This window comes from Lacerta agilis, chromosome 2 (assembly GCF_009819535.1).
Source record: "Lacerta agilis isolate rLacAgi1 chromosome 2, rLacAgi1.pri, whole genome shotgun sequence".
NCBI lineage: Eukaryota > Metazoa > Chordata > Lepidosauria > Squamata > Lacertidae > Lacerta > Lacerta agilis.
In genome coordinates this window covers 66,166,888-66,292,182 of record NC_046313.1, presented here as the reverse complement: position 1 = coordinate 66,292,182, position 125,295 = coordinate 66,166,888, and the positions used below count along the sequence as shown (strand labels likewise).

Sequence of the window (125,295 nt, the reverse complement as noted above, 5' to 3'; positions counted from 1 at the left end):
AAAGGCCCTGGAAAGGGGCACTTGAAGGTCTTTTTGCACCCCTGCTGCCTTCCAGAAAGCAAGCAAAACTCAAGTCTTTCTCACCTAATCCCCTCAGCGTTTCCATCAGAATTCAATTTGAATACATCTGTAGTTTGTTAGAGCATGTAATTAAATCAAATTATCTTAAACTGGCTTGTTCTTCCGTTTCCAGTATTTAAGACACATCCCACTGTTCTAGTGGGTCTTTGTAAAACCCACTTAATAAACAAAGCACTACAATGAATAAGATACCAGAAGAGTTTAAAAGATAACCCTATTTCGTTATCTTGTTTTACAATTTTCTGATATCCAAGAAAGGAAAGTTAAAATGTACATGCATTCTCAGTAGCCTTGCCATTCTTAAAATGTTTTTAGCAGATATATGTAATGGTTAATTGACCTAAGTGTAAAAAAGGAAAAGTCTCACTAGAGTCTGCCCTTTTCAAATGTTCTACCACAACCTCAGATGCAAGGTGGTGTCAGAAGTATCTTTGTCACGAAGGCTCATACCAAGAACAAACTTAGTTGGTCTCTAAGGTGCTACTGGAAGGAATTTTTTTATTTTGACTATGGCAGACCAACACCTACCTGTAACCAGTCAATTACTCGTTTTGCCATGTACTAAAAAATGATACTGAAACCTTTATTACTTTTAACTGGTTCGCCAGTGGCTGAATAAGCCACAAGAGAGAAGGAAAGGAAGAGCTGGAAAGTGCCTATCAAAAGGCCGAAAAGGGAAACAGAGTTCACTGAAACCTTCAAAGCATTTCAACAGCCAGTTGGCTGGCTAAAGTGTTTCACTGACAAGAATGAGGATGTGAAAGGAGAACTGAAAGCCACAGTATTCTGATGTGCTCCCATGATGAAATGATTAACAGTTACCCATGGCTGGCCTGCTTAATGCCTCCTGAATGGATTATTCAGCAAAAAATTGTAATTGCTAGCCAGCAAATCTAGGAAGAACAATGAAAGAGGACAAAGGATGCTATTCAACTAAGTTTTACTCAGAGTAGACCCATTGAATTAATGAACATGACTAAGTTATGTTGTAATGGTGTGTGCCAGTCTGAACTTTTTAGATCATGGCATTGGAATAGTTGGCATAAACTTGATATAAAATATACCCCTAAATGAACTTCCTTGACCCTGGTCCAGTTACTATTTCAAATATGTCCCAGAAATATGTTCCTGGACTCCTAATACTTTACATAGAGTTCAGCACAGTAATCGGGTGTTACCAGCAAACTTTAACATCTCCTGTAAAAAGAATGGGTTTCACAACAGTAAGATAACCTTAAGACTCTGGAAACAAATATAACTAGTTTAGTAATTTCTCAATAAGGGGATAACATTTCAGTACCAAATGAACAAAATAAACAAAATGAGGGAGACAGGAACTTAATAGGAAATAATGTAACAATGGAATATACAGTAGGCGTTATGACAAATCACTCATCCCAAAGACCCGCTCCCCTCTTCAAAGTCTAGCAATGGCTCAGAATACAAAAACTCCAGATGTTCAGTGGTTGGTTTGCTTTCATGGACCCCCTTTTCACACTACTCTCTAAAGGACCAGCCTAACACTATGCTTTGCTTCAGGACACCATTCTCCCTCCCTCTCTTTGCTTTAGTGTGGGTACTGTGACAAATGTCACACTTACCGGTAATTTCTCTTTGAGCTTTTGAAAGGGATCTTTGCTCTTTAGACCAAGGTATGTTTGTGTTGTACAATTTGCAACCAGCTTGTGTTTGTACCTGCTTTCTCAAGCCACATCCATATATTTTGCCACATATATTCAAGTTAATCAATCTTTCTTTATTCCTTTTGCATGTGAACTTCTTGGGGCAAAAGGTTAAGGCTAAACACATATTCATAAATAAATATTACAACTCCAGCAAAAGGTTCAGACACACACTATAAAAACATTAATTTTAATAGGTCTACTCAGCAAAATTTGGTTGACTATCACCCAAACAGGTGGAATTCAACATAGTGCTAAGAAGGTCAGAGATCTTAATTTTATTGCTTTGGCTTATTCTACAACTTGGAGAGGGCATGTTACATGCTCCTCCAGTATTGCTGTGTTTTTAGTAGTAGCAATTGCATGACTTAGGATACAAATACTATACACACTCAAGTTGCTTTCCTAATTGTTCAGAATCTAAGCAGTAGCTGAGATTTCCCATTAAAAATCCTATGAAATACAGTGCAACATAGCAATATTTTTTAATGCTTAGTCACTGGAGCACAAATGAAAGAAGCTAAAATCCAGGACAGCTTGAAACCATCACAAATTAAATATGGGTTTGCAATTCAAACCATTGCTGTGATTTCCACTAGCATTTTTTGTCCTGAGGCTTAGATGCTTGGCAGCCACGATAAAATGAATAGTTTGGAAGGCATCAACTCCAGCTTGAGAAAATTATCCTGCTTTGAGGGAATTACTGGAGCCTACAGAAAAGGAAGTACCATTAATGTCACCCACCAAAACCAGTACAGTAATGCTGGGCAAATGAGACAAAACAATTGCTACTAGTCATGATGACTGTACTAACTTCAGCTATCAGACATGTTATGTCTGAATACCAGTTGCTGGGGACCATGAGCCGGAGTGTGTGGTTTTGCTCATGCCCTGCTTGTGGGCCTCCCATAGGCCAGGCTGGCCACAGAATGCAGGGCAAGACAGGCTTTGGTCTGATTCAGCAGGCCTCTTATGTTCTAATGATGAGACCATGTTGACAGTCTGGAATATATATTGAGGAATTTCAGCTGCTGTACTATGGTCAGTGCTGATGAACTAGAATTGTTGGTGAGTATACATGCAGAGATGAGGGAATAGATCTCTGGGGTGGTTATTTTACCCCTCAGTCACCCAACAAATGTGGAGAGATGTGACTAGAGCTGCATGTCATGGCACTGATTCTGGCCTTCTTACCAACGCAGCTCCAAAAGTATGGGAGCCCAAGTATGCTCCAGCTGCCCAAACCTGGGTATCCAACATTGGTTGCGTGAGGCAGATTTCAAGTGAGATTGCCAACAACATTACGGTATTGCTGTAAATGGATGAGGAACATTTTGCTGGTGGGTGAAGGGAAAACTGCAGGCATTCTGAAGGGGCTAGCAATTCAGATAAATTGTTGAGAGTAAGCACACAGAGAGACTTTATCCCAGTTTAAGTAGTATAGATAAATGGAAAAACACAGTGTTTGCTACAACTATGACATTTTTGCTCTCCCATAATAACTCTTCCAGGGTTTAGCATGTTCTGAATTGGGGAGTGGAGTCTGTGTTATGCCAGAGTGCTTCATGGGTAAAGTTTGACCACGTCATACCTATAAGAGAACTAAAATACACCTGGGATTGCTTGACTGGTTCACTGCTGAAACCATGTTGCAGTTTTGCTGCCTCCTGAAAAAAGGGTACTGGAGGGAAATGGTGCAGCAAACCTTGAAGTTGCCTCTGAGAAATATGCATGAATGCAGCTCTCAGAGTTATGGGAGAAGAGTGGGAACTCAGAAGCAAAGGAAATTCTTTAGCCCCGCTCAAAATTCCTCTTGCACAGATTCAGTGTAGGTTTAAAGAAGATTCTACAGTAAATGACTTTTATTTTTTTAAAAATGAAATAACCGTGAACATATTAACAGGCCTGCAGGTGGCACTACAGTACAGCTGGATAGAAGGTAGATATAGTCCCAATGTACAGTCAAACAATGGAATCCATCAGTTCAATGGTGACAATTCTGAATACAACTCTATCAAGCAGGAACATTTTACTGAAAATATTTCTGGACAAAGCTGATATTGAAAATTAGTTATGGGAAGTATAAGTCCCAATCTAGAACTGACAACTGGTGAACTATTACCTGGTTTGCCAGTTTAGGGAGAGATGTACAACATCTCCAAAACATAAAAGTTCTCCCCCCCCCCCCCTTGTATTTGTGGAAACTGGTGTTGGGAGTCAATTTCTTTTAGCTCTCCTCTGGCCAATTGTGCTATTCTGGATTTATTTCTAAGAATCATTTCTTGAAAGGTTTTACTGAAAGGAAGACTAAACACAATGTGCCTTTCCTTGTAACCCAGGAACAGTTGTGGTATTTCAAATTCTAAAAATATCTACTTTCATGAAATACTGTTTCACTACAAACCTAGTTTTTCACTAAATACACATTTTTAAATCCTGGAGCCATCAGGGAAAAAGTGGTTTCTCTCTGCGTTTCTACAGTGTATAGCGAACTCTTAAAAGGGAGCATGAAGAACATCTTTCTTTCCTTGGCCTGTGTCAGACTCAGGAGGAACCTGCTTCAGCAGCTGGGCTCCTGGTGATCGCACTCTTTCAGAGCTAGCTACTTAAGTCTGCAAGAGAATGTCCACCTTCACATCATTCTTTCTAACTTCTTGGAAAGACTAACTAGGCATGAAAAAGGTTCACACGTTCTATTCATAATAGGCAGGAACACCTATTGTATGGAAAACATGGTTTCCATACAATTTAAATTTGCAAAAGGCCACAGGAAAGGGACACAGCACCTTTCATTGCATGTTATAGTGACCTTCCTTTAGTTTCCTTAGTATTGAGGCAGCATAGAAGACGGTGGCTGGAGAGTGTAATGAATGCCATGGCATCTCTTAGCAAGAAGCCTCTGGCTCCTGCACAGGCAGGTATGTGCGCTCCCCTTCTATACTGTGAGCAAAAAAATGACTCCAGAGGGGGGGTGTTTGGAATCACCAGTTCCTACGACCTAGCCAGTTTGGACTCGTGAGCCTTTAGTGTGCCAACAGCATCTTTCACTGCATGGTAGATAATGTTCTTCACCTGCAAACAGAAGAAAATGAAGACATTGAAAATCAAAACTCTGAACAGTCGTTTCTATCTACTATGTAATACATGCCAGAGTTTCTCAATTATTAATTCACTGTATTCATAAATGAACGTGTACAGGTAAATATGGGAAGGTGTCTGAGCCACTAATACTTATTACAAGGATACTGGATCAAACTTGAGAAGCATCCAATAAAATATTACATTCCAACATGAATGCTGATCTCTCTACTCTCAAACCAAAGTCAGGAGAATCCCTTAATTGCCCCCCCCCAAATTTGGCAAAACATATACACATCTACTATGATGATCTTTTCTTAGCAACAGGCTAAGCCTTTGATATTGATTTAAGTTGGCTTGCATCCAAAAGTATAGTTTGTTAGTGGAAAAGCACCCCCACAAGGCAGCCTTTCTTATGACCTACTGCAAGCCATTTCAGAGTATCCAGAGGAGTCTTTTGAAAGTGCAGGGGGCTACAGTGAAGAGGAAACAGGAAAGCCCCAGTGTATGCGTGGAGTTCTTCTTGCCTTTCTTTAGGTTCACTTTATAAGAATTCATTCAGCTAACACAGGGTTGCCATATTTCAAAAAGTAAACAAACCCAAGTTCATTGACCTTTTTTATTAAAAAAAATGCCCCAAACCCCCATGATTTTTGGATTGACTTGCCTAAGATCCAGGACAAAGCATCTTTTGGAAATTTCCTCACATGCGTCAATTCCCCCCCCTCCCCCCAAAAATGTATGGCAGCCCTAGCTAACACGACCAGCAGCTAGCTTATAACTTTAGTCAAAGTTAACCCAATGCAGTTTTGCAAACACTTTCTGCCAAATCTGATATGTGCTTTAGAGGCTGTCCCATGAAAACAGATGCTTACCTGCAGCTTATCTTCATGGTTTGTGTGAGTGTTAGACAGGTGCCTGAACTCCTGGGTTAGGCGGAAGCAGTGTTTCACATGTTCTGGAGATACAAAATCTTCTGCTACTTTAATGCAGCTATACAGATTATGAACCTGAAAAAATAAGCAGCAGAACCAGGTGCTAGAAAAACATCAAAACTCAACAATCCAATGTATATTCAAAATATTGTTTTCTGCAGTATAAATAAGATTGGTAAATGCTATTTCAACATCTAACAGGCAGAAAGAGACCAGATGTTCAATGTAGGTTTTCCAAACTGCCTTCCATTCAAATAATGACTTCGCACTGTCAGTCAAATAACATTTTTTTTCATCAATACAGGCCAGATTGTGCAGGAAATGTGTGATTATTTTTTCTAGAGTCATTTTATATTTTAAAAAATGATGAGGTTTCAGTTAATACTTTTAAAGGAAGACCAAGATGACAATAATAACCAAGATCAAGAAAACCGAGAAAACAAGAGTGGAGAAAAACAGTTCTTCACAATGAAGATAGGAATAACTAAAAAAAAAACCTGTGTTGGGTAAGAAAAGTAAGGAGTGGGGTGGATCAGTCTGGAAAACCAATTTCTCACTGTCCCTTGAATGATAACCAAATGGTGAGATGACCATGCTCAGGCAATCATCTCTCGGCTAAATAAGTCAGGATGCACAGAAACCTTCTGCCCATGCATGCACTCCTCCTCCTCACTCCTTTCATTATGACATTCTGCAATCTCCAACTTGCAAGTCTCCAACTAACCAACTTCCTTTTTCATCCAAACCAATAAGCTATGGTTACTAGCTTCAGAAGAAACAAAGATATTCAAATAGTGGCTTAAAATCCTGCCCTGTTCTGAAACTGGTAGGCACAGGGTTCAATCCAGAGGAGGCTCCCAAGTCCCACTTCTCCTCCATAAGCTGCTCCTGGAGACAGACAGATTCACTGGACTAGCATAGGATTTGGTGGGGAGTGAATGAGAGAAAGATAGGAAAACTGGAATAATTTAGTGGGGCCACCTTGTATGAGTCAGTTTCCAGGTTCAGATGAACAGCAAACTCTGGTTAACTGTGGATTTCTGAGTTTAATTGCTGTGTTCTGGGAAAAGCAGGCTACGTGTGAGAGCAGAAGGCCTGTGCATATCCTGGCATATTAAGCCAAACAAAGTTGACATCGGCTCCTTAACCGCCTCCTCAAACAACTGGCAATCATGCAAAAGTAATTATCACCACTTTAGCATACACCTATGCTTTATGGTGTGCATGATAAAATTTGCAAGGAGAATTGCACTGTAAACAAAGTTTGAATTATTATTTAACACATTTATATCCTGTTCTTCTGCTCACAGAATACTCAAGAGTTTAGTGGTATAAACAGGAATGGGGAACCCACAGCTCTCCACATGTTTGTGGACTACAACTCCAATAATTCCTGACCACTGGTCATGCTGGGTGGAGCTGATGCAGACAAGATCCAGAGCTGGTATGAGGGAACAGTTTTAGTTTGAAAACAAACAAATTATTGGTTCACACCTGGGTGCTAGGCACTACAAAGTAATTGAATCCTTGCTAGACTCAAATAACCAGCTGCACCCAGAATCTACAACAAGCATTTTATTGCTTCACCTAAGAATCCCAGATAGTGAATTTACACTAAAGTAAACATGCTAAGCACATATGCTGATATTTTACTTTTAATTATTTATTTATTCAAGTTTCCAGTATTCAAGGAATGTGGACCCCCCCCAACCCTTTCAAGCAGTCAGCAGGTTTTCAGTACTCTAAACTTGTCCCCGCCCCCCCCCCCCAAACAGAAAAAGCCCAGGAAAACCAACATAACCAATAGTATAGTGTTTCTGAAAATTCTGTTACCTGTCACATTCGAAAGTTGTGCTCTTTTTGGAATGCTCCATGAGCAACTTGTTTTATGCTCTTAAGTAAGTTTTTACCCTACTCTTTGAGGCCCTAGCACTCCACACTCACCTGGTGAGGGGCCCCTGCAGGAATAAATACAGCATCTCCCAGGAACTGCACTATTGCCCAGCCTTGTACTCCATACTCCTCATACAGACGCTTACGGAGGGTCTGGTCCAGGTACCAGCTTTGGTCATGGATTGGGTCATGATCTGGAGGATTTTCTTGTCCTTGTTCTTCACCAACCTAATACAAATGTATCAGAGTTTAATGTTGCCTACTTGCAGATTTCTTCTTTATCTGTATTCAGCAAACAACCTCAAGTTAATTTATGATGAAAATCTTAGCTTTGCCTAAGGTGGGCTTTGAGGCAATAGCAGGTATGACAGGAAAAAACCCAAATCTCACAGCGGGTATTACAGCTTCCCTAGTCCATTCCCAGACTATTTAGGGCACTAATACAGTCATACCTCATGTTGCGTACGCTCCGTGTTGCTTACGTTCGACTTATGGACCTCCGCAACCCGGAAGTCCTCCCTATGTGCAGAAGTGCAAAAACGTGCGAACTTCCGGTTTTTTTCTTTTGGGGGGGGCGTTCGTGTTAAGCACGCCCATGTTACGTAGCACGATCCGGAATGGATCATGTGCGTAACACGGGGTACCACTGTACTCCACTCTTCGACGAGATTTTTAGGGCAGTCCAATTAAAATATTGGGACACAAGTTTTATCAGAAAGTATAGAATACCATGTGAAATATTAAACTCCTGAAACATCCAACCATCACACCTTGCGAAGAAGCTCCCTGATCTTCTCAGCATCCTTAGCAGCATAAATGTGCCATAGTGCCCCAGGCTTCTCCTTTGCTTCATGGATTCGCTGTTTTGTAACATCATCAGCATCTCCCTCATCAATCGTTTTCAGCACCTCTGAAATTCACATCAGTAAGTTGCATGGCTTTCTAGTGTAATGTGTAACAATCAAATGAATTCAAGGAAGCACTAAACCAGAGCCATAAGAAATTACCGTAAACAAACTTTAACATCTAAGAAAAGTTATCCTACTTAATGTTACAGGACAGTTAGCAAATTCAAAAGGACCAAATCATATTATATTTAGTAATATTCTGGAGAAAGCACTAAATTTGTTCCCTTTGTCAAGAGCACATCAGTTTAAGCCTGCAAGGGTGCTTATGCATGCCTAGAAATCAAATATTATGTTTGTACCCTCCATATATCACAAATATTTTAGACCCTAGGAAACGCATCAAACTGGTGAACATTTGCATTTGTGCACAGGTGATACTTTCAATCAGGACTCCACATCCAAGTTTCATCCAGGCAGAGTTAATGCCTCAAAGCAGTACTCTGCTTATTATAATGTTCCGCATGATTATTGGACAGGTATCATACACAATCTTATTATTTGAAGAGAAACTGATACATCTACTCATGAGTAAATTCACATGACAAGGCATTCCAATTTGCAGCTGAGCTGGCTTTTTTGTCCTCTGATTATCTTTGCTCATATGTATTACCAATGTGCAAACAGCCAGCACGTCAAAAGAGAAGAAATCAAAACAAAAATAAATTAAATGGTGCAGGCCTAATATAAGTAATATTTTGCATATCTAGGGGGAGATTCAGAAGTTAAGTTAATCCTTGAAAAAATCATCTTAGAGGTTTACCATCATCATGGGAACCTTCTCCAATGGGAATCCCAACGTATACCATGACATTAACAGCATCTGACACATCCAAATGCAGATTGGTTGTACCAACTCTTCTGTCTTCTGCCGTTATCAGTCCTACGAAAAAGCAGCAAAGAAGAGAGATGATGACAGCAAGCTTGAACCTACTTGTTATGGGTATGCTTTTTATTATGCTACATTCAAACATTTATCATCACATAGAGAATATTCAGCTATTAGCCATGATAATGTGAACAGCAGCAGAGATACTTGCTCTCTGCTGATTAGATATCACGGGTAGCCAACATAATGTACTCCAGACGTTATTGGACTCTTAACTCCCACCAGTCCCAGACATCAAGGTCAAACGTCAAGGATGAGGGGAGATGTAGTCCAGCAACACCTGGTGGGCATCGTGAGGGCACCTGCTATGCATATGTTTAACTATAAAAGGAGCCAGACAGACTTAAGGTGCAAACTCCCTATCACTTTTTAAATTGCACTTTGTACAAACAGATGATATGGTCCACTGCTTCAAATCAACAAATATTTGAATATTTTTTATCACAGCTACTACCACACTCGAAGCGGCACACAACCTGGTAAAAATAAAAATAAAATGCACACAGAAAAAACACTAAGGACTCAGCTCTTAATAGGTGTCCTAGAAACACAGCAGAAAGGAAAATCCAGGCCAATCACCTTCAGCCAATAACAAAGTCGGTTCTGAAACATCAGGTTTTCCCAAGCCAACAGAACAAGGGGGCATCAAAACATGTTTCCAGAGTTGACAACTGATGCTTCCTTGAGCCCAGGCACCCCAAACTCGGCCCTTCAGCTGTTTTGGGACTACAACTCCCAGGTCAGGGATGATAGGAACTGTAGTCCTAAAACAGCTGGAGGGCCGAGTTTGGGGGTGCCTGCTTTAGCCCCTTAAGGAAATAGCCTCTTCTTCTGTGATCTATTTACCACAGCTAGCAAAAGCTTATTGAACTTGGGCCAGGCAGATTTACCAGCCAAGATGGACAAGGGTTGAGGATTCTTCTCCCAAGAATCACATCCATTTGTTTGGGAAATAGTAGTTGTAGCCTGCTCATCAAAACTGGATAGGCAGATGCTTCTGAATCCCATACCCAGATCTGCACCAACACTGGAATCCAAGCTGGAGCAGATGTGAGTGATTTTATCTGCAAACTATCTTCCAAACTAATCACAGCGAGTCTCAGGGGGCTTCTCTCGTTGGAATGAGCAGATGAAAACAGTCCTTTTACTACCATGAGGTTAAGAGCACGTGGATGCAATTTAATACGGACACGTAAACTAGTGTAAAAACTCATTTGCTCTTCAATTTGATGGGCATGGGTCATTGAGTTCTCTTACCTGATTTGCACAGCATAATTTCATTTTATAAAGTTCTCTTTGATTCTGACAACATTGTCCGATTCCATTTAGTCTACAATTACCAAATTATCTTCCACTTTTAATGACATTATACTTTTAATTTTTAAAAGCAAACAGATTTAAAGGAAACAAATTAATTTTATGACTAACATGGGTAATAATCCATCCAACTCATTTACTTCTCAGTCCATATACTTTCATAAGACACAAACTATGAGTAGGGACAAAATTATACTCTCCTGGTTTACATACCGTATGCGTTGTACATTTTGGGACCCAGATCTGGTCGTACAAAGTAGCTTGGCAACCTTGATGCCAGATTCAGTCTTCCATCCCTCTTAGTGTACTCTGGGAGAGGAAGGTTCTCCATTAGGTCCTCAAACCTGAAAAGAGCAAGTACCATGTTAGACACTGGCATAGGCAAGAAGAATACATTGCTAGAACACCAACAATTCTCACAGAGGCCCAGACCCAGAGTATCAAGGGATCTTACCTTGTCGGCATCATGTCTCTAAAATCTTCTCCTGGAGGCCAGTCCTTTAACTTCAGTACCATGGGCTGTCCATCATCAGATCTTAGACGCTCTGAAAAGAAATAGTTTTACTTGGCTTGTATGTTGTTCTATCGGTATTAGACTGCTTTCACTATGAAATCTACAGCATTTTTTGGGAGTAGGGGAGGGAAGAAAGAAACCTAAATCCATAATGAGAGATCTCCTGTTCAGCTATGACATTAATAGTGTCACAAGTTGGGGCAGAGACTACATTGATGTGATAGATAACTTTTCACAAGTAATATCAAAAGAATTAGGTGGCACTTACTAGAAATGACCTCAAAGCCATCCCAGAAGTCACGCACTTTCACATCTGAGATTATGGCGCAGTTCCTACAATTGACCAGATCTACATCCTGATCTCCAAATTCTTGACTAAAGGCTTCTGGTTTCCAGAGTTCAGCCTTCAGCTTCTTATGAACACCAGAAACTAAAACAGGCTGTGAAAAGAAAGAGGAGGTATTATTCCAAAATGACAATTCGCAGAAGGCATTTTATTTTTTTTATTTACTAATTTATAATCTTTCATAAAAATATAACCAGACAAAATCAAAATAAGAAACCACTGGGTTTCCAGTATTAACTGTTAGCAAGATTTTCTAGTCTGAAAATGTAAGATAGAAATGTTGTTGTTTCGTTTTTAAAAAATGAATTCCTAAATGATGGACTTGTTTAAGAAGAAAAAAACAACAATTCCTACAGGAAGGCTGCAACTCAGATAAACAACAATATATTCTCCACTAATCCCCTGTATATTTTACTTGACTGCCTTAAAGGAGTTATAAGGAGGGAGCGTTCAGAATTAGTAGACCTTTTAATAGCAACAAAAATAATTATAGGCACCAACAGAAACAGAAGCAACTAAGGAAGTCACTTACTGATTGTATGAAACAACAAAGCAGAGGTAATAACAGATACGCACTGGTTGCTAAGATATCAGATTTATGAGTCATCTTGTATATATTAATACAATATAAAAAGAAAGATTAAATAATGTAAATTCAAATTAACTGGGTAACGCCTTATAGTGATAACATTTTAAAACTATTATATGTTATTATAGATTGTGTATTTCTGATAATTTGGTAGGTTTCATAAATTTCTATATGTATTAAAAAATCAAAGTCCAATTTCAATTGAAATCTATGGGCTGATGACCATCTTTTGATAATACCCAATATATTTACCTTTTTAACAGAAGCACTGAATTCTAAGCTTCTGGTTGCTGGAAATCTTGGTCAACCCAGCCAAATTCTGAATGTTCATCAGGCATTATCCATATTCTACCTAGCCCAATTTCCCAACCATAAGGGCCCAAAACTTGTTGCTGTAATTTAACTGAATCCCAGGGTTCTCAGGGTACCACGTCCTGTTCCAGATATGAATTATTGTGCTTTTATCACACATAGATGAGTGCCGTTAACTGTGTTTTTTCCTTCAACCTTAAACTACTAACAAAGTCTGCACCAACATAATTAGTTTGTTTTAAGTACTAGTTTGTTTTAAGTACAAAAAACTAGTTTAAGTACAATGAAAATCTTGCCACAGGCAGAGAGGATGCCCACCCAAACTTTATATTTACCTGGCCCTGTTTCCAACACTCCCTGAAGATCTTCCAGTTGTTTTTATTGCTGGGGTCATGGAGACACAAAAGCCTTCCGTCACAGAGCCAAGAATGGGAAGTGTGTGGGTCCAGCACATTTAATCCCATTACCATCTCTTTCACTTCTTTCTGTGTATCAGCCACGTTGCTTGCTCGCTTGGCAGCATCAGACGTCTTCTTATTTTCCACCACTGAGGCAATAATATGATCAAGGAAATTTGGCAAGCTGGCCTTATTCTTAGCACCCTAGAAGACACAAATCCACATAGCAACCCAAGTCTTGGGTAAATAATTAGAATATACTGCCTGTGCCACAAATTCTGATCTTTCAACCAACTAAACACTTTCTAGAAAAGTTAGCACACTAAAGTGGCTAAAACAATGCCAAGGGAAGGGTAACAATGTGTTGAACCAAAGGGGAACTGTTCCAGAAGCTCTGCAAACGCCATCTTGGTAGTCAAGATAACACCACAATTAACTGGTAGTTGTTGTAACAATGAGCTCATATATGTTTATATTCACTTGTTTTGAGAGAAGCTAATTGGCTTGTTCATCTGTGGGCTTGGGGCCAGAAAGGGGAACTATCTGTAAGATTTGGATATTTGCCACTTATGCCCTCATCTGCTCATGCAAAATGATGGGAAGTCTTGGCCAAAGTGACACATGCTGCTGGTGAATAAAGAATGTATACATGTTTGCTTGGGTGCGGATTACTCATGACAACCTCTCACTGGGTCTGTAAAGGCTGCACTGTAAGTCTACATTTCCTTCTTATAATAAAGTACCAGAATTGATCACTCTGGCATTTTTGAAATCTTTCTTTGGTATACTTGAACCAAACCACTCCAACGAACCCACCTTTGGGCCAGTGGACAAACACTAAGACCCCTAAATGAATCTTATTCTGAAAAGTTCAGTATAGGTTTTCCTACTGAAAAATGAGATAATTAAAGAAGCAACTGTCTATATCTCTAAACAAAAATAGTATTACTTACAGTGGAAGCTCCAGAAAAGACAGGAGGAAAAGGGATGCCTGCATCAAGTGAAGCCTGAGGCAGCTTTCCTGGCCCAGAGTTAAGCAAATCGCGAAGACTGGAACCTTCTGTCTTGTTGCTTGAGGCAACTGGGCCCAATAAGAGACTATTAAAAAGCTTTGGAGTTAAAGGGGAGGCCTTTGCATTGGTGTTGAAGGAATCCAATCCAAAAGGTGACTGAGATTCTTTATTGAGCACTGACCTCAGTGATCCAGCTTCTGTAAAAAAGTAAAAAGGCACCATAAGAAGACTTATCTCCCCCCCCCCCCAAAAGAACATGTCAACGGAAGTATTTTGACAATCACAGAGGAGGAAGTGAGGCTATGAATTGTAACAAGAGATTTCATAAGCTCCAACTTATCATAACTACTGCTACAATGTTTATGAGTACAAAACAAGCAAGCCAAAATAGCAGTTGTAATTGGAAAAAGATAGAAAGCATGAGAGGAAGGAGAAAATAAAAGATTGCATAAATAGTAATGTGTATCTTTGGACATTCTTCAATTGTAGATACAATTCTTGTAGTCATAAGCAAGAGACTTTACGACTGCTTTTTTAATCAGCATGTCTTAATGGAATGTCTTAATGTCAAAGGGCCAGTGTTTTATGTGTGACCTTCAAAGGTTTAGCTATGCTCCAACCAGCAATAGTTTAAATTTGTTAGGACACACAAAAAAATCTAGTAGATGTCCAGATACCAGCCACTCATACATTTGATCATTAAACACATGAGAGAAAAATGCAGTGAGGAGGTCTCAGTATGAAATTGAAGCAAAATAAAACCCAAACCCCATCTTTACACAAGTGCTTTACCAGTTTAAGATGTACTAATATGGCCTAAGAAATGGTCAAAACCAAGTAATTATGGATCAGTATTACAAGGCCAAAACAGATAGGTCAGTCCAGAATAACCTAGACTCTTAATCCCTCAGCATGCTTGAAACTTCACAGAACTATCTGTTCACCATTTGGGTTAGGAAAGAGAGAAGTCCCAGTGTGGATTATGAACATCAAGAGTATTAAACCAATGTGTCTTGACAAGCAAAAAGCAGCTATTTTGGAGTGTCCCTGGTTTTTTCCTGTCTTCTAAATTCTCATCTTCAAAAACATCCTTCTCTCTCCAGGGTGATAATCAGCTCTCTAGCAAAAATCTTCAGCTCTCCAAGAACTTACCTTTCGTTTCTTCTTTTGCCTTTTGTGTTGCTAAATCTGCAAGCCAATGCAATGCTGAAGAGGGACTTGTTTCCGGACATAGTGACTTGTTAGGTTTTGTCTCCCCACTGTTACTGGTTCCTTGAGCCTCTGTCTTTATAGGCTCCTCAGCTTTGTCCTCCGTAGCTTCAGGCTTAGAAATAACATTAGTGTCCGTCTGCCCTCCTTCTGTTGTCCCTGTGCCACTGGAGAAAGCGCTTTCATTTGCAGGTGTGGATGCACTAGGATTCATACTGGGCAGCTGCTGAAACAGAGGATCACACAGGGGGAAGTCAAAATGTGGTAACTGAAACTTAAGTATTTCTTTAAACAACTGAGACAAATGTAAAGTTGTTTTTTTTTTTAAACGATCAATATTAAGACTAGACACAAGCATGAGATAAACTCAAAATATTTTGAGGGAGTCCATCTTCCTCCCAGTTCAGAAGGGTCTCCCTAACCCTTGGTAGAACATTGGGGTGGAGGGCTGCAATGGGGAATAGTGGGATGGGGGACTTAGCTTCCATGAGCCCATTACATGAGCTTATTCTGGATACAAGCCAATATATTGGATAAGGAGACCAGGGTACATTATTATTCTCTCAAATTTCAAAAACAAACAAAAACATTTGACACTAACAGGTTGTGTATATTCCAAACTCAGGAAAAAATAAATATTCTACTGGTAGACACACTATCTGAGGCCATCTAAAAAGGCAAAATAAGTATGAAATACCACATCTTTAGTAACGGTTGTTTCTTTATAATCTGCATTTTCATTAATATGGCACTTCAAACTGCACAAAGCAATAGCAAGCAAATATTCCAACACACAAAATACCAACAACTCTTTTTAAAAACAACAGCCCTGGTCAGGATGTCTAGAGGAAGTGGACAATTTCTATCAGGATCACATAACAGATTTTGGCCATAATAAAAGTTCACATACCTGTGAAATTCCATTGGTGACGGCAGGTCGCAGCACAGATTTATTCTGCCGATTAATACATGGGCAGTTGGCTTTAATTCCCCATTTGCCACGGGCTGCATGAACCATGTCTCCAATACTATACAGTGCTGAAAAGTGAGAAACCTTGGTATCAAATTTTGTAACAAAATCTAAAAGTCTTAAAATGCAAGGACCAGTATCTTCCTGCCTACAGCTGAAATGGTAGATTTTCTAGGCTTTCACAAGCATGAACCTATGTTTATGAGTATGGCTTTTAGGCTGGGAAGGGAGATCCTCTGCCTGCATAAAAATCATTATCTTTGTTGTGACAATACTATTAAGGGCACTAATTGTTAGGACACTCTCTTTAACAACTGCCTCAAGTAGCTTTAATAACCTAATAAGCATCCTTGTAAGCGATGAGAACTTGTTACAAAAATGTATTCAAATCATGAATCCACCTGGCTGGATCTGATGGCAAAAACGAACCACGACCTAACAAGGACCTGGGAGCAGTCATTACCTCAGGCTGTAAGAGAGGGAGTGATGGGAAGCAGGATCCTATAAAGCTCAGTTGAGAAGCCAGCACCATTAGGCTGCTGCTTCCACCAACTGTTATAGCAGAGAGGAGGGCGATGAGGGAAGCAGAGCCATGCCACTGGCTCAACTAAGAGAGCAGCAACTTTTTGCTCGTCATTAAACTGTTCTCCATTCCTGCTGATTGTGATAAGAAATTTGTTACTATGAACTCATGCCCAAGGTTGCTTTTCTCCTCCTCCCTCCAACCCTTTCTCCTCGTCTTTTAGATTGTAAGCCTGAGAGCAGGGTCCATCTTATTACTGGTATTTGCAAGCTGATCCGGGAACCTTTGTGGCTGAAAAGTGGGATAAAATCTGTCAAAGAAGAGAGACATGATAGGACATGGAAAATAGATTCACCTGTGCCAGGGATTATCTGTGTTGGCATGAGATTCTCTGGTTCATGCGACTGTCCCTTTGCACACTTCAACCATGAAAAAACCTCTTCATCACCAATCTCCTCCGTCTCTGAAATAGAAAGACAATCAGATCTTTTAGCTTTCCAAATGCTTGCTTGTATATTCCAGTACTACAATGGCTTCAGACTAATAAATTCAAAAGTGGCAGGTTTTGCTGAGCACTCTCTTCATAGTCAAAGAAAACATGTAACAGCCGTCTGTTGTGGTACTTAATGTGCTACTACAACCCTTTACAGACAGTCCCAGCTGGATGGGAGTTTCAGTCCAAAACAGCTGGAGGGCTAATGAAGAGTGTGCTAATGCAAAGTGTGTCAATAAAACAACCGTTAAAGCATGAACACACAAACCTAGAATCAATATTCTGTCCTATTTCCACACTGGAAGATGTTTTTTCAAGCTCTGTTGAAACTCTCCACAACTCCTTTCAGTAATGTGTTTGTGCATCAATAATCTATATGTGCATCAATAACGTGTATTTGTGCAGCCCTGTGCTTGCTTTTCCACTCTTTTATCACATTACCTCTTAAAGATGGAATGTCCTGCCTCAAACATTATATTCATTTTCATTTATGATAGGTTGGGAAAGTTCACAGGGCAAAATAGAAAAATCAGACAAAAACCCTTGTTCCCATCTGTCCTAAGTCAGCACACAGTTCCTGTTTTAGTTTCAAAGCATTGAAAGGGCTTGCACTTTCTAATGAAGTAAAAACTACTCCACCAAGGGCTTAAATTTTACTAGCAAAAGCACACCTAGAGTATTGCAAATGATGCATGACCAAGGATTGTTATATGAATCACAACCATAAAGCCTTTTGTAACCTGTTCAGAAGTTATTTTCCTTCAGAATTGTCTCCAGGGAGGCTGGGTGAGAAAGACACACACACCCCTCCCCCTTGCTCCCTCACCCGGTAAAGAAACATGAAATGGGAGAACCCAAAGTTATTTCAATACAATACCTTCTTAGCTCCTGGCTGATGGGTCTGTAATATCCCAAACCTTGTTTTTTTTTTAATGGTAATACCTGACACTTGGAAAATAACTAAAGGCCTACTTTAGCAGTTAGATAGCATGCTTTACTCCAAAGGTCAACTGTGTCACATTGAAAGTTCCTTAAGAATGCATTGGTGAATTCTGTAAGTTATCCCTAGTGCAAGGTTAGGGATTTTACCTGTGATTCCCTAAGTTCTTCCTTATTCCAACTGTCCTCATTCTACATGATGATCCTATATATGCCGTCCCTGTTCTTGAAAGCATGGCTAAGTTCAACATAGAAGGTAATTCTGTATTATGCTGCCATGAGGAAGCAGGAGGATGAAGCAGCAGCAGTAGCAGAGGAAAATAGGCCAATACTCTCAATCCATATCATCTTTTATCTTATCTAGCAACACAGCAAACTGATCACTTAGCCTTCACACAGAACAACTCCTCCCCAACCCTACCACCAAAAGCAGAATGCCCACCTAAACTTTACAGCATTCTCGGACAAATATCAAGTACTCACCACTGCGTGGACGGCTTTTTCTGAGACGGTAACAGTCCAGACACACCCCAAAGCCACATTTGCGACAAACCCAGTGAATATTGAACAGTGTTGTTTCACATACATCACACATCTCCCTCACTCCACGTACAGCTCTCTTCCAGGCCACTTTCTCTATTAAAATAAATAAAATCAAGGAGGCACATGATAACAGATTATACATTACAACCATGCTGTAAAGTTGGTTTACAACAATTTCTTGGTTTTACAATAATTTCTTAAAAGTGGTTCAAATTCAGAATGAAAATGTGTGTTTGAGAGAGAGAAGTGATGGTGGTATTGAGAGACAAGTGTTTGAGAAACTCAAGAAAAAGCCTCTTTGGATGCATGGATCTCCCTACACATCTACAGTATTGGATTCAGGATAATTCATGAAATACTTCTGAAGACATTGGGTTGTGTCCCCCCCCCCCCCGGCCAAGATACAGCAATGGCCACCAACGTGGAAGTTTTTAAACGAGGACTAGTCAAATTCATGGAGGGTAAGGCTAGCTGTGGCTGCTAGTCATGAAGGGTATGTTCCACCTCCACTGTTGGAGACAACATGTCCCTGAATACCAGTTGCATACAAGTGAAGAGAATGTTGTTGTACTCAGGTACTGTTTGAGGGCTTCCAACAGGCATCTGGTTAGCTAATGTAAGAACAAGATGCTGGACTAGATGGGCCTTTGGCCTGATCCTGCAGGGCTCTTCCTATGCTCTTTTTACCAATTTTAAAGAGATTCCTTTGTATGAAGACTTAAGGAAATTACTCACACCTAGTTACATAATAGTATATAATGCTAAAATGAGACTTAGGAAAACTGGTCCTCTAACAGATTAGTAGGCCAAGGTTTGCTTTATTAAGATATTTATTAAGACATTTTCATAAATTTCATGTGTTGCAGAGAAGTGAAATGTAAAAGAAAAATGAGTATCACTATCCGTTAGATCAGAGGTTTTAAAGCTTTTTCAGTCCACGGCTCCCTTGACCAGTTACATTCTTCCTGCCCTGTGGGGCTCAGGAGCCCAGTTATGTCACCCCTTGCCTGCAGAACTGGTAGCCTCTCACCAGTTCTTTTGAACACCCTCCCTTGTGGAGTGTTCCCTCAACCTCCTTCCCTCTCCCCTCTCATGGGGAGTCCTCTGAGCAGCCGCAGCTGCTGCCCCTGGTCTCTGAGCTGCCTCTCCTGCCCGAAAGAGAGGTGCCTCTTCACACTGCCCCACAGGGGCCTAGAACTCGTCTGTCCATTCCCAACAGCAAGGGCTGGTGGATTGGCTGGCTTGCTTACTCCAAGGCCACCTCAACTTCTGGCAACCAGCACCCCCTGAGTAGCCCCAGAGGCACCATTCACCTGCAGAACTTGTCGCCAGGACTGCTGCAACAAACAGCTGAGCAAGCCTTTGGGAAGCAGAGATGCGAGACGGCATCAGAGGAGAGAGGGAAGGAAAGAGGGATAGAGGCCAGTGTTGCCCATGGCACCCCTGACCATCATTCAAGGCACCCCAGGGGGCCACGGCACACTGGTTGAAAACCTCTGCTTTATTTAGATCATTGGCTGGACAAAACTAATATGTGAGAAAGAGGCCACCATCCACTTCCAAACTCCACAAGGGCAACTCTATTGGCTATTCAAATACTTGCAGAGTAAACCAGAGTAATGGGTTTGTTATCTTTTCTTCAATAATTGAGTTCCAGTTACACACACGGATTAAAAAGAAAACACCAACTTACGGTGTGGTTCCACCATCATCATTGCCTCCTTCTCAGACATAACTAACTGACAAAACTGGTCTCCAACATTGGCAAGGATGTATTTGGAGGTTTCCAGGTCAATTCCCTCTGCAGGGGCAGTAGACGGGATCCACAAGCTCAAAGCGTCAGTGTCACTCTGTTGGGGGTTCAAGAATCCCTCCACTCGTAATATACCCTTCCGAGTAAATATCAGTCTGAAAAAAAACGATGAGCTAAGTTAAAAGAGCACATTAGCTATAATCTTCTCTTCAAAGCACAAATGAAATGGAGGTTTCCTCCCTGGCTATTCTTTAGAACTAGTACAATTGATAATTTGTTCCTGAAGACACAGTGCTGTAGAAACCTTTGTTAGAAACTATCACTACAGGCTGGTTGGCTTAACATCTGTTCTGAAAAAAAACTGGTAGACAGCATTTCTAAAAGATAAAAATTACCAAGCATATAAAAGAGCAAGTCTTCCTGAATAACAAGCATGGCTTCTGCAAAGCTAGGCCCTGCTAACTTTAACCTTATCTGACAGTGCCAATAAGCACGTGGGACAGGATGTGTCCAATTCCACTCACTTTCAAGAAACTTGTGATAAAGTTATTTAGGATGCACAAACATTAGAATCAACTATTTTCTTTATTTTGCACACCACCATTTTTAGAAGGCAAAATTCTTAATAATAATTACTATTTTCATTAGATCACAAATGAGTTAACAGATACTCAACAGCACAACAGGCACTCACATGTACAGAGACGTATGCTTTAAAGCAGGGTATGCATTACCATGGGTTTTATGAATCCATGATCTTTTGCCACTTCAACTAGTTCCAAGCCAGTTTAACCACATTTCTGTAACATAGACATCCTGCCAAGCAACTTAGCCTTTTATATATATTAGTGTCTTACACAATTAACATCCTTCATGAATACACACTAAAAACTAAAGCTTTGTGAGGCCAGACTCATATGGTTTCCAAAATGCCTGCATATAACCACCTCTTATAAAACAGATGTTTATTTTTCAGAGTGGATTTCTTAAATCAAGGTGATTTTAATATGCAGCTTAAATCACTAAGAAAAAATATGGATGTAGATAATGGTGCTGCTTTCAACTAAATAATTGCATGTCTGGAACAGCTTCTTCAACCACAACAGCTTCCCTCCTTCCCGCACCACACCCAGATCTGCTCCAGCAGGTTGGGGGAAGCTCCAAAGTTGTTCTGTGTGTGCAATAATTTAGCTGGATACAACCTAACTAAATACAAGCATTTCCAGAATAAGAGCACATACCTATTGTTTGCTATAATAATCAACACATCTTGTTTTGTAGCTCAAACACTATAGCACTTAGGGGGGGGGGATATTGTGTCATTAATAGGTTTCTGTTTGGATTTCTGCTCACATGCAAGCAACACTGTTAACACAAGAAACACAATCCAATAGAGTTGGGTATGTTGGTCCATGGACCAATTCCCCAGAACATTTTAGAAGTAAGGGTGGTAATTACTATGGATTGTATCCAGTTGGTATCCCATCACTACCAGAGTCTCTCTGATCCAGCAGGAACTTCTGTCAGGGGAAATGGAAGGGAGGCAATTTCCCCTTTCTCCTGCACCCTCCATCCTCCAGAACAGATTGGGGGTGGTGCAGGAGAGCTAGTGGAGGGGGGGGGGAAATAATTTAAAAAACCACCCCCTCCTTGTTCCCCTGATGGACACCTACACAAGCTCAAAGAGTCTCCTATCAGTGGTAGGAACACCACCTCTCTCTGTAACAGGGAAAGTAAATGTTCACATTAGCAGATAAGAACTCAGTATTTTTCAATTGTCATAATAATGCAGTCCCTATAGTATAATGCTTGCTTGCCTCAAAAATAAAATATTTCATCTCATGGTTTGTTCTATGATATAGAAAAGCAGGTTTTAATTCAGTATGCCTGTATTGGATTGGGTTTTAAGTGTAAAATTCAACAAGTTTGTTGAAATTATTTTATAGTAAAATATGAACGAAATGTTTTTTTTAAAAGTGCAATGTACCAGAAATGTTTTTTAAAAAAATATAAAAACTCATATTCAAATTAAAAATTCATCTTTGTTTTTGCTTTTAAATATTAAAATGGTCACCCTATTATTCTGGTGCAATTTTACGGGTTTTCAGATGATATGTGGAACTGACTACCTTGGAAGGTGGTGGATTCTCCACTGGAGGCTTTTAAACAGAGGTCTGTCAGGGATTATTTAGCTGTGATTCCTGCATTGCAGGGGATTGAATTCTACAATTCTAAGAAAAAGCACCAGGTGGACAGAAGTGCCAATGGGATCAGAGACCACTGCTCAATGGAAAGTTCTATTATTGCAAAGAGCCCACAGAAGTAACAGCAGGAATTGCAACTATCACTGCAGCAAGAATATACAATTCTGAAGAGATGAAATTACTTAGCATTATTTTACCATTGAAAGATTTAAAAGCCAAGTGACACATTAACCAGCAACAAGCACAGTATACCAACAATACATGCTCAGGGAGCTTTATTACCTGCGGAAGTGAAAGAAGCGACAGGCTACAGTGGAGTCGTCCTGCTCCTGCTCCTTGAACTTCCGGTAGCGTTCCAACCGACACTCCCGGCACTTGTGCAGATGAGGGGCTACGTTGATGCAGGAGCCATCTTGGAGGAATGGTTCCCCTGATTGCTTCAGCTTCCTCACCTTACTCATGTCTTTCAGTACAGATTGGCCAACTATGAAGCAAAGTTAACAATTAGAGGCATTCAACTGAACAACAGAGGGAAAGGACGTCAAATTCCAAGTAGTACTTATTTAATGCTGGCTCCTATAGAATGTAGCACTGTACCGATGTTAGATTTGATAGAGAGCAGGACTGGACTTGTCTGTACTTGGTATTTGTGACCTGGGCATTGGCACAGGGGCCTGGGCATGCAAGCCTGATACAGATAATCTCTACATATCAAAGACAGTGCTTCGATCAGGCCTACATATTTACATGCCTTTCAGCAAACATAAGGTAATATCCAGTTAAGTGAAATTCAAGTAACTTATCCACTGATTCAATGGGACTACTCGAATTCCACATGTTTCAATGGCTTTATTTGAACTGAGTAAAGATGGCTATCACTCCTAATTTCAGCCAGGCAAAAGCGGAAGCAGGCATGATCCCACTCCCACTTCGCATTAAGGCTTTTCCCATTTTTTTTAAAAAAAAGTCTGCATGGGACTTAAGTATTCATACCAAGGTTTCCTAAACTAAAGTATCAATATTAATTAGGGGTTTCAAGATGCAGAAACATCTAGTCACAGTAGTACAATAAACATACATTGCTGTGCTCCCTAAGCAGTCCTCTCTAAGTTAACATTCAGTTCATACATATACTTCTGCCAGCAATGAGATTGTATCCATTTAGAATTTCCTGAAAATAGGGGAGTAAACGTTTTTTCTAAAATGTGAAGAGTGCAAGATAATGCCTTCACCCCAAAAATGAACTGCAAGTACATGCAGACAGATGTAAGAATCTCAGGTTGGTGGTGTGTTCTTCTGATGCCTTGCTTCTGGCTACATGCACAGAGGACATATTTGACAGAAGGGCACACACCACATGGCTGACCACACAGATAATATGGAAGTACAGAACAAAAAGCAGCCCTCCTTCAGCCTTCCTTCCTCAAACAACCCTTCCTTTAAAGCGGTCACCTTTCAGGGGGGCTGTGCGAGGCCTGCCCTTAGGGGTTTGTTTCCCTTTTCCTTTGCCCATTAGTAGTTCTGCATTCCGCTCGCCATTAGGACCCAGTTTCCCAATCAGATGCTCTGGGATTCCCTTCAGACAAGCTTTGGTGTGCAGCTGCTCCTCAGAATCACTCATATCCGAGAGGTCGCTATTGGTACTGGAATCAGAATCCTGCTTAGACGGCATGCTCCGCTCATCTAGAGAGAACCTTTTCACAGTTTCAAAGGGGTTTTTGTTCTCCAGTGCCAGCTCTGCCTGTGAAGAGAAAAAGCCAGCCGGATGTCTGCCAAACACATTAGAAAAGGTTTTCATAAGAGGATTGTCCTGCTGCCCAGGCCCAACAGATGGCTTTTCTTCTGTTGGGCTGGAGGAGAGCGTGGGCATTTCAATAGGCTGTGTCAAGCTTCCGATAGGTGAGGTGGAACGGCCATTCCCCAGAGTAGATGAACTCTGAACACCGGGAAAGCGAGTTGAAGTAGGTGCACTGGACAGGATCTTGGAGGAATCAGTCGTTATAAACAAGCTTTTCTTTTTAGCTAAAGAGTCAGCTCCAGTGTGCAAATCTGGCCAGCCAGAAGCTGCCTTGGAACCAAGAACTGAAGAGGGAGTAGCAGTTGCTCCTGGCTGAGATGAAGAGGCGAAGCTGCTGAAAGGACTGAGTTCTGATTTTTCTGAAAATGCCAAGAAAGGGTTTGAGGGCTCCTCTCGTGAGAGTTTTGGGGGTTGCAAAAAGAGATTCTCGTGATTTTCTGGAGGTCGAGTACTCACAATGTTTCGGGGGAAAGCTGGAGTAAGCGTGGGCATAGATTCCGCTGGCAGTTTCCGGTCCACAGAACTGCCCAATTGAGTCCCAGCTTTAGCTTCTACTGCAAGAGCTTTACCTTTGCAGATGCCCGCACTCAGGCTCTCTGAATTTTTTTTTAACGAGTCCTGACTAGCGGGCTCTTCAGCCAGGTTCTCTGACAAGGCTGTGAAGTAGTTGCTGGAGGGAAGATTCTGGGACATGCACTGAAAAAACAAGTTATTTGATAAATCAGAGTCTTTCTGGACCTCATGACCAGTGCTACTACCAAATGGAAATCCAACAGGCTTCTTCTCTGGAGCTATTACTCCATTGGATTGGTTTCGCCCGCTGTCAAATGCCACAGGTTGGGAACCAACTGAGTGTGCTACTCCAAACCCTGACGAAGCCAACAATGAATTGGGGGAAATCTGAAACAAAACAGGAAAGCAGTCAGTTGTGCTCCTCTCCCAAGAGAGGACAAAACACTTCCCCCAAGCCTGATTTAGTTCCCCCAATATACTGCCTTTGCGGCATCGCTTGGCAGCTTGTTCTATATCAGAAATATACCTGTTGGGTAACTACAGTTGAGGCATGAGACAAAATACCCAGGTTTTGCAGGCTGCCCGAATTAATTTAGACTGACTATTCTTAAACTTTCAAATTTTTAAATAAGTTTATTGTATCTCTGCAAAACTTGCTTCAAAATGCTATCAAGAATGGGTATAATGGAAAAGAAAAACAAATGAAATTCAATATTTTTAATTCAATTTCTAAAATGCTACTCTAAAATGGCAACGTGTACAACCATTCCGAAATTATTGACTGCTCCCTCTAGGCTACAATCTTATGTTCCCTAGGTGTTCCAGGACTTTGCAGATCTCCCTTTCTGTGAGGAAGAGGGAGAGCTATGGGTGGGGCTGCCTTGCAAGTGTCAAAAATTCCATGGCTGTCATTCATTTGCTTTTGCTCTGATAGCAGAGAAAGCAAAAAGGGGATATTTGAGGCGTGTGTTGCAGGTGGACTGGGGGAGGCTTTGGATCCCAACATGCCCCCGAAACAGGACGGAAGTACATTAGCCCTGGAGCTAGCATAGTTATTTTCCCTCCCAATTGTCCCAATAGCAGGAAAAATGTTTTTTTTTTTTAAAGCCTCTAGTGGAGGAGGAAAAAAGAGGAATGACACTTTCCCCTTTCCTGCAAAGCCCAGCAGGGCGCTTTGGATTTGGTGCTTTGTTTGCCTTTGAGTCTCTCTCCCTTGACCAAGTAGGATTGTTTTGCCTATCTGTAAATTATAATATAAACACACTGATCTCTCTTGTAATTGTAGCTGCCATATTTTTTCCTATGAGCTTCCCCCAGTAGCTGTAGAAATCACTTTTTCGGGGTGGGGGATGTTGTTATGGACAATAAAGATATACTAAACCAGAGGCTATGAATTCATTTTCTTTACTATGAAAGCCAACACCCTTCTCCTAAGGTATAAATGTGGAGAGGAATGCACTGTACACTGAACAAAACATAAGACCCTACCAGATCACAACTCTGCATTCGTAGTATTCCACATCCTGCTAGATGGCTGCATCTATCGTAACAGGGAAAGATCTCAAGTCTGCTATAATGCTCAAACTGTACAGCTGTGCATATCCTTAACACAGCTATTCTAAGAGTTACAGCAAGACAATGTATGCAAAGTGCTATATATATGTGTGTGTGTGTGCTATGTATTATCACTACTATGCTGACTGTAAATGGCTTACCTCTCCCTGAACAGGCAAATGGCCTACGTTCTGTTTTTCTTGTCCAGTAGTTGCTGACAAGCCAGCATCTGGAATCCGCACAGTAGCTGGCGTTGGCCCAGCTGTAGCAAGAATGGCAGGGGCAGGCACCTGGACTTGGCTGGCCTGCTCTAATGGTTTTGCCATCTCTTGGTTACCACTGCCACTCAGCAGTGCCTGGGAAGCAGTTGAAGACAAGGAAGTAAAGGGCATAGGTGGGTCACCACCCACTGGTTCATCCTGGACCACAAGAGTTCGGCCATTCTCCTTGGTGTATGTGGCAAAACGAATACTGCGATTAACTTGAGGGACAAATGGAGGAAGTTGCTTGGCCCTTGGATCCAGAGTCACGTCACTGCTGCTGCTTCCTTTCCAAGCTCCCCTATTTGCCTCACCTCCATCATTCCCATTGCTATCCACTTCACCCCTCTCCTTTAGCTTCTTCGTAGCATGATCACACCCAGTATCAGAAGAATTTTTTCTCCTTCGTCCATCTTTCCCTTCCACACCTTCTCTCTTCTTTTTTCCTTTTGATGATTTCGCTGCCTTTAGAGAAGCTCCCTATAACAAATAAAAGCACATATCACTACAAAGAAGAAGCCAAAATAATTAACTTCATCTATCCAGTGTCAAAGGTTTTAAATAAGCCTGGCCATTAAACAATTAATATATTGCTTTAAACATCAGGGGCTTAGGTGTCAAGTGCATAGCTGTCAACCCTCCCTTTTTTGCAGTGGGAAACGACGCTGGAATAAGGGAATTTCCCACAAAAAAGGGAAAGTTGACAGCTATGGTCAGGTGTCACCAGTATGCCAATGATACTATTTCTCTGTAACATCTGAAACAGCAGAGGCTGTGCAAGAGCTCTGGACCACTGCCTGGACTTTGTTTGGGCTGGATGAGGGCCAACAAAATGAGTTGAATCAAAGCAAGACGTAGGCACTATGAGTGAGTGGATCCCAAATCCAGACAGTTCATCAACTGCCTGCTTTGGATGGAGCTGTATACTCTAAGAGGCAGGTTCATAGTCATGGGGTGCTCCTGGATCCATCTCTGTCACTAGAGAGTCAGGTGACCTCACTGAGTAGGAATGCCTTTCACCATCTTTGGCTGGTAAGACAGCTATGGCTGTTTCTGGACCAGGATACAATGATCACTGTAGTCCACACACTGCTATCCTCTATTACTGCTATGCACTCTGGGTAGGGCTGCTCCTAAGGTTGGCCCAGAAGCAGCTCCTAAGGTTGGCTACTGCAGAATGCAGTGACTTGACTGCTCACTGGGGCTGAATTGGCACTAGTTGCCAATTAGCTACTAGGCAAGGAGCAAGGTGATGGTACTGGTATGCAAAACCCTATACAGCTTGGGATCAGGATACCTAAAAGATTTACAGCACAATACTATGCATACCTACTCATTCATAAGTCCCTTGAATTCAATGGAAATTACTCAGCTTAAGTCTGTAATGGACTGCAGCCTTAACTGGTAAGGCAAACTAATAGCTCTATGAAAATATAGATACATTTAAGACAGCTGTCATAATATGTTTTTGAGATCAGATCTTTAAAACATTATTGCTAATATAATGACCTGGTGCAACACAGTATGTGTACCTCATTCAGTGCAGAGGTGTCCATCACTACATGAATCAGTCGGGGATCCACTGACTTGATTTCACCAGTCTGATTTTTGTGGTCAACAAAGGGGGAGAGGGAGAGAAGACAAAGTCAATCATAAAGACTGGTAAGATATTGATAATAAAAGCAGCTTCTCCAATGTCCCTCTTCACCTGCCTTTTCCATGCTAACTATGCTCCCATTCCATATACTTTTATCATCTTCAATATGCAGCTGAAGCAATTTTGCATAACTTATTCCATTTTAATAGTACATACATTTTCATGGTTACAAAAATGATTTTGGCAAAATATGGAACTCAATCTTTTCTTTAAGGAGGATTTGTAAAAGGGCCTGGCTCTGTAAGCTTAGGGGACTGGAAATAAATGTAAGAGGGTAGAAAGGCAGGAGGTGATGTTTATATTTTGAAAATGATGCATTCCCTAACCATTAGGACATTCCACTCCAACTGCTTTTCTTGGCTGCAACTATAAAAGACTAGAATTTGCTTAAATGCTGAAAACTGTCAGAGTCCTGCTCATGTTGAGTGTGTATTAAATATCACAGTCTACACAACATAACTAAGACCATGTAAATAACTGTTGGTAGCTAAATGAAGAAAGGAAATCAGGCATTAACAAACAGCAAGAAAAGCTTCACACCTCAGTCAAAACCACTTCCATCAGACAGGTGATAGGATCTTGACAGCTCACAACAGCAGAGACCCAGCTGTTTTCCTCCTCTGGCTGGTACACCTTCACTCTTTGACCTTGGATGCTGCAAGGACCTGGAAAAGAACCCCAAGCGAGAATGCTATCAGCCAAACCAGTGCCACTGCACCAAGAATTAACAGTGAGCATGGACTTAAAGCATTGGTCTCTTAATGTAACACACAAATAAAGCTTTATTAGGATTTGTTTTGGGACGAGGGATAACAAAAGTAATCACCACAATACTGTGGAGTTCTGTGTCTTCATTTACATGTCTGTTTCTAAAATTCCAGTAAAGAGTGGATATGTTTATTCTGAATTTAGTTATGTCATATTGGAAACATAACTCAAGTGCTAACTTCTTCATGAATTCTTATTGCTTTTGTTTTTACATCTACAAGTTAACAAACCATTTGTGCAAACACAATAGCTGCTGTGACTACTCCATGAATGCTTGGAGAAAGCCCTCCTTTGCCCCAATGTAGCAGGTTAACGAACTAAATACACAATTACAAACATATGAGCAGATAAAAATAGAAGCAAAGAGAGTAAGATTAGTCAGTTAAATTAAAAACTAGCAGCAGCAAAATACCCTCAGTTCAATAACCTACAGGTCTGTCTGAACAAGGACTCCAGCTGTCAGAAAATGGCCAGAGAGCAGGCTAGATAGCTCTTCCTAGGAAGGAAAGCAGTTCCAGGGCCTTGGTGCAGCCACCTTGGTGCAAGGTACTCTCTTGCATCCCCACCAAACACAAATCCAATGCTGCCGGAAGGATCTCTCCTTCAGATCTTTTTGCACTGGTATTCAAAGCCTTTTAGGGCTTTCAAATTCATTACCAATACTTTGAACTGTGCCCAAAAACAACCTGGAATCTAGTGGAGGTGCTCCAACAAGAGGATCACATACTTCTGATCAGTACCCCTTGTCAATACTCTGGCCAGAGTATTCTGGATTGTGCTAAACATGTAATTACTATTCGTCAATCGTATAGCTCCAATATGACATTTGATAGTCACTGAAATCAACTCCTTCAAATCTAAGCCAGTCAGGAACCTTTAAGCTCCTCTGAATGGCTCTCTCCAACTCTTGTTTTAATAATATATAATTAAATGTAGTTGTTCTTCAATGTCCTTCTTTATGAACCTTTGATTAATAACAACTGTCTTATTCATTAATTTTTGACTAATGATAGTGGTTCTCCGTGGCTGATTCTCTTCTCTCTTGACTTAAGATTAATATAGTCGTTCTACCCTACTGATTTCTTGCATTCCTCCAGCATGCCAGAGTACTGTTACAATAAGGACTATAAACATTTTTTTCTCCTGGAAAGGGTAGTTAAAAGTTCATACAACAACAAAACTGATTCAAACAAGAAAACAGAGTGTTAAGAAAATGAAATTTTAGGAAAAATTGAGCTTTCTCCTTCAAAGCAAAGCTCAATTAATTCTTCAGTTTCAAGAGCTTGAAACTTCATACGTAACAGACCTATGAAAAAGCTGAAACAGGTCTTAGGATCTTAAGAAGCAGCTGTAAGCTGAATTTCCAGGAGAACCAATTAGGTTCCTTAAAAAACTAAAACCAGCTGGTCTTACCTCTGCTAAATATCTCCTGAAGCTTCTGATCACTGACCAATGAATTGACAGCTTCCCTCAATATTGGCTGTTGTTGGAGAATTTGGTTCTGACTATCAGTCGGCATCTGCAAACAAATTTTTAAAATATGTAATAGCTGTTCAAGAACAGGGTAAAAGCATAATCTATACAGCCTAGATTGTTACGATTTCTTTTTCCCCTGATTATTGATGTTCGTTCCCCATAGTGACAGAAATGTATGGATTTATTTCTTAATGTTTATCCTGCATTTACATTCTAACTTAGGGTCTACATGAGGAAACATAGTGTACTCAGGCTACTTTTCTACAGCACACACCCATTGCATTATAATTTTATAATTTTTATTATTTATACCCCAGCCAGTGCAAATCCCAAAACTACTACATTCTATAATGCAAAAGTTTAAAGCCAGCTGGTCTTACATATACTAAATATCTTGGAAGTACTTTGCCTGTCACAGAGAAAAGCAACTTGCTCAAATTCACATCACACAGAATAGGCTTTTCCAGCACAAAATAATGTGAGTAGTCCTGAGTGTCAGTTACCTCATCAAAAACTATGATGGCCTACAAAGCTAAGCTTGGTGCATGTAACTGTTTTTCAGTTGATTAGCACTAAAGTGCTTTGAGAAATGTGAGCCTGAAGTCCTCTTGGGTTAATGGAATTAGCTGTGTAAGTATTCTGCCTGCTTATTGCCTTGCTTCGCTTTTTGCCTGCTTAGCTGGCATGGAAGAGAATGCTAAAAGCAAGAGAATTCCAGGACCATATTGCTGAAGTCATGATACCTCTAACATATGTACCTCTAACACTGGACCTTAGGGTGAAGGGCAGGTAATGAACTAAATAACTAAAACAAACAAACAATATACCTGGAAGAGACGTAGTCCACTGGCATCAGACAGGAATCTCAAGTCTCGGTCTACAAGAGACTCTACTGGAACCACAGAACCTAAGCCAAGCTTATCTACCAAGGGAGTGAAAGTCTGTGAATGAGAATATAAAAAACATGACTACATGAAAACAGAAGATAGCACACTTATTTCTTTAAAGTGCTTATTATAACAGGTATTTCTTCACTCTTTTTACCCTCCTTAGACGCTTCCGAGGAAAAGTCTTACTCCAACAACATCTGCTGAAAGGAATCAATCAACTATCTAGCAAAAACTCGAGTTTATTTCATAACTTGGGGGTTAATATAGATGCAACAGCACACCAACAATATAGAAACAACAGCACACCAAGTAACTTCAAGTTAAAAAGTTTCTAAAACCGTATCATTCAGCTGAGGTTTAATCTTACATGTTTCAATTTATTAGAAAACATTTTCACAATGGCCTAGATAAGAATTACAAGAAACAAAGAAACTTGGACAAAATAGGCCTTGAGTCACATAACAAAACAATCCACCATTCAGACTTTGACATAAGGATTTATTTATTTTTAAATCAAGGGTAACAAGCTAAATGAAAATACTCACCAACGCTGGCCAGTGTCCAACTGACACTCTGGTTCCCTGAAGCAGAACTGGGTCATTTCGAGGGGCCCAAACAAGAGACCCTTCCAGCATCAAAACGATCACTTCTTCAGCATGAACTTTCACCCAGGCATGCTGCTTCCAATTGCACCGGTCAAATTCCACAAATATCTGCAACAGATCCCAGAATGGGTTCTTTCAAACACATGTGGGCAAAGTCACAACAATCAGTCAGCAAAATGCTTGTCATGAATAGGGGTCTACAAATATCAGCTTGGCCTACCAGATAAATGTCTACCTGACCTCACTACAAATTTTATCTTATCCCTACTGCCACACCTCTGACGCAAGCAAAGAGGGCTTTTGGAAGAGGCCAGGGTCTCTTCAGTTTGGGCTGCAGTGCGGAGAAGAAAAAACAAGAGGTTCCTCTGCACCCCACCCATTTTTTTCCACTGAAAAGGTGACAAGATTTCACCCCTTTCCCATACAGGGCTTGGGAGAGAAGCAGAGTCTTGTCTACATGCATGGAGGTATGCATAAGGTAAGAAACAGTGGGGGAAGTGCCTGGCTTTCTTATGCAAACCAATGCCAGTGCAAGCGTATTTTTTGCTCCATAAGACACACTTTTTTCCTCCTAAAAAGTAAGGGGAAATGCCTGTGCGTCTTTTGGAGCGAATGGTGGTCCCTGAAGCTGAATTGCCCAGGGGCCAAAAGAGGATCATGCTTTTTATTTTACAAAGAGAAAAGGGAGTGTTGAAAGGACCCCGCTCAGCAGCTGATCAGCAAGAGATAGGGAGAGAGATAAGAGTCCCGGCTCCCTTTCAGCCCCACCCTCCTTTGTTGAATGTGCTGCAGAGGGAGGTTGTTTGTTTCCCCAGGACATGTGACTGGCTGATTAGATTATCTGTCTGGAAACTGTAGAAATGGCTCCCTTTCCTTAAGATTTTTCAGAAATGTGAGTTAAACCTCATAAAAATGGGGCTTTTCCTCTTTGCTTTTCCCCCTTTGCAAAAGGAGCTTTGCTTTCCCCCCTTTGCCAAAAAAGCTGCAAAACCTTTAGCTGATCCTCGGGGGAAAAACCAGAGCTTTTCCCTTTGCAAAAAAAGCTGCAAAACTTTTAGCTGATCCTAAAAAAAGCCTTTTGCCTTTGCAAAAACAGCTGCAAAACTTTTAGCTGATCCTCAAAAAAGCCAGGGCTTTTCCCTTTGCAAAAAAGCTGCAAAACTTTTAGCTGATCCTCAAAAAAGCCAGGGCTTTTCCCTTTGCAAAAAAGCTGCAAAACTTTTAGCTGATCCTCAAAAAAAAAAAAAAAAAACCACACACAAAAAGGGCTTTTAGAGGAGGAAAACCAGAAAAATATTTTTCCCCTTGTTTCCTCCTCTAAAAATGAGGTGCGCCCTATGGTCCGGTGCGTTCTATGGAGCGAAAAATACGGTAAAATTACACCTCACTTCAAAGACTCCTGTAATTCTTAAAAGGGCTGGAGGGAGAAGCAACCAATATCTGACTTGCAGAAAATTTTGGAACAGGACAGAAAAAGTGGGGGGGGGGGACACTGCCTGTCTTCACCAAAGCTTCCTGAAAAACAGTAAATACTTTCTCTCTTCCATCAAGTCCTCTAGCAAACGTGGAGGGTTGGAAGAAGATACAGATGGGGTCTTGCAGAAGTCTGCACCCACAGTTTCCATCCTTCTCCAAAGCATCCTGTAAATAAGATAAGACCCCATCTTTGGCTCCATCTCTCTGTGCTCTAGAAGACAGGCACTTCTTCTCCTTGCAAGAAGCTTAAGAGAAGGCAGAAACAGTGATGCCTATCATTTCTTATCAAAACTGCTCCGCTAAGGAGGTGCCATTTTTGACCAAGGGGTTAAGGGACGCTGTTGACGGCCAATTCTAAAACAAAACCATTTGAAGAATAATGTTTGTACACAACATCCCAGATGTACCATAATCTACTTGATGTGATCACAGGAACAAAACCTCATCTGTCCAATCTTAGATTACAATAACTTAATGCCATATATTTATTTGTAATTCAGTTCCTCAAGCTACATTAACGTTTGCCCACTGTCACACTGTTTGAAGTTCACTCTGGAAAAAAGTCTACCTGATGCCTGGCACACCTTCCTCTCTAACATCATCTCCATGCTTCTTCCTGGTGATTTTAACACTCGTTGATAATTCCTTACTCTTACTCAGCTGCCTCCCATCTCCTGTCTTTCATCTCCAGCTCTGGACCGACCTCCCTGGGCACTACCATGGCCACTCCTGATCACGTCTTTATCTGTGTCTGAACCTGTGTGCAGGCTTGCGGCTGCTCTAGTCCAACCCCTTCTCTGATTCAGAGCTGCTATATAATAGTCCTGTTGTATTAAAGCTGTAAGGGCAATGATCACCCAGGAGAAACCCTGTTCTCCAGGACTTACCATTTTCTAGGAGAGATATTCCACTTTGTATTTATTTTATTTTATTTATTAAATTTGTATAGCACCCTTCATCCATAGATCACAGGGCAGATCACAACATAATAATAAAATTGACTCTGCCCCTTTGGGAGTCATGCCACATCTCAACAAATTATCACCAGCAAGTACTATAATTTTTGGGTGAAGGGGAGCTTGAAGGTCTTCACCTCTCTCTGTTGGGCAGGATAATATTTTCTGTCCTCAGTAAATGAAAAGCTGGTGGAAGCAAAAGTGGGAGAGGTGTTCTAATACCTGCTACGCCCCCGGAAGACAGCAAGGATTTATAGCTGTACGTTGAACACACAAATAAGGAGCCAGTTGGGTACTTTATTATTGTATTTAGTACAATATTGATCTCTGGGGCCAATCAGAATGCTTTTGAGGGTAATTCAAATTTCATATTTTCTGCTTATATATTGCCATTTCCCAATCTTGTTTCATTATTGTTTTCTGCTTGGAATTTTATATTTAGATTCCTTAGTGGTTAGTTTCCTGAAGTTTAGCTTTATTTGATGAAGTGTCTGTAATGAATTGTTAATGCAAATGTTACATTTTAAAAATATTGCCCTGTCCTGTATCCTGAGCTGTTATTAAATTACTATATTATAAAAGTTTTGATGAAAAGTTTGCAAAGTTTTGGCCTTTAAGTGTTTAATACTGATTATATTATATACTAGCTGTACCCGGCCACGCATTGCAGTGGCTCATTTGTTTCAATAGAAAAGGAAGACAGAAAAGAGAAAGCGCACGTTTGTAATTTTGTGGAGATATTGCCTCCCTCCCCACAGCTTTTCCTGTTGAATTTCTGCCTGCCTCCTGTCCGTCTTTCCCCCATTTTTGTCTGCCTCCCACAGCTTCTCCCATTGAATTCCCGCCTGGCTCCTCTCCATCTCCCCCCCCCCCGTAGTGAAAGGAGACCCCGTTTTTGCCTGCTTCTACCGTTGAATTCCCGCCTACCTCCCCTCCCAGCGGAGAGGCTCCATGGTGTTCCTCCCTCAGAAACGGCTCTTCTGTCAAAACTGCTGCCTCCACCCCACCCCACCCCGCGCACACGACCAATGAAATTACCATGTGATGTTTTTGTACCCAGCAGATGGCACTGTTTTTGTCAAAAATCAAGTTTTTACCTGTCACAGTTGTAACATTTATGTAATATTTTTACATAAAAACACGGCATGAATGGAACCCAACGTTGTGTCAAAATTTTTAAGCAATCGGTCAAGGATTTTTCTGAGATCTTAGATTAGTAACAAACAAACATTTACATTTTTATTTATATAGATTTAGTATCACTTAATAATTAAATGCATTTATATCCCACCTTTCCATTAAAGAAAATATCAAGGCACTTGGTAGCATCTTCAAATAGCCAAACAGCTACTGGTAATCCTAACAAGAGTTTTCAAAATTTGAAGATAAGATACTCAAAGTCAGGGCATCAGCAAAAACAACCCAGCAGGTCAAGAACACCTTAACCAGATGGCCGAAAACAGAAAGAGAGCGGGCAAGACTGACTTCCCTAGGTAGGGAGCTCCTCAGTCTAAGCTGAACCCTCCCACATCCTCACTTATTGCACTTCAGCTACTGATGGGACAAAAAGAGTCTCCCCAGCAGATCTTACACCAGAGGCAGGCAACCTAAGGCCCAGTGGCCAGATGCGGCCCAAACAGCTTCTCAATCCGGCCCGCAGACAGTCTGGGAATCAGCGTGTTTTTACATGAGTAGAATGTGTGCTTATATTTAAAACGCATCTCTGGGTTATTTGTGGGGCATAATAATTCGTTCATTCCCCCCCCCAAAAAAATATATAGTCCGGCCCACCACATGGTCTGAGGGATGGTGGACCGGCCCATGGCTGAAAAAGGTTGCTGACCCGTCTTACACACTGTAACCCTGGAAAGTGACATGTCCTCTTTTACATTATAACATACCATGCACAGGAATTAAACAAATTGTTTGCCAGCTGCATATTAAGTAAGCCTTTCACTGTCACTAAATAATGACAAGGCATGCTAAGCATGTGAAGTCTCTTTGAAAGCATTCTTAACTAAAGTAACTTGCCCAATGTAACAATACCTAGGTGACACCCCATTATAAATCATGGTATTCTGAAAACTTGAACATATCTAAATCTTAATTTCTCATCCTGGTTCCAGTTGTCTCAGACTATCACTCCCACCAACACAACTCTGAAAAGTGTTAAGAGAGAATTATAAAACAGACCACTTGAAAATTGCCGAGGGTCTTGGTGGAACACTTAAATTATGTTTCAATTTGTTCCAGCATTAGATATGCTAGATGCTATACGATTTTAATTGCATTTTAATTGCTGCTTTTATTTCTTTTATATTCAATATCATTGCATTACAATTTTAATTCCAAAGAATTAAAATTATAATACATTAAAATGCAATATAATAAAAGCAGCAATAATAAAATCAATATGAATATTTAATGCAAGGGTTCTGCCATCTTGTGTCTTCAACCAAAAATTCATAGATACACCACAGGCCACCTGATTGAAGCTTGATGGTCCATGAACCACAGTTTGAGAACACCTCAGGTAGAGGAACCCTCAGAGGTCCACTGAAACAAATCTGCAAAACACAGTGCAAAACATCACTCATAGCATGTTTGCACATAAAAATCATAAAGGGACCTAGTTCTTGCTGACACAGAAATCTGTCTAGTCCATCTAGCAGCCCTATATTGTCTACATTGACCTGTAACAGTTTTTCTAGGTTTCAGACAGGAGTCTTCCCAGCAAGGGGAATTAACCTCTAGGCTCTTCTGCAGGCTAAGCATGTGCACAACCAACTATGGCCATTCCCTGTTCAGCACTCCAATATGGGCAGAAACTGCTAAAGGGGTCTACTGCTACTTCTTTTTCAGCATGTACAGATGCCCCTGTTTGTTCAGTGTAAAAATGTGGACAGAAATCTTGAAAGGGGGAGGTCAATCATATCTGTATTTGACCATGCCTTTCCTGGAAAATCTAGTCAGTTATACTGGGACTTTTAATGAGGATGCTAAGCAGTCTTATAAAACTCAAAATATATAAGCTAATATTACACCAAATGGCACCATTTATTTCCTGAATCTTCCAACATTCAGCTTCACTGGATGTCCATGAGTTCTAGTGTTATGAAAGGATAAAAACTTGGCCATTCATAATTTTATCAACTTCCTTCATGGCACCAATTAATCGCCTTATCTCTAAATTAAAAGTACCCTACTCACAAGGCAGAGGCCCTATGAGCCCACGGCTCCCTTGACCAGCTACAGTACCTTATTTCTGCAGCACCCCTCAGGGGCTCACGAGCCCAGTTATTGTAGAGCTTGGGGAAAGTACAGAAAAGGAAAATAAAAAATATCAGGGGACTGGAATATATACCTAAGATTTGGGCTATTCAGTTTTTGAAAAAGTTGAGCAAGGGAGCAGATTACAGAAGTGAATAAAATTTGCATGACATACAGCAGAGAGGGGAATGTTTCTCTCCTTAAAATATCAGAATCCAGGGAATCCAGCTAAGTGGGACTGTGGGAGAATAAGAACAGAAAAAAGAATAGGACTTCTTCAAACAGTTAAACTAAAACATTTACTTCCACAAGATGTTGATGGTCACCAATTTGGGTTGAAATTCATGGGAGAAAAAAAGGCTATCAGTCATAACGGCTATATACAACTACAGCATAAGAGGCAGTATACCTCTGAACACCAGTTGCTGGTAACAGCCGCAACATAAGGGTTTTGCTCTCATGCTCTGCTTGTGGGCATCTCATAAGCAATGGCCACTACAGACATAGGGTGCTAGTCAAGGGTGGAATCTATACACATATAAAAACCGTTCTGAAAATGCTTTTTTAAAAGCGTTTTAAAAAATACATTGAATTTTCCATAAGGCTCACCATTGCCATCTAGTGTCACATTGTAAACTGCACTTAAAACACACTTAAAACGTTTTATTTGCAGCTGTATAGCTGAGTCCTAGTGTTTGATCTGTTCCAGCAGTTCTTATTTTCATATATGAACACAGCCCACATGATTTGTTGATTACAGTGGTACCTCGGGTTACATAGGCTTCAGGTTACATACTCCTCTAACCCAGAAATAATGCTTCAGATTAAGAACTTAAACTAAAGTGGTGCTTCAGGTTAAGAACAGTTTCAGGTTAAGAACGGACCTCCGGAACGAATTAGGTATGTAACCAGAGGTACCACTGTATTTAAACAGTTTCAGCTGATGTTTTCAGAGTATTTTTTTTTAAACTAGGCAATTATTTGCAACTAATTCAACATTTTCATACTTGTAGGATAATTTATTCCAAATTGTATTGCACCCTACTTAACAACAGAGCAACAGAAAGACAAATCAATTTGATTCTATCATCCAGATGGGAAACAGCATTCTCCAGTTCTTCAGTGTACTTCGTTTCTGAATAATTAGTCACCTTAATTTTTAAAAATGGGAAATCTGAAAAATAACTCTGCTTTTAATGCCTAAAGGGACTGCCTATCCTTTTTTTACAGTGCCAGAATAGGCAAGCAAGGTATATAGCAGATGTAAAAAGGCAATGGTACTAGCATAGCACAAAGTGGTGCAAAAAGTAGTTGCTATATAGTTTTTTAGAACACAACTTCCTCAGGCACTTTAGCTGAAGTACTTTGAATCTTGGAAATCAAGAGCTAAGTGCTGTGGGCATGGGGTTTTCAAAAATAATCACTGGCAGCTATCCTTCACAGACAATAACAGCATACAGTATTGTAATAGCAACAACACTGAACATTATCAGTGCTGGCTTTCGACCAATGACACAAATATATATATCCCATAAAAGGCTGCAAGCCATTAAGAAATGAACGCACAAGCTCCAACCTTCCCTATTTGGAACACTTGGCGGCCTTCGACCTGGTACTGTACTGTACTTTGTGAAAGCACCTTCGAAGTTTAGATAGCCTTCTACCTAATAAAACTGCAAGGCATACGGAAAGCACAACAATGCACTGAAGTAAACATAAGCAGGCGAGGTCCAACAATTAAGGAAAGTACGGGATCCAAGCTGGAAAACACGCAACATTTAAAGGTCCCAGACTTCAAACGCACTGCAGCTAAAGAGAGACCAGGAATGAATACCCACCGTTAAGGGATTCTGTAGTGCCACAATCCTAACCACCATGACAAACATTCCTTAGCAGGAACGCACAGCATACTTCCTTCTCCCAGCAGCCCACTTCAGTACAACCACCCGCACATCCCACCCCCCGAGGTAAACGGGCTCGGGAGCAGCAACCGCGCGCTGTCTCACGACGGGGGGAAACACCAAGGACGGGCCATAGCTGCGGCACACCGAAACCCGAGATCAGCGTAACAAGAGATTCTGTAGCGGCAGCGGCAGCTGCCACCAGATAAGGAAGAGGCGGAGCAGGGAGGCTGAGCTACCTCGGCCGAAGAAGAAAGCGGATAAACCCCTCCCCCTCCCCCTCCGGAGTCCAAGCAGAAGCTCAGCAACACACCCCACCCCACCTATACTTAGATTATACACATAAATACACATATGCAGGACACACGCATGTACACGAACCCCAGCAACCCGCCCTCGAGCCCGGGGAAGGCGCTCACCGCTAGTCCTGAGGCACGGCCCCGCTCATCGCCCGCACGGTCCCCGCTCCTCCAGGCTCGAGAGGGCAGTGCAGGCCCAGGCTCCGGCCCCGCCGCCGCCGCCTCGCCCTCGCCCGGCCCCGCGACCAGCAGCAGCAGAAGTCGCTTCCCCACCGGGGAGGCCGCGGTGGTCCGCCATCCCCGCCGGGCAGAAGCAGCCTCCGTCGCGCCTCTGAGCCCAACAGCCCCGCGGAGACACCGAGTGAGCGACGGCCCTGCGCTGGGCCCCCCGAACACCAGCCCGCCCTGATCCCGGCGTGCCCCGCGCCAGAGCCTCCGTTCCAATCCCGGCGTGCCCCGCGCCGGCCAGCCAGCCAGCCCCGCCCCTGATTCGAGTTCCCAGCGTGCCCTGCGCGCGCCCTTATTTATTTACTCCTCCGCTCCCGGCATGCACCGCAGTCGTTGCGCTCTTGTCCTACCGGTAGGTGCCTGTTGTTCGGTTTTGCCCGTAGGGGGCACTGCAGGGGCATCATTTCATAGGCCCCGGTGCACGCAGCACAGAACCTTAAAGCCTCTCCCCACCACCACAAGGCACATCACACCTGATGGGGAAAGTGGAATGACCACCTACCGTGCCTTGGTTGACCTGAGTGAGTGAGTAAGTAGTAAAGTAAGTAGTAAGTAGTAAGTAATACGTAAGTAAGTAAGTAAGTAAGTAAGTAAGTAAGTATAAGTAAGTATATAATAAATAATAAATAATAATAATAAATAATAATAAATAAATATAAATAAATAATAATAAATATAATATAATATATATATATATATATATATATATATATATATATCTTCCAGTAGGACCTTAAAGACCAACTAAGTTTGTTCTTGGTATGAGCTTTCGTGTGCATGCACACTTCTTCAGATACCAACTGAAGAAGTGACTATGGTACACCAACACGGCTACCTACCTGTAATTGGTTGACCTGAGGTACAAGAAGGGCTGCCCTTTTCTTTTCAGGTGTTATGAGTGATATAACTGTACCGAGGAGGTCGCAGCCTGCACTCACAGTGCGGGAGGGAGCTTTCACCAGCTAAAGTTGTAAATCATTTTGAGTGTGATTTACTCAACATGCATGTTCATTTAAGGAATTCTCACTTCATTCTTTTGTAAGTTCCTGAATTCTGGTCACAGGCTCACCCTATTCATACACAAATATGGCCTTAAGACAGGTAAGCAAAAGACAATGGAGAGGCTTTCCCATTTCCTTCCTCCTTGCAGAGAAACATTTGTGGTCAATTTAGGAGTCAAAATGGTTTCAGGATTGCTCTCCTGTACTATTTCAGACACATAGTTTATATACTTACATATGTGTTTGCCTTGTAAATTTATGAACATTTAATTTATATATTTGAGACCTTAAATTCTTATAACACTGCCAAGTTGTAAAATCTTTTAGTTGCCTGCCTTGGATTTTGCTCATCTGATGAGTGTAACTGAACTAATAAAATAATTGGCAACCAACCTAGGCCAGCTTTTTGTCACCCACTGCAAAATGCTCCATTTAAGGACAGTCTGCTTTCCCCAGTACAGTCATACCTCATGTTACAGCCACTGCGGATTACGCCTTTTCGGGTTGCGCTCCGCGCCAAACCTGGAAGTACCGGAACGGGTTACTTCCGGGTTTCAGCACTTTGCGCATGTGCAGAAGCACCAGATTGCGTCACACGTGTGCACAGACGCAGCGGCGTCGTTTACAACTTACAAATAGGGTGTTCCCCAGGCTCCAGTCTAAGTATGAAGGCTTTGCAATTCTTCTTTGGCAATGACTCATAGCCAAGTAAGATTGTCTTCCATGAAAATGGTCTTAACAATGAGTCTGTAAGTGACTGTGGAAGCCAATTCTGTATCCACACATCCTTCCATTGTGATCACAGTGAGGGTTTGCCAAACGTGCCTTTGCCTTCCTTTTAGCTCATTCTTCCTTTTCTCCCTGAGTTCGTGCTTCTTCAAAGTCCACAACACCTTTGGTAAAGGCTGTTCTCCGATGGGAGTGCTTGCAGACCAGTGTTTCCCAATTACCAATGCTTATACTACATTTTTAAAGTATTTGCCTTGAGAACATCTTTCAACCTCTTCTGTTGTCCACAGATACTTCGCTTTCAATTCTTAAGTTTGAAATAGAGTAGTTGCTTTGGAAGATGACAATCATGCATCCGAACATGACCAGTCCAACAAAGTTGATGTTTAAGAATCATTGCTTTGACATTTATCTTTGCTTCTTCCAGTATACTGACATTAGTTCATCTGTCTTCCCAAGTGATGTGTAAAAAATTTTCTGAGACACCGTTGATGGAATCTTTCGAGGAGTTGGAGATGGCGTTTATAAGTTGTCCATGTTTCACAAGCGTAAAGTTGGTAGCATAATGGTTTTGTAAACAAGCATTTTGGTTTCCCTGCGAATGTCCTAGTCCTCAAACACTCGCTGCTTCAATCAGGAAGAAACTGCAATCGCAGAGCTCAGGCGTTGCTGGATTTCAGCATTGATGTTGGCCCTTGTGCAAAGATAACTGTCCAGTTAGGAAAAGTGGTCGACATTTTTCAACACTGCACCATTAAGTTGGATTTGTGGCACTGCATAGGGTTTTTTGTGTGCTTGTGGTGCAGCACTTTGGTTTTTTGGATATTGAGCAATAGGCCAAGCTTTCCATAAGCTGTGAAGATGGTTTGGAGGTCATTCTCTGAGTGTGCACAAACTACATTGTCATCAGCATACTAAAGTTCTGACAGAAGTTATGGTAACCTTACTCTTTGCTTTCATCCTACTCAAGTTTAAAGAGTTTTCATCTGTTCGTTATATGATTTCTATTCCGGTTTCCCTTAGACAATGTGTTGGATCATGGCAATGAAGATAAGAGTTGGGGCGATAACTCATCCCTGTTTAACGCCTGATCCCACTGTGAATGGTTCATTTTGAGAGGCATTGTTAGACACAATTGTTGCAGTAATATTATCATGGAGGAGTCAAAGGATGTTCATAAATTTATATGGGCAGCCGATTTTCAGAAAGACAGTCCACAGGACAGTGCAATTTACAGTGTTGAAGGCCTTAGTTAGGTCAATAAATGGTTGGTTTGTGCTCTGCATTTTCCTTGCCAAGCTGTGAAAATCATATCTACTTTCCCCCTAGAAGGTCGAAAACCATTTTGGGATTCAGGAAGAATATCCTTGGATACAGCTAGGAGATGGTTTGCTAAGATCCTTGCAGGAATTTTTCCAGCCACAGCTAATAAAGAGATGCCTCGATAGTTTCCACAATCCATTCCATCATCTTTGAAAAATAAATAAATGTTTTTTTGCATCCCTAAAGCCTGCTGGGATCTCCTTTCTCCCAGATTTTTTCGATGAGCTTTTGAAGTTGTTGTGTAAGTTCAATTCCGCCCACTTTGAAGACTTCAGCAGGTATCCCATTAGGTCCGCTGGCTTTGTTGTTTTTCATTTGGTTAATAGCTGTACACAACTCACCCAGATTTGGACACACTGCAAATTCATCTCCAATTTGTTTTTGTGGGATTTGTGAGAGGACCTCAGCAGCTACAGGGAAGTTGCCTTCCATTGCCACATCAACGTTTTATTACCATTTTAGACTTACCAGATTTCTCTTATCTAAAATCTTGAAATTTTAAGAGACCACATACCAAGTGCACAGGATCCGGGGATCTGCCTATGTATGGAAGGAGGCAGGTCAAAGGTATCTTTCCCAATCCCCTTCTCTTCCAGGCTATTTCAAGGGTCAAGAGACACTTCTGAATAGGGTAGACTGTGATGTACAGGGTTATAGTGTAAAATTGGGCAGATGCATCTCCTTTGAGCAGAAACTATACTTACAGAAGGTGCCTTCACTAACTCTCTGCTATGTCTCCCTTCCTCCATAATGCCCAACTTAGTCCCTTTCCACCCCACCCCACGTTTGCAGGTTAATCTCTAGACTAGCCAACCCATCAAGTTTACCAATTGCAGATAGGCAAAAGTTGTAATGCAGACACTAAACGGTTAGTCAAATACATTGTAAAGGGAGCAACACAGTGAAATGAGAAAACCCACAGGACCATAAAGGAAATATTTATTAAAATATAATCAAAGAAACTGTCAAACTTCTAACAAAAGCCAGGAGAGAGTTGAAGGGAGAAACATCTGTACAGGAAACATCATTGGAAATGCTTTTACATGCTTTATTGTTTAAGTTTCACAGTTTAGTTATTGGCTACAAAAATATATTTCTGAAACTCTGAGTCCTCTATAAAAAAAAGCTGGTCAGCAACAGCAAACCTGACAAGCAGAATATACCTTAGGACTGAGTGAGCTCCTCCTGCAGATAAGCTTGGCATGACCCAGGGCACTCCTGCCTCAACGTTAGGAACAAATGTTCTTTGGGATTAAGCTCCACATTAATTCTGAAGGAAGTCTATTCTTCCTCCAGCATGCATAAAACTTGGAGCAAGGAGTTTCACATCTATACATGTGAGAAGGGATCACTGAACCAATGTTTAGTGTCAGGAGAGAGACTCCACTTTAGCATTACCCTTTCTTGTGGCAACTGCTAGTCTGAACCAAAATATACCATGATGTGCAACTGAAGCACTTTCATCAGCACCTGGCCCATCCTGCTTTCTGGGGGAAAAACCCTTGATTAGCTAAGGAGTCTCAAACCTGATCTGGATCTTCAAGCGATGCCAATCTGGCAGTTTCAAAGTTGTTTTAATTCCCAAATGTAGGTCTAGGTAATACTGGCTATCTTTGAGGGCTTAAGGCTTATACAATGTTCACCAGCATTCAGAGACTGACACAACCTTATCATTTATGTATTTCTAGTATGCCAATCAGCACGGTTTCTACAAAACAAAAGGCTCAGTGCTAGCCAGCTGGGATCTTCCCAATTTCTCTCCTTATGGAGGTTTTTACCTGATAAGTCTTTAGAGGTATTCATGTGTAAAAAATAATTTTGCTTACTAATATATGGTTGCCACTTTTAATTAAGTGTATCTTACACTACTCCCTGAAACAGGCAAGAGGAACAGACTCTGGGCAATCCCACAACTGGGGACCTTGATCAGAAAATCTTACAAACAGAATTTAGGAATTGCCAGCAGCAAGCTGAGCAAAAGACGTTTCTGATTTTCTCTGCTTGTAATACAATGTGACACTGGGGCAATAAGCATCCTATTCTCCACCGCAGGAATGCTCAACCCATGGGTTGACAGAACTTATCAGTTATAAAGCAACACTGATATTAGTTGGGTTGCAACAGGACAGTGAAATACATCAGTATCTTCTATCCAAGTATGAAATCTAATCAAACTTGGTATCCTGAGAATTTCAGCTTTCATTTTTTAAAGCACATTCCTGCTCTTATGGTTGTAGCCAACAGCTTGACAATGCATAACTAATGTTGAATAAAGTACAAGAAACTAAAAGGCAGAGTAGCAGGGCGCCAGAGCCCTGCAATCCCCTGCTCTTCCTCGATGGCTATTTCCTACCGTCTTTCTCACTAATCCCAATCTCCATGTGCCCTTCTCACTCTACAATTCCCTGCCGTCTCTGTAAAAATACCCTAAACATGATGGTCTATTGGAGGCAGAAATATGCACATTTATATTATTATGAATCAGAATTTTGAGTGCTGTGTAATGGGGAGGTTGGCAGAGAATACACACAGCCCTGAACTGCCCTCTGGAGTAGCACCTAATGTTATGGCTATCTGAGGCACATCAGCAATGTGTGAATGTTTTTTAGATTGGGATTTTCTCCTCAACAGATTGTGAAATGTAATACATGCAGCCCACCTCACAGCTGGCTAGTTTGCCCACTACAGAGAGCAGAGTTTTTCAAGGGCTGGTGCAGACACAATTCTGGCCCTTGGCTCAGGCCAACAGATCAACAGCAAACAATAAGATCACATCTCCATCTCCTCTCACAGGTACATTCCTTTAGCTCTCTTTGCCCTTGTTTAGAGTTAGGTCTGAACATTGTTAATCTTGATTAACACAGATGTGAACCAAGAATTTGGAACTGAAGACAGGGGAAGGGTGTGGGCACAGGAAATTTACACATGAGGAGAAAGGATGGGGTGAGGAAGTGTCTTGTCACACAGCCTACTCCCATTTTCTTTAACCCAAGTTAAAGGCCAGCATTGTGTTATATTTGCTACAACCCAAATGGCAATGCATTCCAGTTTTCAGGTTGGTTAGAGCAGATTAGTATGCAGATCAAATAAAAAGCTGAAACTGTTATTTTCGCCCCAAGTTAAATCTCTTCAGAGGTGAAGGCTTCACTCAAAGGTTCCCCACATTTACTGCCACACACTTAGCACTAACATCTGTTAGCATGCCCCCCCATGCACAGACTGCTAAAAACCCTGAGCGACCCAAGAGGTATGTGAATTTTAAACATGAAGTCATAATAATCCAAGAGATTATAAAGCTATTGTGCCTCCCCCACTACCACAGCCTACATTACACCAAACACTTCCAACTCACATTCTAACAAAGCACACACTACAAGGGCACCATATACCATCTCACAATACAAAAGTAAGATTTTTCTTTCTCAGCACTTCACTTTAAGGGATTCTCTGTACACCTGTCAGTTAGCACTTGGCATTGAAGAAATCCAATATTTGCAGACAGTCTTGGAAAATTGGGGTGCTTGGGGACATGCTAGCCCATTATCAATGTTCAGTTGTAAGAAAGATCTAAGATGAGGTTTCTATTCCACCCAGTTCCCAGGTTGCCTGGCTGGCAATTTTTGTTTGAAACAAACAAGGAAAGTTGAATTCTGATTACAACAAAAAATTCCCATTCTTCACCCCCAATTGTTTTCTGAGCTTAATACTTAGGCGGTCTGATTAGAAGCCAAACGTTTCCTTGTTTAAGTGTTCTGTAAAGTCCAAGCAACATGACAAGGCTATCCCAACAATAATAATACTTTGTTTCATTACGAACTATATGCTGTGTGGACAGTGCCAGGGAATAGAATTTATTCACCTCATAAGAGACAATGTACAACACTAGTTCTGCCTTTAAATCTGGTTTAAATGCCTCTGTTGTTTTTTTAAGAAAGGCAACTGCCATAGTTTACCACAGACCAATTATTTCCCCCCAAGAAGAATCTGTGTGGCCATCTGTAGGTTTTGAGAATGAATTCGTTGGTTTTTTTTGCAAGACAAGGACTCAATTCAGAGAAAGGGGTTGAAGTAAAGAACTTGAAAATTCAGCACACACACACCTGGGACATTTCATACTAAACAAAAATAAGAGGGAACAATCCTGGCTTGGCCTTTGATGCGTGTTAAGAGACAGGTCAAAGAGACTTAGGTCCCAAGTTAAGTTCTAGGATTTCAGCATAATCATCTTATTGTAGCAAAGTTGCACTCATAGTGTGCAAAGAGTAGGCATTTATGTAACCTGACACCTTGAGTTCTGAAACGCCTTCTGCCTCCCTATATGGAGCTGACTCCTCATTCCCTGAGCTGGGCCCAAATCTCAGTTGAATCTTCCTTCCTGTAACTTCACAAACATCTTGGCTGTCTCTGCACGTTTTGAAACACAAATAAGAACCCAGGCAGAATTTCCAAATCACTCTGGTTCATATAATTACTTACCCCCAGCATCCTAGGAGCAAATCACCCACCAAGCAATCAGTTAACAGCATACAGGCAGGCCAAAGCAGTAAATGCCCACAACTGAGCCAGGGCTCCCCTTCCTACCAAGCAAACCTACATGTGCACCTTCCCTCCCCATTACAGTGTACTTTGCCCCTTGTACCTGAAACTCTGCTGACCTTCAACCTAAGAAACCACCTTAAATTCACACCAGTCTTGTTCTGGAATCACTGGAATTCTCAGTATTCTAGTCAGGTACTGTTTTCCCGTATATCACACAGCGGAGGCAGGGGCAAGGAAACCTGCATGTTAAAACTAAACATTACCAAGAGGGTGAAAAGTCACTGCTTCATTGCCCCAGATAAGGAAAAAGATTCACCAAAAGATTTAAACTAAATCTGATATAAAATATCTGTTTAAAGGCAAGAGCTAGAATTTGCCAACAATGAAATGCATTCTCCTGTCCGGTGCGAACAGGAAACAGTCCACAGGGATCACAATATGTCCTAAAAAAAGGAGGCCTTCCCTGCTTTCTCATGGGGGAATAAAGAGAACAACAGAGATGCTACTGGTCAGTGGAAATTTCTCTGTCTGGCTCCAATTTGCTTGACTCTCCTGGAGAAGGGGTATGGGGTGCAGAGTGAGACACAGAGGGAATACCGTGAGGTACAATCCCCTCTACTGGGGGCTCTGGGAGCCCTGTGGCTGCTACTCCCACTACTCCTGGAGGAAACCTGCCACAAAAAAGAAAGCACAGGGTGATTACAATCCAGGGAGTGTTTCCTTGAAGGTTTCACTGACATTATATAAAAGGCATTCAGAAATTAAGCAATTAAGTGAAGGTTAGTGGGAAATGGCATTAAATTCTGTTACAGCTTTAACTTGGCATTTATCAGGCCACAATCCTCTGGCCACTATTCTCCGAAGCAGGTTTGTCTTAACTGCTGCAGGGGTAGAGCTACATATTAAAATCATTACAAGTGTGCCTAGCCAGTAACCCACCTGAAGAAAGGTTCTGAAGCCCTCTGGCTAACTTAGGTTGGTGCTCTTTGTTCAAGAGCTACAATCTACAAAGCAATGCAGCTTTATTTCAAATGGGTTTGCTGCCAGGAAGAAGGTGCACAGGGAGGATGGGTCAGTCTCACAAAGCTAGATAAATTTTCTGAATGCAATCCTTTTGAGACCTGATACATAAGCAACCTGTGCAGAAAGCTACTGGTAAGAATGCATGCACATCTCACCTGTAAGCTGCAGCTCCATTAAGCTCTGGGTGCACAGCCGCAGGGTCAATACTGGACCACTGAGCTGCTAAAAGCAAGTACTCCTTATTAACACAGTTCCTCAAATGATCAGGTATGACACCTAAAACAAAGTCAAAAAATACAGAGGTGTATTAGATGCTAATGCCAAAGTTTATTTACACCCTAAAGTCACAGGGGAAAGATACCCTAACTGCTTCTCTACTTTGTATATAGGATGCAAGATAGATCCACAAATATATATATATGTGAAAATAAGAATGGTGTAGTACAAGAAACAGATTCTTCCAGTGTTCATGAGAAACGATTCCCTCAACTGCAGTTTCTAGGTGCACCGATGTCATTAGACACGACAGCTGTCAAGAAAATCCCCCAAGGCATCACTCCATGTTGAAGCAGCACCAAACATCTCCCAAACACCAGGGTAGGAAAACAGTCTAAGTGGTAAAAAGCTAAAACTAATCCAGTGACTTAATTTTCACCTCCACCAATTAGGCAAGGAGCTCCATCACAACAGTTGTATAGACCTATTCCAGTGAAACAATCTAAGAAGCAAAAGCAGAGCTACCTGTGATGGCTCTTCGGATCTCCTTAGCTGCATCCTCTCTAGATTCAATGGAGGCCTGTTCACTATACCAGGCTGTGTGAGGAGTACAGATCACGTTGGGAGCATCTTTGAGGGGTCCATTCGCAAAGCTGTGATGTAGAGAAAGGGGCATGTTTTCTATTATGATCTCTGGCAGCCCTAACACTTGGAGAAGGAGAGGTGAAAAGCAGTATAGGCTGGCAGCTGGCAATAGTGGAGTTGTTACCTGAAGGGTTCTGACTCATGAACATCCAATGCTGCCCCTCTGATTCTCCCTTCCTTCAGGGCTTGAGCCAGGGCTCTCTCTTCAACCAGTCCTCCACGAGCTGTATTCACCAGAAAGCAGCCTTGGCGCATCTGCAGAGGGAAAAATAGGCTGCTATTGAGCTTGACTAACCTACTACTGAGTTCAAATTACATTATTGTTAGTAAAATTTAAATGGAGCACAGTTTAAAGGGAGTATTGGACAATCAGGACAGAATAGATTTGAAGTATTTCCCTCACATACATTCTGAAATACTCAATTTTCCTACTCAAAAACACACTTGGGGCTCAGCACAACATCACAAAAATATTAGCATATTCAAAAGGTGCTCTGGGAGCAGGGAAAAGAGAAAAGGAGGGGAATCTAACAACAGAAACTTGGAGGTGGGGGGACGGATATTGAAAATAGTGGCTGAGAGGTTCATAATCTAGCCATTCCCTGCACTCTCTCCTCCCTCCCCCAACCAGTCCTTCATCACCACCAGAACAACTGCTTTCAGGTTCTGTTAGGATCCCTCTCAAGGTTTTTTTAAAGTAGTAGTTGAAGAGAACAGCCAACATTTGGATCATGGGGTGGCAACAATTGGGAAGACCATAACTGCAAACCCATATAAAGAAGTACAAAAAAATTAGACCTCAAATGAAACAAGCATTGAGTCACTATAGTATAAAACCACACTCGCTCTAAAAAGAACATTGAGTGGGCAAACCGGGAAGAACATGACATTAAAAGAATCTATAGTTGTTTGAAACAGCTCGGTGCTGTCACTGTTCTTTCTTACTCAGCACTGCCAGTTTGCAGAGTTTATTATATATAGTCTGAAGCCAAACATTGGTTACAGGCAGTTTCTAATCACAGAATCAATCTATTCACAACAAAAGAAGCCATGCTCAGCAGAACACAAGCACCAGATCCACACATTTCTAGCTTTCATGAAACCACCCCTACAGCAGCAACTTATGCTCCCAGCACAATGCAATGTTGCACCTGTTTTAATGGCAAAGTCATTGATGAGGTGATGATTATGTTTCGTTGAGGCTGCAGTGCACGTGATGCAGTCACTGTGCATGAGCAGATCTTGCAGGGTGCTCATCCGCTGTAACCCCAGGGAACGCTCCACTCCATGAGGCAGATATGGATCATAGAAAATCACATTGAAGCCAAAGGGGTTTTGCTCGCAGAGCAACTGCTTGCCCAACTCGACCTTGAAAAAAAGGAACACGTATTCAACCTGAATAACACCACAAACACATTCTTCTTCCCAGAGATAAGTCACTGGGAGGAGACTTGGAATGACCTAAGAAACACTATACTCTTTTTTTTAGGGATAGGGAGATGTGGAGGGAAGACTGATGGTGGGTGCTGAGGTCTTCTGCATATTCTCTCCAAGGAAACAGACCCCACATATGTGCAACAGCTGTGATCAATGGCCTAGCTGAGGTTCTTTGCAAGCGCTGCTGAGATTCCAAATAAGACCTGCAGAAAGCAACTGATGTTGGGAGTTATAGGCCAAAACACCTGGACAGCCCCAAATTGGGGAGGGCTGCTCTACCAGATGAACCACTGGCCTAACAAAATATAAGGCAGATACTAATACCACCCCAAATCTACCAGTGGAAACCTCCCATTCGCACTAGGAGCAACAAAGTTGAACTACACACCAACAAGGCAGAGAGGGTGAATGAGCAGGAGCGTCATTCAACATGTGACACCCATTTCTGCAAACTTCCAATTTAACGATATGCCTCTCCACATCTAGTAAATTTTCCATACAGGTAACTCCCCCATTTACATAGGGATTATGTTCCAGACTTCCATGCACGTCAGTGAAACACGTATAAATGGGGAGCACCCTGGAGAGTCCATAGGGCTTGCGAGGAGACCCACCCAGAGCCCGAAGAGGACATATGTAAAGAAGCAGCAAAGGATGTTTTGGGCTTAGACATTCCCTCATCACCTCACCTCCCGTCTTTTGCCTCTCCAATCCTGGTTTGCAGTAGAAGCACAAACCATAGCAACGGTTTGCCTCAAGCTATGAAAAGAGGGAGAGAGCTGCCACACTACAAGGCTCCTTCACTACAGGAAAGGCACTGTGAGCAACATCATGGGAGGGGTGACTCTAGGACTAAGGTGAAACTGTAAAGCTCCCTTGTTGTTTTTGCTATTAGATGCTTGATGTTTTATGTAATATTGATATATTAATATTACTGAAATGTTTTTTTAGTTGTTACTGTTATTATTTATTAAATTTGTATACTGCCCTTCATCCAGATCACAGGGTGGTTGACAGGGTGTTGACAACATTAAAAAATTATTTATTTATTTTATAACCCCACCCATCTGGGCGGCTTATGACATATCTAAAAACATAATAAAAACATCAAAGCATTAAAAACCTCCCAATACAGGGCTGCCTTCAGATTTTTTCTAAAAGTTACGTAATTCTTTATCTCCTTGACATCTGAAGGGAGGGCGTTCCGCAGGGAGGGTGCCACCCACCGAGAATAATACAAAATGAGAACACAAAATACATAATAATGCCACTCCTCCCACAAAAACATTAAAGGCCATAAGACCTAGTTACAGAGAAACATTTTCACCTGGCGCCTGAAGATATGTAATGAAGTCACCAGGCAAGCCTCCCTGAGGAGAGAATTCCACAACGGAGGAGCCACTGCAAAAAAGGTCCATTCTTGTGTTGCCACCCTCTCATGGAGGAGGCACACAAAGATGATGATGATTAGATTATAATATTTGCTACCGTACTGTTTTGCTATGTTATTATGATATTGTTTTCGCACTCTTTGCTTTTGAAATGCATTCCTGTTTTCATTGTTGCAAGCCACTTACTTTTTTTGTGGAAAGGCAGTATACAAATAAAATGAATAAATGAATGAATGTCTGATCATATAACTCTGAACAGTTTGGTCTAAACCAGGGGTCAGCAAACTTTTTCAGCAGTGGGGCCGGTCCACTGTCCCTCAGATCTTGGGGGGGCCGGACTATATTTGGGGGGGGGGAAATATGAACAAATTCCTATGCCCCACAAAATAACCAGAGATGCATTTTAAATAAAAGCACACATTCTACTTATATAAAAACACCTGATTCCCAGACCGTCCGCGGGCCGGATTTAGAAGGCGATTGGGCCGCATCCGGCCCCCGGGCCTTAGTTTGGGGACCCCTGGTCTAAACTATGTCTGTATCTCTAGGAGCAGCCAATTTCTTACCAAGGCCAATGATGCCCAAGGTCTCACCACGGATACGCACAGCACCTCCAGCCACCTCTCTGATTTGCTCCATACTTGAGGCTCTGTTTCCTTCTCGCATGGCCTGGTGGAGCCAAGTAACCCGACGGTAAAGGTTTAGAATGTGGCAAAGGGTAGAATCAGCTGTCTCTTCCACAGAAGAAGAAGGACGTTGCACACTGCAATGGCCTAAGGAAATAGGAAGAAGAGGCTAGTACAATTCCCAAACAATCTCAATACAGATGAAGAAAAGAAGAGATTCCCCAACACTCCAGAGCTACAAACAAGGCAATATATTTGATACTGACACTAGCACATTGTCCAACATTTTAATGTACGGCAAAATCCTGTTCCACTATCAACACCATGATAATTTGGGGGACAGGAAAACTCTCTGTCACAATCAGGCAGTTGGATGAAGGAGAGAAGAAGCTGCACTGCACCAAATCAGGTAAGTAGGCTATTTAGTCCTGTTTTAATCTGATATTAGCTGTCCAACCTTCTGAAGCAGAGGTTCTCCCCAGCCCTGCTACCTAAAAGATTTTAACGGTATATATCAGTGACTAAACCTGAGAGAACCTTCTATTCACAACACATGTCACTTACTATTTAGCTATGATCTATCCACAAGGGACTCGATTATATATCATATTTTTCCGTGTATAAGACTAGGTTTTTTTCCTTTAAAATAATGTCAAAATTGGGGGGCATCTTATACACGGATACATCTTCCCGATTTTCTTAAATCAGAGTCCCCCAAAATAGGGGGCATCTTACAGACTGAAAAATATGGAAATTCTTTTCTTGAAAATACTTGTGGAAATCATAGCTCAGGGGACGCTATAGTCTAAAGCGCAACAATATTCAGTTTGGCATTAAATTTCAACACTTCAAGAAGACTATACAGGACAGACCACCACCAAAACTCAAGAGAATTTAGGTTATTCAGTATGACAAGAGTTTAAGGCTAGGACTGCAGAATCTATAGGAACTCCATTAGATGGCTCTCACACAGGTGTTGAGATCAGTAGCAGAACACTTGCTGCTTTTAAGCTAGACGTATACCTAGAGTTTAATTTGCAAACTATGCTATACTTTTGTATTGTTTGCTTAATTAGTAATTAGATGTCATGGACTTTAAAGACGCTTGAACTCAGGACGAAAGGGAGAAACGTGCTAAGAGGAAGGCACATTTGCCAAACTCTCACCATGATCAACTCCCATCCAGAAACCCATGTCCTCACTGTGGAAGGACATGTGGATCCAGAATTGGCCTCCACAGTCACTTACGGACTCACTGTTAAGACCGTGTTCGTGGAAGACAATCTTACTTTGCTACTAGTGATTGCCAAAGAAGAAGAAGTCTTATTCAAATGATTTACATCTTGAACCAAAGCATCCTTGTGTGAAAAAGGCCCACTTAAATCAGTAAGTTACCTCCACATAATCGGCTTAGGACCAGAAAGTTAGAAAAATTACAGCCTTAGCCAACGTAGCAACCAGAACATTAGCAGTCTGCACAAAAAACTGTTGCTCAAAGCAACACAAGTACTATGTTGTTAGCGGCTATGTCCTCATAGGTCTGCCACTACATGCAACAAGTAGCTATTTAACAGCTTACATTTTATAAAATTCCTAAAATAGTTCTAATCCATAGTAGCCTAACTAATAGGGGTTCTTATGATAGCCAATGTGTTGAAATAAACAGTGGCGTGCTTTGCAAATTTCTCTCCTCTCTACAATAGTGAGCATTCCATCGCTTCTTAGGAGTTTATGTTTTTGGCTAGCCCCCAATTTAGACCCAGTAAACTGAACACAAAGAGGCAGTGCACATGTTTCACTCTATGTATTCATTTATTTTTTTAGAAAATATTGCACTGGGATCACCATACCTAATTCTGCAGCTGACTTGATATCCACATTGTCATAGCCACTGCCAATTCGCACAATGACCCGGAGAGCTTTGAACTTCTCCAGGTCCTGGCGCGACAAGGTAATGGTGTGGTACATCAGAGCCCCAACAGCTTCATTTAGCACCTATAGGAAGACAGAACAACAGAATAATGCTTGCTCCACAGCATTAGAACTAGTCAGATCAGGATTCTGCAAACCCACTTACTTGACTGCCAGCATCAATGCCCCTCCCTGCCCCATGGTGAGCAGCCCTGCCCCACCCCACACACCCAGCATAAGGATCCCTTTCCCTAAGTTCTGCAAAGCAGTGGTTTACTACCACAGGGCTTTTGCAGAAGGCACAAGCAGCATCTCAGTGCTTTTACAGAAGAAGAGAAACCACTCACTTTCCCTCAATTTGTCTTGAGTTCTCAGTGAACTCAAAGGAGTTGTTACTCTCCCTCCCCCATGGCCTTCTGCAGTAGACAGAAACAGCAAACCATAGAGTGTGCCTTCTGCACAAGCTCAGTGTGAAGTCAAAGAAAATGCATCACCCTCCCACAAATTCTCTGCTGAATTCATTGCAAATTCATTGGGCTTCTGCAGGATTTTGTAGGAGGGGGTTGGAAGCAACTATAAATAGCAGCTAGTTATTAAAGCAATAACAAAATGAAAGATATTATTGTTTTAGTGTGCTTACCTTTTCATGGATTTCCTGAGTTGACTGTGCATCACAGAAAGCCACTGTGGCAACATCCTTCAGAATGGGCATCTCTACAGTGCAATCTCTGCCATCCAGGAGGGCAACCAGTGGACGGGCTTGCATTGGGCCATTACCAATAGGAGGCCTTATACCTACAGGGTAAAAGCATCTTAATGAGCTGCAAATGTGAGCATGACAAGATTTTTATGTTGGTCCTAAGCAAACATCACCAAGAATTCATAGTGAAAACAAATGTAAGGGTTGAGGGGAATCAGAGAAGTGTCATAGCTCAGTGCTAAAGCACATGCTTTGCATGCAGAAGGTCACAGACTCAATCCCAAATATTTCCAGAACTGAAAAACACACCTGTCTAAAACTCTAGAGAGCTGCTGCGAACCACTGTAGACATTATATAGCTAGTATGCCAGTGATCTGATCTGACACAGGCAGCTTTCTGTGTTGCTTTTAGTAGTATGTTTTTCTTACATGCAAAGGCTTCCATGAATCACTTGTGTCATACCAGCATGCAAACATTGCCTGAATTAATGATGCATGCAACAGGGCCCAGAGATACTTGCAAAGTATGTAACCAGTTCTGAAGTTTGGCTATTCAAAGACCTTTTATAAAGTCAATTATCATATAACAGATACTGATAACTCGTTCACAAAAGTATGCAATTTGGGAGTTATCTGTAGAAAAAATAAAATTAGAAGAGCTCTATTTTTCACAAGTTACTTTGAAGGAAATAGGTCTAAAAGCAATCTGGGAGGAGTTTGGAGAAAAGCCAAACAGCTATTCTTGAACATAAGCAGTGTCTCTAGGTAACCTATACAAAGTGATGACAACCCATAAAAATGACTCTTAGTACTTTGTGTTCATTTCAGGAAGCATGCAGTTGTTTGAAACATGCAAACTTAAAACCATGGTTTCAAAGTTTAGTCTGAAACAAACCATAGTTAACCACAGACAGTTAGGATGGCACAAGCTGTGGCTAAGCTTCCAGACTCTCAGTACAGAGATAGAAAAGTAAATCTGCTTGTTCTGGTGAACAGAGGAAGCCTCAGGCTCATCTTGCTATCCACGGGGACAATGATAATCAAGCCTCACAAAGGAGTAAATTCAATAATCTTAGAGAGACATTGCCAAACACAATGCACAGAATCGTGCTGCAATACAAAACAAACGACAGTTTATCTAACGGAGATCAAACTTCAACCATGCATGCAACTAGTTGAAGGGAAGGGACCTAACAATATGTTTTGAGGGTGAATCCAAAAACCTTTTGAAAAACTGGACCCACCCTCCCTAGTTAAGACATTGCGTGTATATGTGTGTGTCCAGAGTATGGAGACAGTACAATTGATGACTGAGTCTAGTCAGTAAAAATCTAAGATAATGATGGAGTGAATGAAGAGCTAAACACTCTGCTTTGATAAATCAAAATATAATCTGGAAAGGAGGAACAAATGAGACATTTGCACTTGCATCAGCATCTTCCCGTGTCTCTTTAGGATGCTACACAGACACAGGATTATTTGTGCAATAGTGTTAGGCCACAGGGCATTATACACATAGTGTCACCTAAGAATGGTCCAGCTAACACATTAAAGCATCCTGATAAGAAACCATTGTCAGGCAATTAAAGGAATTAGTCACAAGATGAGGCAACCACTGCATAAGAATTAAGAAAGCATAATGTCAAATAACAGCTGAGCCAGCAACACAACCCGTTTATTCACAATACTCTGTACTTTTAAGTAACCACACATCTGCTGCTGAACAATTACTGTAAGTTCCTTACTCTACTCTACTCTACTTTACTTTACTTTAGAACTTTACTTTAGAACTCTAGAACAATCTTGCAGATGGCCTCCTGACCCAGGAAAAGAACACTACCTTCCAGCCTCACTACGTAGGTCAGACTGTGTTACTTCAGCAAGCAGACAAGCTGAAAATTTATATGGAAGTCTGGAGAAGTGGGCAGTGGCTCCAGGGACCACATCAACAATACTCCAATTAAGAAAAAAAAAGGGCAATGACACAGTCTTAAAAGGGGACTGTGAAGAATGGACTGATTCCAGACTTAGTCTAACTTAAGTCCCATTGAATAAATGAGACTTCACTTCAACTAACCTAATCCAGATCCAATACAATGTTCTGTACTTTTCAGTTAAACTAGCCCCCCCCCCAATTTCCTACATATGCGAGAAGACTCAGGAAGCACCTGTCAGAAGCATCAACAGTTTACTTGGGAGAGGTTTACTTGGACTCTCCCATCAGGCACAACCCAGCTGCCAGAGCTTCTAATGACCCACCACCACAGCACAGCTTTTGCCAGATTCTGCCAAGATAAAAGCTGTCAAATCTCTTCTGCTCCACTTTGAAACATTAGACAGCTGTTTCCACACCCTGCTTTTATGAAATTACTTTGCCTGAAAATTCAAGATACACTTTGTCACCTTATAGTTCCATTTCTCCCACAAATTTGAATCCACTTTACTCCTAGTCTAGCACACCATGGGAGTAAAACTGCTGTTAGTAGTAGTAGTAGTATCACCACCTTTTCCACAGACAGGAACTCAAAGTGGCTTATGTAAATTAACACAGATAAACTATAAAATGCTAAAAACATATAGTGGGCAATTGTTAAAAAGCAATTAAGTTCTAATAGGATTAAAACATTATAAGAAACAAATATATTAAAACGCAGATAATAAAAACAGCAGTATTAAGAGCCCTTTCAGTTTCTGGTCACGAACTTGTTAAGAGTTTATGACCAGAAAAGGAAAGCCCCAGTTCCCTTGGCCTGGCTCTTTCTCCCATCTACAGTACAGGGGTGATACTGCTGGGCTACCTGATCAGAATACCGTTAAGGTTTCTTGAGATGGGAGCATGTGAAGCCACCTGAACCGCTCTGTAAGACCGGAAACGAGGTTTGCCTGCCTTGCTCACAGCTCCTTAAAGGGCAGAGAGGCATTTGCACTTGGGCTAATCCTGCTCGTGTACACCTTCAGTATCTGGACGGATCTGGCAAGGCTAGCAGGATCTAAGCTTTGAGTGGGGAAAGGGCCACGTCCAAGACCCCATTAACAGAAAGGGGCGTGGGGCGGGCGAATAAACCCTTCGCCAGAAGTCGCCTGTCACTGCGGCGGAAGGGCGACGAGATCTTCCGCCGCTTCGCAAAAAGGCAGGCGCTCGCCCCGGGGCCAGGCCCCTTCCCCTTCCCCTTCGCCGCCGCCCAGCGAACCCCTCCCTCCGCCCAGGGCGTTACCTTCGCAAATGCGGTCGAGCCTTTGGCGCTTCACTTTGTGCCTGTCCATGGGACACACCGAGGCGGGCCCGCGCGACTCTGACCCCGGGAGAGGCGGGCGCTAGGGAGGCGCAAGCTCGGGGACCGGAGGCGGCGGCGGCGGCCTCGCCCCCGCCCAAGGACTCGCAGAGGCGGCGGCAGCGAGCAGCCCGCCTACAGCCGGAGGAGAAAAGGGCGGGGAGGAAAAGCCAGGCCAGCTCAGCGGATGCGCTCCGGGCGCCGTCCTCCTGCCTCTCGCCTGCAGCGGCCCTCCCCGCACTGCACGTAGCTCGCCACCGGCCTCCAAAAGGGAAGCGGAAGGTCTCGGCTGGGTCCGCGGAGGGCAAGATCCCCGTCGAAGCCGGAGCACAACGGGCTGCGCAGCCATAGAGTAGCGCGCCCAGAGCGGCCCCCGGAAACCACACATCACTTCCGGTCCTCTGGGCTCTCCAGCGGCGCCGTCCACAGTCCTGTCGAGCCAGGCGCAAGGCTAGAGCAGTAGAGATTCAGGAGCGGCGAGGCACAAAAATTTAAAAGTAAAAGCCAGGCGTGGCTAAATGTTCTGGTCGCGGCAGTGATACAAGGATGGGTTTCCCTCACCCTCTAGCTTCTTGAGGTACCTTGTGCAAAGCAGAAATTCCAGAGGTGCGCCAGTGAGAAAAGCTCCCGCTGTAAAGAACCACCACAGCTATAGCAGTTTATTATTAGGTGTGTTCACTTCCCGCCTTTCTTCAAGCTATATGTAGCATGATAACATTAGCGAGGACACCAGGAATTCAAACAAAAACAATCCTAGCACAATAAAGCTATGGCTGTGGGCATTTGTTGAATTTCTGCTTATGTAGCCTTTTAAAGGCACAGGTTTCCCATCCTGAAGCTCAGCTCCATATATTCTAATAGAATCTTTTTAGTCCCAATTAAGCCTCCAAAGGGGTGCCATTGAGGTTCCCAGCCTGTGTGTGTGTGTTTGCACACACACGTGCAGGGGGGGCACCAAATTGGGTCTTTGACCCAGGTGAAATAAAGCCTAGTTCTGCCCCTGTCCAAAAGCTGTTTTTAAAAATTATTACTCTCTTTTGCAGTGTCTCAAAATAACTTACATAATAAGTGTATGTGTGTGTAAAACCTTTCCTTCATTATAAAACATGAATCCAGTCTCAGCTGTTCAATAGTTCCTTTTTCTCTATACACTTCCCCTTTGGGGGGTGTTTTCCAGTTACTCACATATGGTCTGCTTTTCCGACAGGCAAAACATACAATCTTTACAGTGTATGAAATTTAGATTCTGCTAGGATAGCATTACTTGAATTGAGACAAGTCCAAGATACAGACTGTCTCGCCAGAGTGGTGTATGCTCTAGTTATCTCCCACTTGGATTACTGCAAAGCGCTCTATGTCGGGCTACCTTTGAAGGTGACCTGGAAACTACAATTAATCCAGAATGCAGCAGCTAGACGGGTAACTGGGAGTGGCTGCCGAGACCATATTACACTGGTCCTGAAAGACCTACATTGGCTCCCAGTACACTTCCAAGCACAACCCAAAGTGTTGCTGCTGACCTTTAAAGCCCTAAACGGCCTCGGCCCAGTATACCTGAAGGAGCGTCTCCACCCCCATCGATCTGCCCAGACACCAAGGTCCAGTGCCAAGGGCCTTCTGGCAGTGAGCAGTGAGGTTACAGGGAAACAGGCAGAGGGCCTTCTCGGTAGTGGCCTGTGGAATGCCCTCCCATCAGATGTCAAGGAAATAAACAACTATCTTACTTTTAGAAGACATCTGAAGGCAGCCCTGTTTAGGGAAGTTTTTAATGTTTGAAGTTTTATTCTGTTTTTAGTGTTCTGTTGGGAACTGCCCAGAGTGGCTAGGGAAAGCCAGCCAGATGGGTGGGCGGGGTATAAGTAAAATTTTATATTATTATTATTATTAATCTTCATAAAGAAACAAAATTAAAATGAAGTCCTGACTTATGGATTTGCTGATATGGGGAAGGAGGACAGCAGCAAAAGCCTCAAGTTCTATACTTACCATCAGAAAGGAAGTAGGTACTACCAATGGGGGGTGGGGGGAATGAGTATTACAAAGCACTGCAACAAAATTTAATTTCCAACTCTGCTTGTTTCGTCCAACATTTTTACAGAGATTCCTATTTTTCCCACCAAGCTTGTGGAATAATTTGAAGGGAATGAGGTCATAGAAGAACTCCCCCCCCCCCCAAATAGTTTTACGCTACTAGAGACTAATGTTATTATCTCCCTTTGGGGTAATGGAGTCCATTTTGAAACCTGGGTGGCCAAGGGGCTTGCTAAAAAACTGATTTGGGAATAGGGAAAAGGATTATTGGCAAAGTTCTCTGTTTTTCTCACATATGGACACACCCCTTTGGCAGGGCTTCATTACTCCATTCCAGAGACATACAGCATCTATACAGCCATTTTCCCTTTTTTTTAATAAAAAGAAACAAGCAGACAAAACCCCACCAGTCCCAATGCCACTTTCCCCTCTGCACCCACCCCACTTCCCTCATCAAGGAGTGCAGCCTCCCTTTGTGGCTGATCCCAGAGTCAGTTTCTTGTGGAGACATCCAACCCCTAGTTCTCCTCAATCAAAGTTAGATCCAGATCGCTAAAGTCTGGTTGGAAGAGTGTCCTTTTGCTTGCTAAATTCCAATTTAGTCTCCGTGCCGCTTGCACTGCTGCTTCCTCTTCCTCCTCCTCTTCCTCACTTTCACTAAGAACCTGGCCACAGTTGCTGAGGGGACTACATGGAGCTGAAGGTGCTTGTGGGCTGCAGCCCAAGAGCCATGATGAATAGCCACCTTCTTCAGATTTGTCCAGCTGACAGACGCCTCCTGCAAATGGTTTCTGTCAAATGTAACAAAACAAGTTTTTATATACCAATGCACCTTCCGTACTTAAGATTACATTATTCTGATACTGACAATTTATAACCATATTCATAATCACTTGCACTAGAGCTCTTTTAAGTCACACCTTGCCAAAGAAAAACACCACTTCCCCCTCCCTGCTCTGGGTCATCTACCTGTGGGCCAGATTCCAGATAAGGCATGAAAAGCCACCTCAAAGCCTGTTCCAGGCTGCACAATGCAGTACTCCACCTGCAGTACCATCTACTACCCCATGCAAAGGATCCTTATGTTGATAGTACTGTATTTTTTTTTTTTTAAGTAGTTTAATGTTTCTTGTGAACACTGCCTTGGAAGTTATTTGTATCCTGAAAGGCAGAACATAAATAATTGTGATAAATTAATAATAAACTGAATATGACATGAGCTTCTGAAGGCTCATCGCTGGCTATGGATCCGAGCAGATGGGACACAGACTTGAATTTTCAAAAACTAACTGCTCTCATTGCTGACCTAAGCTGACGAGTGTCAGACAGGCAATGCTATTCTAGCAAAGCCTTCCTGAAGCACTAGCTTCACATACGTATTTCTGGTAGCCACCTTACTTTCCCCACAATATAATTATTACTTTAATCTATGTCTTCTCAGAACATAGTAGACTACTGTTAAAGTTAATGGGGCTAAAGTCCTGAATGCTGTTCAAACTATACTTTAATCATAATTAAGCTACCAGTGTTCATATTTGCTTTGCCCAAGGCAGAGGGAGTGGGAAAGCAGTGGCCATAAGAGAATACCCCACACTTTATATGGAGGATGCTATAATAGGAATGGGTGCTCTACCCAAACATTTCTGCCCTAATTCAATGTTTTGAATCTGAAGAAAACATGGAATGGTTGCTGGATCTTCCAGCAATAATTGAACACCCAATTACTGCTGGTCAAATGTGAACCCTATAGCAATAGGGACATAAAACAATAGCAGTTTCAGCTGGAAACTGGTAATGTAAGCGGAGGAGCCCATGGAGCAGGGTCTATTATCACTTCTGTTTTTGTGCAGCACCTGACCTAAAATTACCAATAAATAAACATGGAGTAACATGTCGAAATCAGATTGATTATATTCTCTGCAGCCAAAGATGGAGAAGCTCTAAACAGTCAGCAAAAACAAGACCTGGAGCTGACTGTGGCTCAGAACATCAGCTTCTTATAGCAAAATTCCAGCTTAAACTGAAGAAAATAGGAAAAACCACTGGGCCAGTAAGATACAAATACCTTATGAATACACAGTGGAAGTGAAGAACAGGTTTAAGGATTTAGATTTGGTGGATAGAGTGCCTGAAGAACTATGGATGGAGGCTCGTAACATTATACAGGAGGCAGCAACGAAAACCATCCCAATGAAAAGGAAATGCAAGAAAGCAAAATGGCTGTCCAATGAGGCCTTACAAATAGCGGGGGAGAGAAGGCAAGCAAAATGCAAGGGAGATCGTGAAAGATACAGGAAACTGAATGCAGATTTCCAAAAAAATAGCAAGGAGAGACAAGAGGGCCTTCTTAAATGAGCAATGCAAAGAAATAAAGGAAAACAACAGAATGGGAAAAACCAGAGATCTGTTCAAGAAAATTGGAGATATGAAAGGAACATTTCGTCCAAAGATTACCATAATAAAGGACAAACGTGGGAAGGACCTAACAGAAGCAAAAGACATCAAGAAGAGGTGGCGAGAATACACAGATGAATTATACCAGAAAGATATGAAGGTCTCGTATACCCTAGGTCAGGCATAGGCAACCTTCGGCTCTCCAGATGTTTCGGACTACAATTCCCATCATCCCTGACCACTGGTCCTGTTAGCTAGGGATCATGGGAGTTGTAGGTCAAAACATCTGGAGAGCCGAAGGTTGCCTATGCCTGCCCTAGGTAGTGTGGTTGCTGACCCTGAGCCAGACATCCTAGAGACTGAAGTCAAATGGGCCTTAGAAAGCACTGCTAATAACAAAGCCAGTGGAAGTGATGATATTCCAGCTGAATTATTTAAATTTTTAAAGGATGATACTGTTAAGGTGGGTGTGTATAAAATAATGGATTAGTTGTTTTATATAATTTTTCATATGTTGTGATGTGCTAATGTTTTCATTGGTGCTATTTTTGGTTGGTATCTCGTGTTATATCATTATTGTTGTTTTGTTTTTGTTTTTCTCTGATTTTGTATTATTACTCTTTATATTCAGTATGACGAGTGTAAGTTTAAGTATTGTAAATAAAAAGTGATAAAAAATAATTAAAATAAAATAAAATAATAATAAAAAGATACTGTTAAGGTGCAACACTCAATATGCCAGCAAGTTTGGAAAACGCAGCAGTGGCCAGAGGACTGGAGAAGATCAGTCTACATCCCAATCCCAAAGAAGGGCAGTGCCAAAGAATGCTCCAACTACCGCACAATTGCACTCATTTCACACGCTAGCAAGGTTATGCTTAAAATTCTACAAGGCAGGCTTAAGCAGTATGTGGACCGAGAACTCCCAGAAGTGCAAGCTGGATTTCAAAGGGGCAGAGGAACCAAAGACCAAATTGCAAACATGTGCTGGATTATGGAGAAAGCTAGAGAGTTCCAGAAAAACATCTACTTCTGCTTCATTGACTAAGCAAAAGCATTTGACTGTGTCGACCACAGCAAACTATGGCAAGTTCTTAAAGAAATGGGAGTGCCGGATCACCTCATTTGTCTCCTAAGATGGTGGAGGAGACTCTTGAGAGTCCCATGGACTGCAAAAAGATCAAACTTATCCATCCTTAAAGAAATCAGCCCTGACTGCTCACTAGAAAGACAGATCCGGGAAGTTGAGGCTCCTGTACTTTGGCCACCTCATGAGAAGAGAAGACTCCCTGGAAAAGACCCTGATGTTGGGAAAGATGGAGGGCACAAGGAGAAGGGGACGACAGAGGATGAGATGGTTGGACAGTGTTCTCGAAGCGACTGGCATGAGTTTGGCCAAGCTGTGGGAGGCAGTGGAGGATAGGGGTGCCTGGCGTTCTCTGGTCCATGGGGTCACGAAGAGTCGGACACGACTGAATGACTGACTGAACAACAACAAAACATGTTTCGTTGGCATCATTCAGAGAAATCTTGGTGTGGCTCCCAGCTCTCCCCCTTGCCCAGTGCTTGTAATCTCAACTATCTCATAACAGCAAATTGTTGTCAGAGGTTAAGGACAGAGATCAAGAGATGCTCTGTGTGTGTGTGTGTGTGTGTGTGTGTGTTATTTTGTGACATAGCCAAATTCTGTTCTTTACTTCAGTAGACTACTCACTCCACCCCATCATTTCCCCTTTCATATGTATCCTTAAGGCACTCAGATGCTAACAGTGCTTGCTTCCTTCCCTACCTGGTTCATCTTGTAGAAATCAAGCGAGGGCCTATGCCACCTCACATCCTCATCATGGCGCCGCTTGAGACCAGATTTCCTGGTGTCCAAGTCACATGGCTGTGAGCGGCTGCGAGGGAGGCTGTGCTGGTGTCGAAGCAACTCTGGAGTGGAGGTGGTGGAGCTTCGCGGGGAGGGAAGGAATCTGACAGGTGACAGGGAGAAACGTCGCTGCAGAGGGTAGGGCTGCAAAGTCTCTCCAGTCTCCCATGATGTGCTTGCTGGCGATTCTCGGGATAGGGCCAGGCTGAAGAAAGGGGGGCTCCTGCCACCGCCACCGCTACCACCAGCACCATCTTGAACACACTGGTGAGAGGCACTGGGGGCAGGGTTGAAGCAAGGTCTGTTGGCTCCCTGGGCCAGGTTCTGGGCTTGTACTGCCAAAGTGTCCCCTCCACTGTTGTCCCGGCGTTTGATGTGTGTCCAGACTTTGGAGCCCAGGGGCCTCCAGACAGCCTGCCAACGGGAGAGGTCTTCAGGCACTGATAGTGAACGGCAGTGTCTTTTGGTGGGGGGCACAGAAGCCTTTTCTGAGACTACTGAGTTGGTGGCCAGTGTTTGGGATGTGAGGCTGTTCTGAGGACGGTTGTCTGAGCTGCAGGGGGGCAGGGGAAGGCTCAAGCTGGAGTGTTGGTAAAGACCTGTGCTGTCCTGAAGATGGATCTTTGGACAGGGAGCTAGGTCCCTCCATGAAGTTCCCTCTGCAAGAAATATCACAAGACAGAATATTAAAGATGAAGGCTTTAATTAGAACCACAAGCCACACGCCAGATAGCCAATTTATCATTTGACATGTGAGCAATCAGCACCCCTTGCTGCCTTATTTTTACTTTTTAATAGCACCATCACACATACAAAGTTTCAGAACCTTCTACAACAGGAGTTGTAGAACAACCATTTCAAGCAATTGTTAGCTTAGAAACGGCCCTTACTATTCTACTATACCTGATTAAGATTTAAGATGTGGTCTGATCATCTTTGTTGTGCATCACTCTCAATCAAGAAGTACTGTAACCCACAATGACAACAAGATAGGGCAATTTTCTCCAGGATAACATTCCCCATTTGCTCCCCTTAGTTCCCCAATTATGATGCCTCTGGTTTTCCCCCCTCCTGTGATGCATGAGGTCTTCACATTCTGGAAGCAATTCTCTTCTTTCAGTGTTTGACATGAGGCACTTGTGGATCAGAGAAAGGGGGTAAAACGAGAGGGACAACATAAATTTTATTTAATACTTACACCCATTACAGCTGGAGCAAGATGTTGGCAGGGAGCCAGATTAAGATATCCTACCTTTAAAAATTCTACAATTTATTCAGTTTGGTTACTAAAGTTGGGACAGTTCACTGAACAACTGTGGGAACCAATTAAAGGAATTTAATTCAAACTGAAGAACAGTTGAAGAAAACCCTGCTTTTTCCAAGTTCTTCCATGTTTAGTACAACTGATGAATTTGGGGTGCTTTTCATGTCCACAGCCCCACCCCCATTCAAATTTAACACACATGTAATAAAATAGCTGGAATATTTCTCTCTCCAACATCAGCACACAGTAATATCTTCCAGCCACTTCCCTTCTTAGTCATGCCTTAAGAAAAGCAAGAAGCAGTCCTGTGTTTCACAACTGCAGTCCTTCCAGAAAGGCTGTGTTCATTTAACGACATTGTTCTTGTAACACTCATTTGTCTCTTTGCATAGCTGCAGAGGTGGTCAAAGCTAGTAGCAACAATAATCAAGTGAGTTAGCCTCCAAGTCAAAATCCAAGCTGTCTTGAAAGAAATCCAGAGAAGAAACCCCAAGTTTCCTATATATAGAAGGTGGGGGTTTTTTTAACGACAAGGAGCTAATATGGCTCATTTCATTCAAAAGCATACTGATTGCAAACTGAAATAAGAGGACTAATATGCAAAAGCTAGAACCAAACATGCTGCACAAAGAAGAGAAAGGAGCAGACATATGACAGGAACCTTGAGAAACACAAACCATGCTTTCCAACAAGACAGAAGGAAGGAGTTTAAATATTCTGTAAGTCCCACACAAAGCCACTCACATAGCCAATCTGAGCTCCAAAAGCAGAACCATACTAGTCTGTAGCAGCAAAAAGGAGTCCTGTTGAATCTTAAATACCAACAAATTTATCATGGCATAAAGTTTTAGGCTACAGCATGCCAATATATAGTGTAGAACAAAAAGCAAAGATAACCATGCTGGTCCATTAGGACTCCCAATATCCACAGGTGAGCAGTACCTTTTATTGGAACCAATTTTACCTCACTGAGGCAATCTCTCTCTCTCTCTCTCTCTCTCTGTGTGTGTGTGTGTGTGTGTGTGTGTGTGTGTTTAAATCTTCACCCTCCACCTGATGAAGTAGACTCATGCCACAATACATATGTTAGAAGTCTGTAGCCTCTGAAACGGCCCTCTTCGGACACTCCATTAGAGCAATTATTATGTAGAAGATAAAGCTTTTTTAACTCAGGTTATCCAGCTGAAAATCCTGACAGGCTAACATTGTCCCATATCAAGCAGCTTTAAGCTAACAAGTTTAAAGCCAAGGCCAGCCTGGAAACTTGCTTAAAGGGTAAGGTGGAAACTTCTGTAATAAATAAATCAGATAAATAAAATGGCCCATCATGCTATAGCTGAACCAAGAAAACACACTCGCCACCAACACCCACAAAGTCACTATGTGGAAAATATTATAATTCTAAGGCTACAAAGGAGTCACAGTCAGATTGCTGTACAATATGTTTCTAGTACAAATGACCAGAACAGTCACAGGAATGACTCACTTTGGCAGGGAACACATGCTTTCTTTAATGTGCCTTGCAAAGAAAACGTGCTCCAAACAAAAATGCTATTTTAAAATAAGTAACTAGAAGCTGTTCTACGCAAGGCTCAGTACACTGATTGTACAATGTAGGTTTCCTACAATGATTGGAAACATAGTTCTTTATTTTAAGAGCTACAAAGGATCCAGGAATACACTTTGATAGCTTACAGTTTTATGACATACAGCTGAGATTAATTACATACCAAAATTCTATATGGGCCAATTGCAGTAAGAACAGAACTGATGAAGACAGCAGCTAGTATTTTCTTTTAAAATTAAGATTATGGGTTTTATTCTCTTATCCACCTGGCATCCATTCTTCCTCCATGCATAATCAAGCACATCCATAATTCAAGTGCCAAAATCTTATTTATCAGAGTATTATACTGCCAATGTAACTATGTTACAACGTAGTTTGTATCAAGAGTTAATTATTAGCGCTATCTATCCTGAAGTGTTTACATGACCAGAATACCAGTGGTGGTACTTGGCCACATACGTAAACTGCTTTGATCAAGCGGTATATACATTTTTGAATGAATAAATAAATATGAAATATGTAATTTTTTAATATAGGCAGCACCATTTATGCATATAGCAATATTAAGCTGTATTAGATTTTATTTTATTGTTTAGACAAATTATATCTTAGATAAAAGAATCTTAGTGGTTGCAACATCTTAGATAAAATGGTGATGGTTGCCAGTTCAAAAATAAAGACAGAAAAAAGAAATGGGAGGATTAGCAGGATTAATTTTTAAAACTACTAAATAGAACACCACTTCTTCAATGGATCTCTTTCCTTCCATTCGCCAGAAGCATAATGACATTTCTTTACTGAAAACAGCCATTCCTGTTATTTATTGGGATATCCTCCTGCATTTAACTCTGTTGAATTCTTGTTATTAAAACTAAACCACAGCTGGCCCTTTATTTGCACCAAGCTTTGACTTAAAAGTAGAGATGGTATCACAAAATACATGAGCTCCAGGAGACCTGGAAAGCAAGCTAATTTTATTAACTGTGAGCTGCATATAAAGGACATCAGACGATAAAAAGGACAGACAAAAGAGAAATGGATGTAGGCACAAAAGGTGGAAGTCCAGCCAGATGCTCTTACCAGGCGCTATCTGGAAGGGGCTGCCACAGCTGGCCACATCAGCATGATCAGGCAAAGGCTAGGGAGGAAACACAAGGAGTCACCACATCACAGCAAGGACCAGCATCTCATAAGCACCTCTGGATCTCTAATTCCCAACATGTGGCCTACAACAGAAGAGTGGTACCAGTTGTGGGATTCTACCAACATTCAGATAACTTCCCGTATCTCAGGATTGGAGAACTTGTGGCTCTTCAGATATTGGTGGACCATGATGCCATTCACTTCCCACCATTATTCATACTGGCTAGGGTTGATACAAGGTAGAGTCCAACAACATCTGGAGGACCACAGGTCTCCCACTCCTGGACCTATCTGAATTCCTTGGATCCTATGACCCCACCCCACCCCCTGCCATTATTAGTAGCAAACCTTCAAGCTTTCGCCAAGGAAAGCTTCCAAAACTTGCTTAAATCTGAATGTTGAAACCAAAATTCAGAGGGGCAAAATAACCAAATGGAAACTCTGATTTGCACAAGCTTGACTACCAGTCCTTTCCATGGTGCTGCCACAAGCCACTATTCTACAGAGGTTCTACACAGATTTAAACTGCTCCCTTTATACCATGCCTAAACTATTCAGTATCAAAAGCCCGAGGATACTTCACTCTCATTAGAAAGAATGTGAGAAGACACACCAAGAAATTAATGTTTTAGATTATGGCCACAGAAACAATCTAAATTTGCACTTACCACTATTTTCCTCTTTCATTCTATCACTTCACTGCTCTTTGGTGACTGGAAGCCCTCTGAGACAAGGACAATGTAGTATTTTTTTGTCCGTATGTCAGCTCCTTAATATAAGGAGAGCCAGACACTAAATACCACAAGCCATCATAAATTAAGGTGCACCACTTCTACCTAAAGCAATGAGCGATCTCCCCAAATCTCTTGCTTGACAATTACAGATTAAACATACCTAACAAAATACCAGAGGAAAGAGTTATGGAAGGATTAATTCTTGTCATCTTTGCCTCCATATGTTGTTTCCAAATGTCGAGTAACGTGCCTCTGCACATTATCCATGTTCAAAACTTGAAAAGCCGAAGTCCCTTTGCCCTCCAAACCATTGACTCTCTGCTACAGAGCTACCTCTGCTCAAATAGCATTATGCTTTTGGACTGTGCCTTCCCCCGCAAAAGCTTCGTAAGGCCACACAACCCATTCTCAGAAGTCTACACCTCAATGTTGCAGAAAAGTCGAGTTCTGCTACTGGCTGCAACCGCAACAACTTTGCTCAGTTTTAACTTTTCTTCTGGACAATTTTTCTAGGCAACAGATTAGTGCATCTTTAACTCATTTTGAGGCAAAAAAAACTTATTTCCATGGACTCCAAATCTAAGATAAATCAGGAAACACATGCTTTATATTTCACCACGTCATTCTCTTTTTAATTACAGTGGTACCTCGGGTTAAGAACTTAATTCGTTTTGGAGGTGCGTTCTTAACCTGAAACTGTTCTTAACCTGAGGTACCACTTTAGCTAATGGGGCCTCCCGCTGCTGCCGTGCCGCCGCCACGTGATTTCTGTTCTCATCCCGAAGCAAAGTTCTTAACCCGAGGTACTATTTCTGGGTTAGCGGAGTCTGTAACCTGAAGCGTCTGTAACCCGAGGTACCACTGTCTTTTTTGCCACAGCAACACATTGCCTTTCATTTTCCAAGTCACGCCAACTCTCCTTAGATTACAGGGATAGGTTAGAGAGAGGATCCCGTAGTACAGTCCTAACCCCGTTAAGAAAAAATATGGAGAAAGTGCACTGGGAAACGCTTTACATTTAATAAGGATTGGGGTGAATGGAAAACAAAGACAATAGAACACATGCACATGAGCAAGAAACTGGTGGGGGAACTTGGAAACTGCAGGTCAGTTTCCCTTGTGAGTGGTATTCCACAGTCCTCAAACAGTAACATGCTAAAAAGAAGAAAATAATATGGGATTTAGAGATAATAGTAAAAAACGGCAAGCTCCCATCGCAGTAAAATGCTTAATAGTCTATAAAGCAAAGAAATATACCAGTATCTTCTTGATTCCTCCCCAGTACTCTTACTCTTTCCATCACTGCCCTGTGATGTATTGTAAACCAACCTGTGATCCTCAGATGAAGGGCTTCATAGAAATTCAGCAAGTAAATAAATAAATCACCTTCCAAAGGAGTGACCTTTCCCCTCAGTCATTCAATGGCAAACGAGCCTTTGACCTTTACCTGTTCAGAGCAGCAACAGATATAATGCTAACTTGAGGCATATCTGTAGTCATCTGTAGCAATAACTTCAGACCATAGCTGTCCTCACTTGTCCTTGAAGACAGGAAATTATGGAACTAGCATGGAAAAAACAAAAAAAACCCACCCATTCTCTTGCTCTCACAGAAAGAAAAAAATCAACATGTGGGTAATTTTGATAAGCCCCATGAAAACACCAGATAGCCAATGTGATGTAATGTTTAGAGTACTGGACTAGAGAGACCAGGGTTTAAACCCCCACTTAGGAATAAAGCTCACTGGGTGATCTTGAGTCAGTCACTTTCTCTTAGCCTAACCTACCTCAAAGGATTGTTCTGAGGATAAAACATGTTAACAACTCCAGGTGAGCACCCAGGAAGTAAAGGGCTCCTGTGGCAAAGGTATAACTTGATGCACTACTCACAAATCACTTTATTGTATTTAGCACCTAATCACATGATGGGCTGCAAAGTCTCTTGCTCTTCTAGCATTAAACAGTAACCTTTTGAACACTGAAAGGCAAGGCATGCCATATATGCAACTTGTCTTGCATCACCAAAATCTGACCAGGGGAGGGGAGGAGAGTTACCATTTCCCAAATATGTCCAACCAAGCTTCGCAGTACAGCACAAAGTTCAATTTGGGATGGGAAAAGTTGGCCAGAGTTGAATGTCTAGATCTGGTATTGAAGACCCTATAACAAATTGGGATTCTGTCCATGTACCAGACACCTAGCTGCCCAACACTCTCCCTTTTTGAGCTGACAGAGGTGGTCAGTGTGGCATTGAGAACTGCACGGTTCATGGTTTGGGGAAACTTTAATAACCCCACCAAACCTAATTGAGGCTGATTCAACACATGTAGGATGACAAATTTGGAAGCTAGTCTTCTGTACAAAACGAAGACCGGTAAGGGAGTCATTCTTGGTTCTGTTGCGTTGGCCACTTCATTACATGATCAGATTTGACATTCAGGATGTCTGTAATCTCCACAGAACCTGATTAATTTCAATGGTTTTCTGTCAGCACTGGAGATTTTCTTAAAGGTCTTGCTGATGGTCCTGCCAAAGCTCTGGTATCTGCTTGGAATGAGGAGATCACAATGGCAATTGATGGGATAGCTCCCAAATATCCTTGACCTGATTGTAGAAGCATGTCAGCTCTGTGGTATTCCAAGACGCTAAAGGTGATGAATCATCTGAACCAACAATTAGTGTGTAAGTGACAGAAAACATTCAACAAATATGACCAAGTGAGAGCTAATTTACTTCTCTGCCACCACTGCATTTGTTCAACGTCATCCACCACAGCTGTTTCTGGTGATGAGCAGACTCCCTCAGTGGAGGATCAGTGATGCAAGATCTAGAGCCTAGTCTGCTGTTTATTTTGTAGATAAAGTCATTTGCACCTGTGCCAACTTGGGTGCAATAACTGCGATAGAGTCCAAGACTATGAGCCTCCATGAGAGTCATAATATGATTCTCATCACCTCGCACCAAACTTAAGACATATACAAGCTGCTTGGAGAGCTGAGGCCCACCACATATTCCCTTAACCCTTGCCCATTTTAGCTAGTGAAATCTGCCAAGGCTAGGCTATGCAATCTGAACCTTGGAGGTGATTAACACCTTTATCAGGGATATTGTGTTCACTGCTACCTTGAAATAGGCCACGTTGAGGCCACTATTTAAAAAGCCAAGTTCAGAACTCCTGAACTCCTGAGGCAATAGCTGGAGGCAATTGTGGGTTCCATGAGAGTGAGTAAGATAGAACTTAATCCTGGAACCTGAATAATCTGGATGGAGAATTTAAGAGGGTTACACTCACCCTGAAGTATGAAATTCAGAAGGTTGCACGCTGGACTACTGTAATACACCCTAGACTGGGCTGCCTTTAAAGGCAGTTTAGAAATTTCAAATGGTGCAAAATGCAACTGCCCAAGTATTGATGAAGGTCAGGTGGTTAAAGCAAGCAACAACTATATTGCACCAGTTACACTGATTAATAGTGCATTTCTGAGCTCAATTTAAAGTCCCAGCAATTACCTTTAAAGTCCCAAACCAGGTGTGGTGAACACACAGATCATGCCAAAAGCAGTATCTTCCCCTTAAGGTACTTGGTGTCAGGTACTCAGTTCTACTGTAACATCTCTATAAATATGGAGACTTCACTCCTGCCTAATGAAACTATTAGCCAATGACAGCCTACCAATTTACCTTCATAGACATTATCATGTGGAGATCAGTTCCATAGGTTAATTACATGTAAACATAGAATGGAATCTCTCTTCCTAAGTAGTGTATAGATAATAATCTCTGAGAAGAAAGACTGTCTACTAGCTGCTACTACCATGGCAATAACTCCAACCCAGCAACAGTAGCTCAACAACTATAGAAAAGTAATGGGTAAGAGGGGGAGGGAAGCAATTATCCTTATTTGAACCAATTCTTATAACTGTAAAATCACAGCCCTTTTCTTTAACCCCAAACACATCACTGAAATGGTGAAATTGACTTTGAGGAGAATAGAAGCAACTTTTGGTCTACTTGGTTTTACTAAGGAAAAGATGATGTTCTTGAATGCCAGGGTACTGATGAAAGAAGCAGAACGCTTACTTTTGAGATATCTACCCCAACCCACCACATACGTTTTTGCATAGGTACTCACTCCTCTTTTCATCTGCTTAAGAACTTTTTTAAAAATTCCAAATCTCCTCTGGCCATGGAGAAGCAAGGAAACTTGGGAGTGGGGGTGGGGAATATAATAAGCTGTTTCATGGGCCACAACCATGGCCATAACAAGAGGTGCCCATAACAATCACCAGAATAAGTGTTCTTACTTATTGTAGAAGTGTTAGCCATGTTCCCAAGAGCTAGTTTTAGCTTTGCCAGGGTATAGATCAAAACAGAAAATCTGTGAGAGTGATTGACGGTAGGGCACTAAACAAAATATACCGGTATGTACTACTGGCAGTGCTAGCTCTGCAGAACACCCCTCTCTCACAAGACAATATAGCAGGCTGCTGGTTCACAACAAAACTACTGCTGTTGGGACTACAACTCCCATTCACCCTTGCCAACATGGTCAATGGTCAGGGATGATTGGGAGCTGTTGTTCAAGAAGATCCGGGGGAGACCATGTTGGTTACCCCGACTTACTGTCACAAAGTGCTTGTACTAGCCCGATAAGATTTTTTAAAATCTGTCTTTGAATAGCAGGTCCTCCTGCCCTATCAAAAGCTCTATTGGAACCTCCCCTCACTTTCAAAAGCAGTTTGGCATGCAGTATGGGCAGAAGACTGTTGGGGAAGGGAAGACCCAAAGTAAACTTAGACATTCAGAATTAGTTATTTGACTCCTGGCCATAGGTAGCAGCAGCAGCAGCAGCAGCAGCAGCTTGAAGCACAGTGTAGCAATCTCTCCAATCTTTCATCTATTAAAATGAGGCAACGGGTGAATTCAGGGTCACTGAGGAAATCATTCCACCAGTGCAAGCATTTTTGCTTGCCCAGCAGAACAATCTTCCCTCTTTTCCACCCTGTGTACTGTTCTGGGGGTTTTCCCAACCTCCAAAGTGGATTTGGAAGAGGCATGGGGGAGGGGGAACCCCGCTGCACTGGCAGGAGTTCTTGAGTTGGTTTCCACTAACAGGAACAAGTTAGCTGAATCTGGCCCTATGGTTCAAGATAAAAGCCAACAGTATTTCTTGTACTGATTTGAAAACTATCAAGATCCAAGACAAGGCAGGGGAAATCTTACCAGGCTGATGCTGAAGGATGTGCATTTCAATTCCTCCAGGCTTTGTTTCTGTAGCTGTTCAGTTATCAAGGTGATCATGGCTTCTTACAGAGGCCAGGCACCAGAACCCTTGAGAGACTCCAGCTCCTGCCACCTGCCACCCTTTCGCCTCCCTCAGCAAGTCCAGCTGCATTCAAGCACCACCATCACATCTGCTAAGCTGTTGTCTTCATACATGCTAGCCATATTCCATCTCATACTCAGGAACCCTGCAAAAGACAGACATTAATTAAGGAAGGCATATGATATCATATCATACGACCACCCTACTCTCTCCAGATCTGCTGTTCAAAAACAAACATGCATATGTGTGCAATATACATATATGACCAAGACACAAGTTAAATAAGCTTAAACCTAGATTATAGATAAGGCTCCCAGCCTCCATAGCTAGCATCGTATTTTAAAACATTACATCATTACCCATCCTTTGCTACCAGGAACACCAAGCAGCATATAGGGTCTGTTTCCCCTACTCTATTTTATCCTCAGACCTACCCAGTGAGGTAGGTGAAAGCAGCAAGATAGTGATGGACCAAATGTCAGCCAGTGAGCTTCTTAGCTGTGCGCGGATCTGATTTGAACTCTAACTTAAGCCAAGGAGACTATATCATCACACTGGCTCTCCAACTTTTATTTTCTGCATGTTGGTTTTATTTCAGCACTCTCAGAAAGCCCCAACCATGTGATATCTTATTTCTGTAGTACAAAGAGTATCCTTCACTTTTTCCTTCTGGTTCCTTGAATAAATTGATGCCTTACCTTATATTTCTACAATACTTAAAGACTAGTGTATAGGCTTCTTAAAGGTATTATAGTAAAACATGCAATGTTCCATAATAAGGAAACAGAACTTAGTATTGTGAGCTTAGTACTGTGAGCAAAATTTAAATCAGATGCGAAGCCTACCTAATTTAATCTATTATCAGCGCTCAGTACACTAAAAGTCAACATCTACTCTGAGCAAGCTTGATCATTTGCCACTGCCACCTTTCTCCCAGCGTGAACTTTCCCTCTTGATATGGATAACCAATCCCTAATGTTCAGCTTTGCTAACTTATCTCAGAATGCTGAAGTGAAGGATATATTGTAAATAGCTTACTAGAAATAGATAAGGCAAATTAACTATAGTATTTCACTGAACACCTCTTATTCTGTGCAAGTTAATACTTATACCTCTCCTAAACACTGTCACGATGTGCTTTACAAAACCAAGATCAGCAGCCAAGAAGCTCTACTATAGAGTAAAATAAGGCAACATAAAGATAAGAGGTTGTAGCCTAATAAGTTCTACAGAGAGCTGACCACTGAAATTAATGCACCTAAGTTAGTCATCTCTCTGTTTTGAGTATGACTAATGTTGACTACAACCCAGGCTATTTATGATGTTAATTCGTCATCTAGGAAAGGCAAATTAATATGCATACCAAATTATATAGCACTTTTTGGTATGTGAAGACTGAAATTCTACACACACTTTAGCTGGGAGTAACTCATTAAACTGTCCAAATTACTTCTGAGTAGATATGTATAGGATTACAGTATAAGTGGTTACAATCTTCACAGTGCGGTAATTCCCACTTAGTTCAAAGGGGTTTACACTCAGTTATGTGGGTATAGGATTGCAGTCTCAATGCATATTTATACATACATACACACAAACACATACAAATGACTCTTACTTTTTCCAAAAATAGTAGGAGAACTAACTAGTACTAAAACCAAAGGGAAAAGAGGAATCCAAAGATGATGCGTGAAAACGATTAGTTCAACAAGATGGACTTGCTGGGGGGGGGGGAAGTAGTTCACCAAAATCTGCTGTATTTGTTTCAGGTGAAAGGAACTGGCAATCCAGTTCTTAGTTTAGTCCAGAAAGAACCAAGCTGAGAAAAGTCAGGTGCCTTGCTTCCTTGAAAATGTTAGTTTTTCTAAGTACTGTATTACATCCCTTCTTTGTTACCTCAAAATAGAAGTTCGTTTTAAAATTGCCTCTCTAGGTCCTCCTTGCTGCATCTTTGTCTTCCACACTACCCTTTCTGAAATCATACATGAAGCATTAAAACACAATTTACAATAATTGGGGGAAAGAGCGAGGCTCCATGGATTTACCAAGCTGCTCACACACATTCATCCATTTCTAGTCCTGTCTCTGCCTCTTCATCAGTTATTGTCCTCCCCATTATCTGTTCTAGACTGCAAGATTCTTCAGGGCAGGAGCTGGCGCCTATCTACATTTTTGCTTATGGAACTCAGTAAACTAAAATATACTCCAGTGGTGCTCCATAAGCAAAATAACAAATACATTTTCAAAACTCTTCACAATATTATTCTCTATATGTTCTTGATAAGGTGGGGTGTACTTTTTCCTCTACTGCTTTTTACAGATGCCAGAGCACTTTCTGACCATAAATCTAGTAAGGATGCAGTGCTATGCATTTTGCTAGGGATTAAGTGAATGTGCATAGGACCAAGCTGCACACAAGAGAAATAACTTAATTTTGCCACTTCAATTTACACAAGCAACTTGGTCAACAATTAATATTTCCGCTGGCATACACTGCATACATTGAAGGCTCCTCAAAACTTTCTCTGAACTTAAAATACTCCATAGACTCTGTTCTAGAAAGCTTCTGCCAGGAACAATTTGTTTCCCCACGTTAATCCTGGTTAATATAGCAGCTGATAGCATGCAATAGATTTGCATCTGAAAGACGGAAGTTCAAGCCCCTGCTCAGTCATGAAGCCTACTGGGTGGCCTTGGATAAGTCAGTATCTCTCAGCAACAACCTAACTGCAGGACTGTTGTGATGAGAAAAGATAAAAAGATGAACTGTAATCCACCCTGGGCCTCAAGGACAGGGTGGGGGAAGTCTGCAAGAATAACTAAGAACAAGTCTCTTAGGATGTGCCCAAAATCTTGTGGCTGTTTTTCACTGTAAAGGACGTGCTAGCATTATTTTTATCCTTCATGTATTGTCCTTAGGCAATTAGTTATAATACTTTGCTATGCATCTTCCTCCACGCCTACTTATTCTAATGGCTTCAGGCCACAAGCCTTTAGAAAGCACTGATCCACCAAGCCCCATTACCAGACACCTTAAAACTAGTGTAGAAAAATTTTCAACAGCTTAGCAAAGTGTTGGGTTTTCATTGCAGCTGCTTCCCCTCCTCCAGTCCTACATGATACGCCCAATACTTGATTTCTTCGTTTATATAGCGATCTAATTATTTAAAAAAAAACCCAAACACAAGCAGGCCTTAAGCAACCTCGAGCCTGTGTGATAGGGAGACAGCGCGAGACTCCATGACAGGATTGTGCCATGCAGTGCGATTCTGCTGTTTTTAAGAATGGGTCCCGTCAACCTAGTTTTAGGAATGCATCCACAGGGGACGCAATACCTAACAAAGCAGAACCATCCCAGCCTCCGCGGAGGGAACCACTCCCCCCCTTTCTCCACCAAGGCCCTCCATTCCACCCCAAATTCCCATAGATTCACGCGCTCCCTTGCACGCCCGGGCAAGCCCCTGAACCCACATCTTCCGCCGAAACCCCAACGTTATCCAATCCAGTGAAGCAAGCGCCCATAACGTAACAAAACAAAACAACCTCTGCCTTGCAGGGTTCCTTTTTTTCTTTTTCTTTTATGACAACATGAGACGTCTGTTACCGAGGCACCTCACAAAGACAACCCCCCTCCCTCTCCGGAGACTCCCAAGATCCCCACCCCATAAACACACACACACACCTGGAACCACCAAAATCCCCCACCGCGCGCGCGCACACCCCACAAATTTCAGCATTACACCCACCCGAGCTCCGCAGCCCCCCCCCTTTTGCCACCTTTCGCGATACCCACCGCGCCAGCTGAAGGCGGCGGCGGCGGCGGCGGCGGCTCCAGCACCTCCTCGCGGGGCCCGCAGCCAGGCAGTTGTGCGCCCCCTTTCTCTCTCGCGACCCCCCCCCACCCCCGATTCTGTACAGCACCGAGACCACCCACCCGCTGTGTGCGTGGGGAGACCTCGTTCCCGGGCTCCTCCAACACGCCAGCATCCACCGGCCCTCCCTGGTCCAGCTGCCGCCCCCAACCCGGCGGCCAGGGCTCACAGCCCCACCACCACCACCCCGCCAGGAGCCTCTGCTCCCCCTTCGGTCGGGAGTGGATCGACCTGCTCAGGACAAACCACCCAACTCACAAGGGGGCCGGTGAAGCCCCGTATATCCACAGGGGAATTTCAGAAAGGGGCTCGCCTCTCCACAACAACCCACTACGAACCCCTCTTGCAGCAACGCAGGGACTTGGCTTTCTGTCGTCCTGGGTTGCCTCAACACTAGCCTCTTCTCCCCCTTCTACGGACCGTACCAAGTGGCAAAGCATGACGGGATATGTAGTTCGAAGTGAGGCTCTGGGAGAATAGCGTTTTACCCCTTTCTCTGGCCCATTCCTTCTATTGCCCAGAGGCATTTTCCACTTCTTAATTTAAGCCAGCCTCGGTTACAGAACAAATACCTTTCAGCGAGAGGGCTCCGCCTCATGAAATGTGAAATATATTGTTACTAAATATATATATATATACCCCAATGATGTCAAGAGTCCCTTTCTCCACCTGAGCTCTTTATTAGCCAACCTGGCCAGCCACCTGAAAATGAGCAATAACGCTTCTGGGGACACTGTTTGCATTGATCCCTGGTCCCTCATAACACAAGCAGTATTTCTGGAACTACCTAGACCTAAGTATGCATGAACAACTTTTGGCAAAGTCTGACAGGTTGTAGCTGCAGAAGATCAACTGATAAAACCCTATGAAACATGTTTTGTGCCCCGATTCACCAGCTGCAACACATATAGAGAAGAGAACAGCATATATTGAGAGAGCGACCAGCTGGAGGTGCATAATCAGAAAAGTAAAGGTCATGTTTTTGTAACCAAGCCACACTTGTGACTAAATGATGAATGAATAGGGACAGTGGTGTACTTAGGTCACAAGCAGGCATGTGTAACCTGTGGCTCATGAGATGCTGGACTCCCAGCTCCAAGCAGCTTGGAAAATGGTCAGAGATGGAGTTCTAGTCCAACAATATATGAGGAGCCACAAGGTTTCCATCCCTACTCTACAGCTTTTCCCTGCTGTGGGGCAGGGGGGAAGCAGGTAGTTCTTCATGGTGCATTCCCCACCCCACCCCCCATTTTAAACAGAAAGAGGCCAAGGTTTGTGCATTCGATAGGACCCCCTCCAAAAAAACAAAAACAATAAAACCTTAGTCCCATATTAAGCTTCATGCTTATGAATTCTCTACCTCCCACCCAAGGTTTGGGGATGATGTTCTCACCTAAGCAACAGAAGGATCTTAACTGAGAACAAATACAAAGGAGGCTTTCCTCACACCACTGTACTTGTATCAAGTAGATCTAAACAAGCCAGGCCAATGAGGAACACACAGAAAATCTGATCCTGGGTGCTTTCCTTCTAAAGAAATTCATGCTCAAACTTTTCATCTTTGGTTATCATCTCCCCAGTTTTCCCTCCAGTGCAAGGTACTGTCACCAAGTATTCCACTTCTAGAATGTACTTTACTGACCTTACATCCTCCACCCATGCTTCAGCAATAGAAATGTCAATGATACAAACAGGGCTTCTTCAAAAGTAAGTGGGTGAAGCAGAGGCAGTAACAAGTGCTCTCTGTATGAAAACTGCATAGAGCAAATTACTCAAGAATGGAAATAGGATTAATGTATTACAAAATATTGCAGCAATCTAGGGAAGCAAGAGTTGGCCACAGTGGAAAAAAAGCTTGAAGATAGCTCAGGTTCCCACTCCCCACTTTTTAATTTTATTTTAAAGATGCTGCCTCCTTCTAGGGTATCAGGTGCTTTGGGTTTCCAGAAGATATGATTCACACCCAGAAGCAGTATGGATGATCTTCTGTATCTTCCATAAAGTTATCATCATGAAGCAGCAAAGCAGAAGAGTGGTCAGAAGATGACAAACCAGCAAACTAAAACCAGAAGAGACAGTGTTAAATGAGTAGTCTAATAAAATGATATTTCATAGAAACAAACCTCCCCTCCCCTTTAAAGGTTATTTTCCCCACCCCACCTGTCATTGAATTGCACATAAAGATCTAGAACTCTACAGCTTATCTTTCTAAAAAAACAACAACAACCACGTTTATTTGTATTTTATCGGTAAAACAGAACATGACAGAAGGGGGGGGGGACCTCCCTCTTCCCCTGGAACAGTTGCACTTATTGGAAAAGAAGAAGAAATGTAAATTCCACCTTAACCATAACTTCATATAAGTGTATCAGTGCATAAATGGTCATGTGATGCTGGTCTAATCCAAACTTCCTTGAGAGTGCATGAAATAAAGCCAAACAATTTTCTCTTAAAAGTGTCTTTTTTCTTGTTACTCCTGCATTCTCTCATTCTGTTGGTTAACTTGTCCATTGGGGCTAATTCCCATAGCTGTGCATAGTCACATTTCATACAAGTCCATGTTCAATGTCCTCCAGTTTTTAGCTGTATATTATCAATGTCATAAGCTGTATATTAAGTTTTTTAATAGTTATGCCATCAGTTTCCCCCTCAAATATTGAAAATAAGGCTATCAGGTGCTATAGCTATTTGTTGTTTGGTTGTGAAAGACCATTTCCCAAAAGACACTGAAGAGCCTACCTATTGTACGTGGAAAAAAGAGGCTGGCCACAGGTCCTGCAGCAGGTAGCTGGGCAGGTTGCATTTATTAGTAGTGAAGAATGCATGCACCACCAGTAAGTTAATTTTAGGGTATGGTAGTGAACTGTAGCGGAGGAGGAGCGATAGGAGAATACATCCAATATTTTATTCCAATAGATCTTGTCTATAGAGTCACCTATAATGTCTCTTTCCCAAAGGGTTTTCAATGGTAGTGAAGATTTTGCACAGAAATGTGATAGAGAACTGTAGTTTAAGGAAATTATGCTTCCCCCCCCAAAGCCTATCGAGTAAATTCAATGTTTTTTGTAATACAAGTCAAAATATTTTGTTCTTTTAATCAGTGCTTTCCCCCAAATAAATAAATAAATAAATATGTTTAGGGCCACTCTCATTTTCCTACTCATATTGAAATACTGCTCCTCAATGAGGCCAAACCTAGATTCACATTATGTTTAGGGGTATGCGTACTCCTGCGTCCCCCCAGAAAAAAGCACTGCTTTTAGCTATGGCAAAATAAAGCTATAAGGAGCACAACTGAATAATGTTAAACACCTGTCCATGCAAGACTTCTTTACAAAGTTTTTCCAGGGTCCCTTGGGCAACAAGCCAGTCATTTGAAAGAGCAGGCAGTGGAGCCACCAGCTCCTGCCTTGTAAGCAAACAGAATTTCACTCATGCTGAACCAGGCAGCAGGTAGCATTAGATGTCTTTAGATCCCAGACCATGCATTGTACCAGGAACTTGTGTACAATTCTCCTAAAATCGAACAATACTGGTCTCTGACCGTAATAAATTATCTATCTAAGTAACTCGAACCATGGTTGATAGGAAGTAGCATTTAGAGGCCTAGAAGTCCCACATTGCCCTGGACCCCAAGGATGAAATCTCTCCCCCCGCCCCCATGATGACCATACTGAAAGAGAAGTGTATGGCTGCTCTTTTCATCACTGATGGTAACTGAACTCAAATGACTAAATTCTTCTTCTCCCCATATACCCCTGGGGAGATCACCAACTGCCAAAATAGAGGCAATGATTGAAATCCACTGAAATATAAAGTTGGCCACATCTTTCTCACTTCTATACCACAGCAGTAATTCTCCCTCTTAGCAATGCACATGTGACCACCACCACATAGGCATTCACACAACAGTGTACAAAAATACTCCCAGACTTTGATAAGCCCAAGAGCCATTTGCTCTCAGCAAGGAGCACAAGAGCTGTGTTGACAATTAACCCTGTCTCCATGGTGATAAGGAATACCAGGGAGAGAGCCTACATAGAGTACAGTAGGCCCACAATTCCTGAAGAGTGTGTTAAGATTGCTTTATAAATGGGGTCACGGGGCTGCTGGCAGTGAATGTTCTACAATGAAAAGGTTACTTTCTAATATGGAACCAAGGTTCAACAGGAGTATGTCAAAGAATGAATTCCATTAGCAAGTTCTCTAGAGCAAAAGATTTGGGCAGGGAAAACTGGACACATGTGTCCATATTTCATCTCCAAAAGCTTCTTCGCCCAGATTATCCAGGAATAGCTAAGAGAAACTAGCAAATACTTCCCCGTCCGGTTCCTGCGAGTCCAGGTGGGTCCCAGCCATGAAGTGCCCGTCGCCACAGTTTGATCTGCATATCCCAGGAGCGGCGACTGTACTTCTTATATTTATTTGGAGTTCTTGGGTGAACACCTGGCTGCCGAGCAGCCCTAGAACAAAGCATGAACACTTGTTAGGTTCTACTGTTTAAGACCACATAAAGCCCCTCCCCCCCCCAAAGTGGTAACCTTTCCCAATGGTTCATCAGGAGCAGGTGCCAAAGTGAACATCTCAAATGCCCAGTCCCTTGAAGTAGGCTTAGAGAACAATTGCCAGCCACCATCACTGTTTGGAAAGGAAAGCTGTGGACTCCAAGCCCCTGCTATGTGAAGATAAAGACTTGGTAGATAAACAACTAGCTTTGCTCACTTGGGTACCTGCTGGATAAAGCACTGGTAACCAATGGTGTTTTTCCCATAGTCTATCTGCTTCTGCCTCCTTTGCAAGACAGCCACATCTGTCTCCATGCCAGACCTGCTGAGAGAAGAGATGTAATGCTAAAGAGACAACAGATCCAAGGCAAATTCTTCAGTAATAAACAATATTGAGGTGAATGAGTTGATGTAGTTAAGAATGCCATATTTTCAGCATATCCAAATAAACATTTTTGAGCAGTCTAAGCAAATTTTGTGGTTTTATTTAAATTTTAAAATTAGCAGCAGCAAATAAGCAAAAGCTAACTATATGGGATGCTACTGATTAGTAAGAAAAGATTAAGAAAAGTGCCTATGAGAAAGTGGTGCAGATAGAGAGACGTCCCAGATGACATTTTGAAATTATTTTTCTCAAGAGGGTCTCAGGTCTTGTTTCTCAATGGCAGCTCAATATAGGGGAAATTGGTTTCAAATAAGTGCACATCATAGGGAAAGTGGAAGCTTTATAAATTAGAATTATTACAAAGAATATGAGATAAGGTGTAGGAAGTGGGGGTGGGCCACCCCATGTTCCATCATGGAGGGGATGACAAATTATCAAGGAACTATTACTGCCCTACTACTGTGTTTTCCCGAAAATAAGACACTGTCTTATATTTTTTCCCCCTGAAGAAAACACACTATGGCTTATTTTCGGGGGATGTCTTATTTTAACCGCTTTGCGTTGGTACGCTGCATAGTCACGTCTATCCAGGCCGTCTTAAGGGAGGCGCCGCATCACTATGTCTTATTTTTGGGGTAGGTCTTATTTTCGGGGTATGGCTTATATTGCACAAATGCATAGAAATCCTGCTACGGCTTACCTTATGGGTATGTCTTATTTTGGGGGGAACACGGTAGGGTGGTTCATGGGACACGGGTGGCACTGTGGGTTAAACCACAGAGCCTAGGGCTTGCTGATCAGAAGGTTGGCGGTTCGAATCCCCGCAAAGGAGTAAGCTCCCGTTGCTCTGTCCCTGCTCCTGCCAACCTAGCAGTTTGAAAGCATGTCAAAGTGCAAGTAGATAAATAGGTACCACTCCAGTGGGAAGGCAAACGGTGTTACGTGCGCTGCTCTGGTTCACCATAAGTGGCTTAGTCATGCTGACCACATGACCCGGAAGCTGTATGCCGGTTCCCTCGGCCAATAAAGCAAAATGAGCGCCGCAACCCCAGAGTCGTCCGCGACTGGACCTAATGGTCAGGGTCCCTTTACCTTTAGGGTGGTTCATAAAAAACCTTTTTTTTAAATGCCTGCTCCAAAGGTCTTATCTTACCACACTAGGGATTATATAGCTATATATGAAATTTCATGCATATCAGTTAATATCTTGACCCTCCTTCCTATGTCGTGAAGGCTGAAATTTCAATTCAGTGGAGCACTTACTGTTCCCAACCCTAACCCTGCGGAAAGCCATCTAATTAGACTTTAATTTGATTCTGACATGTTTTTAGGGGGTAATTTAATTATTGTTTGGTTTTATACCAATGTTATGTATCTGATGTTAGCCACCCTGAGCCTTTTTATATCCCGGGGAGGGCGGGATATAAAAAAAGTTTATTATTACTTATTATTATTCCTTTGTAAGAAAATATGAAATAACGTAAAACCATTTTTTCAGGCAAAAATAATAATCAATGCGGGGTGGGGGGTGTGACAATAAATTTTCCACACCGGGTACCACCTTACCTTCTTATGCCTCTGGATAAGGTAGAAATTATTATATGGTTATTAGATGTATATATATTAATATGAAAAAATATGAACTAGGAAATAAAATAAATAATAATAATAATAAGATGATTAAAATAATAATTTATTATTTATACCCCGCCCATCTGGCTGGGTTTCCCCAGCCACTCTGGGCAGCTCCCAACAGAACATTAAAAACACGATAAAAGATCAAACATTAAAAACTTCCCTGAACATGGCTGCTTTCAGATGTCTTCTAAAAGTCAGAAAGAAATCAGGATATAAACATGTGAACAAAATAGAATGTGAACAACATGTAAACTATATCAATGGATGTACATATAGGCATAAGTTTGTAGAAAGTGTATTTATGACATAAATCCCAACCCCCAAATAAAAGCACTTAAAACATCCTCAAAAACCTATAGCTACAGTCCTACTAAAATTTACCTGGATTCTGGTCTGGGTTCTGTTGTCCTTTCTGGGCTTGTGCCTACACCCACACTCACCATTCCAACAGGAAAGACCTGGGATGAAGGCCTGTTCCAAGAAAATGAGAGGCGAGATCCAATGGTAGTCATACTCGGAGTAGGCCCACTGAAAGTTACTTACCGATACGTCTATTGACTTAAGTTGGTCTCCTTCAAATATGACTTCACTGTTTATCATCTGTTTTGATTATAGAACATGAAAACTAGGCTAGAGCCTGCTATAGCAAGATCCCACAACCCCTAATCTACCTTGGTCACTACTGAAAGGTATTCACAGGTTAAAACATGCCTATGAAAATCAGTAGGATCTTTTTATTCAGTAAAGTAAAGTGTACCTTTAAGTAGTTACTGCCATCTGAAGCCACAGAAGCAGCCTAAAGGGCACACTTTTCCAACTAAGAGCTGCATAACAGGATGTCTCAATGTACAAATAGAATTTATTTCTTGGAAATGGAGCCGACGCATCAGGAACCCTTTAATAAATGGTTTCTCCAAAAGGTTTCTGTCTCCAGGATCTAATGGTTGAAACTCAATAGCAAGGCAGCCATACAACTTTCAGGCCCAGTTCAAGATCAGAACCACACACTATGGAGGAAGCCCATAAACTTTGAAATCAATCTTAATGTGGTGCCAGTTGAAAGCTGGACAGCATGGGCTTTAAATGTGCAGATTCATAATGTGGGACATTAAGTTAGAGGTGAAGGAAAGTTAGCATTTTTATTGTTCCATTTTGTGTCACATTCCATGTCCAATATGCTAGCCTGCAATAATCACCTGCTATCACCCATGCTATGTCTGACACTCTTCATGCCAAACTAAAAATACCTAAACCAATGCTCAATTCAATATGCTCCGTTTTGTTTTTCCCCAACCTTCCCATTAATTTTAACATTTTCCAATTGTCTGAGCAATCTCTTCGCTACTCTCCCCACAGCATGCATAGCTAAACCTCAAGTTTTGTGTGCAGCTGCCTGAATCATGCAATATTAGCTTTATGCATTCTCTACACCAAACACCGCCTGCCAGTCTGAGAAATCCAGGTGCTACATATTATTACAACATCTTCTATGCTAGCAGTTCCCAAACTCACCACCAAGCACTTGAAAATTGCTGAGGTTCTTGGAAGACCACTTAATTATTTTTCTGCCTGTTGTAGGAATTGCAGTGCACTGTGCTAGATGCTGTGTAACTTTTAATCATATTTTTACAGACATACCACCTGAAAGGGGCTCACAGACCACCTGTGGACCAAAATTTGGGAATGCTTGTTCTATGCAACATTGTGGCCTTGAATGGGGAGAGAAGGGAAATGTTTTATTAATAATAATGGATTCATTTATACCCTGAGACCACACGTTCCCTCACATTTCAGCATGTTTATGACATAGCTATCCCAACTTTCCTCATGGGAATCAAGGTGCATTTCTCAGTTTTCTTCACACATACACTTTTAAAAAATCACAACAGTAACCCTATAAAATAAACTAGGTCCAAAGACAGTGACTGGCTGTCAATAATTAGAGGTACAAGTTGCTGCCAGCTTCATATCCTAGTTCATGTACTATATACAAGGTAGTATCTTAACTGTGTTTATTTCCAGCTCAGCAGTCATGAATTGCTCCCAGCAGGAACCCGTTCACTATTGTAATGAGTAAACCCATAACCATGAATGACAAAAGAAAATAAACATAATAAGGCATAACACAAAAGTCTTGGGCAGTTTTCAATGTCTTGGAAAACATTAACTATTTTATTCTTTATTAAGTAACTTATGCTTCTCATAGTGATACTAATTCAAGGGAATGTCCCTCACATTCCTTGCCTGAGACCAACACTTATCTTTTGGAGCACCAGGCCAAATAAAAAAATAAAATAATCCAGGCACTTTAATTTAAACAAATTGATATATGTTACTTCATCCCATCCCCCACTGAGTTGTTACCTACCTGTTTCTTTGAAAAACAGGCGACATCCCAGCAGCAAGTGCCCCATGATTGAAAACCAATGACCCATAGTACAGAGAACTAAGGGCAGATTAAAATACAATAGTTTGTTACAAATATTCTACAGACGAGACCATCACCAATCCCAAAGACCTCCCAGAGGGGAGCAACAAATCTTAGCCTATACAGATATTCTAGCTAACGAGAGTGGACTGAAAGCTGTTTCAGGCACTTATGCTCTTATCAGTTCTCATCTCATTCATAACACGCAAACCACAAAACCCCTGCAGCATGAAACCACATTTGCAGAGCAAAGTAAAACATAACTAAAAACCTCTTATGCAAACGTGTTGTTCCCATTTAGCCTTTCCATACGAGTTCAGAAAATAGGAGGATCAGAGCTGTTACAGTCAGTCCCAACTCCCAACATAAAATAAAACTGAGCCTGGGAAATGGGGGGCGGGAGACAAATTGACATGGTGCTGAGCTTAGGTTTTTTTAGTGACTGGTCAGCTAATTTTAGAACAATATTTTAAAAAATGTTGTGCTACAAGGAAACCATTCATTTATTCCATGGCTCTGCAGCATTCTTCCTACCAGCTTTGGTAACCAATACTGTACTGTACTCGGGTGGAAAGAAACATAACGAAGCAGCCAACAACAGCTTCCTTCTTGTTACATTTCAGGAGGAAGAAAACTGAGCTTCGCATTCCACCCACTCCAGAAATGCAGCAACAAGCACCTGTCGCTCACGGGAGCCCACCCATCACCCACAGCACTCCCATGGTACATGACTCAGATGGAACAGCAGCGTGTCCGTCAGGTGCAGAGCGGAACCTTCCCGGGATTTAAATCTCCCTCCAGTAGGTCGGAAGGGCGGGGCTTGCAGCACACTCCTGGCCTATCGCATGGTAGTGGGGGCGGGCCCTCCTTAAGCGATTGGCTGCACGAAAAGCACAAAGGAAGGCGGAAAGCCGCCGCGGAACAATAACAAGCGTGGTAAGCAAAGCCCTGCCTACCACCACTACGCTCTCCCAATAGGTGCTCCAGGGCCCCTTTGACGCACGTGGTCACGTTGGCCAATTAAAATGCTGTTCGAGCCGTAGCTAGGGCTCCACTTCCTCCGTGCTTCGGTGGTTGGTTGACGAAGAAGATGGCGTTTGGGATTGGCTGGCGGTTCGGGCGGCAGGTTTAAGTTCCCAGGCTGCTGTCCGCTTTCGAATCTGTCCCTTCAGCCTGGCGAGGGAAGGGCTGGGCGAGCGGCGCGGCTGCGTCCATGGGCAGCAGGTGGGTTTGGGGGAACGGGAGCGGTGCGGTGGGATGAGCTCTGCTCGGAGTGGCAGTCCTCGAGGGGACGGAGAGATTCCCTTGGTGGGGAGCAGTCGAGGCTCTATCTGCCTGGAGCTGCAGGTTCTGGCTGCCCTTGTATGTTTGCAGTATGGGGTCAAGGGACTCTGGAGGAGAGCATTTAGGAGTGATGAGATAATGGGGCCCTTTATATGTCCAGCTGTCCTTTGTCAACAGCAAATTGTCGCTGTTTTTTGTGTTGAATATATGCTATGATGGTAATTTATGGACTTAAAAGGTATCTAAAGCCATTTGCACATAACAAAATAGGATTTTTTATCAAAGCAATTGTTGAACTGAAATACAATTAAGTATATTAATAGTGATTAATAACAAGAGTTTGGCCAAACTGCAGGAGGCAGTGGAGGATAGGCGTGCCTGGCGTGCTCTGGTCCATGGGGTCACGAAGAGTCGGACACGACTGAATGACTGAACAACAAGAAACTTAAAATGATTTTTTTATTCATAACAAACTTAATAAGGCAAACACATTGGCATTTGGCAATAACAAAAGTTCCTTTAGAAACAGTTTACAAAGACTCATAGTCTCTAGAAACTTGCTATAACATGAAATAATAGCAAACCAGTGATATTTGAGGGAGCAGGGAACAGGCGGGGCCCATTGCTTACATCATAGGAGCCTACACAACACAAAACACTGTTGCTGTATTTAGGTTTTGTTTTATTTATATTATTTTTTGGAAATGTACATCCAGGCTTTTTTCTTTATTTTTTTTTGGGGGGGGGCAAGAGAGTGGGGCCCTAAGCTGTAGCTTGTCTAGTTTATATGTAAATTTGGCACTGGAGGAGAGTCTTCAACGACCTGAATAAACGCAGCTTTGTAAGGGATTAAACTTCCATGGACTGACGGGTGCAGGAAACTAGCAGATATTCCTACACGTGTGGGGCCGGGGAAGGGTGAGGTCGCTGGGAGACAAACTGCAACAGGAACACACGGCAGTAACTGCGTTATCAAAGCTGTGTTGGTGATAATTTACCAACAGCAGGATGCTTTCCTCTGCAAACCCATAAGCTTGATTCAAGCCATGTATGACATTATTGGCTTTAATCATAAATGGCCAGAATTTGACTTTTGCTTAGCCTTGGAAATGGAAGATGCGTATTTTGATGGGTTTATAATCTTTTAAATTTATAACCCCTCAATTTACGTGAGGGTTCCATTCCAGGGTTCGCTCCTAAAGCCAAAATTGTGTATTGTCAAAACATAGAGTGCAATGGCAAGTGGGATTGCCAAAGGCTTTTCCTGGATGCCCACCCCCATTCTACCCCCTCCTTATTTACTTTAATTGCCAAATGCATAAAGCTGAATGCACACAAGTTAAATGTGCATAAATTGCGGGCTTACTATGTATTTTTTTATTTTTTATTTTAATCTTATCACTCTCAGTTTTGAGTGGTTCTTTTGAACCTCACTGCTGTCAAGTTGTAGTTTTGTTATGTATGTTGTTTTAACAATTTCAATGATAACTGTATTTATATTGCAGTTTTTGTGTTTATGCTGTAAGATAGTCTGGTTATAATAAAAAGCAGTATATAAATAGTAATTGCTGTTCTCCACAGGCAGCTGCTCAGTGGATTCTGTGTCAAACCATGTCTGAGAACTTTTCCCCCACAGAGGCTGATGCTTCTCATTTGTGTCTTGGGTTCCTATCCAGATGCAGGATGATTATGTTCCAGGATGCTGAGTTCTCACTATCCTTTACTTCAGAGGCACCTCTTACCCCAATCTCTAGCCTAACTCCGGGTTTCAGGATCTTTAGCACATTAACCGGGTAAGTTTCTCTTTTCAGAATAGTGAAGTGAGGTGGAAAACATTGCATTTTCCCAGTTTCCTTAATTTAGCAGCATAATGAGTAGATACAATATGTTTCAAGTTAGGTAGTTTCAAATGTTTAATTAATTTTTCAGTTGACTATCTCTGTGAAGTATGCATGCACATATAACTTACAAACTATTGCTATCTGAACACAATGCAGTCACAGGAAATCATTCTTTAGGTGAGTTGTTTGCACAATGAGTCAACAATTTCCAATAATTCCTATGGGAAAATGTGTTCCCGACCACAGAATTTTGACCCCTCAATGACAAAAAAACTCTGAAACCTTGCAAAAGGCAAACAAGGAAGGAAAAATGCTTTGTTTGTCCAATCTCTCCTCCCGCTATGGTCTCTGGCAAAATGGCCAATGGGGACCAGCAAAACACAAGGCTTGTTTAAGGCTACTCATTTGTTTACAGTACTACACACTGGTCTGACTGTTTGGAAATCGGAATCTGCAGTATGTATAGTAAGGTGTGAGTATTAACATGAACATAAGTGAATTTTTGTATAGTGGGACCTGCATTTATTATTGTAAGACGGGGGTTTGAAAAGGAGAGGCCTAAATCAGTTGAACTGCTGGAAATTTAATGGCCTTGGCAAGTACGTCATTTGTTAGGGAAATAACAGGTAAATAGGCTACAGCCCAAACTATGTGAAAGATACTCGGAGTCGAGTGTGAATTTCATGCTCTTTATTCAGCTCATAGTAGTGAGGACTGTAGTTCCCCCAAAACGTTTGCTTTATATACACTATTTACACAATGGGCCCCACGTGATTGGCTAATTCCGGGATACTCCTGTATGCCAATCAGAGTGCAGATTCACTTCCACCTGGAGCTGGATTGGGTGGCTCCTGCGGACCAATCAGACTGCTGCAATCTCAATCCTATTGTTCTGGGACCAATCAGACTGCTGCAATCTCAATCCTATTGTTCTGGGACCAGTCAGACTGCTGCAATCTCAATCCTATTGTTCTGGGACCAGTCAGACTGCTGCAATCTCAATCCTATTGTTCTAGGACCAATCAGCCTGCTGCAGTTTGGATCCTATTCAACTCAGTACATAACACTATGATTATTTGAAAGCTGTGGTAAAGGCTCCTGAACATAAAAATAAATGTAAATTTTCATCTCTAGTACTTTGGGTGACTGTCTTTTTCATGGATACTGGTGAAATAATTATTGAGAACTGCCAGCATAACCATATTGCATTTGACCTAGTTTGTATTTAGTGATGAGCAGCATACATTGTGGTTTATTTTCTTCCATAATTAAATTTGGTTTGTGCTAATTAGTCACAATTTTTCTTTCATTATCTATAAAATATTATTTGCATTGAAACATGCTATTTTGCTCTGTGCATTAAAAGTACAAATGGTGGCAATGACACACACCGACAATGTGGAGAAAATTCATCAAATGCACTTGTTCTGTTAGTGCAACAGAACCCCCCTCCTTTGTGTGTGCCCCACACCATCCCCAAATTTGCTTTGGAGGATTGGGTGGGAGACCTGGACCAGATATAGGGGGCATATGAGGAAAGGAAGAGGGGAAGGTCCACTGAGTCCTTGTGTTGACAGAATGAGTGCATTGAATACCACCCAAAACATTCATAGCAAAGCAATAGTATATAAAATCACAGGTGATAGCCACTTTTTTAAAAAATAGCATTTACAATTAATCAAAACACAGCAGCTAATTCTAAAGATCATAATAAAAAGCAGATCATAATAAAAAAACTTAAGTTCTCTCTGAATGGTGTCCCTGTGGCAGTGATGTAGTGCTGGAGCCAGACTGCAGCTGCAAACTTAACCCAGTTACCTGGAATAAAGCCTCAATGAATTCAATAGGACTTACTTTTGAGTAGACATGGTTAGGTTCCTGATGGAAGTTGGCAAATGGGGTTTAAGGTAGTCAGTGAGTTAAATGCATCTCACTTCATCTAAATCCTAATCTGATTTCAATCCTTAGTAATTATTTCTCTGGTGCATCATTCTAAGATGGTTGTCATCCCCTGATCATGTATAGTAGAAGCTGATGAAATGGCAGCTGAAAGCAGTTTGTCTACTAATTGTGATTACTGTCTTAGGAGAGAAGCACACAGACCAGAAAACACTCACAAACTATATTTCAATCAGAAATTCAGTCTTTTATGTCCTGTATTAATTTGTATAAGATGTGTGTGACAAGCATTCCTGTGACTTTGTTCATGCAGGGATACACCAAGACGCTGCCTAGATCTGTCCAATCTCAGCAATGGTGAAGAGGAAATTGCCTTCAACTTCAGCCAGTCCCCAGGTACATTGGAAACTGGTACTGTAATAGTTGTTGCCAGCAGCACAATTCTCTGCATGCTGCTGCTTGTCTTTATTCCTGTAGCTCTGTTCAAACGGCTAATGTGTTAGGGCATTTATATTGGCTGCCCAATGACAACATTATCTGAATGGCTCACTAAAATAAAATAACCATAAGAAATGCAGCATAAAATTGTCAGTAAACCAAGCCCCCTCAGAGAATTTGATTACATGTTAACATGCCAGGCAACTTGTGGAAACAAGTGCCCTGGACTCTCCCACTGCCATTCTATTAGAACCTTGGGAAAGCTCTCTTCCCAAGCCGCACCCCTCATTGTGTGCTTTCAGTAGGCTTTTGTGATTTGTTTTCTGGTTAGTCTGGGGCAGGGGTCCCAAACTGGCCTGTTGTCCACCATTGGTTCACAAGCTTCATTCAGGCGGTCTGTGGCATGATTGCAATAAATATTAATATTGGGTTTTTAGTTGTATTTTCATTGCTTCTTTTATTTCCTATATTGTATTTTATTGAATTACAGTTTAAATTATATGGAATGCAGATTGTAATACAATAAAATACAATATCTATATATATTAAAATGTTCCCATTGCATGCGCGGGTGTTACCAACTTGCTCTGTAACCGCTGAACCAAACAGTATCAAATTAGGACACAGCATTCCATGACCATCAGGGAATAACATGGGATAATTAAATTTCAAAAAAATCACACCTGACATACCTAAAATAAAGAATAAATGCAAAAAAAATTGGCGCGCCTATTAGATGTCACCAGCAACAGCACTGACATCACAACCAGCAACCAATAGAAAGGCGCCACCCAACTCCCAAGGCAACAACTTACAGCCGCCACCTCAAACGGCTCTCCGCCATTTGCGGCCTAACTTTCAGCCACTGCCTCAAGGTGCCTGACAACGCATAACAAGCAGGCAGCTGTTTGCAGAGAGGCGGGGGGGGGGGCAATAGAGCTGCTACTACACGACCAAACCTCAAGAGACAGGAGAGAAGCTGGGCTTTGAGGCCAGGCGGCGTTGCGAGGTCAGGTTGCTATGGTAATGTGGGGCAAAAATGGAGGCCACCAACCCCCGAAGAAGCCGTCTGCGTGTGCGCCTTCCCAGGCCACAGCAATCGACAGCCGCTTTCCAGAACGCGAGCTCCATTTGCAATTATACAGCAGTAAGCAACAGAGTTTAGGGGTGACCAGTGAAACTGCAGGGGAGGGGAAGGTAGCAGGCAGAAACGGGGGGGGGGGGAACAGAGGCAGGCGGGCGGAAATTCAGCGGGAGAAGCTGTGTGGAGGGAGGAAGAAACGGGAAAGACGGAGAGGAGGCAGGCGGAAATTCAACGGGAGAAGCTGTGGGCATGGACAGTTTACATTTACTGTATAGTCTGGCATATAAGACTACTTTTTAATCCAGGAAAATCTTCTCAAAAGTCAGGGGTCATCTTATTCGCCAGGTGGAGAATGTGCAGTAGAGTATATCTCAAACTCTATATTTTAACTGGAAAAGTTGGGGGTCTTATACGCCGGAAAATACGGTGTATAGAGAGATCTTCCTTTTCCATTTCACAAAAAAAGCCACCGCAACGCGTGGCTGGGCCAGCTAGTACTAAATAAAATAAGCAATTAAAAATGCAATTAAAAGTCAGCATATAGCGCAGCTGTTACAATTGCTACAAAAGGAAGAAAAATCAGTTAAGTGGTCTGGTAAGACCATAGGTAATTTTCAAGTGGTCCATTGGGGGGGGGGGGAGTTTGGGAACCAGTGGTTAAGCCATTTTTACAGGTAGGAACTTCTTCTGGCTTTTATCTTGTCACTTACACTTCAAGCCTGGATCTTTTCTGGTCTTTTGCTGATTTCTTTCTTCTTTTACAGGTCAGAAGGGTTCAATGGAACTCCAGAATAAGCTGTAAGTTATGCCATCACATTCTTATAGCATGCTAGCTGACCCGGCCACGCATTGCGGTGGCTTTTTTATGGAATGACGTAACTTCCATGCCTGATGTACACAGGTAGAGCATACATGCCTGTTTCACCATCTGGGTCTACCAGGCAAATTGAGTTGCCAAAGCTCTTGATATTTGCAGTCCCAAACATTCATATCAATAGTTTGACCCAAACTGTAGTGAAATACAAGCCAGACCTTTTCAGCCTTAGATGGATTTATTCACAATATAGATGAAGTACTGCAGCTAGATTCATTTACATGAATAGAATGTGGGGTTTTAGCAGTACAGGGAAAGGGTGCCTTACCCTCTGAATGTCTGTCTGTCTCTGTTGGAAAATTCTAACCCAAATGCAGGTGGAGAGTGGTTGGTCCATTGCTTAATTTTCATGCACCCACATCAGTAAGCCCCTGTCCCTGAGCTAAGGGTGCTGAATCTATAAGATGCTGGTCCAATTGATGATATTTTGCTCATCAGGATTCATAAGCAAAATGGCTGTGCAAAGGACTGGCACTGCTTTTTCTTTGTACACCAGCATACTAAAGATTTGGACTTTGCTAGGTTAGTTTATTGTGAGACTAAAGAGAACATTGGGGTTTGGTTTTGTGTGTCATCTAGAAGTTGACTCCCAGATGTTGGAAATATGAAAAGTGACTGGGTAGCATGAACTTAACACCATGTTTATAAAATATGGAACTGTCCTGTGAATGAACCAGGAGGTGGACTCTAAAGTGATTTCCAGGAAGGCCATGAGACCTTGTCTCAATTCTTCAGACTGAAAAAATGGCTGGAATCTCCTCCTGCTGGACAAGTGTTACCATCCCAGTGGACTTCTAGGAAGTGTTTGCAAGGCAGATTGGGATTGACAGATTGATCGCTCTTTTTCAATCAGAAGGCTTTCTGACTAGTTGTCTCTTTCACCCAGCAGACATTCAGGGAGCCAGTGTTCACAATTGTTCCAGGTGAGTATTTCCTGTCTGGTGAGGTGGAATTCATTCACCTCTTTGTAATATTCTGCTGCCAGGGAACTATGAGATAATGAGTCAGAGGACTTGGGGTCCCAGTTCTAAGATTCACAACCAATACAGGTATTAATTTACAGAAAATGTGTTTCTCTGCTTGGCCTTTCAGTCCCAGGTACTGTGCAGCACACCAGACACTCCAAGCTGCTTCCGACGCATTAGCAGGGTGATCAGCAGTCCTTCCATGAACAAAGAGAATGTGAGTATTTATTTTTATTTTTTTGCAGCAAGCTGGGGTTTCCAGCCATATTAGTAAGGTGCAGAGTGGGATATCAGGCAGGCAGAAGTCTTTGCTTACCAGAAGGGAACAGAATCTAGGGCCTTCCTTTTCACTTCATGGTTATAACACTTAGCTTAACTTTCCGGAAACTTGCCTAGGTTCTTGATTCCAGGGGTAGTTCTCAACTCTAAAAGCCATCTCCTTTCCTTATCTCCTTCCAGGAGGGTAGCCCTTTTAAGCACCCAGGGTGGAGCATGCCCAAATCCCTGCTGTTCTGGAAAAAACCACCAGATGCACAGCTGACCTATGCTACTATGCTGGTAAGTTAATACTGGTTACTTGCTGTTCAAATATAGGTTTGGGCCTTTTCAGCTATGTGTGGGTATAGATCTGAAGTAGTAGTCAGATCTACCATTTCTCAGTATGGGCAACACCATAATTTGATTTATAATGTTTTTGGTTTCACCTACGCTGATACATGGGAATCCATGCGTTGCGGTTTTACATATTTTTCCTCTTCTACAAAAATCACCGTTCCTTGGGAGCATTAGTCTAACAGAGTAATCCATTTAAATGTCCAATTCAAGCCAGTCTTTCAAGCTTCATGATGCAGGGAACTTCTCCATTGGACATGAATGGGGGATGAAGCATTTGGTTAGGGAGCTCAGAGTAAATCTTCCAGCAGTAAGGCATGTAATGTTGGTGGATGCTAGCCTCCATATGCTGGTCATTTTTAGGTGCCAGCTTTCATTGTGGTGTGCATCGTTTGTCCCTTCTTACAAGGGAGGTGTGGCTCACCAAGGGAATCAATTAATGTGCAGTTATATATATGGTTACATTTTGAATTGCCAAAACTAACAAATAGCATATGCACTTACAGGAATATTCAAGTATCGAGACAAAAAAGGCGTACCAACAGAACAAGTGGATTTCATCTCAACAGTTAAAGACAATCAAATATTTACTAGTACAGAAAACTAATATAAAAGCCAAATTACCCAACCACAGATATATAAAAGTTCCGGGGGAAAGATATATAGATAGATAGATACACACACACACATATATCAGATGTAATGGGCATTTTCATGCCAGAGAATCAATAGGTGCCAGCTGTGAGCTTTTTCTCTTGACAGGAAGCAGGTGATCTAGAGGAGTATGAGATGAAAGATCTTGGCAGCCCAATTACTGCAGTGACGCCACCAGGAATGCCAGAGTCCTTGGATGGCTTTCCAGAACTCTGCCCTGAACAGGAAGAGACTGAGGTGAGACAAATGTGATATGTTCACTCCATTATTGGCATTTGTGAAAAGCAAGAAATCTTAGAAAATGGAAAAAGCAGATCTTCCCAGCTATGGATCTCAGGGGTGCCAGAGCACAGTGGTGTTGGATCTGTTCCTATTACAAAGCTCCCAGTGTAGATGGAGAGAGAGCTTAGAGCCTTTTGATAAGTGTGGTTTGGTAATGGCTGAATCGTGGACTTGCCAACTATTGCATTGAAACATTACGCAGCATTAGAAGACTTGTAGGTATTTTGCTCAAAAGTATATGTTTGTGTCCCAACACCTGTAATAGTAAAGCGTTCATAATGGGCCACTGAATTTTCTTCACACTGTTGCCATAACTGTGCTGAGCAGCTTCTGTATTTCACCTGCCACCCTAAATATGATCTAGTCTTGATTTCAGGATCGTGACTTCTGAAAACCTAGATACAATTCAGCTGATTTCCATCCATTGTCATTTTCGCAAGATTCATCCAACCACCTACAGTAAATGGTTGAGAGTAGGGAAATGATGAAATGCGAAAGTTCCTTGTGAGATCTCAACAGGGATATTTGATCCAAGTGCAGTAGTTTTTATATGGAGGAAGGCGCAAAACATCACAGTGGTTTCATACATTACGCTTAATGGGAATTCTAGGCAAGGTTGTCAAAAATAGGTTCTGATTACTTTTCCCATTTTTGTTCTGTCATACCAAAATTACACTCCTTGTCCACCCCTAAAACTCAAGGTTCCCTTATTCCATCTACTATTAATGGTCATCTGTCCCCAAAGCTGAACCACCATATGCAATTACCGGTATTCCTCCCCGTGGCAAGCTTGTGTGCAAAGCTTTTGGGCATCTGTAGTACTAATAAGCTGGTGGGGACAACAACTGTTTTTTTCTGTACAGAAACACTATGTCAGTTCAATAAAGGGGAGGGTCATGTTGTTTCTTCTTATGGGTGGAGGAAACAGTTTTAAGTTTTCCTGTCTTCATACTGTGAAATACTGCTTTGGTTCTGCATCCTTCCTTTGTTTCTCTTAGAAGGCACTTTCTGGGCATCTCTCCAGCATGGCTGTTTTGCTCTCTGGACCACTTCTTACCCAGGACATCAGTGTCAGTGAGGCAAGTAATATATAGCAAACCCAGCCTTCCTTGGCTGACCATGGCAAGTAAGATTCAGACTAGAGGGAACCCTGAATTTGTAATTAGAAACTGCATCAGGGTTTATTAAACAATTTCTTAACATTTAATCTTAGGCTGAATGGGTAATTCAGGATACAGCACACAGGGAGCAAAGGTTTAGCCCTCCCCTCCAAGCTGTGATGTTCCTTCAGATGAAAGTAGGGATGGGAAACCTCTAGCTTGTATGCTTAATTAGGCATGCCAGACCAAATTAGCCAAGTCACACCTACCTGCCAACCACCTGAGGTCATAATTGTCACGCGTGTGGAGGAAAGACTTAAACGCGTTGCAGAGTAGAACAGAGGCAATTGAACAAATAGAACAGAGGCAATTGTACTTCATCCAGCAGAGCTTTAATGCTACTGAAGGAAAATGAGCATAATGGTCACAAATCCAATACATTCAGGATTGGCACAGTGCATCAGAAATCCAGTTGCAGCAGACTTAACTTAAACTCAATTAACTTATAATAAGACTAAACTTAACACTATATACAGAACAGAACACCACACCATAGCTGTCAACTTTTCCCTTTTCTTGCGAGGAATCCTATTCGGAGTAAGGGAATTTCCATTAAAAAAAGGAAAAAGTTGACAGCTATGCACCACACCAGAACAAAGAGATAGAAAGAGAAAGTAAGTGAAACCCAGGCTTCTTCTGGCCTGACTATAATAGTCAGCATGACATTGACAGAAAGGTAACAGAACCAGTTTAAACCAGCTGTACTCGGCTTCTCAGAAGGAATAACCCAAACAAGAACTTTTCACACAGAGAAGAAACCTTCCAGAACCCTCTTGAACTAAGCAGAACAGGAAAGATATCTACACATCAGATTAATACTTTCTGTACTAAGAAAGGTAAAAAGATAGGTGCTTTGAAGTTGCCCCAAACAGCTGACCTTTGTTCTTTAGAATGTTGTATCATGTGACATCAGGTGGATTCCTACTTGTCAAATTTGGGTCCAGCAGTGGGAGTAGGGGAAATAAGAATCTGCTCTTTCAGCTCCCCATCCCTGATCTATCTAGTAATTGCCAAAAACTAAAATCCTGATGATGAGGCTGGTGCTGCTCACCACCAGCCTTTTCTGTAGGAGCCCTGAAACTTTGTCGATGAAGCAAGGGAGTTCCCCACTGCTCCCCAACTTTCATCACTGTCTATGTGCCACTCTGAGCAGGTCTCTATGAACAAGACTCGACTCTTCCGATCCCCATCACTGCCAGAGAAACTGAACAGGCCCATACTGAAGAAGGCAGCAAAGAGCCAAGATGAAGACGAAGCACCCATCAAGGTGAAACAGAAGCACAGCCCAACCCAAGAGGAGCCAGATGGGGTAAGATCTTGCTTGGTTCATGTATGAGTTCCTGGGTCTAAGTGGTGACAGCAGAATGGCAGTCCCATGTGCTGTATCAACAGGTAGCTATTGGGGCATAGCTGCTGTCATGAGAGCACACCTGATAATGCAGATAATAAGCCCATCTAGTCCAGCATTCTCCTCTTGCAGAGGTCCACCAGATGTCAGGGAGGCGGGGTGTCACACGCAGGACCTGAGTGTTGCAACACTTTCCCCACTTGCTTTCCCCAGCAACCAGTTATTTCTTAGCCCATAATGCCTTTGTTCCTTGAGGCAGCATATAGCCATCAGACTGCTGTTTAGTTGTGGATGTATGCAGCACAGTTTCTGATTCATAGTGCATTTGAAATGGATTTGTACTGAGCCATCCAAACATCATCCTGTTTTCTCAGTTGTTTTGCGATGCTTCCCCAACATACCTGTGTCATTGCATCCACACTTCAACTCTGCCCATTCCATTGTTCGTGTTCCAGCTACCCGCAATTCCCTTCTTTCTTCCCCGAGTGCAAATTAGTCATGCCGTGACGCCATGCCACTACACTTTCATTTCAACACCTTTTAAGTTTTTTATATTCAGGCTGTGATTGCTGTGCTAAACGTTTGCTCATTTCCATTAAAAAGAAAACACCCACAGGAATGCCAATTTTGGGCGTTAACAGGAGGGATAGGAGAGTGGCTACGTTACAAAGGAGCAGATGCATTTTGCCACATTGCCAGGGCACTTTTGTGCTATAGTACATTAACAACAGGAGTGAAAAGATTAACTGTAACATTTGTAGTACAAAAAGTTATGGGGTTTTAGCTGGAAACTTGAGGATGTGCACTGATTGCAGCCAAGGCAGTATCAGGAGAACTTTTGCGTGAGCAAATGGTATTGAAAGTTTGATTGCATACAATTTTCCTGATAGCATCATGAGCACAAACCATGATGCATGCACAGTAGAAAGGATGCCTAGATGGGGTCCTCGAAGCCATTGATAGCCATGAATTTCTCCAAAACCCTTTTAAAGTCATCCAAATTGGAGGCCATCACTGTATCTTGTGGTAGCATGTAATTTCTACTGTCACACTTGTGTGAACAGAGAGAAACAAGCAAGGTAGCTGGGCAGGGATTCACTTGCTTACATATTGCTGCTGACTGACTGCTTTGTTTATATAGGTAATGCATTTGAAGAAGGCAGCCTCCCTTTCTGACATGGAGATTGTCAGAGCGCTGGATCAAGACCACAGCTTCAGGCAGCTGATTGGAGATTTCTCCTGTGTAGGTTTCTTCAACCTTTGTGGGGCAGGCTTTTGTCTTTCACTCTCCAGTTACCGGTATGCTGAATTTCTTACCTTGATTGTTGACCGATGCTGGGAGATGCAAGCTTTCTACATATTTAACTGCCTGTTGATAGTTTATCCTCTTTTTTGGGCAAAGCAGGGCAAGCACAGAGTTACAAGTGGACTTGGGGTGGATATTGATATACCACACAAACACACACACAAGCCTGATTTTGTGACCTAGCTGTAAGACCACTTGCATGATTTGGGTGGGTTCCCAACTAATAATGCCTTTCTATAAGCAGATCCCTGCATGGGTCAAGCAGATCTTAACCAGATTGGTACATATGCATGAGAATTGTATTGGGGTAGTTCAACGGTGGGGAACGTTTCCGGCTCTGGTGGCCCCACCCTGTGCACCAACTTTGATAGATGGGGTGGGCGAATCTATCTGTAAGTCACATGGCATAACTGATGCCACGTGACTGACATATGGGTTGCCCTGCCCATGTGTCAAAATCCCTTTCAGTTCCTACAATCCCATCAAAACTTCAGCAGCTATCTTTAAAAGGGAGAAACTTCTTCATGTTAAACTGTTCTGTACTAATTAATGAGAATTGAATGTTATAGTACAATATGGCCTAGATGCCACTGTACTGTTCATTCCCGCAAGTCTTGTTTTACCAATTGTCATACAGAATCAGATAAGATTTTTTTCCACAATCCATAGACTCTAAGGCCGTGGTTCCCAATGTGGGGCACACGCCCCACAGGCGGGCAAGTTGAGAATGAGTTATTAACAGTTAATGGCCTTTTAGGTTTCCTCCACATCAATAGGAGTTCATCTTTTTGAATAGTAAGAATTATATGTCACGGGTGGGGGGGGAGGGAATCAGAATTTTAGAGATGCTTAGGTGGGGCATGGCCAGAATAAGGTTGGGAACCACTGCTCTAAGGCATTGCATTCAACATTTTTTATTCTTATTGCAGGGAAGCTTTATAATATGGGGGCTGTCTGCTGAAAGTTCTGAATGGGTTATCCCATTTGTCTCTTGCTGCATCATCTTGATTCATTTTACAAACAGGAGTGCAACATAACTCCTCAAAAAAGTGGCTGCATATTAACCAAAAAGCCTATTTGCACCCGCTCAGCGTTACCAGAATAGCTGTCCTTTGTTACATCTTTAACAAGTTGCTAGAACGTTACTTGCACCTAAGCTGAATATAACTCTGGTGCTTAAGAGTTAAACAGCAGTACTGTACATTTCTCCAATGTAAAAGTGGAACAAAATGCCATTAATCATACTATCAACTGGAAAGTGAAAAGAACAAAAATATTCTCTCTTCATTCACAATCTGCTGTGTTTTGCTCTTTACAAGGTTGTATAGGGCTACACTCCAGGCATCTTCCCAATGTTATCCCTTTGTGGCATCACCTGTGTCAATCTGCCCCTGACAATTCCAATAAAATATGTACTTTCCCCCAATTTGTGTAATTCTGCCAACAGGGTATGAGTTTTCAGACTATAAAGGATTTTTCTTGTAGAACTCTCTTTTTTTTTTTTTTATAAGATTTTATTATTTTCTATTAAGACAAAGGGAAAACATAACATAAACAACAACATTCACAATATAAAAATACAAAATACAATACATAAACACAACACAAAAACATAATCAAACAATCACAATAAAAAGAAACATATACCAACCTTTAAACTAACATTTATCCTCTTACTTTTCTTGTTACTATCTTCTCTATTTTGAGGGACTTCCCCCATTCCCTCCACTGTCTTCAAAATCATATATATCTTCAAGGTAGCTTTGTATCTTGTTCTATTCACATTAACTCAATTTCTAATACACTTTACTTTGCTTAATCATATCTTAACTTTAACACCAAATCTTAACACAATTCCTAACAATTGAATTTTTCACACAAAAATATCTTACCAACAATTTTATCTAACATATATCTACTAAAGCCGCTATTCTATTTAATTCTGCTCAGATGTTCAATTTTACTGTTTTGACTAAATAATCCTTAAATTTCTTCCAATCCCTTGACACCTTCTCCTCCCTCTGGTCCCGGATTCTGGCGGTCAGCTCTGCGAGTTCCATATATTCCATCATCTTCATCTGCCATTCTTCCACCGTTGGTATCTCTTCGCCTTTCCATGTTCTTGCCAATAAGATTCTAGCTGCTGTTGTGGCATACATAAAAAACACTCTATCCTGACTGGGTATCTCTTCATTGGTTATGCTCAGGAGAAATGCCTCTGGTTTCTTACAAAAGGTAACCTTCATTACCTTCTTGAGTTCGTTATAAATCTTATCCCAGAAAGCATTTACCACTGGGCACAACCACCACATATGAAAAAGGGTACCTTTCGCATGTTTACATTTCCAACATACATCTGACATTTTGGTATTCATCCTGGCTATCTTAACTGGTGTCAAATACCATCTATAAACCATTTTCATTATGTTTTCTCTTAAACTATGACAAGCAGTAAATTTAATACCTTTTTGCCACAATCCCTCCCAGTCATCCATCATAATATTGTGTCCTATATCTTTCGCCCAATTTATCATTGACGATTTAACCAATTCATCTTTCGTATGCCACTCTAGCAAAGGATTATACATTTTGGAAAGGTTTTTAAAGTTCGATTCTATCAGTTCTGTTTCCAGTTTTGATTTTTCTACTTGAAAACCAACTTTTTTGTCCATTTTGAATGTTTCATATACCTGATGATAATGCAGCCAGTCGGGGACCTGACTTTTCACTTGATCGTAGCTTTTTAGCTTAAAAGAGTCCCCTTCCTGCTGCAATATGTCCATATATCTTAACCAATTTGCAGACATGTTCGGTCTCTTGTAGGCCTTGGCCTCCACTGGAGAGATCCATCTAGGGGTCTTTCTCTCTAACAAGTCTTTATATCTAGACCAAGCCTGGTATAAGGATTTTCTAACTATATGAGACTTAAAAGTTCTGTGGATCTTAGCCTTGTCATACCAAAGGTATGCATGCCAACCGAACATATTATCATACCCTTCCAAGTCCAATACATCAACATTTTCTAGTTTAAACCAGTCCTTTAACCAGCAAAAGGCCGCTGCTTCGAAGTAAAGTCTTAAGTCCGGCAGGGCAAAGCCTCCTCTCTCTTTGGAGTCTGTTAAGATCTTAAACTTAATTCTTGGCTTTTTGCCCTGCCATATGAACTTTGATAAGTCCTTTTGCCATTTCTTAAAGCAATCCAATTTGTCCAAAATTGGTATGGCTTGGAATAAAAACAGCATCCTTGGTAAGACATTCATTTTTATCACGGCAATTCTTCCCATTAACGACAGTTTCAATCTTGTCCATATTTCCATGTCTTTCTTTATTTCCATCCACAGTTTTTCGTAGTTGTCCTTATACAGGTTCAAATTCTTGGTTGTGAGGTTGATACCTAGATATTTTACTGTTTTGACAAAATTGAGGCCAGTGCCTTCCTGTATTCTTTGAATTTGTTCTGCACTCATATTTTTTCCTAAAACTTTGGTTTTCTGCTTGTTTAACTTGAAACCAGCTACAAGTCCAAATTGTTCGATTATTCCCAAAGCTCTGGGGACACTGCTTTCCGGTTCTTGCAGGGATAACATCAAATCGTCTGCGAAGGCGCGTAGTTTGTATTCCTTCTCTCCCACACGAATTCCTTTTATCTGTTTGTCCTTTCGTATCATATTTAGGAGGACTTCCAGGACCGTAATGAAAAGTAAAGGGGAGATAGGGCACCCTTGTCTTGTTCCCTTTTCAACTTCAAACTCCTCCGATATCACACTGTTTACTATTACTTTAGCTCTTTGCTCTGTATAGATGGCATTAATGCCATTCAAAAATTTTTGACCAACTCCCATCCTTTCCAAATTCTTTTTCATAAATGTCCAAGAGACTTTATCAAATGCTTTCTCTGCATCAACAAACAATAGTGCCGCATCTGTATTTATGTTTCTCTCCAGTTTTTCTAAAATGTCCACAATAATTCTCGTGTTATTACTAATTTGTCTTCCTGGCAAGAAACCTGCTTGGTCTCTATGTATATAGTCTTTCAACACTCTTTTCAATCTTGTAGCCAATATATTTGCAAAAATTTTGTAATCCACATTCAAAAGGGATATTGGGCGATAGTTTTTCATTTGAGTCTTATCAGTATCTGGTTTTGGAATCAGTGTGATAAAGGCTTCCTTCCACGTCTCTGGTGCCCTATCTCCTTCTAGTATCTTGTTGCATACTTCTCTTAGTGGCTGCGATAGCCAGTCTTTCAATGTCTTATAATATTTTGCTGTTAAACCGTCCGGTCCTGGAGCCTTCCCCAATTGCATGTTATTTATCGCATCTTCTATCTCCTGTGTCGTTATTGGGTGGTTGAGAGTAACTAGTTTTTCCTCTGGGACCTTTTGCAATCCATTCTTTTCCAGAAATCGGTCAATTTCTGCTTCATCTATCTTCTCCTCCTTGTACAGTTGCTTGTAAAATCTTTGAAAACACCATCTGATTTCCTCAGGTTTCTCCACGTTTTTTCCGTTTACTACCAAGGTATTGATGACATTTGCCTTTTGTCTTTTCTTGTAGAACTCTCAACGCTGCCTTGTAATCTTGCGGAAAATGCAGCCCAGCAAATAAAGATCAATCAGGTGGTTACGTTGCTTTTCAGAGCATGAGGAGTGCTTTTGAACCAGGAATCAAATGATACATTCAGTGCATGCAGGCCAAATGTCTGCATGTTTTCTCAGAAGTAGGTCTGATTATGGAGTTCACTAGGGCTTGGTTCCAATCAAGTGCACTTAGGATCACAGCTTTGGTTTTAGAATTTATCTTGCTGGGGCTCGGGAGATCTGGGGGGCTCAGGAGCTATTGCAAAGCCTGAAGTGGAATGTGGTTGCATTGTCTCTAGGTGTATTCACTGCCAACAGTAGCAGGAAGGCATCAGGACCTGAAATACATCACTTCAGAGACCGTGAGCAATCACCTCTTCTGTTATCTGTGTGTGTCTGTGTCTTTGGCCCTTTGGTTTCCTCCACATCAGCTGAATTTTGGCTCCTTGACCCTCATTTGGTTCTATAAAAATCCCTGAAAGTACTTGGGGGGGATATAGCTGTCCTTCCCACCCCAATACAGATTTGTGTTTTGTGCACTAACTGAAGGACCCCAGCTAGACCTCAGTCTACCTTTTGTGTTACCTGCTAGAGCTATCCTCCACGTTAGGAGATAATAGGTAACCATGTAATGACAGGAAAGAAATAGTAGAGCTTGTAGTTTTGTTTACTTCATTTTTAGCCCATCTTCCCTCCCAGGAGTTCAAGGTGGTGGTAGAGATGATTCTTCCCCCATTTCTAGCTGCATTTTATCCTGACAACCGCCCTGCGATGTAGGTAAGGCTTGAGAGATAGTGACAAGATGAACTTGGGTCTTTCTTGTTCTGCTGTTCTTCTAGATGGCTGCTCTGCTCCAAGGCCAATTCCAAAGCCTAATAGAGAAGTTCTACATTATTGACTGTCGCTACCCCTATGAATATGATGGAGGACATATCAAGGTGAGAGACTCATGTGCTTAATCAAGGGTGGTGATTGGTTTCCATGGGCTGCATGATGGGATGGCCTTAGCTCAGTGGCAAGGCATATGCAAAACGTCATGGTTAAATCCCCAACACCTCCAGGTGGGGCTTCTGCACATCAACGCTAGACAACTACGACCAGCTGATGTTGATGCCTTATACTTCATCCCTACATGGTATTTCTGAGAATTTCTTTTCTGTTTCTAACTACAGGGGGCTCTGAATATCCCCAGGGAAGATGATCTATTTGAATCCTTCCTGAGGAAGCCTCTACTCTCGCCAACGCCTCAGAAGCGCCTCATCCTTGTTTTCCACTGTGAATATTCCTCAGAGAGGGGCCCAAAGATGTGAGTGTGGGTCTCAGTGAGGCAACTCTTGGGAGCAGGATAAACAGGTGGGGTTTTGGAGGTCCTTTGCTTGATAGAGTGGCTTTTGCCTTGTCTTTCTGCTTACTCTTCCTTCCTTGCTGTTACTTGAAGGTGTCGCTATCTGAGGGAAGAAGACAGAGCCATGAATGAGTATCCTGCGCTGCACTATCCCGAACTGTATGTCCTTCAGGGTGGCTATAAGGACTTCTTCGTAGAATACAAGGTAACAGCCAAGACTTTGACTTCATAATCCTACCACGCAGGAACATCTCATTCCAAGATTTGGGTTCTCCTAGTAAATGGGGGAAATGATGTCTTGTCGACCTTCTTGTGCATGTTTTGAGGGACAAGAAAACAATAACTAAAAACAAATCCTGAAACGATTATTATACAATGTGTCTATAACGCAGCAGATCGAATTCTAACAGCTGAGATAGCAAGAAGCAACCAAGGATCAATTATTGTTCATTTAAAAATCTCAGGCAAATGAAATACTTGTAACCAGGCACCTAAAATTAGGTGACATATGCAGCAGACTAACAACCCTGGTGAGGGTATTGCGCAGTTGTGGTGCCACCTCAGTGAAGGTCCTGTCTCCACTCTTCTACCTCTGGAAGGGGAACACCAGGGGAAGATCACCTTAATAAGCTTAACAAGTAGGGGCACAGTCAGTCCTTTGGACTCCTTGATCCAAACATAGATCTCTGTAGGTATAAACCAGCACTTTGAATTACAACTGAAAGCACATGGTAAGCCAGTGAAAATGTGTTTAAAACTGGTGAGTTGCCTAGAATCCCATCGACAATGTAGCTGCAGTATTTTGGACCAGTTGAAGTTCATTGTTTGTTTGTTCAATTTGTATACTGCTCTTCATCTGAAGATCCCAGGGTGGTTCACAACAGGAAAATACAAAATGAGAATACAAAATAGTCTTCAAGGACAGCCCCATGGTACAGTGCATTTGTCGTAGCCTTGTTTGGAACTCAAAAATTATAGCTCCCATGTTTGTGTTGTGGGCAGACTGTCAGGGCTTTCTCTTACTAGATGCTGGTCAGCAGGTTGGTTAAAAAAAAAATCTCCCTATTATGATTATGCCTGGCCTCATCATTGAGGATATAGGTGGGTAAACTGTTGAGTGCTGTGTAGGAATCCCAGGATTCTGTGCTTTACGAAGCTTAGGGAAATCTATATTGCACACATATAGGAGTACACCAAATCTGCAGGAATGTTACTATAACCTGGTCGACTCAACCTGAGCTCCTTGGAGGAGGCATGGGACATAGAAGTAATATGTATCTTGTGTAGAACTTGAAATCCTTTGGTGTGACATAAGAAATTAGATGGGGAAAGGATGCATTGCTTCTAGGGAACAATGTTGAGCAGCTAATTGTATGTAGAAGCGGGAGAATATGGAAGGGAAAGGAAACCAAATAAGATTCAGAATCTGCTTGAGTCCCATCCAGACCCTTTCTTGGTTTCTCGTCCTTTAACTGAAATACTCCTTAAGACTTCAGTTTTCCTCCTCCTATGTGCCAAAGAGCTGGAATTGCGCTGTTTGGGGTTTCTTAAGTTGTAGCTTGATATGTTTGTGGTGAATTCACTGGGTCTTTGGCTTTAAAAGAAAAGCTCCAGACCTTGCATTCTGCTGCATCTCCCTTCCCCTCAGGAGCTGTGTGAGCCCCAGAGCTACTGCCCCATGCGCCACCAGGACTTCAAGGCAGAGATGCTCAAGTTCCGCACCAGAAGCAAGACATGGGCAGGAGAGCGGAGGTGGAGAGGTCTAGTTGCACGTCTCATGAAGCCGTGAGGACAAAGGCGGTCTTGGAGAAGGGATTCTGCTCTAAGAGGACTCTTCCCTGACAAAGGGAGAGCTTGAGATCTCTATAATTGACTGCGCCACACAGAGGCTCAGAAAGTGAGGAAGCCAGCACTTAAGAATGCATGTCAGTTGTTGCAATAAGGAGAGCTCAGAAATGTTAGGGAAGCGTCATTTGTATTTCCAAAAGTTTTCATTTGGGAAGGAGCTCAGTGGGAACTGGCACTTAAGTGTCTGGTTTTAATGGAAGAATAAACTGTACTGGAACATAATGTCTGTTACTCCTTTGCATATGCTTTTCTTCCTGTGCAGTGTAGTGGCCGATATATTACAATTTTGGGAAAATATAACTAATATCGCCTAGATTTATTTATTTATTTATTTATTGAAAATATATACTGCCTATAAACATAAGAGGCACACAAGTTGTTTGAGAGGGATGCAAAGAGTGGGTGGGGTTCTTTGTAACTTTTAAGTTTGAACCACATCTCTACTGTAACTGATCCACACAAACCTGGGTGATGAAGCATGCGGGTTGTCTCCAGTGTTAGTCCTTCTCAAAGAAAGCCCATTGAAATTGGTGGACATGACTAACCTAGATCTATTAATTTCAATGTGTCTAATCTGAGTACTTGACTATAACCCTGTATTTTAATATACTGTAGAGGCATTTTTGTTCAGAATATTATTTATTTACTGACATTGAGGGAAGAAGATAAGATAAAGGTAAAGGACCCCTGGTCCAGTCAAAGGCGGCTATGGGGTTGCCGTGCTCATCTTGCTTTCAGGCCGAGGGAGCCGACATTTGTCCACAGTCAGCTTTCCAGGTCATGTGGCGCAATGGAACAGTGTGACGGAAACACCATTTACCTTCCCGCCACAGCGGTACCTATTTAACTACTTGCACTTTTTGGCGTGCTTTCGAACTGCTAGGTTGGCAGAAGCTGGGACAGAGCAACGGGAGCTCACCCCGTCACAGGGATTCTAACCGTTGATGTTCTGATCGGCAAGCCCAGGAGGCTCAATGGTTTAGACCACAGCGCAACCCGCGTCCCTCATGTAGAGTTGGAAGAGACCGCGAGGGTCACCTAGTCCAACTCCCTGCAATGCAGGGATCTTTTTCCCAATGTGTAGCTTAAACCCACAACCCTTAGATTAAGAGTCTCATGCTCTAGCAAATGAGCTATCTATGAGGATTCCCAACATGAAGATAATAGGTTTAAGGCAGCTTTAAAGCATTAGCGTGTGGTGGGGGCTCCCTAAATGTCTGATGGAATTATAAAGAGCAACCTCATGAAGCAGTGGCATCTCCTTGATTTGAAGGCTTCGGGAGAAAGGTCCCTACTGCAGATTTTTAAAATTTCCTGCTACAAAAGAGATGTGCCACCAGATGGCGCCACTGCAACGCTTAAGCCCAAATTTGAGTACTGTAAGGGGGGGAAATCCTTTCTGTCAGCTCTGGGTGGCAACTTCTAGGCAGAATGAAATGATGACAGCAGGAAGCAACCTGGTAAAGGGTCAGGATGCACAGAACTGTAGCAGAAAAGCCAACAAATGGCCTTGTGCCATCTTAAGGTTTATCATAGCATAAGCTGTGGCTGGGCTAGGGTCCCACAGCATCTGATGGACTCTAGAAGAAGCTTATGCTACAATACGTCTGTTTTGAAGGTGCCACAAGGCTCTTTATTGGTTTTGCTGCAACAGTTATTTCTGTTATTGGTGCAGAAAGGGATATTCTGACTCGGCCATTGCTTGGTCCCTTTAGCCCTGCAGTTGGCATTTAATGGGATCTATAATGTACTAGGGCATTCACCTGATTTAAAACTAACTGAAACAAAATGAATAGCAAGCACAAAATTGCAGTCGCAAATCAGATGGCACTGCAGACATCAATTACCTTATGTGCTGTCTTCTAATTTGTGCTCGTATAAGCTTAACAAACATATGGATAAGCTCTTCAAAAGGCACTAATATGCTCACATAATCACTGGTGCATTATTGTGGGGGCAAAAACCACCTCCAACATCTGGGAGCATCTCCCTGCAGGCATACAAATTAATGTTTTGGGTGCTCATTAAACTGATAGCGCAGAAAAAACTCCTAATGCTTTGCTGGCCCCTATGCTCAGCACTTCGCAAAACACTGAGCTTGGGGCAATAGCCCCTGCACTGTGGGACCCAAATGCCCGTCAGCCAGCTGGCTGTGGGGCACCTTGGAAACCTGCACAAGGGAATTTGACAGGTGGGTGGGACAACCCACCTGCCAAGTGTGTGATGTCATAATTATGTCATGTGATTGATAGCTTCTACATCAGGGGTCCCCAAACTAAGGCCCGGGGGCCGGATGCAGCCCAATCACCTTCTAAATCTGGCCCGCAGACAGTCCAGGAATCAGCGTGTTTTTATATGAGTAGAATGTGTCCTTTTATTTTAAATGCATCTCTGGGTTATTTGTGGGGCATAGGAATTCTTTCCCCCCCCCAAAATATAGACCGGCCCCCCACAAGGTCTGAGGGACAGTGGACCGGCCCCCTGCTGAAAAAGTTTGCTGACCCCTGTTCTACACCAATTTGGTATATGCAAGGCTGGTCCTGCCATACATCAGGGCAAAGGAACCTACTTCAGGCAGTACTGGCAATGGTGAAAGGCAGGAATTAATGTCTGCATGGGGTGGTAAGGCTTTTTAAAGCAATGCAGAGGGGAGGCATTGGAACCTTGGTTCCGGCAGCAAAATGCCTGGGGCTATCACTGTGATATAGTCATACCTTCAGCTACCCCATACATTCTGTTGCTTTTGCTGTGGCCACACAACTAAAGCCAGGGCTGGCCCAAGACATTTTGGCACCTGAGACAAAACTCAGTGCTGTGCAGAATGGCATTGCCATTTGGTCCTCTGTTTCTTTCCTCCAGCCTACTCTGCTCTTCTCCCAAGGCAACATTTAATCCTGGTGCTCATGCACTACTTTGGTGCTAAGAAGTAACTGTCTCCTTTCTCTAATTTTCTTGTTTCCTGAAGCCCACCATCAGTAACCCAACCCACGAACTGAAAGAACGCGTCCAAACCGAGTCCTCAGATAGCGTCCAGTCTCCCAAGGTTCTAGCCTCTATCCGTTTCCAAAGTATTTTGGGGTAGTGGCTGTGAAGTCCCATCTGTTTTGGTTCAGTACATATTGTATAGTGACTGGAACCTAGAATCTTCTTCTTGGATGCTGGCTCTGTGTACCCGGGGGCTTAATTAAAAACAAAGCAACAAAAGTGCCCCTCTGTTGCTAGGGCCGGGAGCAGCGGGCCTGTCAGCTTCAGAAGTCATGCCAACAACCCGTCTGTGCACAGCAGTTTCACTGCTGAGGGTCAAAGTCCTGTTGGAAGGGAAAGCCCTCTACTCAGTATCCAGCTAAAGTCACTGCAGCATTTGGCTATGCTGATAAAGGAAATGGGGAAACACCTGCCTCTACGCTGCCGCCTTTCCAGGTGTCCATGCTAATTGTAAGCAAGGGGGTATTCTCATCTGATCAAAAAACAGCACTGTTGTCAGGTGATAAATCTTGCTTCAAGCATGTGAATGAGAAAGAGAGAGATTAGCCCAACATCACCTGCTCTTGACATTTCTCCTTTTCTCTATTTGCATGGAACAGTGATCCTGTTTGCTAACAGCCACCAGATTACAGTGGTACTTCAGGTTACAGACTCCGCTAACCCGGAAGTAGTACCTCGGGTTAAGAACTTTACCTCAGGATGAGAACAGAAATCGCACGCTGGCGGCGCAGCAGCAGCAGGAGGCCCCATTAGCGAAAGTGGTACCTCAGGTTAAGAACGGTTTCAGGTTACGAACAGACCTCCAGAACGAATTAAGTTCCTAACCAGAGGTACCACTGTACTTCTAAATGTTCATAGGGAAGAAATTTATGGCACTCTATAATGCTTCCAAAATTTTAAGGTTCTGCCAAGGATGGCTTTTTCTTCTACCGTGTTTCCCTGAAAATAAGACACTGTCTTATTTTTTTTCCCCTCAAGAAAACACACTATGGCTTATTTTGGGGGGATGTCTTATTTTAACCGCTCCACATTAGTATGCTGCATAGCCACGCCTATCCAGGCGGTCTTAAGGGAGGCGCCGCGTCACTATGGCTTATTTTCGGGGTATGACTTATATTGCACAAATGCATAGAAATCCCGCTATGGCTTATTTTATGGGTATGTCTTATTTTCGGGGAAACACAGTAAGCTTTCTGCTCATTGTCAGTGGCAGCACAGTACGCTAGCCCTCTCAACAGCTGTTGGTCCTGAGGCACTGGCCCATCTTTCTATCTCTCCCAGTGCACACTCACCCAGGATTGCCTTGGGCAAAGGAAGGCACTCCGCTGCCACTAAACTTACTGCACATCTGCAAACTAGGGCATATGATGAGGGAAAGCAAAACAAGGGAGAGAAGAGCATATTGAAACAGGCACTTCTCCGTTCTATACAAAAAGCATTCTACTTATTCAAACTTAACTCTGCTGAGTCTGCTCTGAGTGTGCCAGTGTCTGTTGGCAAAAAAAAAAAACCCCTCAGAACTGAGCTAACAATGGCTCCAAGTAAAATGCCATGCTCTGCTCATTGTGAATGGCAAATGTCAACTAACTGAAACATATGCAAAATGTTTACACACTATGTCCCAACAATGACGCTTACGGGAAATGGCTTCGCTGGGCCATTTTGAAACTGTTCTGCTACATACAACTAATTCACAAAAGCAGCAGAACAGTCATCCTGGATAATATCTTCTCTAAGGATGCTTTGGGATGGGTGCTGCTCATGCAAGCAGTTGTTTGTTTTGCAGTGCCCACATGCATCAGAATGCCATCTTGCAATTTCTAATAATTTAATCCAAATTAACCTTTTCCACTGAAATTTAGATAACATTTTCTAGTTCAACCCTCTGCACTGCATGTGTCTTTCCCAATGTGGGGCTTGAACCCATGACCCTAAGATTGAGTCTCGTGCTCTGCTAACTGAGTTATGAGTCACAAGTGATGCAGGGTAGGTTCAAAGGCCCGCTCCATATATCTATGGGTACATATTAATTTGTAAAAATAAAATAAAAATGAAGCTTAAGAAAGCAAGAAAAGGAAAGAACCATACAATGCAATTATTGTTGTTTGCTTAATTACCATCTACACAATCATTTAAAGGAAATGCACAATAAAAACAATTACAAAGACAACAGATACATTTAAAACAATACTAAAGCCAATACAAAACAGACACAGCAAAGACCCATTTATCTAGCTGGAGAAGCCTTTCGGAACAAAAATGTCTTCAAATTGTTTTCAGAAGGTACAGAAAGTTTGTGTCATATCTCGGCAGGAACGCTGTCCCAATGTACAGGGGGCAGCCACACTAAAAGCCCTGCTCCAAGTTATTGTGAAGAAGGCTTCTGAGATCTTTGGAACTTGCAGGAGAAACTCCCCTGTGGACCACAGTGATGAACTGGGTACATAAAGAGGTTGCTCAGTCTGGTCCTGTGCTGTATAGAGTCTTATAAGTTGGTATGAACACCTTTAATTAGGCCTCAGAGCAAATTATTGGCAGCTAGTGCAAATCCAGCAATAAGGGTGTTGTATGATGGCAGTGGTTTGCCCCCACAAGCAAGGTAGCTGCCATATTCTGAGCAGCTTTAGCCTCTGGAATCACCCCAAGGGTAACCCCACATAGAGCACTTTACAGTAATCAAACTGTGAGGTTACCAGTGCATGGACAACTGCAGTCAAGCTATCCCTATCAAAGTGTTGTCGTCCCAGATCAAAGGGTACCCCTCCTCCCTCTTTTCAGGAAGAGCTGGGGGGGGGGGAGATCTACTATTCCTTTGAAGAGCCAGTATGGTGCAGTGGTTAGAGTGCTAGACTCAGGGCCGTCTCGTCATAGGGGCTGGGTGGCGCGGCGCACCAGGGCGCCGGGCCCCCAGGGGCGCCCCCGCGAGCCCGCCAGCATGCCGGGCGCCCCCTCCCCAACCCGACCCCACGGGTGGGCGGGTGCTCGCGCGCCGGCGGCACAGCCACTGCCGCCCATGCTGCTTCCCGGCGGGCTGCTCCCTGGCCGCCCAGCCCCGTCTTCGAGTGCCGTAAGCGGGGGGGGGAGCCGTGCGGCCCCGCCGGCAGCCTCCCCCCGCCCCCACGGGCGGCCGGGTACTTGCACCGCCCGCACTCTCCCCCGGACGCCCCGCCATGCTGCGAGCCTCCCCCTGCCGGAGGAGTGCCCTCCAGCCCTGCCGGCAGCGCTGCCCTCGCCCGTTTCTTCCAAGGCGAGGCGGCCGTGCTAAGCTTTCAGCTGCCCAAGCAGCCGGCCAGGGAGGTCAGCCCATTTTTCCTGTCTGTCACTTAGCCACGGATGTGTGCGGGATCTTGCCCGCTGCGCCTTATGAGAAGGCTGTTTACCAACGGGGGAAAGGGGGGGAGCTGCACCTGGCGAGCTGCTGCCTGCTTTGCAGCGGATGAAGATGCAGCTCAGTGCAGGGTCCGTGAATGAAAATGGAAGTCCCAAGCTGACAGGGGCGTGGGGGGGGGGCGCCAGAGGGATCTTTGAACCAGGGCGCCGGATAGGCTTAAGACGGCCCTGGCTAGACTAGTACTTGGAAGACCAATATTTAAATCTCCACTTAGCTATGAAGCTCACTGGGTGACCCTGGGCTAGTCACTGCTTCTCAGCCCTACCTACCTCACAGGGGTGTTAAGGGGGTCGAATGAAGAAAGGGAGAACCATGTAAACCAACTTTATGTCCTTGGATAAAAAGGTGGGATATAAATGCCCCTTGTCCACGTGTGATAATTATTTGAGCTTCACATTTTTTATATATATGTGAGGGTTTCCACATATTGGTGTGGCTCATGGATGCAAGTTTTCTGCACTGTCTGCAGGATGCCATCCTCATCAAACTGGCAGCCTGTATTTTTCTCCCATTAAATCTGGAAGATTACTTGATAATCTGCAGAAACAATGAATCTGGATTAAACGCTGATAGAAAGAGGATGGCATTTTGACAATGACAATGTTGTGTAGATGCTACACAAAAGTTGCAAGCATCAAGCCTAGAATAAATTGCTGTGAGGAAGCACCCTCGTGCTAGTTTTATAAAATGCTTCCTGGGATTTCATGTGGACAATTCACCCTGGGATTCAAGCTAAATATTGTTCCTTTCGAATGCTAATTGCTTTTCCTCTCTGTTTGTTCTGGCTATCTACAGTCTACATATCTCCTAGTTATCCAGGAGTCAATTACTAATCCCTCTAGACCTCTGTTGTTAACCGAGTTTATGTTCCAGGGAACTTAAACTTTATATTTGCTGAGCTCAAATATATTGATAGTTGTTCCAAGATAGATGGGTCTGTAGTCCATTGCCATCTGGAAGAGTTCACAGTGACTGAGATGGTACCTTAACCATTTCAGAAGACTTGACTACTGTTTCTCTGGGTTTGTGACAAGAGAGGCTAATGCAAGAGACTTATTAAAGGCTGTGGCTCCATACCCACAATACAATATCCTAGCACCAAGAGACTCCAGGGGTGCCAGCGCTTAGGGTTCGGTTTCCTTGGATTAAGGTCAGTGGAGACTGTGGTGTCTTTAGGACAGGGGTTGGCAAAGTTCTTGTGGCTTGGGCCGGTTCACGGTCCCGCAGACACAGCGGTGGGCCGGAGTGCACGCGCACGCATGCACAAACGCTATTTCCGGCGCTCCTTCTGGTGCAGAGGAGGCGTCCCATTGGCTGCAGGAGCTTCCTGCAGCCAATGGGAAGCCAGCCAGCATCACGGAAGGCGGTCCCTGCTTTGCTCTGTGCCGGTTTAGCGCAGCGCACAGGAGCTGACTGAGCAGGCGGCGGGGGTCCATGAGCAAGTTAAATGCCCCCCATGGGCTGCTTGTGGCCCATGGGCCTTAGGTTGCCAACCCCTGCTTTAGGATATATGGTTTTATTTACACATTGTACAACCTAGCATAAGATGGAAGGGCTCACACAGCATTAACGCTCCCACAGATCTCGATTCCTTATGTTTCGGGGGGGGGGGGTCCTCAAAACCACAGCATTTAATTCAGCACCAAGTGCAAGCTAGTCAAGCATCTGTGAGTTCCAGTTTCAGAGCAGGCTAAGAACAAAAGCCGGCTCCCTGGCCTATGGAGGCCTTTCCCCCTCCTGAAAGAACATCATCACCCTGTTGTCTCCATGGCAACATGATCACTCATTAGTCATGCAAATAGCAGGTGCTTATAGACCCAGGTGGAGCTGTTATCTTAACAAAGTGGCTGATTTGACCAGGTCAGTGGTTCCCTTCTGTTACAAACTCCCATCTCACGAGATCCTAAAACACAGACTTGATTGGGACCTATGGGCATAATTCAAACCAATCCCCTAGTCCTATAACAAGCTCATACCAAGAACAAACTTAGCTGGTCTCTAAGGTGCTACTGGAAGGATTTTTTTTATTTTTTATTTTGTTTTGACTATGGCAGACCAACACGGCTACCTACCTGTAACTGGAACATAGGTTCAGTATTTCTAGTTTAAACACTGTAAGATAATGCTTGATGTTTTCATTTTGTTCTTAGATATGCTGTATGCCGCCCAGAGTGGCTGGGGAAACCCAGCAAGATGAGCGGGGTGTAAATATTATTACTTGTCAGTAGTACCACCATCTGACATAGCTGGAGAAAAGTACTTGTTTTTAATTATTGTCTTACTTATTTAATGCTAAGTGTTTCTTCTTTACTGCAAAATATATTTTTTTCTTTTGTCTTGGCATCCATTCTCTTACGAAGCAGTCTTCTTAAAGGATGTCCAGGCTCATCTAAGCAGTTCCAGTGTCTAAAGAGAAAAGACAAGGGATTGTCCAGACCCCATAGCATCACATAAGCCCTACATTTTCTACAGAGTGGCCTTAGCATTAATAAAAACAAATGGTGGCAGCCTGACCAAGAGATTATAGCTTTTTACTGGTAATGGCTCTCTGCAGTTTTACAATGGTGGCAGCGGTAGTGATTTATTAGATTTTTATCCAGCACTTCTTCCCAAAGGAGTCCAGGGCAGTCATGTTGTGATACGTTGTGGAAGCACTGTATTTTTGTTTGTGTAGTTGTGTCTCACTCATACTGTGTCTTCCTAAGAGAAAACAAGTTTAGGGAAAGGAGGAAACTGGTACTTAAGCATAATAGACAATAACATATTAGTCCCGGAGATTTAGCACCATGGGGTTAAAATATCTTGGGATAATATTTTCCATCTGAAGATAAAAGCAAAGGGGTTTCAAGCCAAAAATGCAAATGCTCCTTCTTAACATCTTGCACTAAATTCTAGACTGTGCTTTATGGGGTATATAATGAACAGATGTGAAGAAACAAGAGTGCTTGTTTTTGTGTCCTTGGGCTGGGGTGTTTGCTGGAGGTTAATAATACTGTGTGGCACAGATGCTAGTGCATACCTGACTGCAGTGTGTATGTGTTTGCTTTTGTTTCTGCCTGTCCCTATAATGAGAGAACCACATTGTCCTAAAACATATTAGCTCAAGTGGAGAAGTGTCCAAAAAGCTTCATGCTGCCAGCAGTGTTTTCATCCTGACACCACAGTCAAAGCTCAGGTGGCCAGTTATGCATTGCCAAAAGACTTTATATCACCAAAAGACACAGTGGCAGAAGGTTCCAGGAATTCTATATTCTTTTCCCAAAGCCTTTTTCCTGTGTTTTTAGATAGACCTTTTAAAACATTTCCCCCATAGTTTCTTTACAGGGGAATGCATGCAATGTAGTCATTCTTTTTTGCAGTTGTTTCTTCAGTAGCAGTTGTGCTATTTCTTCATTTCATCTGCTTTTTCAGCTAACATGGAAAATCCATTTGTTACCAATGATCTGGAACAAAAACAAAAAACAAACCCTTAAATATGGATGTTTCTTTACACTTTAACGTCTCAGATTTAGGTGGGTGTGGTTTTGATGTGGGTATTTTGGGAGGCTAAACACCGACTGCACCTCTTCTCTTTTAGCTGCATCTCACCTGATACCAGAGCCATTCTGTTTTGCTCCAGGCATTTTTTACTTCTACAAATAATGGTTTTGAAGAGCTCTTTGCTCAAGAATCCCAAAGAGTGAATGTGGACAAGTGGTCCCACCATAGTAAATATTCCTGACCTTTAATATAAGGAAGTATCTGCCACTTACATTTTACATTCATCACTTTATGAAACATGATAGCAGGCCACGTTTTTCATTGTGTAATGCAAATTGCAGTGTGTATATGTCAACAGAAAACTTACTATTTTTCACAGGAAACTGAAATATTTATAAAATGGCAGGGGGCGGGAATGGGGCTTGCAGAATTCTGATGTGTCTCAATTTTAAAATTGAAAAAGGAAGCTTCATGTGGAGAGGGCAACACTTCCTGCATATTACAGTGAAGTCTAGCAAATTCAGGTTCTGTGTTATGAACCTTCTACCTCCTCAGTTCTCTAGTAGGTATCCCTCCTATACCTTGCTCCATTTTTGTACATGTGCAAAGTTAGGGAAAGTGTCATTTATACCACTTGCTAGAGCCAAAGTGATTAGAAAAGGAAACAGAAAAGGGGAGAGGAAGATAGGCTGTGGCTAATCAGAATTTAAAGGTTTTGAAATACTGGTTGAAAATGTTACAGGTAGGTAGCCGTGTTGGTCTGCCATAGTCAAAACAAAATAAAAAATAAAACAATTCCTTCCAGTAGCACCTCAGAGACCAACTAAGTTTGTTCTTGGTATGAGAAGTGTGCATACACACGAAACTCATACCAAGAACAAACTTAGTTGGTCTCTAAGGTGCTACTGGAAGGAATTTTTTTATTTTTTATTTGGTTGAAAATGCTTTATGATGAAGAAGGAGGGGAAGGAAGAGGAGGATGTGTATTAAGCATCTGTGTGAATGCTAAGCAAACACAAATAGCTATGTGGGAGGGTTGAGGAAAGTGGTGGGAATTATGAAGGAACCAATGGCAGGGAATGAACTCTTTTATTTCCAGAAATATGATTCACCCACTGGTGAAACAGCATGACCAAACTTATAAAGAATGAAAAGTTAACAATTGTCTGGATGGTCCATTGCAGTTCCACAGCCAACAAACAATGGGAAAACAAAGGCCTTATGGGCAAGAAGCTTTGCATCTTGAAGCATTCCAATATTATAAAATAACTGCATGCAAAACTTGGCCATCTGTGAAGAAACAAACACCCCTGCAGTCATATGCAAGTTTTCCTATTTGATGGGTTTTCAAAGTGTGTTCTTACAAACCTTAACAAATGAAGAAGCTTCTCCTCTGCTTTAGGTAGTATGCTTTTTCTCTCTGACATTGTAGTGCATGTTTCAAAGGTCATGAGAAGTATATACTGGGAAGTTACCCAAATTAAGTTCCTGAAATTTCTTCAGAGGTGCTTTCTGCTAATCCAAGAAAGGCCTCATGCCAGGTAGTGAAACAACTTTTTCACAAGCTGCTGGCCACATGCCGGTTAGAAAATATGAGAAGTTTCTGTTCTTGACAGCCCACTGTAGACAAAGAAACACGTGAAGCAGGATTAGGAAACTGCACATGCCCTGTCTAAAGCTATTTCTTCTCAAAGTGTTGTCTAATTATTTGAGTTGCCAAGATATAAATATTGAGCAGCAGCAGCAGCAGCAGCAGCAGCAACAACAACAACAACAATTAATAAATAAATAGACTAGGAACAAGGAAAGAGTAGCTGACAAGAGCTCCAAATTTCTTTCAGCAGCTGTTATGTCACTTCATAAGACCTGTGGAACCTAGAAGTTGCTAAAGAACACTTAGTTTTATTTGGCTGCAACAGTTAACACACGTTCCTCCAGGGCTTCATTTGTGCCAGGGCTAAGCCCCAGGATTCTTGAAAATATAAAAAGAAAGAAAGGTGCCTGCCAGCTTATTTAAAATAGCCTTTTCCTTACAAGGATCTGCAGCCTATCCAGTTCTAACACATTTCAGATTTAGAGGCAGGGATCACCTTGAGAAGGCTGAAGGCTGAACAACTCCTGATCAGAATCTGGCTGAATCTCCTGACACAAATACCGGTAAGTGGGGAGGTAAACCTGTGCTCCATGGAAGATGGCAATGCATAAATGTAAGAACCTTTAAAACTACACTACCATTGGAAGGAAATGGAGGCCTGTAAGCTCAATTGATGCTTTTGAATTATGGTGCTGGAGGAGACTCTTGAGAGTCCCATGGACTGCAAAAAGATCAAACTTATCCATCCTTAAAGAAATCAGCCCTGAGTGCTCATTGGAAGGGCAGATCCTGAAGCTGAGGCTCCAGTACTTTGGCCACCTCATGAGAAGAGAAGACTCCCTGGAAAAGTCCCTGATGTTGGGAAAGATGGAGGGCACAATGAGAAGGGGACGACAGAGGATGAGATGGTTGGACAGTGTTCTCGAAGCTACTAACATGAGTTTGGCAAAACTGCGGGAGGCAGTGGAAGATAGGCGTGCCTGGCGTGCTCTGGTCCATGGGGTCACGAAGAGTCGGACATGACTGAACAACAACAACAAGCTCAACATGATATGGACAGAGGTTGAAATGGGCAAACAGTTGCTACAAACAGAAATGGCTTTTTGTGGAATTTCTGATCTGATCAGTCTGATCTTGAAACAAGAAAGTATTAGTACAACCGGTGCCAATTCAGACAGTACACTAAGCAATAAGGGTTTCTATGTATCAAAGACAAAGAGCAATAATACCCACAAATATACAATTAATGTACTCCAATGAGCAAAAAGATAAAAAGGGCAATGCATAATAATGCAAACAAGATGATGATCAATAATAGTACAGAACAAGCAGTTACTGATCTGTTTTGACCATTAAGGCCTGTCCATACCTTGGCTTAATATGGATTGATTACCCAGTTGTGTTTCCTTTAATTCTCCCTCATCCTTGCAGTGTCCTCCTCCCAACTACTGCTGTCCCACTCTTTCTCCTCCCTAAATCCAGATTCCCTGTGCCCTGAAAATCCAAATAGGAGATCTACCGGTACATCAATTGCATAGGGCAGGGGTTTTCAACCAGTGTGGCGTGGCACTCTGGAGTGCATTGAAGGATGGTCAGGGGTGCTGCAGGCAACACAGGCCTCTGTCCCTCTTTCCTTCCCTCCCTTCTCTGGTGTTCTCTCGCGTCTCTGCCTCCCAAAAGCTTTTGTGGCTGTGAGTTGCAGCATCCCTGGCTACAAGCTCCCCAGGCAAATGGTGCCTCTGTGGCTGGCCAGGGGGTGGTGACTGCCAGGAGCTGAGACAGACTCAGAGTAAGCAACCAAGCGGGCCAGTCCACCAGCCCTTGCTATTGTGAATGGACAGACAAGTGGCAGGCAAGCAGGCGCTGTGCTGGCCTTGCTTGTGTTTCTGTATGCAAGGCCTGCCTGGGAGCTGAGCGCCCGGCACTGAAGGGGAGCCTTCCCGCCATGCAGGCCCAGCAGTGCCCACTGGTCCCCCCAAGGTAATGTGCTGGCCTCATGTTAACCTTTGGCCAGTCTCTGTTGGGCCAGTAAGGCTGGAGACATCCTCTTCTCAGGTCCCCATGGGGCATTGTCATTGTGAGGAGGCACCTCTCTTTGGAGCAGCAGGGTGGGGGGAGCTGAAAGACCAAGTGCAGCAGAGGCTGCTGCCCTGAGGACTCCCAAGCAAAGGGAAGATGAGAGGAGGCTGAAGGAATGCTCCACAAGGGAGGGCGTTCGAAAAAGGGTAAGAGGCTGCCAGCTCTGCAGGCAAGGAGTGCAGGGAAGTCAGGAACAGACGAGAGAGATGAAATAAATGTATGAAAGTTAGAATAACTTTTATGAAACTAAGGATAGTGAGTTGTGACAGCAAACTAGAAATCTACTTGTTCTGGATGTTATGTTCCTTAACTAAATATATGCTTGCATTCTGGTCTGAGTGGATTCTCATCCCACGTCTGGTGTACATATATATAAAATATAAAGGGTAAAGGTCAAGGGACCCCTGACCATTAGGTTCTGTCGCGGACGACTCTGGGGATGTGGCGCTCATCTCACTTTACTGGCCGAGGGAGCCGGCGTACAGCTTCGGGTTATGTGGCCAGCATGACTAAGTCGCTTCTGGCAAACCAGAGCAGCGCATGGAAATGCCGTTTACCTTCCTGCCAGAGCGGTACCTATTTATCTACTTGCACTTTGTGCTTTTGAACTGCTAGGTTGGCAGGAGCAGGGACAGAGCAACAGGATCTCACACCACAGACCTTGATCGGCAAGCCCTAGGCTCTGTGGTTTAACCCACTGTGCCACCCGCGTCCCATAAAATATAAAGGGAGAGTCCTACTATTCAGTGGGTGGTGGCAGATGTCTTTAAGTGACTGACTTTGGTGACATACCTGGGGGATAAGCCCTTGTTAAAGGACAGGAGGCAATGTCCCACACAGTATTAAAAGTTTCTGTTCAGACATTGTATGAAACAACACCTACAGGATGCTGAAAAGGGAAACTCAAGGCTGGTTTTCAATGAAAGTATATAAAAATGCTTTAAAGATATAAGGTCACTTCTGAGGAGCCTGAGCCATCAAGGACCTTTAATATAAGTCTGAGCTGAAATTATATTTGTGAATAAGAATACCTGTAATGGATCAGTTGAAATATCAAGCTTCTTGTAGTATTGTTGCGGTAGAACTGTGTATGGACTTCCCATGCCCCTATATTCCTTTCTGTTGTCTAATCCTTCAGTTCTGGGAGATTATTTTGGAGATACCTGGTATTTCTCCATGATAAACAGGGTTTAATTGTTAAGCCTAGCTATCTCACTGCTCAGTCTTGACTTCAGAACACTAGTGCATATAGAAAATCTGGTTCAATACTAGACTTGGTGTGGAATACTGTTGATAGTGAAAATCATTTTATCCCTACACCAGCCTCTTAAGGATGCTCAAACGTTTTGGAAATTCAAGTAAAGGAAAGTGTCTCCCAGATTGATCCCTATTGTAAGGCAATAATAATAATAATAATAATAATAATAATAATAATAATAATAATAACAATAATAATAATAACCCAGATCAGAATGTATCCAACAGTTGTGTGACTCAATAATTTATTGACGTTTTGCTGCTGCATTTGGTTAAGTTTCTCCTTCTCCCGCACAAAGATAGATCAATGTCCAAGAGATAGCTGCAACTCTCCAGCAGTAAAGGCGGGCCTTAAGCAGTAGTACTGGTCCAGAGCATGTATAACATGCAAAAATCACTGTCACCTCCAGCAGAGGCAGGACTGGCCAAGACCCCTGTCTAAAACCCTGGAGAGCTGCAGCCACACTGGTCTAGATCAGGGGTCAGCAACCTTTTTCAGCCGTGGGCCGGTCCACCAACCATGTGCTGGGCCGGACTATATTTTGAAAAAAATATATGAACGAATTCCTATGCCCCACAAATAACCCAGAGATGCATTTTAAATAAAAGGACACATTCTACTCATGTAAAAACATGCTGATTCCCAGACTGCCTGCGGGCCGGCTTGAGAAGGCAATTGGGCCGCATCCGGCCCACGGGCCTACCCCTGGTCTAGATGGACCAATAACGCTGTGTGCTAAATCTGCCCCCTCCCTCCTCTCAAATTTAACTGAAGTGTTGAAG

At 42.4% G+C, this 125,295-nt stretch overlaps 5 protein-coding genes across 11 annotated transcripts; 1 reads left to right on the top strand and 4 right to left on the bottom strand.

Annotated features, from left to right (window-relative positions):
- Nucleotides 1–3,607: 3,607 nt before the first annotated feature.
- KDM3B (lysine demethylase 3B) lies at nt 3,608–32,311 on the bottom strand. Its single transcript, XM_033140523.1, has 23 exons — nt 32,048–32,311; nt 31,440–31,553; nt 30,550–30,655; nt 28,909–29,033; nt 28,244–28,312; nt 26,613–27,191; nt 24,039–25,284; nt 22,869–23,070; nt 20,323–20,537; nt 18,570–18,722; nt 17,010–17,117; nt 16,072–16,199; nt 15,105–15,384; nt 13,893–14,149; nt 12,877–13,143; nt 11,563–11,734; nt 11,235–11,325; nt 10,994–11,124; nt 9,338–9,457; nt 8,440–8,579; nt 7,721–7,897; nt 5,717–5,851; nt 3,608–4,835 (listed from the first exon to the last, which is right to left on the bottom strand). Exons 1-23 carry the CDS (start codon nt 32,135–32,137, stop codon nt 4,755–4,757), a joined length of 4,986 nt encoding a protein of 1,661 aa, XP_032996414.1. The 5' UTR covers nt 32,138–32,311; the 3' UTR covers nt 3,608–4,754.
- Nucleotides 32,312–44,212: 11,901 nt separating this feature from the next.
- On the bottom strand, nt 44,213–59,093 carry LOC117041579 (C-terminal-binding protein 2-like). Its single transcript, XM_033140522.1, is given in 10 exon segments — nt 44,213–48,500; nt 49,008–49,128; nt 49,594–49,721; nt 49,838–49,971; nt 50,869–51,045; nt 51,047–51,081; nt 53,108–53,314; nt 55,018–55,162; nt 55,719–55,873; nt 58,994–59,093. Coding segments are annotated over 10 exon segments (1,320 nt in total). The 5' UTR covers nt 59,043–59,093; the 3' UTR covers nt 44,213–48,331.
- Nucleotides 59,094–61,442: 2,349 nt separating this feature from the next.
- On the bottom strand, nt 61,443–79,440 carry FAM53C (family with sequence similarity 53 member C). 4 transcript variants are annotated; one of them, XM_033140518.1, is made up of 5 exons: nt 79,313–79,440; nt 75,276–75,523; nt 69,257–69,314; nt 65,265–66,004; nt 61,443–61,872 (listed from the first exon to the last, which is right to left on the bottom strand). In XM_033140518.1, exons 2-5 carry the CDS (start codon nt 75,351–75,353, stop codon nt 61,600–61,602), a joined length of 1,149 nt encoding a protein of 382 aa, XP_032996409.1. In that variant the 5' UTR covers nt 75,354–75,523; nt 79,313–79,440; the 3' UTR covers nt 61,443–61,599. The 4 variants fall into 4 exon arrangements, with proteins under 4 accessions (XP_032996409.1, XP_032996410.1, XP_032996411.1 ...); XM_033140519.1 differs by lacking the exon at nt 79,313–79,440 and adding an exon at nt 79,172–79,187; XM_033140520.1 differs by lacking the exon at nt 79,313–79,440 and adding an exon at nt 78,850–78,864.
- A 4,116-nt stretch (nt 79,441–83,556) lies between these two features.
- LOC117042310 (oocyte-specific histone RNA stem-loop-binding protein 2-like) lies at nt 83,557–89,105 on the bottom strand. Its single transcript, XM_033141858.1, has 5 exons — nt 88,886–89,105; nt 88,147–88,224; nt 86,160–86,249; nt 83,973–84,077; nt 83,557–83,713 (listed from the first exon to the last, which is right to left on the bottom strand). The coding sequence occupies exons 1-5, from the start codon at nt 88,933–88,935 to the stop codon at nt 83,557–83,559; spliced, it is 480 nt and encodes a 159-aa protein (XP_032997749.1). The 5' UTR covers nt 88,936–89,105.
- Nucleotides 89,106–89,251: 146 nt separating this feature from the next.
- CDC25C (cell division cycle 25C) lies at nt 89,252–109,957 on the top strand. 4 transcript variants are annotated; one of them, XM_033140517.1, is made up of 16 exons: nt 89,252–89,430; nt 91,167–91,283; nt 93,544–93,626; nt 95,517–95,550; nt 96,513–96,549; nt 96,719–96,808; nt 97,051–97,149; nt 97,966–98,094; nt 99,138–99,218; nt 100,453–100,608; nt 101,789–101,890; nt 106,833–106,895; nt 107,373–107,471; nt 107,706–107,839; nt 107,972–108,083; nt 109,527–109,957. In XM_033140517.1, exons 1-16 carry the CDS (start codon nt 89,420–89,422, stop codon nt 109,665–109,667), a joined length of 1,488 nt encoding a protein of 495 aa, XP_032996408.1. In that variant the 5' UTR covers nt 89,252–89,419; the 3' UTR covers nt 109,668–109,957. The 4 variants fall into 4 exon arrangements, with proteins under 4 accessions (XP_032996408.1, XP_032996406.1, XP_032996407.1 ...); XM_033140515.1 differs by lacking the exon at nt 89,252–89,430 and having other exon boundaries at nt 91,070–91,283; nt 96,516–96,549; XM_033140516.1 differs by lacking the exon at nt 89,252–89,430 and having other exon boundaries at nt 91,070–91,283; nt 99,141–99,218.
- Nucleotides 109,958–125,295: the final 15,338 nt, after the last annotated feature.

Bases quoted from the DNA above. Each gene is read 5' to 3' on its own strand.
- KDM3B (XM_033140523.1), bottom strand. From the start codon at position 32,137: ATGCTGGAAGGGTCTCTTGTTTGGGCCCCTCGAAATGACCCAGTTCTG. The intron at 31,554-32,047 runs GTGAGTATTTTC...TCTCATTCACAG, and splicing joins TTGGACACTGGCCAGCGTTG to ACTTTCACTCCCTTGGTAGA. The intron at 5,852-7,720 runs GTGAGTGTGGAG...TTATTTTTTCAG, and splicing joins CTGCAGGGGCCCCTCACCAG to GTTCATAATCTGTATAGCTG.
- FAM53C (XM_033140518.1), bottom strand. From the start codon at position 75,353: ATGATCACCTTGATAACTGAACAGCTACAGAAACAAAGCCTGGAGGAA. The intron at 66,005-69,256 runs GTAAGAGCATCT...TATTTCTTGCAG, and splicing joins CCCCTTCCAGATAGCGCCTG to AGGGAACTTCATGGAGGGAC. The intron at 61,873-65,264 runs GTAGGGAAGGAA...TACATTTGACAG, and splicing joins ATTTCTACAAGATGAACCAG to AAACCATTTGCAGGAGGCGT.
- LOC117042310 (XM_033141858.1), bottom strand. From the start codon at position 88,935: ATGTACCATGGGAGTGCTGTGGGTGATGGGTGGGCTCCCGTGAGCGAC. The intron at 86,250-88,146 runs GTAGGTAACAAC...TTCTTGGAACAG, and splicing joins CCTGTTTTTCAAAGAAACAG to GCCTTCATCCCAGGTCTTTC. The intron at 84,078-86,159 runs GTAAATTTTAGT...TTCTCTCAGCAG, and splicing joins GAACCCAGACCAGAATCCAG to GTCTGGCATGGAGACAGATG.
- CDC25C (XM_033140514.1), top strand. From the start codon at position 91,102: ATGTCTGAGAACTTTTCCCCCACAGAGGCTGATGCTTCTCATTTGTGT. The intron at 97,150-97,965 runs GTAAGTTAATAC...TTCTCTTGACAG, and splicing joins TGACCTATGCTACTATGCTG to GAAGCAGGTGATCTAGAGGA. The intron at 98,095-99,137 runs GTGAGACAAATG...TGTTTCTCTTAG, and splicing joins CTGAACAGGAAGAGACTGAG to AAGGCACTTTCTGGGCATCT.